At 41.1% G+C, this 144,179-nt stretch overlaps 1 protein-coding gene across 1 annotated transcript; it reads left to right on the top strand.

Annotated features, from left to right (window-relative positions):
• Positions 1-25,093: 25,093 nt before the first annotated feature.
• MAPK1 (mitogen-activated protein kinase 1) lies at positions 25,094-137,482 on the top strand. The gene is made up of 9 exons (XM_025933447.2): positions 25,094-25,427; positions 94,079-94,261; positions 95,944-96,133; positions 107,147-107,263; positions 113,749-113,863; positions 114,169-114,300; positions 127,463-127,572; positions 130,137-130,262; positions 135,807-137,482. Exons 1-8 carry the CDS (start codon positions 25,309-25,311, stop codon positions 130,251-130,253), a joined length of 1,083 nt encoding a protein of 360 aa, XP_025789232.1. The 5' UTR covers positions 25,094-25,308; the 3' UTR covers positions 130,254-130,262; positions 135,807-137,482.
• Positions 137,483-144,179: the final 6,697 nt, after the last annotated feature.

Here is a 144,179-nt window from a genome sequence, read left to right as displayed (position 1 = left end):
AAGGTGACACCTCTGAGAGTAAGCGAGGGCCCTATTAATGATTGAACTGGGACAACAGCAAACACTTGGATGTCTGGGTGCATAACTGTGTATAAAAGTAGGCGTGGACAATGAGTAATGTAATTACCAGGGCACTGCTGCTGTAGCCAATGATGGAACACAGCCTAGATCTCCACCAGCTGGAGTTGTTCATAGGGTGCAATCTTACTCAGCATTTGAAATGCTGCTCCTGGATTTTAGGAGGCTTAAACAGAAAGAAAAAAAAAGGAAATTTAAATAATTAGAAAAATATGAAAATTAGGAGAAACTCTTGAGAAAAATGTAAAACGACAAAAGCAAAATACAAAGCATATGAAAGTATGTGCTAACTATGTACATAACTGTATAAATATACAAAGAAATGTGTATATTCTACACACATATAGAAAAGGGTCCAGGGACAGCTCAGTCAGTACAGCATGCAACTCTTGATCTCTGGGTTGTGAGTTCAAGCCCTGCTTTGGGCATAGAGCTTACTTACTTACTTACTTAATTAATAGGACCCAAAGGAACTACCACAATTGGAATCATAATTACCTCTGGGTGATTGGATTTCTATTTTGATTTTGTAGTACTATTTTTGTATTTTCCAAATTTTTGGTAAGAATGTTTTACTTAAAAAAAATTTTTTTTAATCTTTATTTATTTTTGACAGAGAGAGAGACAGAGTGCAAGTGGGGGAGGGTCAGAGAGAGAGACCCAGAATTAGGAGTAGGCTCCAGGCTCTGAGGTGTCAGCACAGAGCCTGATCGATGTGGGGCTCAAACTCACAAACCACGAGATCATGACCTAAGCTGAAGTCTGATGCTTAACCAACTGAGTCACTCAGGTGCCCCATGAATGTTTTACTTTTAAGATCAGAAGGAAAAAAAGGTTTTTAAAAAAATTTTTTAATTTATTTTCAGAGAGAGATTGAGCAAGAGTGGGGGAAGTATAGGGAGAGGGGGAAAGAGAATCCCAAGCACTGACAGTGCAGAGCCTGACTCGGAGCTTGATCCCACACAGGGCTCGATTCCATGAACCGTGAGATGATGACCTGAGCCGAAATCAAGAGTTGGACACTCAACGGACTAAGCCACCCAGGTGCCCTGGAAAAAATATATATTTAATATTACTTCAAGACACCAAAACAGTTCATTTCTTCACAAGTGCTTCCTGAGCCCACTGGTCTAGACTTTCCAGGATCCGGGGACAGAGGCCCTTTCTCTGGGGTGCCACCTTGATAAAAAGAAAAAGGCTCAGGCCAGACTCTGGGTTCCCCAGGGGCAGTGTGGTTGGGGGAATGGAGAAAGCTGAGAAGGCAGGCCTCCCTGGAAGGGAAGAGTGGGCATCAGGGCTGTGGGTGGAGTTGTAAAGTGGCCACAGGTGTTGGTGATCAATACCATTCAGTAGACCAGTGGCCAAGGGTACAGTGGTGGTTAGACCATGGTCTGTGCTGAGAGATGACCACAGGGCCAGGAGAGCCAAAAGGAACCTGAGTGAGCAAGCCCTTGAGGAGCTGGGGAGGGAGTTAGCACTTCCTGAGGGTCCTGAGCTTGGGACGCTGTGCATGCCTCATTCAGTTATAATTGAGGCCCTGAAGGTCTTTGCCATCCCTGCCTAGAGGCTCAGTGCAGCCAACCCAAGGTCATTGCCAGTGTGCAGCAGAACTCAGGTTGCCTTCTCCTAGAATCAGCACCGGGCTCCCCACCTCTGGTCATCACCTGCTGTGGCTGTGCCGAGGGAAACTGCGGGATAGCGTGTGGTGTGGTGTGTTAGAAAGACAGCGCGCTGTGTAGCTACCCATGTGGCTGAGTCAGAATAGAATAAATCTGTTAGAATTCTGCGTATGCTGGTAATTACTCTCAAACATGCTTTACCGAAATTTCTCCTCTCAAGAGCTGACCGGTTGCTTCATTTAGAAGATAAATACAGAGTCAGCAGGGGTGGGAGAGTAGGAGGCCTGTGCTCCCACCCCCACCCCGGTGTGGCTGGAGGAGAAGAGGGTGTGGTGTGAGCAGATCCTTGGCGGACTAGGGGCCTCCAGTGCGGCACGGAGGTTTCTCTATTCTTCAGTAGTAACAAGCCCTCAATTGTCTCTGAGGGTGGGGGCGGGGCAGTAATTGCATTCACATTTCAGCCACCTCTCTGTGGTGGGTGGAACTGCCTGAGTTGATGTGTGTGACCGCTTTGCAAACGGTCCTTGAGACCATGCTGTGCTTGCCCCGCGTGCAAACGTACTGCACATGTAAATAGGGCAATCTGAGTTTGATAAAGGGATTATTTACCAAAGTGTGGGAAAGTTGTGGGGAAACCGGAAAGCACAGAGTGGCGGCGGGGCGCCAGCTAGAGCAGGGGCTGTCGCCCTTTCTGGGCCTGGAGGGACGAGAGGAGGAGCTGTGTGGAGAGCGCCCCCTGCAGGAGCTGTGGGGAGAAGGGCCAGCCTGGTGCAACCCTGTCAAGGAGCTAGGGAGTAAACACCCAGAACTCAATTCTTCTTCCTCTTCCAAATTCCAGCGTCCCCTGACCAAACTCAGGCAAAAACCTGCCTGCGGATGCCCAACAGGTTCCAAGGGAGACGGGCAGTGGTTATGAAGGGCATCCGGCACCAATTAAAACATACCTTAAAAACATAGTTACCCTCAAAAGTTACCCTTAAAAACATACTCTGTAGGTAAAAGGATAAATTATTGTACATTCTTTTAATGGATTCCAATGTGTCAGTTTAAAAGATTGTGGAAGATTTCTTATGCTCAGACGAAGAAAACAAGCAATGAAAATATATCAAACTATCCTACTTCAATATTTAAAACTGTATAAATATGCATGAGTGTGCTCTTTTAAACATTTTTTTAACGTTTATTCATTTTTGAGAGAGTGTGAAGGGGGAGGGGCAGAGAGAGAGACAGAATCTGAAGCAGGCTCCAGGCTCTGAGCTGCCAGCACAGAGCCCGATGTGGGGCTCAAACCCACAAATTGTGAGACCATGACATGAGCCTAAGTCGGGCACTTAACCAACTGAGCCACCCAGGTGCCCCAACATGAGTGTGCTCTTATAAGCACAGAAAAGAAGTCTGGTTACCTCTTGGAGGTGGAGTGCAGGCGGGTAGCTATAAACCTTCATGCCTTGCTTTACATGCTTTGCATTATTTGAATTAGTAAACATGAGTGTGAAATGTTTTTGTAATTTAAAAAAATCATAAAATAGAAAGAAAGGGAAGAAACTCTTGGAAGCCAGAAAGAGTGAATGGGCTGAAGAGGCTGAGGCAGGGAGAAACTGAGGGCCACTAGCCACAGAGAGGCCAGGCCAACAGTGGTCAGGACCAACTGAAGCAGTGGAAGTAGGGATGGAGAGGAAGGCTGGCTTGCAAAGTGCTTGAAACCCTCCTCCTCTTCCCTCTCCTCCCTCCCTCTCCCTACCTTTCCCTTGGAGATGGCAACATGGCTGGAAGCCAAGGAGGCAGCTGGTATGGTTGAAAAATCAGTTACACACAAGGGGATTGAACAAATATATTGAGGATAATGGGAGCCAGGTTTTTCTCACTGTTGGAGGAGAATTACAAATGTGGAAAGGGGGCAGGCCTGAAGAACTGGAGCTATCAGGGTGAACTGTATGCGTGTGTATGTATTATATATATGTATATATAAATATATATATATACATATATACAAAAATATGTATTATATATTGTATAATATACACATATATTTGTATATGCATATGTACGTATATGTATATATGTGTGTGTTTATGTATGTGTATGCATGTATAGATGGATAGATATACAAATACATATGTTTGTGTGTGCATACTTTTTCCCTAGCACTGCCCGCTGAGAAGGCCTAGATAGCAACAAGCACATCAGGCACCCAGATCTTGATTTCTAAACATTATCCTTCACCAAAACGAATTAGGACTCCCTTGGGGTGCCTGGGTGGCTCAGTCAGTTAAGCGTCTGACTTCAGCTTAGGTCATGATCTCACAGTTTGTGAGTTCAAGCCCCACATCAGGCTGTTAATGCAGAGCCTGCTTTGGATCCTCTGTCCCCTTCTCTCTCTGCCCCTCTCTGGCTCATGCTCTCTCTCTCTCAAAAATAAATAAACATTTAAAATTTTTTAAAAAGAAAAGGACTCCTTGAAGAAATAGTTGATTCCAGTGTCAGTGGGGCAACTGGAAAATAAAGTATTCAAAGAATAGTGACATGTCAAAAGGACAGTAAGGGGCTCCTACCCACCAAGTCTGGGACAATTAAAGCATCAAAATAAAAATGATGAGGGGGCACCTGGGTGGCTCAGTCAGTTGAGCATCCAACTCTTGATTTAGACTCAGGTCATGATCTCACAGTTGTGGGATCCAGCCCCGATTTGGGCTCCATGCTGAGCTTGGAGCCTGCTTGGGAGTCTCTCCCACTCTCTCTGCCCCTCCCCCACTCACACTCTCCTTGTCTCAAAACAAAAGAAATAAACCTTTATAAATAAACAAACAAACAAATAAATAAACATGATAATAACCAACTACAACCCACTGAATAACCTAGGAATCTATGAGTCATATTGATTAAGGAGAAGGAAAAGCTCTTCCTTACAGTACAAAGCCAACTGATAAAAGTAGAGGGAGTGATGGAAATAGAGAAACCATCATAATGATGGTAGGTCGAGGTTTGATGAGGAACAGAATATTGCAAAATATGGAGCGTATTTCCCAAAACTAAAATTGGTGTCAACAAAATCTCCCACCCTTCATGCTCTTCTGCCACACCCCCCATCAAGAAGTGAATAGTTTCCCTCTCCCTGAGTCTGGCTGGAGCATTTTCACTCACAACCAACAGAACATGGCAGGAATGACACTGTAAATTCTAAGGCCAGACCAGAAGAACCCTGCAACTTTTATCCTTGTCTCTTAGAGCACTCTTTCTTGGAACGCTGCCTCTCAGAACCGCACAGTCATACTATGAAAAGCCCAAGCCACAACAAGAAGCCACACATTGGTGGCTCCACTGACAATAATCTCCAGTGAGCCTGTCAGTCACCCCAGCCCATCTTGGAAGTGGATCCTCCAGCCAGCAGCCATTTAAGACACTTCCAGCAGTTCAAGTCATTTCAGCTGAGGCCCCAGATCATGGAGGAGCAGAAATAAGCCAGACCTACCATGCCTTGTCTGAATTCCTGACCCACAGAATCCATAAGCATGATAAAGTGGTCTTTGCAATGGCACTAAATTTGGGGGTAGTTTATTAGGCAAATATAGACAACTGGAGAATTAGCATAGTCTCAGATATCTCCTCACAAAATACTTATCCAGCACAAAGAAGAAAATGGTAGCTTTATGGAGGAGAAACCTGGCAGACAGCAATCTGACAATGGAACCATGGTTCCTATGACCGATCAAGGTTCCCATGATGATCCAGTCATCATCATGATATGCTGAGAACAACACAGTATCATTTCAGCAGTACTCTAACATGTCCTGGGGCTAGTCTCAAGGAAACTTTGAACAGACTCAGATTGAGACAGCATCAATTTATCCATGATATTTTTAGAGACTCACAAAAATATTTTAATCTTATTTTGAAATCAGAAGGAAAAATGTCAATAGTATGAATCCAGTCTGCATTATATTCATCTTTATACCAAAGCAATATAAAGTATATTTTAACTTTTTTATGCAGGAAGGAACCCACAAATGCAAAAGTGCCTAGGACCAACCAGAGTCATAATGCATGCCTGGGTTGAGGACATCCTACAGAATGAAATGTGCCAGATGAGAGGGAATCAACACACTCCACCCTATCTCTCCCACTGAATGCAGATATCAAACTTGGAAAGAGGGGTGCCTGGGTGGCTCGGTTGGTTAAGTGCCCGACTTCAGCTCAGGTCATGATCTCACAGCTCGTGAATTCGAGCCCGTCTCAAGGAAACTTTGAACAGACTCAGATTGAGACAGCATCAATTTATCCATGATATTTTTAGAGACTCACAAAAATATTTTAATCTTAATTTATTTTGAAATCAGAAGGAAAAATGTCAATAGTATGAATCCAGTCTGCATTATATTCATCTTTATACCAAAGCAATATAAAGTATATTTTAACTTTTTTATGCAGGAAGGAACCCACAAATGCAAAAGTGCCTAGGACCAACCAGAGTCATAATGCATGCCTGGGTTGAGGACATCTTACAGAATGAAATGTGCCAGATGAGAGGGAATCAACACACTCCACCCTATCTCTCCCACTGAATGCAGATATCAAACTTGGAAAGAGGGGTGCCTGGGTGGCTCGGTTGGTTAAGTGCCCGACTTCAGCTCAGGTCATGATCTCACAGCTCGTGAATTCGAGCCCTGTGTGGGGCTTTGTGCTGACAGCTCAGAGCCTGGAACCTACTTCAGATTCTGTGTCTCCCTCCCTCTGCTTCTCCCCCGCTCATTCTCTCTCTCTCAAAAATAATAAATATTAAAAAAAAAAACCTGGAGCAAAAAAGTAAACAATAATGGGCACACTGGGGAAGAATGCCAGAATTCAAAGTATTACTGAACGACTAGTGAATTTTCTCCTTTTCCCCCTCAAGTATCCCCCAGTTTAGAGTCAATGCAGTCTGAAACCTGGAAATGCGTATAGCATGAATGAGAGAGCTTCAGGAGGAGCTCATTTTCTCTGGCTAGAGGAGTGGGAAGGGGGACTCTAAACACAGAGAGAAATACAGGAAGATCCCATTTTTCTTTTTTTCTTTTTTCTGCACTTTCTTTTCTCACCCCCTAAACAATTTTGTGCTGGTGGTGGCAGCAGCAGAAACAGCAGTGGCAACGGGGGCCACTTGGGAAGCCTAAAATTCTGAGTGAGGAGAACATTTACCTCTGATCAGAGAGGCTGTGATTCCCAAAAGGGTGGGCCTCTCTCTCTCTCTCTCTCTCTCTCTCTCTCTCTCTCTCCTCCAATACTTGGCTCCAGATATGGGACCAGTCATGGGAGAATGTGGCAAAATGGGGGAAATAAAGCCATACCTTTCTGGCCAGAAGACCACAAAGGGGAACCCCAAGGAACTAGAAAGGACCAGGAAGATTGCAAAGTTGTTTATTAACTATATGGGTCTGACTCTAAACAGCACACCATAGCTTTTGAAAAGTAAATTAGGACAGACACCACCCAGGTTCCAAACCGGCCACTGGATGGTACATCTGGAAGACAGAGCTGAAAAGCACTTCAAAGGCTTTGCAAATGGAACTGACACCAAACCACAACCCATGGAACACTGGATAAAACTTGCAGCCTGAATTCAAGCAAGTTAATTGCCTATTTAAACAAAAATATCAACATTCTCATAGGATTTAGACAGAACACAAAGTCCCATGACATAATATTCAAAATGGATACAATCCAATGATTTTATAACAATGAACATGTATTACTCAGCCTACAGAGAGCCAGGAAAATCTCAATTCACCTGGCAAGAGACAATCAATAGATGTCAACACTGATATGACACAGATGTTGGAATTGTCTGACAAAGACTTTAAAGCAGCTGCTATGTGTGTCTGTATGTCAGTATATGTCTGTCTTTATGCCAGTATGTGTTTATGTTGTTTTGATTACTGTAGCTTTGTAATAAGTTTTTTTAAGTTTATTTATTTATTTATTTAGACAGAGAGAGAGAGAACGAGTGGGGGAGGGCAAAGAGAGAGGGGGACAGAGGATTCAAAGCAGGCTCCGTGCTGACAGCACAGAGCCTGATGTGAGGCTCTAACTCACGAACTGAGAGATCACGACCTGAGCCAAAGTTGGACAGTTAAACGACTGAGCCACCCAGGTGCCCCTTTAGTAAGCTTTAAAATCAGGATGTGTAAGGGGGTGCCTGGGTGGCTCAGTTGGTTGAGCGTCTGACTCTTGATTTCAGCTCAGGTCAAGATCTCACAGTTGTGAGATTGAGCCCCTAGTTGGGCTCTGTGTTGAGCATGGAGCCTGCTTGTGAATTTCTCTCTCTCTCCCTTTTTCTCTGCTCCTTCCCTGATCATACATGCACTGTCTCTCTCTCTCTCTCTCTCTAAAAAAAAAAAAAAAAAAAAAAAAATTAGGATGTGTGAGTCATACAATTTTTTTCATTTTCAAGATTGTTTTGACTATTTGAGGTACCTTGGAATTCCATATGAATTTTAGGATGGATTTATCTATTTCTGCAAAAGACATCATTGGAATTTTGGTGGGGATTGCGTTGAATCAGTATATCATTTTGGGTAGCAATGACATCTTAACAATATTGTCTTCCAATCCACGAACATAGGATGTCTTTCCACTTATTTGTCTTCTTTAATTTCTTGCAGCAATGTTTCATAGTTTCCAGCATACAAACCTTTGGTCTCCTTGGTTAAGTTTTTCCTAAGTATTTTATACTATCTGATGCTATTATAGATGGAATTGTTTTCTTAATTTTCTTTTTGAATCATTCATTGTTTTTGTATAAATGTGCAATTGATTTGTGTGTGTTGGTTTTGTATCCTGCAACTGTACTCAATTTGTTTATTGGTTCGAACACTCTTTTTTTTATTTAAAAAATTTTTTTATTTATTTTTGAGAGAGAGACAGAGCACAGCAGGGGAGGGACAGAGAGAGACACACACACACACACACACACACACACACACACACACACACACACACAGAATCTGAAGTACATGCCAGGCTAAGAACTGTCAATACAGAGCCCAACATGGGGCCCAACCCACAAACTGTGAGATTGTGACCTGAGCCAAAGTTGGATGCTCAACCAATTGAGCCACCCAGGCACCCCAGTTCTAACAGTATTTTGTAGAATCTTTAGGGTCTTGTACTTATAAGATCATGCCATGTGCAAACAGAAATAATTTTCTTCTTTCCTTTTCAATTTGGATTGCTTTTTATTTTTTTTCTTTTTTCAAACTTTTTAAATGTTTATTTTTCAAAGTGAGAGAAAGAAAGAGTGTGAGTGGGGGAGGGGCACAGAGAGAGGGAGACACAGAATCCAAAGCAGTCTCCAGGCTCTTAACTGTCAGCACAGAACCCGATGTGGGGTTCGAACCCACGAACCATGAGATCATGACCTGAGCTGGGGTGGGTTGCTTAACCAACTGAGCTACCCATGTGCCCCTTTTCTTTTTCTTGCGAGAACTCTGGCCAGAAACTTCCAATAGTATGTTGAATGAAGTGTTGGAAGCTCACATCCTGGTATTGTTTTTGATTTTAGGAAAAAACAAAGCTTTTAGTCTTTCAGCATTAAGTATGAAGTAGCCATGGGTTAATACATGGCTTTTATTATATTGAGGTTTCTTCTATTCCTAGTTTGTTGAAGTGCTTTAAAAAAAAAAAAGTTTATTCATTTAGGAGGGTCTGGGTGGCTCAGTCAGCTAAGCATCTGATTTCAGCTCAGGTCATGATTCCATGGCCCATGAGTTCAAGTCCCACATTGGGCTCTCTGCTGCCGGGGCAAAAGTACAATATTGGCTTTTATATTTGCTTATGAAATTACTTTTACTAGTGTTCTAAATTTTTTTTCATATGTCTTCAAGTAACTATCTAATGTCTTTTCATTTCAGCCTTAAGGACCCCATCTACCATTTCTTGTAGGGTAGGTCTACTGGTAATGAACTCCCTCAGTTGTTGTTTATCTGGAAATACCTCAATTTCTCCTTATTCTTTAAGGATAATTTTGCTGGATATAGAATTCTTAGCTGACAGTATTTTTCTTTTCTTTTTTTAAATGTTTATTTATTTTTGAGAGAGAGACAGAGCGCAAGCAGGGGCGGGGCAGATAGAGAGGGAGACACAGAATCTGAAGAGGCTCCAGGCTTCGAGCTGTCAGCACAGAGCCTGACGCGGGGCTCAAGTCTACAAACTGTGAGATCATGACCTGAGCTGTAGAGCTGTAGTTGGATGCTTAACTCCAGGTGCCCCTTAGCTGACAGTATTTTTCATTCAAGGTTTTAAATTTGTCCTTCCATGGCCTTCTGGCCTGCATGATTTCTGATGAGAAATGAGCCATTAATCTTTTAAGAAACTTTTGTACATGATGCATCACTTCTTCCTGCTTTCAAAAAAAAGGGGGTTTTTTAAAAAATTTTTTCTTGTTTTTTAATCTTTGAGTTTCCACAGTTTGACTATAATGTGTCTCAGTGTGAAACCCTTTGAATTTACCCTGCTCGGAATTCATGGAGCTTCTTGGATGTATATATTCATGTCTTTCATCAGATTTGGGAAGTTTTAAGTAATTATCTCTCAAATATTTTTTCTGACCCTTTCTATTTTCCTCCTTGAATTCCTATAATGCATATGTTAGTATGCTTGATGGTATCCCACAAGTCTCTAAGCCTGTTATGTTTCTTCATTCTTTTTTCTTACTGTTTCTCAGACTAGATAATTTCAAATGTCTTCTCATTTTCACTGATCCTTTCTTCCACCTGCCCAAGTCTGTTCCTGAATCATTGTAATTTACAGTTCCAGAATTTCTGTTTGGAAACTTTTTAATAATTTTTTTAAAGTTTATTTATTTTTTTAAGTAATCTGTACACCCAGCATGGGGCTCAGACTCACAACCCCGAGTTCAAGAGTTGCATGCTTTTCCAACTGAGCCAACTTTTATAATTTCTATCTCTTTATTGATATTGACATTTTGTTCAGATGTAATTTTCCCAATTTCCTTTTGTTCTTTTCCATGGTTCCCTTTAGCTCATTGAACATATTTAAGACAGCTGATTTAAAATCTTTGATTTATGGGGCGCCTGGGTGGCGCAGTTGGTTAAGCGTCCGACTTCAGCCAGGTCACGATCTCGCGGTCCGTGGGTTCGAGCCCCGCGTCAGGCTCTGGGCTGATGGCTCAGAGCCTGGAGCCTGTTTCCGATTCTGTGTCTCCCTCTCTCTCTGCCCCTCCCCCGTTCATGCTCTGTCTCTCTCTGTCCCAAAAATAAATAAACGTTGAAAAAAAAAATTAAAAAAATAAATAAATAAAATCTTTGACTTAGGGGTTCCTGGGTGGCTCAGTCGATTAAGCATCCAACTTAGTTCATGACCTCACAGTTCCTGAGTTTGAGCACTGCATTGGGCTCTCTGCTGTCAGCGTGGAGCCTGCTTCAGATCCTCTGTCCACCTTTCTCTCTGCCCCTCCCCCACTGGTGCATTTTCTCTCTCTCTCTCAGAAAGAAATAAACATGAAAAAAAATTGTTTAATAAAATCTTGGACTTAGGGGCATCTGGGTGGCTCAGTCAGTTGAGCATCTGACTCTTGGTTTTGGCTTAAGTCATGATCACAGGGTCATGGATGGCACCCTGCCGGGCTACACACTGAGCATGGAGCCTGCTTAAGATTCTCTCTCTCCCTCTGCCCTCTCCCCTGCTCATACTTTCTCTCTTTTTATATTTAATTTAATTTAATATTAAAATCTTTGACTTATAATTCCAATGTTTGGACTTCCTTTGGGATGATTTCTGTCAAATTACTTTTTTTCTGTGAATGAGCCATTTTCCTGTTTCTTTGTATGTTTTGTAACTTTTTATCTAGAACTGGTCATTCTGAGTACTGTTTGGTGGTAATTCTGGAGATCTAATTCTCTTACTCTTTAGAGTTTTTTGGTTTTTCTAGTTGATGGCTGGAGCCATCCTTTTATGACTTTTCCAAACTATTTTTGCAAAGTGTGTATTCCTTGTGGTATTCACCGAAGTTTCTCTTTCATTGTTTCTAAGGTCAGCTAATAATATGATGAAATTTCAATAAATGTCTTGCTCCTAAAAGAGGAAAAATAAATAGGTCCCATTTCTCTCTCTCTCTTTTTTTTAATGTTCATTTATTTATTTTTGTGAGAGCACGCACATGTGAGCGGGGGAGAAGCAGAGAGAGGGAGAGAGAGAAACCGCGCTGTCAGTACAGAGCCAGATGCAGGGCTCAATCTCACAAACCATGAGATCATGACCTGAGCCAAAATCAAAAGTCGAATGCATAACAAACTGAACCACCCAGGCACCCCAAGTAGGTCCTATCTCTTTAAATACTCTCACAGTTGGCAGCCTGTGGGGGTTGAAACAATGGCCAACCTCTGAGCTCCTCTCAGCAATCAAAAGCAGCAATTAGCAATCAAAACCCACAATCACAGTTTTTGGGGGATTATGTGGTTGTTGATCACCTTGGGTCCAAAAGACTGTGCCAGTTATACAGACTCAGTCCCTGCAGCTGCCTGCTACCAGGATGAGGGATTGGCATGGCATCTGCTATCACGTGAAAAACTGAAATTGAAATTTACCAGCCTCCTTGTCAACCTCTCTCCTTTTTACTCCAAGCGTTCTGTTAGACTCCAGTTCCAAAATAGTTGCTTCAGGCAGTTCTGCCACTTTAATTGTTTCTGTAAATAGATGGAATCCTGAAACTCCCTACTCTGCTATCTTCTTTAGTGTTACCTTTTGCCAATTGATTTTTGACAAAGCTGCAAAGGCAATTTAGTGGAAAAAGGACAGTCCTTTCCACAATGGTATTGGAAAAATTGAACCTCCATAGGCAAAACAAACAAACAAACCCAAAAAACAACACAAACAAAAAAACTTCAATATAAGCCTCACACATTATGCCAAACTTAACTCAAAATGGACCATAGATCTAAATGTGAAATGTAAAACTATAAAACTTACAGAATAAAACATAAGATATACTACTATATACCTATTAAAATAGGCAAAATAAAAAATATTGACTATATCATGTGCTGGCAAGAATATAGTTACTAGCACTTTCATATATTGCTGGTGGGAATGTAAAACATGGTCATTCTGGAAAACAATTTGGCAGTTTCTTATAAAGTTAAATATACGCTTACCATATGACACAGCAATTCCGCTGTTGTGCATTTACTCCAAGGAAATGAAGACTTATATTCACACAAAAACCTATATACAAGTATTTATAGTAGCTCTATTCATAATCACACAAAACTAGGGGGAAAAAATGTCCTTCAACTGGTGAGCAGATAAATAAACAGCGGTACATCTACACAGTGGGATGGAATACTACAAAATGAACAAACTATTGATACAGCAATTTAGATGAATTTCAAAGGCATTATGCCAAATGAAAGAAATCATTTGGAAAAGGTTACATATTTTATGATTCCATTTAAATGGCATTCTCAAAAAGATGAAACTACAGTGAAGGAAAATAGATCAGTAGGTTGTGAGGGTTAGGGAAGGGGGAGTTTCACTATAAAGGGATAGCACAAGTGAGTTTATTAGGGGGTTAATGGAAGGGTTCCATAGCTTTATGGTGGTGGTAGATACACAAATCTATATATGTATTAAAAATCCATAGAGCTGTATATTTTAAAAGTCAATTTTGCTGTATGTTAAAAGATAAAAAAATTAAAAAATATTCCCTAAACATACAAACAAAACAAAAACACATGGTCGTGAATGGTAGAGAAAGACCAAGGAACTGTTATATACTGAAAACAAAAAAGGCATAACAACTAAACGCAACTTATGATCCTGAATTGAATCTTAGACCAGAAAAATAAGAGATGTTGGTTGGTACAATCTGAATAGAGTCAGGACTGGATGCCCGTATTGGCGTTGAGTTCCTGATTCAGATGATTGTACTGTGGCTATGTAGGAGCTTTCTTGTTTGGGGAAATACACTCAGAGGTATTTAGGGATGATGAGGTCATCAACTCTTTAACTGTCTCTCAAATGGTCCATGAAAGAACTATGGCAATAATTATATATATTACATGTTATATATAATGTTTAAAGTATAATTATATCTCTATATTAATATATACATATATTATTATATGCATAAATTATATATATGTATGTATATATATATATATATATATATATGGAGAGAGGAGAAAAAAAGGGATATGGAAGTTCTTTTTTTTTTTTTTAACGTTTATTTGTTTTTGAGAGAGAGAGTCAGAGTGTGAGTGGGGGATGTGCATAGAGAGAGGGAGACACAGAATTGCGAAGCAGGCTCCAGGCTCTGAGGTGTCATCACAGAGCCTGATGCAGGGCTCAAACTCATGAACTGTGAGATCATGACCTGAGCCAAAGTTGGACACTTAACCAACTGAGCTACCCAGGCACCCTGGGGATATGGAAATTCTTATACTGTTCTTGTAACTTCTAAGCTTGAAATTATTTCAAATTATAAAAGTCAAAGAATGTTGAGATGACTCTCCCATGCAGAAAAATTCCATCTACAAGGAGATGAAGCATAACTCCCCACTCCTTAAGTATTAGCTGGGCATAGTGACTTCTTTCCAGTGCACAGTCTGGGAAAGGGAGAAAAAAATAATCACTTTATAGGGGAGAAATCTGACAAACACTAACTCAGCCAGGTGATCAAAGTAAACACCAACAGTGATGTCATGTTGGTAGCATATAGCCTTGATATTGTGATGAAAATGGCACTTTAGGGGCGCCTGGGTGGCTCAGTCGGTTAAGCGTCCGACTTCAGCTCAGGTCACGATCTCGTGGTCCATGAGTTCGAGCCCCGCGTCAGGCTCTGGGCTGATGGCTCAGAGCCTGGAGCCTGCTTCCGATTCTGTGTCTCCCTCTCTCTCTGCCCCTTCCCCATTCACGCTCTGTCTCTCTCTCTGTCTCAAAAATAAATAAACGTTAAAAAAAAGTTTAAAAAAAAAAAAAAGAAAAAAAAAAAAGAAAGTGGCACTTTAACTCTTGTGGTCTTCCTCCCCAAAATGCACATAGCCACAGGTATGATAAGAAAAACATCAGGCAAATCCCAGTTGCGGGATAGTCTACAAAATACTTGACCTCCTCAAAACTGTCAAGGTCATCAAAAACATGGAAAGTCTGAGAAACCATCACAACTACACAATGAATAAATGTAATGTGAGATCCTGGAACAGAAAAAAGACCTTAGGTAAAAATTAAGGATATCTTAATACACTATGGACTTTAGTTAATAACAGTGTATCAATACTAGTTCATTGTACCAAATGTACCATACTAATACAAGAAGTTACTAATAGGAGAAACTCAGTGTGGGGTATTGGGAACTCTGTACTATCTTTGCAATTTTTCTGTAAATCTAAAAAATAAAGTTTGTTTTAAAAAAACAAGCAATATTTAGGCAGTCCAATGAGGAGGATTTGGGTATCAGTTGGATGTTAGGGGTGGTAAAGAATGAGGTTGAGGAGCACCTGGGTGGCTCAGTTGGTTGAGAGTCCGACTTTGGCTCAGGTCATGATCTCATGGTTCGTGGGTTCAAGCCCCACATCGGGCTCTGTGCTGACAGCTTGCTCAGAGCCTGGAGCCTACTTTGGATTCTGTGTCTCCTTCTCTCTTTGACCCTCCCCCACTTGTGCTCTGTCTCTCTCTCTCATGAAAAAAAAAAAAAAAAAAAGAATGAGGTTGAGGAAGGTGTTTACTTTTGGTTTGGGGAACTGAGAAAGCTTTTGAGTGAGCTGGAAAGACATAGTGGGCAGGTGGGAAGTTCAAGGAGAGATTTGTAATGAGGGGCTGTATGCTTGAACGTAGAACTGGTGTGTGTGATTTGGGCTAGACGGGGAGACTTGGGTGAAGATAATGGCTATCTGGGAGGAATATGTCATGTGACAGCCCTTTTGGTGGCCTATCTATTCCTTCTTTTTTTAATCTTTTTTTAAATTTATTTTTTATTTATTTTGAGAAAGAGAGAAAGAGTGTGCTCACACTTAGGAGCAGGGGAGGGGCAGAGAGATGTGGGAGAAAGAGAATCCCAAAGAGGCTCAGTGTCGTGAACACAGAGCCTGTTGCAAGGCTCGATCCCACAAACTGTCATCATGACCCCAGTGAAGAAATCAAGAGCTGCCAGATGCTTAACCAACTCAGCTACCCAGGTGCCCTCCTCTTTCTTTCTGAGTGCTGCCGCCCTGATTTGATTGGGTGTCTACCATTCCCCATGTGACTAGGGAAGAGTCACCTTCTCCTAGGTTCCAAGGGGAAACTTTGATTGGCCTAAGGCACTCATGGCCTCTTTCTTCTTGATGATGATTAGGTGTGGCAGACACATGACCCCACCTGTCAATGAGGCATGAGCAGAAGCCCACTGAGTGGCTAGGTGGTTTCCTCACTCATAAGAAGGAGACTCCAAAGACACAATTCCTTCCTGCCCTTGAATAGTGTAGCACCTTATGCAGTCTGGAAATGCTACAGCCATCTCCCTGTCTGCCTGAGGATGATGCCAATGCACAGAATTGGGCAGAGGCTAGAAAAGGGCAGAGAAGAGAAGCAAGAATCTTACCTGTGGGATTCCTGTTAGGTGAGGAAGTACGAGTCCTTAATGTTTATACCAATTTGGGTTGGTAGGGCCAGGTCTGGGGTGAGGCAATTGAGACACCCAGGATGCAACACTTAAGGAGGTGCCCTCTCTCAGATGCTGCTGCTGACCTTGGGAATGATTACCTCCTTAAATATGGCACCCTAGGTAACTCACAAACCTAATCCTGGCTCTGTTTGATTCAAAGTTTTCTGAACCTACAGCTTAAAGCTTCTATCTGGCAAGCAGAGGACACTGAAATTTAAGGAAAAGGAGATGAAAAATAGCTGCTCTATTTGGGCCAGAGTGATGTTATATAATAGTGCTGCCAATGGCCAGCCCAGCCTTCAGCCTAATATTAAAGAGACTGCCCTCCAAGATTTCAGTAGTAGCCATCTTATTTTCATAATTTTCTTGACCCTGTGACTGTGATCATATTTCTTCCCTCACTGAAACATTATTTATTAGAAGGTTTGTTAATTTCCCACTGGTTGGGGATTTTGAAATTTAAGTTGTGCTGTGATCAGAGGATTTGTTTAGGGTTGACCTGAACAATATTTGCTTATCTGAATTTATAAAACCTCTTGTGGCCCAGTGTAGGATACTTTTTTGTATTTCATGCAGGTGTAGAATTCAACCTGTATTTTTTATGACTTATTAATTCTGTTGTTGAATTAATATTTATTTTTATTTTATATATCATAGTCTGATAATGGTGTGTAATATAGTTTACTATAACTGAGTTTCTATTACGTGTATTTCTAAAGACTTTTGTTTCCTGTTTTACATTGCAATGTTTTTTGGTACATTTGGTTTCACAATGCCTTTTTATACTATATGCATATTTTGGCACCTTGTTTTTTTAACAACAGTACATATTCAGAGTTTGTCTTTTGATCTGATCTGAGATTTTCCTATTTACATTTTTCCTATTTATTTACATTTGCCTTATTCGTTACTAGTCTAACTTCCATCATCTAATATTCTGGTGTTTTGATGTTTTTTTTTTCTTTTCATTCTGTGGTAAAATTCTGTCTTTAGTGATTTAAAAAATTAAAAACTTTTGGGGGCACCTAGGTGGTTCAGTCAGTTAATTGTCTGACTTCGGCTCAGGTCATGATCTCATGGTTCGTGAGTTCAGGTCCCACATCAGGTTCTGTGCTGACAGCTCAGAGCCTGGAGCCGGCTTCAGATTCTGTGTCTCCCTCTCTTTCTGCCCCTTCCTCACTTACACTCTGTCTCTCTCTCAAAAAATAAACATTAAAAATTTTTTTTTAATTAAAAGAATTTTTTTATTCAAGTAAAATTAACACTGTTATATTAGTTTCAGGTGTACAATATAATTATTCAATAATTCTATACAGTTCTCAGTGCTCAATAAGATAAATGTACTGTTAATCCCCTGTATCTACCTCACTCATCCCCCCAACCCCCTCCCCTCTGGTAACCACCAGTTTGTTCTCCGTATTTAAGAGTCTGTTTTTTGGCCTCTTTTTTTCTTTCTTCATTCATTTGTTTTGGTTCTTAAATTCCACATGTGAGTGACTGACTTACTTCACTTAGCATTATATCCTCTAGGTCTATCATGTTGCTACAAATGATAAATTTTCTTTCATTTTTATGGCTGAATATTCCATTGTATATATACCACATCTTTTTAAATCATTCATCTGTGGAAGGACACTCAGGTTCCATATCTTAGTTATTGCAAATAATGCTGCAATAAACAGAGGAGTGCATGTATCTTTTCAAATTAGTGTTTTCATTTTCTTTGGGTAAATACTCAGTAGTGGAATTACTGAACTATATGGTAATTCTCTTTAATTAAAAAACATTTTTAATGTTTACTTATTTTTGAGAGACAGCATGAGCAGGAGAGGGGCAGAGAAAGAGCGAGACACAGAATCTGAAGCAGCCCCAGGCTCTGAGCTGTCAGCACAGACACAGGGCTCGAACCCACAAACCATGAAATCACGACCCGAGCCAAAGTCGGACGCTTAACTGACTGAGCCACCCAGGTACCCTCTCTTTATTTTTAAAAATATTTATTGATTTTATTGATTTTTTTAATTTTTAATTTTTTAGAGAGAGTGTGTATGAGTGGGGGAGAGGGCAAGAGAGGGAGAGAGAGAGAGAGAGAGAGAGAGAGAGAGAGAGAGAGAGAAAGAGAGAGAGAAAGAATCTTAAGCAGGCTCCATACTCAGCACAGATCCCAATGCAGGGCTCGATCCCACAACCTTGGGATCGTGACCTGAGACAACATCAAGAGTTGGACACTCAACTGACTGAGTCACCCCGGTGCTACTAAAGATTTTATTTTTACTACTTTTAAATGTTTATTTATTTTTTAGAGAGAAAGAGGGAGAGCATTTATGCAAGCAGGGGAGGGACAGAGAGAGGGAGACAGAGAATCCTAACCAGGCTCCAATGCTGTCAGCACAAAGCCCAATGCAGGGCTTGAACCCACGAAACATGAGATCATAACCTAAGCCAAAATCAAGAGTCGGATGCTTAACTGACTGAGCCACACAGGTGGCCCAAGATTTTATTTTTAAGTGATCTCTATACCCAACATGGGGCTCAAACCCATAACCTCAAGGTCAGGAGTCACATGCTGTACCAACTGAGCCAGGTAGGCACACCTCTTTTTAATTTTTTGAAGAACCTCTATACTGTTTCCATCATTGCTGCACCAATTTGCATTCCCAACAAAGTTTCCTTTTTCTCTACATCCTTGGCAATGCTTGTTATTTCTTGTGTTCTATATTTTAGCCATTCTGATGGGTGTAAGGTAATTATCTTATTGTAGTTTTGATTTGCATTTCCCTGATGATTAGTGATGTTGAGTATCTTTTCATGTGTCTGTTGGCCATCTGTATGTCTTCTTTAGAAAAATGTTTGTTCACGTCCTCTGCCCATTTTTAAATCAGATTATTATTATTACTATTATTATATTGATGTTGAGTTATATAAGTTCTTATATTTTGGATATTAACTCCTTATTGGATATATCATTTGTAAATATCTTCTCCCACTAGGTAGGATGCCTTTTTGTTTTATTGATAGTTTCCTTCGCTGTGCAAAAGCTTTTTATTGGTGTAGTCCCAATAATTTAATTTTTCTTTTCTTTTCTTTGCCTTGATGTCATTTTTTATGATTCCTTGCTGTTTCTTTTCCATTTACAACGTGACAAAGTGTCTGGTACACTTCTTGGTACAAGGCTCTTGATTTTTGCTGCGTGAATTACATTTTCCCTTTTTTCTCTTGTAATAGTTTATACAATAGACATAAAGCTTCCTACAATGAAAAAACATATGAAATTATACTATTTTGAAAAATAACTTTTGTCTTTATTTTATGTAAAACAAAGACTTAATGCCTGGCTTTTTCTGCCCTCTTTCTTCCTTTCTGGTTTTTCACTGCATTCATCTAAGGTTAAAAATCCAATTTTAAAAAATCCTTTTTCTCACTTTTTTCTTTTGCTTTTTGTTTGTTACCATAGCAACAACAATCATTTCAACTTATCAGCATCAAACAGTCTCTACTGAGTGGTGTTTTTGTTCAGTTATCTCTCTATCTTTAGCTAGTTTCAAGGCTTATTGCCAGTTCTTTTCCCTCATTTAATCATTCATGAGTTTCTGATTCATGTCTTGGTGGCTTATTATACAATTCTGAGCAATTTTTGCAGAAAAGGGAGTTAGTTGGGTAGTGTATTAGTCAGAAACTCTTGTGGTTTCAAGAGACAGAAACCTACCTCAAACTGACTTTACTAAAAAAGAGAATATATTGGCTCATGAACCTGTAAAGTCCAGATTCAGCTGATTTCGGCCTCAAAATGTGTCATCAGGAAATTGTCTCTATATCTGGACTCTGCTTTCCCTATCCTGCCTTCATTCTCAGAGGGCATTTCTCACATCATGGCATGTTTTGCCCCAACTCATACTCACTCCCCTAGAACCCCAGCAGAAAGGGAGCACTCTTTTTCTGATTGTTCCTATAAAAGTCTGGGCCAAGTTTCATTGGCCTGTATCAGGTAACATGCCCATCCTTTGAACCAGTGTCTGTGACACTGACTGGGTCACATGCTTACTTATGACATGGGGGTGGGGCCAGTGCTCCAAACCACTTAAGAACATACAACAGTCAGTTTGCCAAAGAAAAATGGGGTTATTGCTTACAGAAGGAGAACTTAATGATGGGCAGGCAAAAACAGAAGATGTCCATTGTTTTCGAAGATTTTACAGATCTATGAACTGTCACCACTCTAGAAGGATAATAAGGAAGACATCCAGGTGGCCAGTTGCCCATCTAAGCAGGGTTTTATGCTTAGATAGTGGTTTCACATGGTCTCATAGTGTTCCAGAACCTAGTTCTCTGCTTTGTGTTTCCAAATATTTGTTGCTGTCAGTGTAGCTAGATGGTTGTTCCCTTTGGGCCTGACTCATGCTAACTTGACTCAGCAGAGACTGATGTATATGTAATTCCCATCTTAGGATAAATAGTAATTGCCAAAGGACCTAAACAGGGCTGTCCTCTGGTTAGTGAACTTTCCCTGCTGAAAACCACAAGTAAAGCCAAACTCTAATCATAAGGTTATTTAGCACCCATGGAACCAAGCAAGAGAAGTTCTCTGGAAAAAATTAGTGGCCATGATAGTGTGGTGGCTTTAAAATGTCCACCAATGCTGGAAGAGTGAAGAGAGAACATGTCACAGGGCGAGAGATAGGTATGTGGTATGAATAGAAGACAAGAGAGTGTCATAGGGAGCCCCTGAATTGCTTTAAGAAGGGAAAAGACATGGTCAAATTTGTTATGGGAAGATTGATCTGGGTACAAGGAGAAGCAACTGGAGATGGGCCACACTGAAAGCAGAAGGATTAAGGTTACTGCGGTCCTCTAGGTGAGAGAGTTGATCAGTAGCAGAATGGCAGTGGGGATGAAGTAGATATGTTTAAAACAGTGCTTTTCAAAACTGTGTAACTCTGTGTGATTGGCGGATGCTAGCTAGACTTATGGTGATCATTTCACAATATTTACACATATTGAATCATTATATTGTACATCTGAAAGTAATGTAATGTCATATGTTGATTATACCTCAATAAAAAATAAATAGTGCTTTTCAAAGTTTAATATGCACACAAACCACCTGGGGATCCTGTTAAAATACAGATCTGGATTCAGTATGTCTGGGTGAGGGCCTGAGATGCCACATTCCTAACAAACTCCCACACAATGCTGACACTGCTCGTTTGGATACCATACTTCAAGTAACAAGGATTTTAGGACTGTAATTAAAAACTTTTTTAAAGATTTTATTTTTAAGTAAACTTTATGCCCAAAATGGGGCTCAAACTTACAATCTTGAAATCAAGAGTTGCATGTTCCACCAACTGAGCCAGCCAGCTGCCCCAGGATTTCAGAAATGTTAAAGAAACAGAATTTACAGGAGTTTGTGACTGGTTCAATGCAGGGAGTGGGGGAGGTGAGAGTTGGCAACAAGGGAAAATGGTAAGGAGTTGGTAAGGATCATACTCAAAATTCCAGTTTGAGTATCCAGGTGGTGATGCTATCCACAGATACAAGAGGAGGAACAGGTTTGGGTGGAGCAGATAATAATAAAAGATAACATTTATTGAGTACTTGCTATGTGCCAGGCTCTTTACATATGTTGTCTTATTCTTTTTTTTTTATTTTTATTTATTTTTTTTTTTTAATTTTTTTTTTCAACGTTTATTTATTTTTGGGACAGAGAGAGACAGAGCATGAACGGGGGAGGGGCAGAGAGAGAGGGAGACACAGAATCGGAAACAGGCTCCAGGCTCCGAGCCATCAGCCCAGAGCCTGATGCGGGGCTCGAACTCACGGACCGTGAGATCGTGACCTGAGCTGAAGTCGGACGCTTAACTGACTGCGCCACCCAGGCGCCCCATATGTTGTCTTATTCTGTACAAAAAACAAACTTATGAGGTAGGTACTATTATGATCTTCACTTCAAGAGTGAGGAAACTGAGGCCAAGGTCATGCAGGTAGTAAGTGGAGCAGCAAAACTGAAACCCTCTAGCACTCTGAGTGCAGAACTCCTGCTCTAGCTATCAGCAATTTGGACATGTGGAGGTGAAGCATCTGTGGGGATGTCATATAGTGTTTTATGTAGGTTGCGTAGGTTGTGTAGGTAGGTATAGGTTGTGTAGATAGACAAGCTGACCTGGAGTTCAGGAAAGAGATTCTGAGTAATGGTTTAGGAGCTGGGAGGAACTCAGGATTGGAGGGAATAAAACCATCCAAGGAAGGTTACAATTTACCTCCTCAGAGTGCTGTCAATCTTTTCCATCTTCCTTTTGCATTTGATTATTACAAAGGAGGAATCTGAAAAAAAAAAAAGTGGTTTTTTTTTTAATGTTTATTTATTTATTTATTTTGACAAAGAGAGAGGGCAGGCGAACAGGAGAGAAACAGAGGGAGATGGAGACAGAATCCCAAGCAGGCTCCACACTGTCACCATGGAGCCTGACTTGGGGCTCAACCCCACGAACCATGAGATAATGACCTGAGCTGAAATCAAGAGTTGGACACTTAACTGACTAAGCCACCCAGGCACTCCAACAAGTGTTTTTTTTTTAATAAATAATTTTTTTTCCTTATTGGAGACTGTATTTGTTCTTTATCTCTGAGATTTACGAATTTTTCCAGATTACATCTTGAAATTGATTTATGCTTAATTTTTCTGGATCCCAGTGAATTCCCTCAGTTTTCCACCTGCACCTCAGATGTTTTCAGAACTAAGGAAAGTTTTATTATAATTTAAATTATTGCCTGTAATTGATTTTCTCTGTCTTCTCTTGAGCAATGCCTATAGCTTGATGTTCTCCTACTCATTTTTTCTTAAAGAATTCCATCACTTTGAATTTTTCTCACATTTATCTTCTGTATTGATGATTTGTTCTTTTGCATTGTCAAATCTGCTTTTTTACTGCACTATTGAATTTTACTTCAGTTACTACGGTTTTCATTTCACAGTGCACTCCATTTATCTTGGCCTCTTCTTTAAATAATATTTTTTAATGTTAATTATTTATTCTTATTTTTTTAAGTTTATTTTGAGAGTGAGCGAGAGAGAGACAGTGGGAGGCACGGAGAGAGAGAGAGAGAGAGAGAATCCCAAGCAGGCTCTTTGCCATCAGCACAGAGCCTAATGCAGGGCTTGATCTCACAACAAGGAGATCACGACATGAGCTGAAATCAAGAGTCAGCTGCTTAACCGACTGAGCTACCCAGGAGCCTGTACTGGCCTGTTCTTTAAAAGATACAATCTTTTCTTAATAAAGAATAAAAGTGAGGTGTATTCTAAAACTGTGTTCTGCTTAGTGGACTAAGTATGTTTCAAGGAGTAAGTTTTGGCTCCAGCACTTTCTTTCTTTTTTAATGTTTATTTTTGAGAGAAGAGAGAGAGAGAGAGAGAGAGAGAGAGAGAGAGACAGAGCGAGCAAACAGGGGAGGGGCAGAGAGAAAGGGGGACAGAGGATTCCAAGTGGGCTCTGTGCGGATAGCAGCGAGCCCAATGCGGAGCTAGAACTCAAAAACGGAGAGATCATTACCTGAGCTGGTCACTCAACCAATGGAGCCATCCAGGCGCCGCTCTGGCACTTCATTTCTTATCTCATGTGCCACATATTTACTTCCCTACAAGGTTTTTAAAGAGTTTGCCTATTCACTTTTGAGACTAATTGAAATTTGCTGATGTGTAGAAGTCATGAGTTGAAGGCTTTCAAGATCAGTGTTGGACAACTGGGATGCAGGATCTTACATCCTTACTCTCTCCCTCTCCACAGATGGCCTGGGAAATGGCTCTGAAGCAGTGGCTGCATCATTTCATTGTCTTAGCTATTCTTGGTTTTCACTTGCTTTAGGATTCTGATATTTATTTTTCAGCCTCTGGTGCTTGTGAGTACTTCCAAGGCTTCAGTTTGTTTGTCTCGTTTTCTCTACATCTTAATGTTTGGGTTTTAGCGTTTCCATCCTTGCATTTGTTTCAGTATGTCCTAAGCTTCTGTCGATCTGTACCTATCTGGGCCTCAGTCCCTGAATCTCAATGTCTTTCTCCACTACCTTCTAACCCTTTACCCTGCTTTATATTTCTTCATAGTACTTATTACAACTTGAGTATTTTTTTTTTTTACCTCTCTTTTCTTTCTTTCTTATCTATCATCTCCCTCTAGAATGTTGATGCCCAGAATAATATAGATGTTCAACAAACATTGGTTGAACGAACCTGTCTGATTAGCGTATCCGAAATCTCTCACTTCAGTCTCCACCTTTGTGTTTCACACTTTCTCAGTATTCAAATGTCTTTTGTGGTTTCGGTCAAGCCTTTCGGTTTCTGTCCATGTCTCAAGGCTTCTAAGTTTGTGTGCGGGCCACTGACTGGCGCAGGCCTGCTGCAGGCCTGTGGCCGGTGTGTGGTGCGTTGGCGTCCCTCATGCGCTGTCCTAGGTCGTTCCCTGACTCAGTCAGTACCCCGCTCCGGGGCTTTCCCTTCCCTGACAGTGTCTCCGGCTCAGCGATACACACCCGAACCTGACGCCTCGGTGTCCTTCTGCCTCTCCAGAGCCGCCTCCCGCGCCAACTCCCCCGCGAACGCACGTGACCACGCAGGGCGGTGACTCTGCCGCCGCCGCAGTGCTCCGCCCAGACCTCGCCGCTTCCGCTGGCCATTGCAGCCCCGCCCCGAGGCGGGGAGAGCCAATCCGCGTACACGTTTCTTTGCTCCGCCCCGGCGCCCTCCTCGGCGCTCGCCCCTCCCTCCGCCCGCCGGCCCGCCCGTCAGTCAGTCAGGCAGGCAGTCGGTCCGAGTGGCCGTAGGCTCTGTAGCTCTCCTAAACGGTTCCCTCCTTGCTCTTTCCCGGTTAGCGTCGGCAGCTGCACCCGCAGCGGCGCGGTCCCTCTGAGAGGCGCGGCGTGAGCCGAGCGGCGGCCGCGGAACGTCGAGCCTTTCGCGGCGGAGGCGGCGGCGGCCCGGCAGCCAACATGGCGGCGGCGGCGGCGGCGGGCGCGGGCCCGGAGATGGTCCGCGGGCAGGTGTTCGACGTGGGGCCGCGCTACACCAACCTCTCGTATATCGGCGAGGGCGCCTACGGCATGGTGTGGTGAGTGTCCACGCCCGCTCGCAGGCCGGGCCACGCCCGCCCACCCCACTGCCTGGGGACGCAGCGGACGCAGCCGCGGCCTCGTCCGCGCCCCGGCCTCCGGCGCCGCTGCGACCCCAATCCATGACTTCACTGTGGTCGCTGCGCCGGGGGCCTCAGGCGGGGCCCGGGAGACTGTCGAGGTTTGGGTGTTGCTCGCGGCGGTTCGCGGGCCGGCCTTCGATTGTCGCGGGGAGGGGCGTAGGGGGCGGAGGCCAGCACCCGGGGACCCCCAGACCCGGGCGCAGCGCGGAGTTTAGAGCCAGGATCTCCGGGAAGGGAACGGAAGCGGTCCCTCATCCCCTTCCATCTCCCAGTTTGCTAGCATCAGGGCCTTCTTTTTGACATCCGATTGTAAAACCAGGAATTCCTTCAGAGGCTTGTCGACGGTGGTGTTGGCCGCGGTCTTGAAAGGGGTTCGCCTCGGCATGTGTGCCGAACGCCGAAATAATGATCTTCCCTCTCCCGTTTTCCTCGACTTTCGTTAAATTTTTTTTTCGGTGATGCTAACGGTGCTCTCCTGCGCAGGCTTTCTATAAAAAGCATTCGTGGCAGCAGTGTTAGCTATGAAATATTTTAAATTTGAAGTTTTTAAATGGATTTTAATACCCATACTGTTTGCGTTTAATGAAGAATAAGCCAGTACCGCTCTCTTAATTTATTAGAGTCGTTTGGAGTTGGGCCTGATCTCTTGTTTTTTTTTCTTTACCCCGAGTGAGTTCTCTTGCCAGCAGAAATGTATTCAGACGTTTTAGCACAATTGCTGTGGACTTTTCCTATTAATGTTTTAGTGGTCAATATGTATGCACCCGTAATGGAATTCTTGTAGAATCACATGCAGCCTCCCTTATCTTGATCCATATCCCTCAGAAACGTTTGTAGTTCTTCGAACTAGCTGTATTGTTTTGTGATGAGGACTTAACGGAAGTGTAGATTCCCTTACACCTAAATCTTCTTGTGAGTGTGTTTTGTTTTGAATGAAAGAAGTAAACTAATATTTATTGAACACTTGGTGGCAAGTGCTTTTCTAGGTATATTATTTCATTTTATTTGAACAGCCACCTCGAAGGAGGAAAAGGTGGTGATATCCCTCTTTCAGGTGAGAAAGTATTTGTAAGTGAAGCAGATTCTTAGTCATACAAGTAGAGTCCAGACTTGAGATTGTAGACTGAGGTCCTATTTCAAATGCTGCAGCTCTATTATACCTTACTGTCCTTAAGTGGTGTTATTAATAACTTCAGAATTTTAGCATATATTACTGTTGTAAGTAAATATATTTTTGAACTGTATTCAAATTTGAGTGATTGTGATTTTAGAAATGCCATAAAGGGCATGTTTTAACAAGTATCTTTGAAAGACTTAAAAAAAAAAAAAAAGTCTAATTGAATCTTGACCATTTTCATTTTCTTGAGGATCAAAGTGCTTCACATATACAACTGTGAAAAGTAGTGAACTCAGAGGGTTAGGAGCCAAAAGAGAATTTAAATTAGGTCAGGTCAAAAGAAATAATGCCCTAGAAGGTAACAAAGTACTGCCCACAGCATCACTTCTCTATCATACATCTGATTGCTATTGCACCTGCTGGTAAGTATGCCGGTAAACACATCTCATGAGAAGCTCAGAATTGTCCATCAAGTCCTTGGGCTCTTTTAAAAAATCCTACATGTAAAATATGGACTGAAAAAATCTAGTTTTAGGACACTTCACTTGAAAGGTTTTTTTGTTTTTTTGTTTTTTTCTTGATAAGATTTTTACCAGTCTGAAGATAACTTACATATAGTATTTCTGTCATTGTCATAGACTTACTTGATTTTCTGTCAGAGGAGATGCCAAGTACTTTTTTTGAAAAATTTGTTTAATGTTTGTTTATTTTTGAGAGAGAGAGAGAGAGAGAGAGCATGCATGCGTGAATAACTAGGAGAAGGGCAGAGAGAGGAGACATAGTATCCTAAGCAGCCTCCGGACTCTGAACTGTCAGTACAGAGCTGGACGTGGGGCTCGAACCTACAAACTGTGAGATTGTGACCTGAGCCGAAGTTGTACTCTTAACTGACTGAACCACTCAGGTACCCCTAATGCCAAGTAATTTTTTTACTGTAATTTTCCTTTCCTGAGTAAAATCCAAATATAAGTATAATTGGAATTATAATTCTGGGTCCAGGTTATAGCTTTTTATCCTCATCTAAATAAGAATTTAATCTGCATTGCACATTCTTAGCATTTAATAAATGTTGATTGTTTATGGGGGGCTTCTTGAATGAAATGTTAATATTTAAATAGTGATATTTTTTTTTAACGTTTATTCATTTTTTTTGATAGAGACAGATCGTGAGTGGGGGAGGGGCAGAGAGAGAGGGAGACACAGAATCTGAAGCAGGCTCCAGGCCCTGAACTGACAGCACAGAGCCCGACGCAGGGCTCGAACTCCCCGACCGTGAGAGATCATGACCTGAGCCGAAGTCGGACGCCCAACCGACTGAGCCACCCAGGCGCCCCTAAATAGTGATATTTTAAAAAATGTGACACTTCCCGACAGAGTTAAAGATTTTCAGGCAGTTAGGAATTTTGCCTTTTTTGTGCAGAGCCCTTTCCTAATCATTATATGGAAGGTATAAAGATGAAGAGTGGAGTTTGAGTTGGGTCTTTAAGAGTGGGTATGATTTTGATGGATAATTGGCTCAAGTGACAGTTTGAGTTGTGGAATCTAATCTTGGGAAAGTATTTAGGTGGCAAGCTGTAGAGGACTCTAAAGGCAAAACTGAGTTTGTATATTTGTACAATGAAGAAGCATCAGTGATTTTGAAAACAGGCAGTCACATGGTCAATTCTTAGATTTTTTTGGGAAGATAGATCAACACTGATGGAAATGATAGAAAAAAAAATTTGGTGGGGGGAATCAATTAGGCTATTGTAACTGCCTGGGTGTGAAGTGATAAAGTGGCATTGGAGGGTAACAGAGGTGTTGAGAGACCTTATTAAGATTGAGTCCATGGGACGCCTAGCTGGCTCAGTTGGTAGAGCATGCAACTCTTGATCTCAGGATTGTAAGTTTGAGCCCCATGTTGGGTGTAGAGATTACTTAAAAATAAAATCTTTCCAAAAAAAAAAAAAAAAAATCCGTAGTGGGCTCTTCTCTGAAGTATGATAGAAAGACTGAATTATGGGGGTACCTGGGTGGCGCAGTCGGTTAAGCGACCGACTTCAGCCAGGTCACGATCTCGCTGTCCGTGGGTTCGAGCCCCGCGTCGGGCTCTGGGCTGATGGCTCAGAGCCTGGAGCCTGTTTCCGATTCTGTGTCTCCCTCTCTCTCTGCCCCTCCCCCGTTCATGCTCTGTCTCTCTCTGTCCCAAAAACAATAAATAAACGTTGAAAAAAAAGAAAGACTGAATTATGGCAAGTGTGGGAAGAAGTAAAGGATAATGCAGTCTTAAAGGGTAAGAGTCTTAGAGATGGGTTTTGGATTTAAGAGGGATTTCTGAGACCAGGATTTCTGAGATTGCATATGGGCATATTTGTTAATTCTAAGACTTCTAGGCTGGGAGCCTGGGAGGATAGTGGTGCTGTTATCAGAAGAGAAATACTGGAGGTAGAGCAGGCTTATTAGGGAGAAATAGTGAGTTCAGACTTGTTAAGTTGTGATGACTGTAGGCCATTTAGGCTATATCCAGAAGACATCTTGAAATTTAGAAGAGGGAAGTTGAAACTGGAGGTGAAAATTTATGTAAGTAGTAATCTTGCATGGATGAGTACAGATTCTTATTTGAGGTCATTGATTAAGTGAAATTGCAAGCAGATGTGTATATTCATCTTTTTAGTAAACAATCCATTACATTCAATAGATTTTCAAACGGGTCCGTTGTCCCAGAAAGGTTGAAGAACTACTGAGGACAAAGATAACCCAGACAAATATTGTTAAGAGATAGGCAAAGGAATAGGAATCTGAGGACTGGTGAGACGTAGAAGAATCAGAAAAAAAGAAAAAAAATGTATGACAGAGGAGAAATTGAAGCTGTGCATGCTTGTTCATTTATTAACTAAGGTAAGTATTTTGAGTAAGTTGAGTTTGAAATACTTCCTGAATATGATTGAGACATCATACTGGTCACCTCCATAGAGATACTAGTTGAAATAGAGATACTTTAAGAGTGGATAAGATGAGAAAAATATGTCAGAACTGAGTCAGAGAAGTGCCTCACTTTAGGTGTCAATAGAGGACAAGTTGCAGAAGAGGACAGAGGAAGTATGCTACAGAGACAGGACAACCAGGAATTCGCATCATCACAGGAACCAAGGGAGACTGTAGTCATAAGGGATTGGCATTGAATACTGTAGAGGACAAACAATGCAGCTTGAAGACAAGCTATTAGACTTGTTGATTTTTCTACTCTCCTAAAAAAAAAAAAAAAAAAAAAAAAAGATTCAAGCAAAATTTCAGTGTGATCATCTTCCTAATGGTTTAACATCCTGTCTTACTAAAACTTGTTGATTATGGCAGACTAGTAGAACCACCGTTTAAATCAGCACTTTCTGTTTGTTTTGTATACATTAATTAATCCTCATAACCACACTGCAAATGTGGTTGCTCTGTATGAAAGTGAGGAAACTTGGGGCGCCTGGGTGGCGCAGTCGGTTGAGCGTCCGACTTCAGCCAGGTCACGATCTCGCGGTCCGTGAGTTTGAGCCCCGCGTCAGGCTCTGGGCTGATGGCTCAGAGCCTGGAGCCTGTTTCCGATTCTGTGTCTCCCTCTCTCTCTGCCCCTCCCCCGTTCATGCTCTGTCTCTCTCTCTCCCAAAAATAAATAAACATTGAAAAAAAAAAAAAATTAAAAAAAAAAAAAAGAAAGTGAGGAAACTTGAGACAGAGAGATGTTAGTTAACTTGCCCAAGGACACACAGCTAGGAAATGATAGAGCATCCCAGCCTGTATGGTTTCTAAATGATGTGCTACCAAAGATCAAAGCTGAGAAAATATATGCTTTTAATAACAGGAAATACCTGTTGTCTCCTTGCTTGTATCACTTTTTAGCCTTTCTAAAAACTTTCACATAAGGTAATTCAGAAAATATTTATTGAGCACCTGTTATGTGCCAGGATTCACATGGTCTCTGCCCTGTAGTACTTTTTAGTCCAAATAGTGTATGGAATTGAACAGTAATACAGAGTATACCAGTCCATTCAGAAAGAATATGTGTAACGATTTGAGAAAAAGGAGGCCTGAGTGATGTGGAGCTGTTGGGCTGTTTCTATGGCTTCACAGACTTTTGAGCTGGGTGTTGATGTATGATTAGGATTTCGCCTTCAATGTGCATTCTAGGTAAAGGAAAATGTACATGCAAAAGCAGCACATTAGGTCAGGAAAACCACAAGTTGTTTGGGATGGCAGGAGTATAGGGTGCCTTAAGGAGAAAGCTGAAGTTGAGACAGTGGGATGGGCAGGGTCAAATCCTGAAGGACATTGTTTACTGAGGAGTTCAGTTTCATTTGTTAAGTGAGAGTCATTAAAGGATAGTCTTGTCTCTGCCAGTTCCTCCTCAAATTTTGTGAATTATGTTCCCCTCTTTGTCTTTTTTATGCTTTCTACCTGCTCTGCTTACTCTCTTTTCTTTCTGCTTATCTAGGGTTACTCAGTGGGTATGACTTTTATCCCCTTTCCCAGGGGTATTTTGAAATGTCTTTGGGTTTTGTTTTGCTTTGGGTTTTTTTTGGTTGTTACATTGATTGGGGAGTGTTATAGGCCTTCCATTTGTAGTGGTGGAGGCAGGTATGCTAAACGACCTACAGTGCGTGTGTCCCTGTGCAGGAGAATTGTCCTGTCAGGATGCTAGCAGTATACCTCTCCAACCTTCGCAAAACATCGGTCCCTGTTCAAGTCCTGACTTCCTCTAAGGCTCATCTCCTCCATAAACATACCCTTACTGCTGTCTGCTGTTAGCACTCCCTCCCTTCCTAAAACTCTGCTAGGTCATTTGTACTACCTGTTTGAAAGGCAAGACTAGCAGTAGTGTGTATCATTTATCGAAGCTCAAGACAAATGGATCTGGGATCAGATTCTTAGTTTTGCTTGTTAATTGTTAATTTTTTTAAGTGTTTATTTTTGAGAGGGAGAGAGACAGACAGACAGACAGAGCATGAGCAGGGGAGGGGCAGAGAGAAAGGGAGACACAGAATCCAAAGCAGGCTCCTGGCTTTGAGCTGTTAGCACAGAACCCGACCGACATGGGGCTCGAACCCAAAAACTGTGAGATCATGACCTGAGCTGAAGTTGGACACTTAACCGACTGGGCCACCCTGGTACCTCAATTGTTAATTTTTTTTTAATTTTATTTTTAAGTAATCTCTGCACCCAACATGGGGCTTGAACTTACGACCCCAAAATCAGGAGTCACGTGCTCTACCAACTGAGTCAGCCAGGAGCCTCTGTTAACCTTTTTTTTTTTTTTCTTTAAAGATTTATTTATTTATTTATTTGTTTTGAGAGAGAGTGAGCAAGCAGGGAAGGGCAGAGAGAGGGGGACAAAAGAACCAAAGCAGGCTCCATGCCATCAGCACAGAGCCTGATGCAGGGCTTGAACTCATGAGCCATGAGATCATGACCTGAGCTGAAGTTGGATGCTCAACTTACTGAGCCACTGGGATGCCAATCTGTTAACTTTTAATAAAGAAATCTCTTGTATACTTTTGGGAGCTCAAATATCTGAGTACACCAGTTTACATGAGCAACAGAAAATTCAGTGTTTTTGAAAGTTTTGAGTACTTTCAAGCTATTCAACAAAATTGATTTTGATATTAATAGCATCCCTAGGGGCGCCTGGGTGGCGCAGTCGGTTAAGCGTCCGACTTCAGCCAGGTCACGATCTCGCGGTCCGTGAGTTCGAGCCCCGCGTCGGGCTCTGGGCTGATGGCTCAGAGCCTGGAGCCTGTTTCCGATTCTGTGTCTCCCTCTCTCTCTGCCCCTCCCCCGTTCATGCTCTGTCTCTCTCTGTCCCAAAAATAAATAAAACGTTGGAAAAAAAAAATTAAAAAAAAAATAGCATCCCTATTGTGTAGAATTCTTCAGGTGCCTTGGTGGTTCAGTTGGTTGAGCTTCTGACTCGGTTTTGGCTCAGGTCATGATCTCATGATTTGGGAGTTTGAGCCCCGCATCAAGTGCTGCTGTTTGGAGCCTGCTTGGGATTCTCTCTCACCCTCTCTCTCTTTAAAAAAAAAAAAAAAGAAAAAAAGTGTAGAATTCCTGTGGTTAGCTATAACTGATAAGCCATTTCCATGAATTTAATTTGTTTTTCATTATCAAGTATTTATGAGAACATTTTTACAAAAAGCATCCCAGTTTTCCCAGGAACCATATAATATTCTCCATTTTGTTCACAATAAGGTACCTACTAATTAAAAAAGAACTGATTCCCCAACAAACATCCAGAGCTACTTCACCCTGTATCCAGTTCACTGTACCCACCTACCTAACCCTGAGATGCTATTTCTTCCCTTTTGTTTCTCTTTCACTACTTGGGCCTCCCTCGCATTGGAAAGCCAGCAGGGATTCTCCAAGGCACTTTTCAGATTCTTAGTTAGGACAGTGTATGTGTTTTGAACCCATGGCCAGTAGGAGCTGGGAAGTAGGGTGTGGGGGTAGGGACCTGCACAAGCCTGCCTTGTTTTACGTACTGTGGTTTCAAGTTCATTTTCTTTCTCATCTTTGAGGTAATAGATATTTTTTTTATTTTATAGATGAAGAAACCAGATTTCATGTAACTTGTCCAGGATTCACAGCCAATATATATATATAGTGGAATTGAGATTTATCTAGACCTCCAAATCTGTGACTTTTTTTGTTTTTTGTTTTTTTTTGATAGGTTTTACTCTGTTATACCAAGCTATCTGGAAACATACTTCCTACAGCCCTGGTTCCTGAATGCATTGGCACCAAAGTATAAAATGGTAATTGTCAGAGCTAACTTGGGGCTGTAGGGAGGTAGAAAAGGGAAAAACTGGATACTTGGAAAGGATGAGGGAGGTAGGGTCAAACTTTTTATCAGGAGGTTAGTGTTGATTTCTTCTCACCCTTTCTACCTACGTCTACCAGTTTCTTGATTTCCATTCACTTAATGATGTTATTAAGTGTGTACCTGGCCAGTGTGCTAGGCAATAGGATCAGAGTGTTGAACAGAAGAGGTGGTTTTACTCTGTGGTGTTTATAGTCCCACAGGAAAGGAATAACACTTACCGAGTATGATGAGGTGCACAGTGCCACCGGGGAGTATAAAAGGTGGAGCTAAAATGTTTTGAATAGTCTGAGAAGATTTCCTGGAAGAAGTGGTGTTTAAGTTGGGACCTGAAGAACAACTTGGAGCTAGCTAATTGAAAGGTAGTGTAGGGGCGCCTGGGTGGCTCAGTCGGTTAAGCGTCCGACTTCAGCCAGGTCACGATCTCGCGGTCCGTGAGTTCGAGCCCCGCGTCAGGCTCTGGGCTGTTGGCTCAGAGCCTGGAGCCTGTTTCTGATTCTGTGTCTCCCTCTCTCTCTGCCCCTCCCCCGTTCATGCTCTGTCTCTCTCTGTCCCAAAAATAAATAAACGTTGAAAAAAAAAATTAAAAAAAAAAAAAAAGAAAGGTAGTGTAAGGTGCTGGAGTGTTTCATGCACTGTCTCATAGAAAATGACTGTAGAGGGGCGCCTGGGTGGCGCAGTCGGTTAAGCGTCCGACTTCAGCCAGGTCACGATCTCGCAGTCCGTGAGTTCGAGCCCCGTGTCGGGCTCTGGGCTGACAGTTCAGAGCCTGGAGCCTGTTTCGGATTCTGTGTCTCCCTCTCTCTCTGCCCCTCCCCTGTTCATGCTCTGTCTCTCTCTGTCCCAAAAATAAATAAATGTTGAAAAAAAAAAAAAAAAGAAAATGACTGTAGAAATGGAATTTGTGATTAAGATTCAGGGCTCTTTCTTATGGTACTTCAGGGATAGGAAGTGCAGTTAAAGCCTTCAAGTATGGTTGTAACCAGGAACTAGAAAATAGTCCAGCGTACCTACCTCCTTCTCTCTTGACATTTACAAAATCACCTTGCACCCTTCGTCTCTGCACAGAGATTTTTTTTTCCTTTTTCAACACATCCCCATGCATTTGGCAGAAGAGAGCTTACCCTTGGTTCCCCAAGGTATGAGTCTTTAGTACATTGACAACTAGAGGCTGAGAGCACTCTAAATCTAATTTCTGGGGTAGAGAATCTGATCCAGTTTGGGATGGTGTCCACCTCTGGTCCAGTCAGCTGGTGGAATCATTTGAAAAGGCTGGACTTCTCTAAGGTATGAGGTATGAGGTGGGGGTAGTCAAAAGATTCCTCTTATTGAGTGCTGACTTGCCGGGTTAGTTCTTGGTGCTGTTTCCCCTGCTCTTCTCCAGGCTGGAATTTTTCCCTGCTTTTTGGAGCCTGTGGGGAAGGAAGGGAAGAGAGGAGAGGGAGAAGTAGTTGAAGCAGAAGAAGGGCTTTGGGTTGCTTTTAGAGTTCTTTTATTTTCTATCTCTGGCATTATGGGGGTGGCCCCTAAACTGGGTGGTATCTTTAAAATTTATTTAATATTTGATACATATATAACATGTAACACATGTATGAGTTATGCAACCTAACAATAAAGTAAACAGCTAAGAAGCAACATCTGCTGAGTGACTTCTTGACCAGATTGTCTGAGGCCAGCATTCTGGTCTTTGGCCACAGCCTTCCTCCCAAGGTTTAACTTTTTTCTGGAAGCCTGTATGATGGAGCATGTAAGAGCATGGGTTTTTACTACTTAGATATGTGACTGCTGTAGGTTATCCAACTTGAGTCTTGTTTTCCTTATCTGTAGAAAGGGGGTAGTATTGGGGCGCCTGGGTGGCGCAGTCGGTTAAGCGTCCGACTTCAGCCAGGTCACGATCTCGCGGTCCGTGAGTTCGAGCCCCGCGTCGGGCTCTGGGCTGATGGCTCAGAGCCTGGAGCCTGTTTCCGATTCTGTGTCTCCCTCTCTCGCTGCCCCTCCCCCGTTCATGCTCTGTCTCTCTCTGTCCCAAAAATAAATAAAAAACGTTGAAAAAAATTAAAAAAATAAATAAATAAACATTTAAAAAAAAAAAAAAAAGAAAGGGGGTAGTATTGTATTCCTCAGTGTCATGAGGATTATGAAATGCTGAGTGCTCATACCTGGTTAATGCTCTAATTGTTATTCCTTTGAAGTAAATGGACCTGGCAAGACCTGGATCCTCTCTCACCTCACTCAGTCTCTTGGAGTATAAAGCAACTCATGCAGAAATAAAACGGTTAGACTTTGGGTCTATCGGGTTCCAGTTGTGCGATCTTGGGCATATGCCTCTCCTGTTTGATTGAATGACCAGAGAGCATCTTATGTGGCAGGCCCTGAGCCATGTTCCTTGATCTCCCTCAAAAATGTTACACTAGTGTTTGGGGCAGGCAGGTAAGGAAATAAATTACTGAGTAATATAGTAAAAGCACTGTTATGAAATCATTCTGTGCTGAGCATCTAACTCCATCTAGGCTTCCTAGTTATAATTAACTCAACAAATAACATATGCACTAGACATGTTGTAGTTTTGTGGGTACATCGGTGAAATAAACATGTGGCCCAGGGAGCTTACAGTGTGTGGGATGCCTGGTGGAATGGGAGTGGCTTGAAGAGAGGGTTAGAACAGAGGCCTGGTCAGGGCCTTGGTGTTAACTTCTTTCCAGTGAGTTTTCCTTAATTTCTTTTTATAGCATTTATCCCCAACACAAGTCTAAAATACTTTTTTTTAAGTCACTAGATACATCATTTAATTTTAAATGGCCTTCCTGTTTTTCTGCATTTGGGAAGCTGAAAAGGTAGATTATGCACAAACCAATTTTTTTTTTTTTTTTAATTTTTTTTTTTTTTCAACGTTTATTCATTTTTGGGACAGAGAGAGACAGAGCATGAACGGGGGAGGGGCAGAGAGAGAGGGAGACACAGAATCGGAAACAGTCTCCAGGCTCTGAGCCATCAGCCCAGAGCCCGACGCGGGGCTCGAACTCACGGACCGCGAGATCGTGACCTGGCTGAAGTCGGACGCTTAACCGACTGCGCCACCCAGGCGCCCCACAAACCAATTTTTTAAGTGAGTTATTTTTTCTATTGTTATTAAATGAAAAGAAAGCACTTTCTATACTAAGTGCTTCTTTTCTATACTAAGCAGAACATAAGTGTTTTTTATTACATATGTCCCCTAAAATAATTTTTGAGAATTTGAAGCCATAGCATAATTGTTCTCTCTATTTAAGAATCGTGTTTTGTTGTAAGAAATAAAACTGACTGACAACTGAAAAGTTGGTGGGGTATCCTAACCAAGAATATTAATAGTTTCTTAACCAGTCAGGATCATCTACACAAATTCAAACTCTGTAGTTGTAATTTGCAAGGTTATTTCAATTACTAGCATTAATGAGGTGGTTTTTCCAAGCCTAAGTACTCTTAGAGCCTCCTGCTAGTGTGCTGGAGGGGTGGCCAGGTATGAGTCTAATACAGATACTGAGAATTCCCTTTAAGGACAACTTGAAGAGTCAAACAAATGGACAGAATATGAAAATTGCAGCTCCTACTAATTATCAGGGTCTCACATTTTGTAGTTTGGACCTTAATTTGGCTAAACAAGCTCTCTTATCTATTTTTTAAAGTTTATTTACTCTGAGAGCGTGTGTGAGAGAGCGAGCATGAGCACGGGAGTAGCAGAGAGAGAATCCCAAACAGGCTCCGTACTGTTAGTGCAGAGCTCAGCTTGGGGCTCGATCTCACAAACTGGAAAATCATGACCTGAATCAAGACCAAGAGTTGAACACTTAACCAGCTGAGCCATCCAGGCACCCCAACAAGCTCTTTTAAAATGCTTATATCCCTCCTTACAGCACATAGCCTTATCCATCACTTAATATGACATTGATTTTTTAAAAATTGTCCAAATAGCAAGCAAAAGGAAGCTTCTCTAGCTGTCTGCCTTTTATTTTAAAATAGCTATATCAACATATCCTAAAATTAAGTGTTCAGTTCAATAATTTTTAGTAAATTAACTAAGTTGTACAGCCATCACTGCAATCCAGCTTTAGAACATTTCCATCATTACAAAAAGTTCCCTCTTGTCATTTGCAGTCAGTTCCCACTCCTACTACCACCTCCAGACAATTCCTGATCTGCTTTGTTTTGCCTGTCCTTGAACTTTCATGAAAATGGAATCATGCAAGATACAGTTTTTTGTATCTGGTGTTTTCTTAAACGGGTTTTGAAATTCACCCATGTCCTTCCCAGAATCTGTAGTTGATTGTCTTTTGTCATTAAATAGTAATTAATTGGATGGATATATTAGATTATGGAAATGTGGAATGTTTTTGGGTTTTGTCTATTATGGATAATGCTGCTATACATTCATCTGTGTTTCTGTGTGGACATTTGGCTTTTATTTCTCTTGGTTACTTAGAAGTGGAGCTGATGGGTCATAGGGCAAGCAATGTGTATATGTAGGGGAGGGGATAATAGTGATTTTATTTTAAACCGTAATAAAATTACAAATTAAATCATTGAACAAATATGAATACCCTATGTACTCGTCACTATTCTAGGTACTGAAAATAGTGTGGTGAACAAAACTTAGTCCCTGATCTTCAGTTTGCTTTTTACTAGAGAAGGTGGACTGTCACAAGCTCATAATGTTTCACTTACTAGTGAGTAGTATGAAGAAAGCTTTTATAAAATGGGTTAAGAGTATAGAGTGGAGGGTGCCTGGGTGGCTCAGACGGTTGGGCATCAGACCTCGGCTCAGGTCATGATCTCCTGGCTCTTGGGCTTGGAGCCCTGCATTGGGCTCTGTCTGCTGACAGCTCGGAGCCTGGACCTTGCTTCAGATTCTGTGTGTGTCTTTCTCTCCCTGCCCCTCTCCCTTTCATGCTCCGTCTCTCTCTTTGAAAAATAAACAAACATTTCAAAAAAAAAGTCTTTAAAGAGTATAGAATGGAAAGAGGAAGGCATTTTTTTCCTGAATAATTTTAAGCATTTTTAATGCTACACATTTAACACAATTTTTTACATTTAACAACTTTTTAATTTAATTTAATTTTATTTTATTTTATTTTTTTTTAAATTTTTTTTCAACGTTTTTATTTATTTTTGGGATAGAGAGAGACAGAGCATGAACGGGGGAGGGGCAGAGAGAGAGGGAGACACAGAATCGGAAACAGGCTCCAGGCTCTGAGCCATCAGCCCAGAGCCTGACGCGGGGCTCGAACTCACGGACTGCGAGATCGTGACCTGGCTGAAGTCGGACACTTAACCGACTGCGCCACCCAGGCGCCCCTTTAATTTTATTTTTTTAATCAAATTTTTAAAAATGTTTTACTTATTCTTAAAAGAGATACAGAGCACAAGCAGGGGAGGGACAGAGTGAGAGAGGGACACAGAATCTGAAGCAGGCTCCAGGCTCTGAGCTGTCAGCACAGATCCTGATGCAGGGCTCAAACTCACAAGCCCTGAGATCATGACCTGAGCCGAAGTTGGACACCCAACGAACTGAGCCACCCAGGCGCCCCTAATTTTTTTAAATGTTTATTTATTTTTGAGAGAGACAAAGTGCAAGTGGGTTAGGGGCAGAGAGAGAGGGAGACGCAGGATCCAAAGCCAGCTCCAGGCTCTGAGCTGTCAGCACAGAGCTGATGCGGGGCTCGAACTCATGAGCTGCAAGATTATGACCTGAGCCGAAGTCAGATGCTTAACCAACTGAGCCACCCAGGTGCCCCTTAACAACTTTTTTAAACAATATGAAATGTATAGAAATATTACGAAGACAATACAAAAAAGCCTTTTCCCTGCCCTATTTGAGAGTAAATTGTTGATGCATACAGTGCCTCATGTCACCAGAACACTTCAATGTGTATTTTTACCAAATGAAATATCTCCTACATAACTGTAACATAGCCAGTCACCACCATCAGGAAATTAACAATGACACATTATTACTTCCTCCTCTTCAAATCCTATTCAGCAATCTGTGTTTCATTTAGTTGTCCTGTCTCTTTGGTCTTCTTAAGGCTGGAGCAGTTCCTCAGACTTCCTTCGGCTCCAATGCCTTGACACTTTTGAAAATAGTGTTTTTATTTTTTAAGAAACCACCAGACTATTTTCCAAAGCATCTATACCATTTTACATTTCCATCAGTGATATATGAGGCATTCCAGTTCTTCACAGCCTTACCAACACTTGGTTTAGTCCATCTTTTTAATTGTATCCCATCTAGTGAGTTTATAAGTGGTATTGCATAATAATTTCAATTTGCATTTTCCTCATGATTAATGATGATTTTTTCCTGTGCATATCAACCAACCAGTTATATCTATTCTTTGGTGAAGTGTCTTGTCTTAACTTTTGCCTATTAAAAAAAAATCCCATCTCTTACTTGGTTTTGAGATATAGAGCTCAGCACTCTCCATGTTTTCCTTCAGAATAGGAACAGCCAAGAATTTGAAGCATAATCCAAATCTAATCATGAGGCAACACCAGAAAAACCATAGGTTAGGGATATTCTACAAAATAACTGCCTGTAATTTTCATGTCAAGGTCATGAAAGTAAAAAAAAACTGAGGAATTGTTCCAGACTGATGGAGTCGAGGTGTGACAGCTAAATGTGATTCATGAGTCTCAGTTGGCACAATTGAATTGGGGCCTGAAGACTAGATTGTAATAATATGCCAGTGTTAACAATTTTGGTATTTGCATTATGATTATGTGGGAAAATGGTCTCGTTTTGTTTGTAGGAAATACACACTAAATACCCCCTAATAAGGGGGTAATGAGGCATCATATTATTAACAGATTTTCAGATGCTTCAGAGTAAAAGTTTGATGAACTATGTTTACAATTTTTCTGTAGTTTAAGATTTAGTTCCTTTTCACTAAAGAGTTGTTTTTGGGTCCCAGAAAGGTGCTTGTATGAGGGTGTGTTGAAATTTGGGAGAAGTCACAAAAGGCATCTTTGAGGCAAGTGAAAGAACATTGGCCTGGGTGTCAGGGGACCTGAGACTCCCTCCATCCCTGCCATTGTTGACATGTTTCATGGGCTTATGCTGGTCACTTTGCTTCTGCGGGTTTTGGTTTTTGTTATCTGAAAATTAAATGCTTAGGTAAAATCTCTAAAGTCCCTTCCAGCTCTAATGTTGTCATTGCCCGCAGAGACATTACATGAAATTAGCATGTGTGCACGTGTGTGTGCTCATGTGTATATATGCATACATATGTACATGTATATAAAGAGGTATCGTGTATGGATTTTTTTTTTAATTATTTTTTTTTTCAACGTTTTTATTTTATTTTTATTTTTGGGACAGAGAGAGACAGAGCATGAACGGGGGAGGGGCAGAGAGAGAGGGAGACACAGAATCGGAAACAGGCTCCAGGCTCTGAGCCACCAGCCCAGAGCCCGACGCGGGGCTCGAACTCATGGACCGCGAGATCGTGACCTGGCTGAAGTCGGACGCTTAACCGACTGCGCCACCCAGGCGCCCCAGGATTATTTATTTCCGTTACTGGAAAGCTATCCATTTTAGTGTGGCTTACCTGAGAAACCTCTGGGTAGTCATTACTGAGATCTAAAACAATGGGGAGGGGTGCCTGGGGGTTCATTTGGTTAAGCGTCTGACTCTGGTTTTGGCTCAGGTCATGATCCTGTGGTTTGTGCATTTGTGAGTTTGAGCCCTGCATCCATCCATGCTGGTGCTGGCAGGGCAGAGCCTGCTTGGGATTCTTTCTCTCTCTCTCTCTCTCTCTCTGCTCCTCCCCTAAGTGCGCGCTCATGCTTGTGTGTGCGCGTGCTCACATGCATTCTCTGTCTCAGAATAAATAAACTTAAAAATAAAAACCGGGGAGGGGGGGCCTGGGTGACTCAGTCTGTTGGGCATCCAACTTTGGCTCAGGTCATCAGGTCATGATCTCACATCTCGTGAGTTCATGTGTTGGGCTCTATACTGACACCTCAGAGTCTGGAGCCTGCTCCGGATTCTGTGTCTCCCTCTTTCTCTGCCCCTCTTCCACTTGCACTCTCTCTCAAAAATAAGCATTAAAAATTAAAAAAAAAAAACAAAACTGGGGGAACTTCCTATTAAAAACTAACAAAATAATTTAATATTAAAAGCTCACAAACGCTTGAGGAAATGATTATGTTCTGTGCTTTAAAAAAAAAAATGTTTATTATTGAGAGACAGAGTATGAGCATGAGGGGCAGAGAGGAGGAGACACAGATTCTGAAGCAGGCTCCAAGCTGTCAGCACAGAGCCCGACACAGGACTCGAACCCACAAACCATGAGATTATGACCCGAGCCGAAGTCAGACGCCCAACTGATGACTGAGCCACCCAGGCACCCCTGTTCTGTGCTCTTAAGTTGGAACTTCCTACACTGTACCAAAGTACTGGTTTACCTCAAGTGATTAGATTTTTCACATGTGTTTTTATTTTATTTTTATTTTTTTAAGTTTATTTATTTATTTTGAGAGAGAGAAAGTGTCCATGCATGTGAACAGGGGAGTGGCAGAGAGAGAGAGGGAGAGAGAGAATTCCAAGCAGGCTTCATGCTCAGCACAGAGTCCAGTGCAGGGCTTGACCCCATGATCCCACCACCGTGAGATTATGTCCTGGGCTGAAATCAGGAGTCTGATGCTTAAGCGACTGAGCCACCCAGGCTCCCCAAAGCAGATTTTTTTTAAAGATCAATGTAATCTTTTCCTGTAAGTTTTGCAATACCATAGAGGCATATAAAAATATTTGATGTTATGTTTCAGATCAGTGAAAAACCAGTTGACAGCAACACTAGATTCATCTATCTAGAACTGTTGCGAGAAGCATTCATCCTCTTGTTGGGCCATTCCACCTGTCATATATTTTGCTAATGTTTTTGAGCGTCCTTTCAGGACAACTCTGATTACTTACCATCCACATAATGATAAAAGTGATATTCTTTGGAAGTGTTGTAAATTCTTTCTTTAGTCCAGAAGGAGCTGGAAAGAAAGAACATTTGTGATTGTTTGTCACTCTGACATAACTGCTAGGAAGAGCCATTTATTTCCTGCCACCAAGAAAGTGTAAGACAGAAATATTCATAAAAAGGCTGAAGTTTTAGAGAAACTTCAAGAATTGTTTCTGGTTACCCCAGCAGGCAGAATGTAGCAGAATGTTACCAAGAACTGGTAAATTTGTGTAGCATCCTAGAATTTAATGCTAATCTATAAAAATGTAAATTGGATAATATTTTGGCCTTTGATGGTTTCTGACTTCAGCAGGAAAGCCTCATGTTTCCCTACTAAGTAAGATGCTAGCATTGGACTGAGGTGTATTTCATTTACGTTAAGAAAGTATCTGTCACTTCCTATTTTGGTTGATTTTTTTTTTTAATTTTTTTTTCAACGTTTATTTATTTTTTGGGACAGAGAGAGACAGAGCATGAACGGGGGAGGGGCAGAGAGAGAGGGAGACACAGAATTGGAAACAGGCTCCAGGCTCTGAGCCATCAGCCCAGAGCCCGATGCGGGGCTCGAACTCACAGACCGCGAGATGGTGACCTGGCTGAAGTCGGACGCTTAACCGACTGCGCCACCCAGGCGCCCCATTGGTTGATTTTTTTAACGTAAATGAGTGAATTTTGTCAAATGTATTTTCTGCCTCCCATGAAGATGATCATATGATTTTTTTCTCATTACCATTACTAATACGAGGATCATATCAATAGATTTCCTTATATTGAACCTTCCTTACATTCTTGGAATAAATTGTACTTGGTTATATTGTATTATTTTGTATAATATGCTGTTGGATTTTGTTTGCTAATGTTTGAAGATTTTGTGTTGATATTCATAAATGATATTAGTCTATATATTTGTGCAATCTTTTGACAGATGTAGGGTTTACTCTTATACTTTCTTCATAAAGTGAATTTGGAAGTTTTCTTTTTCTGTGTTCTGAGATAGCATTGGGATTACTTTACCTTTCTTTTCTTTTTAAAAAATTTTTAAAATGTTAATTTATTTTTGAGGGAGAGAGAGAGCACACATGTGCATGCGTGCCTGCAGGGGAGGGGCAGAGAGAGAAGGAGACACAGAATCTGAAGCAGGCCCCAGGCTCCAAGCTGTCAGCACAGAGCCCGACTTGGGACTCAAACTGATGAACCATGAGATCATGACCTGAGTTGAAGTCAGATGCTTAATCGGCTGAGCCACACAGGCGCCCCAAACATCATCGGTACCTTAGAAGTGACTTATCAAATCCCACTCTGAAGTTCACCACTATCCTCAGTTTTGTGATAATTATTCTTTTCAGGGGCGCCTGGGTGGCGCAGTCGGTTAAGCGTTCGACTTCAGCCAGGTCACGATCTCGCGGTCCGTGAGTTTGAGCCCCGCGTCGGGCTCTGGGCTGATGGCTCAGAGCCTGGAGCCTGTTTCTGATTCTGTGTCTCCCTCTCTCTCTGCCCCTCCCCCATTCATGCTCTGTCTCTCTCTGTCCCAAAAATAAATAAACGTTGAAAAAAAATTTAAAAAAAAAAAAAAAAAAAAAAAAAGATAATTATTCTTTTCAGCATTTCCCCCTTTATATTTTTTACTTCAATTGAAGTATAATATACATTTAGAAAAGTGTACATATCATAAGCTTATAGCTTGGTAAATTTTCACAAACTACACTCATGTAAATAATTAGTGCCCAGATCAACAGTCAGAACCCCAGCAACTCAGAAGCTCCCCCTTGAACTCCCTTCCCATCATTCTCCATAGTAACATCTATTCTGATGTGTAGCATAGATTCAGTTTATTTTGTACCTCACATGAATCATATAACATATTTGTTTTCTTTTGTATCTGGCTTCTTTTGTTCAGTGTCATGTTTTTGTAGTTGTGAATTGTTCATTCTCATTAGTATTAGTATTCCATGGTATGACTTACACCATAGTAACTTATCCTGTTAATACTCATTTGGATTGTTCCCAGTTTTTGACCATTATTAGTGGTGCTATCATAAGCATTCTAGTGCAGTATGTTTTGGTGAGCATGTGTGCACATTTCTGTTGGGTGTATACCTAAGAGCAGAATGGCTGTGCACAGGGTATGTATACATAGGTTCCACTTTAGTGGATGTTGCCATACAATTTTCCAAAGGGGTTAAATCATATTCACACCCACTAGCAGTGTATTACAGTTCAGACTGCTCCATATCTTCAAAAACATTTGATATTTTCTACCTTAGTTTAGCCATTCTGGTGGGTGTGAATTGTGGATTTTGTTTGCCATTTCCCTGGATGATTTTAGCTCTTCATATTACTTTATGACTATATTAGCAAAACTTTTGACAGTCTTCTTGTGAAGTGTTCAGGTGAGATTTCTGTCTTTAATAAATAATAGGAGTTCTTTATAGGTCATGGACATGAGTCTTTTTAGAATTATGTATTGCAGATACCTTCTTCATTCCTAGAGTTGCCTTTTCATGCTCTTGATGGAGTCTTTTTGATTCTCTTTCACAGGTTTAAATTCTGTAGTGAACATCATCTTATCTATTTTCTGCTAGCTAGTTTGGCAGTGTTAGAAGAAGGGATATTTGTGGGAAGAAGGCCCCAGGGAAGGAAGAAGGAGCAGGCCTTTAACTGGTATTGCACCTCCATTGTCTCTGGTGCAGTTGTGCATGTTGTGAGATCACAGATGGGAAGGATAGAGGAGGTCTTCTTAGCTTAAGAGAAGGATACTATGGGAACAGACATCACTGTAAAACCATGCCAAATTGAGTACATGTAGGGGATTTTTTTGCCAGGTGGCCTTAGCTTCTGAGTCAAGTAGGACGTAAGGTTGGTGCCCGTCAAGGGTGCGACACATGAGGGTCAGAGGCTTCGAAAGTGTGAAGAACATTTGAGACAGCTGTTTTGTGCTGGAAAGTCAGCTAGAGATGACTCAGTGGACTTGCTCTACTTGAGATTTAGTCCTTTGTTCCTTGATATATCCCCAGCACCTAATACATTGCACGTAGTAGGTGCTCAGCAAATATTTGTCGAATCAGCCAGATGTAACAGTACCAGTGATGGAACATTGAGGCTGACTAGCTCTGCTCTGTGCTGCCCTCATATTTTCCACCTTCTCCATTTCTCTTCATTTCCCTATATTATTTGAATACCTGAATTGATGGAAGAAATAAATTCCTCACTAAACTATAAGCCTCTTTAAGAGCAGCGGGAACATGTCTCATGTATCAGTTTAGGAACTTCATTTAAAATCTCAGCTCTGGTAGTAATAGTTAGATGACTTAGAGCACAGCATTTAACTTCTCAGAGTCTCATTTCACTTTTTAGTGAAACAGAGATCCTGTCTTATGAGTGCTGAAATGACTACATCAACTAAGTCACTGTGTAATCCTAAGAGCAGTTTTTCTTGCATCCCAATATGAGACTAGAGAATAAAGCATTGAGATGAAGACTAGGGGGTACAGATTGGGCATCTGTATAAGTAGATAATCTTATAAGGTTGGTTTGGAGGATTTAAAATAAATTTTTTTAACTGTGGTAAAACGCACATGATATAATTTACCGTCTTAACCATTTTGAATGTACAATTCAGTGCAAGTGTATTCCCATTGTTGTAGGAACAGATCTGTAGAACTTTCTCATCTTGCAAAACTGAAACTCTGCCCATTAAACAACTCCATTCTCCCCTTCTCCTAGCCCCTGGCAACCACCATTCTAAATTTCTGTCTCAATGAATTTTACTACTCTGGTTACCTCATAGAAGTGACCATAATGTCCTCAAGGTTCTTCCATGTTGTTGCAGATGGCAGGATTTCCTTCTTTGTTATCCATTTCATCCATTCATGCACACTTGGATTGCACACTTTTGGCTGTCGTGCATCAATAATGCTACTTTTAACATGGATGTACAGGTATCTCTGTAAGACCATGCTTTCAGTTTTTCAGTTTTCTTTCAGTTTTTCAGTTTTCTTTTCAGTTTTTCAGATGTGTAGCCAGAAGTGGGAATTGCCACATCATACCATACTTCTAGGTTTAATGTTTGGGGAACCACCGTACTGTTTTTCAGAGCAGCTTGCACCATTTTACATTCCCATCCAAGGGTTCTGATTTCTCCACATTTTCACCATCACTTATTTTCTGTTTTTGTTTTTTTTTTTTTGAGAGTAGCCATCCTAATTGGTGTGAGCTGGGGAGCTTGTTTTGATGGGTTTGTACCCTGTATGTGTGGTGTGTTTTCAGTGAGCAGTGGATATTTGACAGCTAAGTGGGAGTGGCTCTTCCGGTAAATAGTGGTAAGCATTTGCTGGGCTAAAAATATGGGTCAGGCACAACCCTTACCTCAGAGGGGCCTTTAGTAAATAAAGTAGGGAGCTTACAATTTGAAGTCTGTGTGTATGAGTGTGTGTTTTCCCTAGTACGCCCTTTGTTCATAGACAATTATAAAAGTACTTCTTAAACTAATGGTCATACAGTATCACCGTTGTTAATTAATTGATGATATTCTACATTGAAAGATAAAGACTGTTTTATTTATTAAATTTTTTTTTTAACGTTTATTTTTGAGACAGAGACAGAGCCTGAACAGGGGAGGGGAAGAGAGAGAGGGAGACTCGGAAGCAGGCTCCAGGCTCTGAGCCATCAGCCTAGAGCCTGACGCGGGGCTCAAACTCACGGACCATGAGATCATGACCTGAGCTGAAGTCAGATGCTTAACCGACTGAGCCACCCAGGCGCCCCTATTAAAATTTTTTTTAATGCGTATTTATTTTTGAGAGACAGACAAGGCATGAGCAGGGGAGGGGAGAGAGAGAGGGAGACACAGAATCTGAAGCAGGCTCCAGGCTCTGAGCTGTCAGCACAGAGCCAATCATGGGGCTCGAACTCAAGAACTGTGAGATTATGAGCTGAGCTGAAGTCACACACTTAACCAGCTGAGCCACCCAGGTGCCCCAGGAATATTTTATTTTTATTCCTTACGTTTTTAATGGAATTTTAAAAGACCTCATGATAAATTTTCCAATTATTCAGACCATACTTCATAAATACTCTGATACTCATAAATCCTAGAATTTTCCATTTTCCTCAGTCTTGTGATGGAGCCTTCAGGGCTTACAGTCTCCCTGAGCATGGAGAAGGTGGGCATCACCCTCAAGTTCTTTATTATTGCTTAATGGGGTAGAGGGAGAGGGTAGTAAGTACACAGAGGATAGTATGCATTGAGAGGGTAGGGGAAAGCCCAGCCTGCTTTATTCGTGGGGGTGGGGAGCAGGCATTGGGGTGGAGGTGGAGAGAGGTACTACTTTCTTCCCTAAATTGTCTCAGAATTTTCTGCCTAGAAAGCATTCTTCTTGTTCCTGGAGTATGAACTTGATTTTTTTTTTTTTTTTATGGTTTTAATGCATATGATGAAACTATCAAATTTCTTTGTAGTCAGGCTTTTTAGGAGAAGCCTGTAGCTGAAGAAGAGCATTAATTACGGGTTCAGTTATTATTCCTAGTAGCAATAATACATAATATCTGGTCAGAGTTTTGTTTTTTTTTTTTCCCAAAGATGGTTTATTAAAATACAGTTAGCCAAGTGCTGCACGTATCTTAATTGTTCAGCCCAATGAGTTTTTGCAAACTGAACACACCTAGGTAATTAGTACTCAGATCAGGAAACAACAAGCAGAGGCCTGCCTTGTTCTTCCTTTCAGTCACTACCCACTCCTCGCTCACCAGCATGGCCATTATCCTGACTTCTAACATGTAGATGAGTTTGCCTGGTTTTGTACTTTATGTAAATGAATCTTATAGCATGTTTTCTTTTGTGTTTAGTTTCTTTAATTCAGCATTGTAAGAATCATCCATATTGTGCATGTCTGTAGTTTAATATTTTACTTAAAACAATTCTTTCTAAATGTATATTTATTTTTGAGAGAGAGAGACAGAGACAGAGCATAAGAGGAGGAGGGGCAGAGAGAGAGAGGGAGACACAGAATCTGAAACAGGCTCCAGGCTCTGAGCTGTCAACACAGAGCCTGATGCGGGGCTCAAACCCACGAACCACAAGATCATGACCTGAGCCAAAGTCAGATGCTTAACTGACAGAGCCACCCAGGTGCCCCAATATTATTTTACTTTTTGAAGCATACTACTGACAACCTAGGAAAGAACTTTCCTCATTTTTCTGTAATTGATCCTGTGGCTTTGCAGTGCTGTTAATGCTCTATTTCTGGAGGGAAGAAGTTTTTAGGTAGTTTTCATATTCCATTCCTTTTCCAGACCACATGACACTTACAAAGTTTTCCATTATCTTGTTCTCATTCCATTGCTGTATTGCTAATCTAATGCTATGTGATAAATGCCCTATAATTTAGCGACTTAAAACAGCAAATATTTGTTACTACACATTTTCTGTGGATCAGGGATTGAGGAGTGGGCCTCGCTGGACAGTTCTGACTCAGGGATTCATGACTTTGCAGCCAAGATATTAGCTGGGGCTACAGATATCTGAAGGCTTGCCTTGGGGCTAGGGGATCTGCTTCTGACTCACAAGGCTGACAAGTTGTTACTTGTAGGGGGACAGGGAGTTAGGCCTTAGTTTCTCCCCGGGGAGGCCTCTTTATAGGTTGCTTGAGTGTCCTCACTGCGTTGTAGTTGGCCAGGCCCTCCCCAGAGAGAGTACCTTTTTATGATGTAGCCTGGGAAGGCATAGCAGCACTCTACCCACCTCCTCCTTCCCTTCCTTCCTTCCTTCCTTCCTTCCTTCCTTCCTTCCTTCCTTCCTTCCTTCCTTCCATCTCTCCTTCCTTCCTTCCATCTCTCCTTCCTTCCTTCCATCTCTCCTTCCTTCCTTCCTTCCTTCCTTCCTTCCTTCCTTCCTTCCTTCCTTCCTTCCATCTCTCCTTCCTTCCTTCCTTCCTTCCTTCCTTCCTTCCTTCCTTCCTTCCATCTCTCCTTCCTTCCTTCCTTTCTTCCTTTTTTCCTTTTTTAAAACATTTTTTTAACATTTACTTTTGAGAGAGAGAGAGACAGAGTGTGAGCGGAGGAGGGGCAGAGAGACACACACACAGAATCTGAAGCAGGCTCCAGGCTCTGAGCTGTCAGCACAGAGCCCCATGCGGGGCTCAAACTCAAGAACCGCGAGATAACCTGAGCTGAAGTCAGACGCTTAACTGACTGAGCCACCCAGACACCCTAATTTTTTTTTAATTCTTAAAAAATGTTAATTTATTCATTTTGAGAGAGCGCACATGCATGTGCGCACGCGCCTACTTGTGAGAGGGGGAGGGGCAGAGAGAGAATCCCAAGCAGGCTCCTTACCAGCAGTGCAGAGCCTGACGCAGGGCTCAAATTCACAAACCATGAGATCATGACCTGAGCTGAAATCAAGAGTTGGATACTTAACTGACAGAGCCACCCAGGCACCCTGTGGCTTTCTTTTGTAACTCCTTCAGTGTAAAACCTGAACTGAACTATCATGAGGCTATTTATAGCCTTTATTTTTCCCATTCAGTGTAATTGTTCATATAGTATGCTGCAGAAATATCAGTATTGGACTACTGGATGTGACACCAGACCTTGCCAGGGGTGTCGTATGCTGCATCTATATGCACTCTATTACCTTTGTAAAATCCGAAAAGTACTGAATTCTAAAACCCCTCTGATTCTAGGGATTTTAGCTAAGAACTAATGAATGTTCACGTCTTCAGAACTTAGTACAATTTGTTATTCCCAAATAATATGATTTGAGGATTGTGTCAGCTCTTTATTATAGAAAATCTCAAAATACAGAAAGGCACATACACCCAAAAAATTTCACCTGTAATGCTACCATCCAGAGATACCTGCTGTCAACATCTTCACACCTATTTTCCTATTAAAATTGGGATTATGTTACAGTTGACTTTTGAACAATATGGGGGTTAGGATTACCAATCTTTCACATAGTCAAATCTGCATATAACTTTTGACTTCCCCAAAACTTTTAATTAGTAATTTTACTGTTGACTGGTCCCCTTGCCAATAATATAAACAGTTAATACATATTTTGTATATTATACGTATTATATACTGTATACTTACAATAAAGTAAGCTGGAGAAAAGAATGTTAAAGTCATAAATAAGAGAAAATACATGTACGGTACTATACTGCATTAAAAAAATTCATGGGGGCACCTGAGTGGCTCAATAGATTAAGTATCTAACTTCAGCTCAGATCATGATCTCATGGTTCGTGAGTTCTCTTGTGTCAGCACAGAGCCTGCTTCAGATCCTCTGTCCCCCTCTTTTTGCCCCTCCCCCCTCTTCTCTCTCTCTCTCTCTCTCTCTCTCTCTCTTTCTCTCTTTCTTTTTCTCTCTCTCAAAAGTAAATAAACATTTAAAAATTTTACAAGTAAATGGAGCCATGCAGTTCAAACCCATGTTGTTCAAGGGTCAGTTGTATATAGTTTGGTGTCCTGACTCTTCCACACAATATGATATTCTTTTCTTTTCTGTTCTTTTTTCTTTTCTGTTCTTTTCTTTTATCTTTCCTTTTCTTTTCTCTTCTCTCTTCTCTTCTCTTCTCTTCTCTTCTCTTCAAGTTTATTTATTTTGAGAAAGAGAGAGAGAGAGAGAGAGTATGTGAGCAGGGGAGAGGGAGAGAGAAAATCCCAAGCAGACTCCACACTGTCAGCGCAGAGCCCAATTTGGGGGTCGAACTCATGTATCATGAGATTTTGACCTGAGCTGAAATCAAGAATCAGACACTTAACTGACAGAGCCATCCAGGGGCCCCAACATGATATATTTTCTAAGCCACTAAACATTCTTTGAAAACGGTCAAAATTTTAAAACCATATCATTCATGCATTACAAAGCAATATGTTTAAATATTAAATAAAAAGGACTTAACTTTTTAACGTTTATTTATTTTTGAGACAGAGAGAGACAGAACATGAACGGGGGAGGGGCAGAGAGAGAGGGAGGCACAGAATCCACAGTAGGCTCCAGGCTCCGAGCCATCAGCCCAGAGCCTGACGCAGGGCTTGAACTCAAGGACCGTGAGATCATGACCTGAGTTGAAGTCGGACATTCAACCGACTGAGCCACCCAGGCGCCCCAAGGACTTAACTTTTTAAAAAGATAGTTTTAGATTTACAGAAAAATTATGAAGAATTTTCCCATATGCTCCACAACACCCAGTTCCCTGTTTTATTAATATTTCACATTTGTATGGTACTTTTGTTAAAACTAAAGAATCAAGGGGTGCCTGGGTGGCTCAGTCGGTTAAGCGTCTGACTTCGGCTCAGGTCATGATCTCACAGTTCATGGGTTCAAGCCCCGCGTCGGGCTCTGTGTGGACAGCTCAGAGCCTGGAGCCGGCTTCAGATTCTGTGTCTCCCTCTCTCTCTCTGCCCCTTCCTGGCTAGCTCTCTGTTTCTGTCTCTGTCTCTCTGTCTCTCAAAAATAAACATTAAAAAAAAAAAAAAAAGAATCTATACTGATATGTTAACTAAAGCTCTTCTTTCATTCATTTTTCCTGAGTTTTTACCTAAGGTTCTTTTTCTGTTCCAGGATCCCATCAGGGCACCACAGTATATTTGTCATGTCTCCTTAGGTTTCTCTGGGTTGTGACAGTTTCTTAGACTTTTCTTTGTTTTTGATGACCATGACTGTTTAGGGGAGTACTGGTCAGATGTTTTTGTATTTTTTTTTTTTTTTAAGATTTTATTTTTGAGTACTCTCTACACCTAACATGGGGCTTGAATTTACAACCCTGAGATGAAGAGTTAGTCACATGCTGCACTGACTGAGCCAGCCAGCTTCCCTCTGGTCAGATATTTTGTAAACTCTCCTTCAGTTGGGATTTATCTGATGTTTTTGTCATTAGATTAGACTGGGGTAATGGATTTTGGGGAGGAAGACCACAAAAATAAAGTGCCATGTTCGACTGAGGTATTGTCAAGGGTCTCCATCATAAAATTATTTTTCCCTCCTTTCTATAATGTACTCCTTGGGAGCAAGTCATTAAGTGTATCTCACACTTAAGGAGTGGAAGTGTATTGCTCTACCTCATTGAAAGTGGGATATTTAGGGGCGCCTGGGTGGCTCAGTCGGTTAAGCGGCCGACTTCGGCTCAGGTCATGATCTCGCAGTCTGTGAGTTCAAGCCCCGCATCGGGCTCTGTGCTGACAGCTCGGAGCCTGGACCCTGTTTCAGATTCTGTGTCTCTCTCTCTTTGACCCTCCCCCGTTCATGCTCTGTCTCTCTCTGTCTCAAAAATAAATAAACGTTAAAAAAAAAAAAATTAAAAAAAAAAAAAGAAAGTGGGATATTTACATAAATTATTTGGAATTCTGCTTAAGAGGTTTGTCTATTCTCCCCATTTATATCAGTATGGGCTCATGGCTGTTTCACATTTTGGGTTATAATGTAATGCTACTTTGCTTATTTTGTTCTCATATTGTTGGCAGCTTTAGGCATAGGAATCTCTTTCATTTGGTTCCTATTTCCCTTTGACATATTTCTTTTTTTTTTTTTTTAAGCACCTTACTTTCTTGAACTATGAGATGCTCCAAGCTTATTTAGTACATTTTCTGCCTTAGGGACTTTAAGGCAGAAACTTGAACTTAAATTTTTTTTTTTTAACATCTATTTATTTTTGAGACAGAGAGAGACAGAGCATGAATGGGGGAGGGTCAGAGAGAGAGGGAGACAGAGAATCTGAAACAGGCTCCAGGCTCTGAGCTGTCAGCACAGAGCCCGACGCGGGTCTCAAACTCACGGACCGCGAGATCATGACCTGAGCTGAAATCGGATGTTCAACCGACTGAGCCACCCAGGCGCCCCAGAAACTTTAACTTTAAAACAAACAAACACTTTTTTGAAATATAATTCACATACTGTACAATAATTTGATTTTTTTAGTGTATTCACAGATATGTACTATCATGAGAATCAGTTTTAGAATGTCTCTATCCTCTCAAAAAGAAACTGTACCGTCTAGCTGTCACCTCTCTTCTATCTCCCCCTTGTCCTAGCTGTAGGCAGCTACTCATGTGCTTTTTATCTCTATAGATTTGCATATTCTAAACATTTTCTATAAACAGTATCATATAGTATGTGGTCTTTTGTGACTGGCTTCTTTCACTTTGCATGTTTTCAAGGTTCATCCATCCATATTGTAGCATTTATCAGTACTTCATTACATTTCAGGTCAAATAATTTTCCATTGTATGAATATGTACCATGCTCTGTTTACTTATCTGTTGGTGGGTTTTTTGGGTTGTTTTGGCTATTATAAATAATACTGCCGTGAACATTTCTGTACAGGTTTTTGTAGACATGGTTTTCATTGGCTAGATCACATGGTAACTTGATGTTTAACCATTTGAGGAACCACCAGACTGTTTTCCAAAGTGACTGCACTATTTTGCAGTCTTACCAGCAGTGTATAGGAGCGTGTAGGGTTCCAATTTCTTCATATCTTCACTAATATTTGTTATTTTCCTTTTATTTAAAAAGCTGTCCTAGTGGGTGTGAAGTGGTATCCCATTGTGGTTTTGTTTTGCATTTCTCTAATGACTAATGATGTTGAACATTTTTTCATGTGTTTATTGGCAGTTCTTATTTTGGGGGGAGTGAGAAATGTCTGTTTAGATCTTTTGCCCATTTTTAAGTTGGAGTGTTTGTCTTTTTATTTTTGAGTTATTTATATACTCTAGATACAAATTCCTTATCAGATATATGATTTGCAAATATTTTGCCCCATTCTGTAAATGCCTTTTTACATCTATTTATTTATTTGCTTACTTAAAAAAAAAAAAAACTTTTTAACATTTATTCTTTTTTTTGTTTTAATTTTTTTTAACATTTATTTATTTTTGAGACAGAGAGAGACAGAGAATGAACAGGGGAGGGGCAGAGAGAGAGGGAGACACAGAGTCTGAAACAGGCTCTAGGCTCTGAGCGGTCAGCACAGAGCCCGACGCAGGGCTTGAACTCACAGACCGTGAGATCATGACCTGAGCCGAAGTCAGACACTTAACCGACCAAGCCACCCAGGCGCCCCAACATTTATTCATTTTTGAGAGACACAGAGAGACAGAGTGTGAATGGGGGAGAGGCAGAGAGAGAGCGAGACACAGAATCTGAAGCAGGATCCAGGCTCTGAACTGTCAGCACAGAGCCAGACATGGGACTCGAACTCATCAACCGTGAGATCATGACCTGAGCCAATGTCGAACGCTTAACTGACTGAGTCACTCAGGCATCCCTTACTTACTTACTTTAAAGTAAATTTTGCCTCTAACATGGAGATCAAACTCATGACCCCAAGATCAAGAGTTGTATGCTCTACTGCTGAGCTAGCCAGGTAGGCACTGCCATCTTTTTATTCTCTTGATAGTGTCCTCTGAAGCACAAAGGCTTTTAATTTTGACCAAATCAAATGTAGCTGTTTTTTTCTTTTGTTGCTTGTACTTTTGGTACCATGTCTAAGAATTTTTTGCCAAGTCTAGGGTCATGAAGATTTACTCCTGCTATTGTCTGAATTTTTGTGTCCTCCTTCACCCCCAATAAAAATTTATTTGCTGTGGGGCACCTGGGTGGCTCAGTTGGTTAAGCATTTGGTTTCCGCTCAGGTCTTGAGCTCACAGTTCATGAGTTCAAGCCCTGCTCTGTGCTGACAGCTCAGAACCTGGAGCCTGCCTTGGATTCTGTGTCTCCCCCCCTCTCTCTCTCTGCCCCTTCCCCGCTCATGTTCTCTCTCTCTCTGTCTCTGAAAAATAAACAAACATTAAAAAATTTAAAAAAATTTTTTTGCTGAAATCCTAATGCCAATTGTAATGGTATTCAGAGGTAGGGCCTTTGGGAGGTGATTAGGTTGTGAGGGTGGAGCCCTGAACTCTAATGACTGGGATAGTTCTCTTATCAAAGAGACCCTCCGTAGAGCTCCCTAGTCCCTTCTACCATGCAAGGATAAAATGAGAACTCTGGAAACCAGGAAGAAGGCCCTGATCTCATATTTTCAGCTTCCAGAACTGTAAGAAACAACTTTCTGTTTATAAGGTACCTAATCTGTGGTATTTTGTTTTAGCAGCCCAAGTAGACTAAGAGAACCCCTGTTTTATTTTGAGAGTTTTCTAATTTTAGCTCTTAGATTTAGGTCTTTAATCTATTTTGGGTTAATTTTTGTGTATGATGTGAGGTTAGGGTCCAACTTCATTCTTTTGCATGTGGCCACCCCATTGTCCCAGCATCATTTGTGGAAAAGACCGTCCTTTCCCCACTGAGTGGTCTTGGCACTCTTGTTGAAAATCAGTTGACCGTAGACAAATGAGTTTATTTCCACACTCTCCATTCTCTTTCACTGATCTATATCTTTGTCCTTTTGCCAGTACCACACCATCTTGATTACTCTTTAATAAGTTTTGAAATTGGACATTGTCAGGTCTGTACCTTTGTTCTTCCTTTGCAGGATTGTTTTGGTTATTCTGGTTCCCTTGAATTTCCATATAATTTTAGGATCAGCTTGTTAACTACTACAAAGAAGCTAGCTGGGATTTAGATAGTGTTGAATCTGTAGATTAATTTCAGGAGTATTGCCATCTTAATAATAATCTGTCTCCTGATCCATGAATATGGGTTGTTTTTCTGTTTATTTAAATCTTTAGAGACGCCTGGGTGGCTCAGTCAGTTGAGCGTCCAACCCTTGATTCCGACTCAGGGTTGTGGGATTGAGCCCTACTTTGGGCTCCATGCTGAATGTGGAGCCTGCTTAAGATTCTCTCCCTTTCTCTCTCTCTCTCCCTCTCTCTCTCTTTCTCCCTCTCCCTCTCTGCCCATCTCCCCCACTTGCACATACTCTCTCTCTAAAATAAAATAAAAATCTTTAATTTCTTTCAGCAATATTTCATAGTTTTTAGAGTGTTCTATACTTCTTTTGTTAAATTTATTCCTAAGTATTTTATGTATTTTGATGATAAATGTGAATGGAATGGTTTTCTTGATTTTGTTTTTGGATTGCTCGTTGGAACTTTATACAATTGATTTTGTATATTGTATATTTTGTATATTGATCTTGTATTCTGCTATCTTGCCGAACTTGTTCATCAATTCTAAGGTTGTTTTTTTTTTTTTTAATTGGGTTCCTTGGGATTTTCTGTATACAAGATTGTGTCATCTACAAATAGAGATAATTTTACTTCTTCTTTTCTACTGTGGATGCCTTTTATTTCTTTTTTTCTTGCCTGATTGCCCTGGCTAGAGCCTCAAGTATAATGTTGAAGAGAGATGGTGAGGCCAGACATCTTTATCTGTTATTTAATTATTAATTTTTTTACTCATTCATTCATTCATTTCATTCATTCATTCATTCATTCATTTAAATTATGTCTGCACCTGGCATGGGGCTCAAACTCACAACCCTGAGATCAAGAGTTGCATGCTCTTGGGACTGAGCCAGCCAGGCGCCCCTGACATCCTTGTCTTGTTCCTGATCTTAGAGGCCTCCTCTAAACTGACTAGGGATTTGTACAATATTTCTTTTTTATTTAAGATAATTATTCTTTTTCTGAAGTTGTGTTAGGCAGTTTTATGGTGAAAAAAATTTTAAATCAACAGATCTTTTGCTGTAAAACACTTATTGAAAACATCAGTTTTTGTTATTCTATCCAGTATTTTTTTGTTTAATTTAGTCTTGAACTTTCCTTCACTCTGCCCCAGAATCTGAAAGAGGAACTAAAAGAACCTTTTGCTTTTGTTACACTCAGATTCTCTCAGGAATGGTCTTTTGCTTCCTCTACTTTCTGGTATTTCTGAGCCTATATCATGTGCTTACTATAGCCAGACTTCAGACCCAGCACTTCACTCAGAACTGATGCTGTGCACATTAAGAAATGTGCAGTCTTTCTCAATTTTGATCCTTCTGGATTTGGTGGCTTTTTCCTGAAGGTTCCCACATTCCCCCGCCAAGATTTTTATCTTTCTAGAGACTTGATGTTGTAAACCATTTCCTTTTTAAAAAGTTACCTTCACTCTTTGCTGAAATACACCTGTTTTTCAGTCTTTGACCCTTTGTTCTTCATTTTTGGGCTCTCACACATTCCATACAATCTGTCTGGGTAATTTCATCCAAATTCCTAAGTACTGATGACTCAGCTCCTTAACAAAAGAGACGGGGGTGGGGGTGGGGGGGGGGAACAAACTCTCACTACCCTTCCAAGGCACTGCCATCCTCTCTTTTCCAGGTCCTGCCTCCTGGTTCTGCCCTCTCCCTCCCATATTGGGAGTCAGCTCCACCTGCTCTGCTGGATGTGTTCTCAATAAGGTGTTTTTTGTTTTTTTTTTTTTAAGCCTGCCTTATACTATATGATTGTGTGCTGTTTTACTGAAAACTCTTTTATGTGTCTGAATCCAACATGTAATGACAACATAACATTAAATTTTAGTAAAAACAGGTAGTGTATGTAACTGTTACTTTATTCAGTGGGCTTTGGATTGCTTCGGTTTTTCACTATTTTTAAGTGATGGAGCTTATAAACATTTTTAATGCAAACCTCCTTTGAGTAATTTTCTTGGAACCTATTTCTCAAAAATGCCATGACCAGGTCAAAAATAGGACTGTTTTGGGGCGCCTGGGTGGCGCAGTCGGTTAAGCGTCCGACTTCAGCCAGGTCACGATCTCGCGGTCCGTGAGTTCGAGCCCCGCATCGGGCTCTGGGCTGATGGCTCAGAGCCTGGAGCCTGTTTCCGATTCTGTGTCTCCCTCTCTCTCTGCCCCTCGCCTGTTCATGCTCTGTCTCTCTCTGTCCCAAAAATAAATAAACGTTGAAAAAAAAAAAATTAAAAAAAAAAAAATAGGACTGTTTTGTAGTATGTGGCTTGATTGTTCTGTAGAAACAGCATTTAAATTAATGCTTTTACTGTTAATCTTCTAACCGTCCTTCTTTGTCCCCCTCCCCCCTTCCCTCTTGCAGTCAGAGCATGCTTGTTTTGTTTTTTACTTATAATTGGATAGAAGTAAGGTAGAACCTTATAGGTGCTTTGTGTTTGGTTGATTTCTAAGGTAAATAAACTTTCTTCTAAGTTTTAGTTCTAGTGTTTCAGCTATATCCAAATTATTTATGCAGTACAAGCTGGGTATTAATCTTTATTTTCTGAAAGGTTTAAAAAATTTATATAATCAAATTCATCAACTATTTTTTTTTAATTTTTAAAAATGTTTATTTATTTTTCAGAGAGCACAAGCAGGGGATGGACAGAGAGAAAGAGAGACACAGAATCTGAAGCAGGCTCCAGGCTCTGAGCTGTCAGCAGAAACCCAATGCGGGGCTTGAACTCACAAACTGTAAGGTCATGACCTTACTTTGAGCCAAAGTCAGACACTTAACCGACTGAGCTACCCGGGTACCCCATCAACTAATTCTTTGATATGTTCTTTTATTGCTTCAGAATTAGTGAATTACACTAAGGCTTTTAACTTTTAAACTTTTTACCGTGAAGAAATTACTGTAGAGAAAAGTGCTGCGTTTAGATGCTTCATTTTATTTATTCTATTAAATAATTTAAGTTTTGGGGCGCCTGGGTGGCGCAGTCGGTTAAGCGTCCGACTTCAGCCAGGTCACGATCTCGCGGTCCGGGAGTTCGAGCCCCGCGTCAGGCTCTGGGCTGATGGCTCAGAGCCTGGAGCCTGTTTCCGATTCTGTGTCTCCCTCTCTCTCTGCCCCTCTCCCGTTCATGCTCTGTCTCTCTCTGTCTCAAAAATAAATAAACGTTGAAAAAAAAAATAAAAAAAATAATAATTTAAGTTTTATCAGTATTTATTGATCGCTTTCAACATAGTCTACTTTCACGTGTTTTCATATTAAACTTATAGATACCGTTTGCGTCTGTCTTTCTGGAATCTGTTCTATTGGTCTAGTTTATTATTTTGAACTATACCTGACATTATATGGCTTTTTACTCTTATTTTCCCCAAATGTCTACCTTTTTTTTTTTTTTAAATGTTTATTTATTTATTTATTTATTTTTTAATTTAAAAAAATTTTTTTTTTTTTTAACGCTTATTTATTTTTGAAACAGAGACAGAGCATGAACGGGGGAGGGTCAGAGAGAGAGGGAGACACAGAATCTGAAACAGGCTCCAGGCTCTGAGCGGTCAGCACAGAGCCCAACGCGGGGCTTGAACTCACGGACGGCGAGATCATGACCTGAGCCGAAGTCGGCCGCTTAACCGACTGAGCCACCCAGGCGCCCCTTTAATGTTTATTTTTGAGAGAGAGTGTGAGTGGGGAAGGGGCAGAGAGGCGCGCGCACGCACACACACACACACACACACACACACACACACACACACACACAGAATCTGAAACAAGCTCCAGGCTCTGAGCTGTCAGCACACAGCCCAATGCAGGGCTCAAACGTGGGAACAGCCAGATCATGACCTAGGCTGAAGTCGGATGCTTAACCGACTGAGCCACCCAGGTGCCACCACCCCCTCACCCCCCAGATGTCTACTTTTAAATTTCCTAGCAGGGCTTCTACCTTGAGTCCTTGCCAACTTCCCTGCTCCAGTGAAGTGATCTGCCAAGATAAAAAGTAGCATGAAGATGGCCGTTGTTTTCCTTTTTCCTACCCTCCAAATTCAGAGCTGGGTTGTCTCCTTGCTCCAGAGTCTTGTGACCTCCCTGGGTTGCTGTTAGCTTTCCAGAGAGAAGAGATCTCTCACATTGAACATTGAAGTGTTGGTGCTTGATACAGTGATCTGAAAAAAGTTAAAAAAAAAAAAAAAAAGACTGTGCTTTTGTGGAGTGGGGGATCTATCTAATTACAGAACATTTTCATCAGCCCAAAAAGAAACCCTGTACCATTAGTGGTCACTCTCCCTTTCTCCCCTAGCAGTCACCTGTTTTCCTTCATAGTACAGAGCCTGCCCTGCTGCTGTGGAGCTCTTTGAGTGTCCTTTTGCATTCTTGCTTCTTTTTTCTTCCACATGCATTTTATTTTTTTGTTACCTTGTTAAGATTTACTTTTCAGAGTCATTAGTTATTCTTTGGCAATGACTCCATAAAATCAACTTGGAGAATAATTATCATACTACTTTTAATTTTCTTTAGTTGGGCCCAGGTGTGTTGTCTTCTCATTCTTTTTCTACATCCTCAGATCTTTCTTTTTTCTATTTAAACTTTGTTATTTTCCCCTTTTTTTGAACCTCTTCCTCTTAGGTTTAACCTTGATTGGTAGGCAAGTTCTATTTCATTCTTGCCAATTATGTCCTTTGTTTTCAAATTCAAAAAATATTTGATGATTTTCTTTGTGATTCTAAACAGTTAATCTTAATTCTTTGTATGGACCTCATTATTGTAGGTTAATTATTTTTAAATGATTTCCAGCTCTAATGGTTTCACCTGCTTTGTTTTCTATTTAGTTGCCTGTTTTCTGTCATTGTCTTATAAATTGTCATCTTATAATTTACATTCTACTTGGCTCATTCCTTTTTTTTAATTTTTTAATTTTAATCCCATTTCTGCTATTTGCTGCTTTCAGAGGTGTTTTAAATTCTTTTGTAATATGTTATAGTTCTGCAGTATGTATTCTGATCTGTTTTTATTTAATATCCCCCTTATATGTAACACTTTAAATGTTGTTAGTAAACCCCATTCTGTCTTTCTCTATCTCTGTTTTTGTAAACTTGACTCTGCCAAACCTCCTTTTCTCCTGGGCCTTTATGGTTTGTATGCAATTACCACTCCCAGCTCCTGGCTTGCCCTTTAAAATTTGCTTGCTGTGTTCCTTCAGTTGAGTCTCATCTTTGTTCTCTGTTTGTAACATGCTTATTTATTTTGTTGGGTTTTGAAGGAGGCATTCTGTACCATTTCTCACTTAGTGCTTCACAAAGTTCTGTTGTGAAAGACTGAACACATTCTTGTATAATGGAAAGAACACAGAATTCAGAGAAAAGACCAAGGGTTGATTCTAGCCCTCTCCTTGGGTGGCTTTGGTTAAGTCACTTAGACGTTACGATAGGATTTTAACTCTTCTAAAGTTTTAAAGTGTTGTTGTTATGTTCTTTAAAATTAGCATAATTTTTTAAAGTAGGCTCCACGCCCAACAGAGGAACCCAATGTAGGGCTTGAATTCATGACCCTGAGATCAAAACCTGAGCTGAAGGGCACCTGGGTGGCTCAGTTGGTTAAGCACCCGACTTTGGTTCAGGTCATGATCTTAAAGTTTGTGGGTTCAAGCCCCACACTGGCCTCTCTGCTGTCAGCACAGAGCCCACTTTGAGATCCTCTGTCCATTCCCCTCTCTCTGCCTCTCCCCTGCTCTCTCTCTCTCAAAAATAAGTAAACACTTAAAAAAAAAAAAAAAAAGCTGAGATCAAGAGTCAGACACTTAACTGACTAAGCCACCCAGACGCCCCAGCATAATTTTTATGTTTAATGAAAATATAAGGAATATTATTCAGAGTTTATAGTGATACAGAAAATTTATGTTATTAGGTGATTTCATGGTTAACTTAAAATAATATAAAAACTGAGATTGTTAGGGCTAGGACCCTAATAAAAATTGTTGTCTTCTAGGTGGCAGTGGTATTGTTTGCATATGTACATAATTTAGGAAGTGAGTTCACAGATACATTTTCTTCCAAATAACCCTATACAGTATGTGAGAGGTAAGTTTTCTTTCCATTTTTCAAGGGAAGATACTGAGGTTCAGCAAGGTTAAGAGACTTGGCCAGTGTTACAGGTGTGAAGTTGTGACAGTGCGAGAACTTGAATTCAGATTCCAGGACTTCCGAGGCCAGCATTTGTAACTTGACTCGAAATAAAACTTGAGTAATTTTAAGATTATTTCTTCAAATACATGCCACGCTGTCACGTCAGTAGGTTTTCTGGAGTGTGTAAAGGCGAGAATTCCAGCACTTGTCCTAGAGATCATCAGTTATTTTGTATGTGCTGTGGTCAGTGTTAAGAGTTATATGGGAGCAGCCATTCTCTCTGGCAGTTATTTCCCTACCTTGATCTTTGATTGTGTTTGGATACAGATATATTTGTGGCTCAAAGGTGAAAGTGATGAGATAATATGGAGAGAAAAGGAACTGATTTCAGAATAAGATTTCCACAGTAAGTTGAGCATTGAAGAATTTGAGTAATTTCACAAAAGTTCATAATTTTGCTGACCAGTATCCTACCGAATTCTTTTAGGTCTCTGAAGCCCTCAGGGGATCCTCTGTGTAGACTCCCAGATTATTGAAACACAGAAATTCAGGCCAGGATCTGACGGATGGAGGACTAGATTGAGGAATTGGGAAGTCATCAAGAATTAAAACAATGTGCTTGTCATTCTCTCTGGAGCAGCAGGCCTTTTCTCTGTGGCTCCGTTTCATAGTCCTCTCTGCAGAAAGAAGCGTGGGTATGCATGGCCCAGCTCAGCCTTTGGGTGCGTTCTCTCTGTGCTGGGTACTATTACTTTGTCATCCATGACAGTGGGGCAAATCTCCGTGGGTGAGGGGAATGTGGGCTGGGCGGATACCCTAAAAGAGTCTCACAGAAAGTTATCTGGGAGAACTTTGCAAAGAGTTCCAGGCTCCACTTCCCAGAGGTTTTGTTCAGTCAATAGGTATGGAATAGAAACTGGTTGCCCACATTTTTAAAAGCTCCCTGGATGACTCTAATATATACTTAGGTTTAGAAATCACTTGGATACATGTAAATAAATCAATATGTATTTGTGTAAGGAAATAATGGAAAGATAAACAGAAAACTCAAAATGTTTACGGGGTGGGGGTGAATAAAGACAGGGATAGGAATATTTAGAAAACAAAACCTAAAAAACCCTCATTAAAAAAAATAAAATTGAAGATACTGAGGACCAGAAGGTGTTTCTATGGCCAGTTTTCTCATCTGCGAAGTAATGCCAATTTTTGGTACTAATTATTTAAATTCATTTTTCCTCATGAGCATAATCATAGAAATTAATACTGGTAGGTTTGGAGAAGAAAGGAATAGTGGGAGAACCTGTGTTCTCTTGCCTTATTTCTATTCTGTAGGGAGATCTCTCCCACAGCAATCTAAAACTGTGAGATAACCTGTCTAGGACAAAATGGGCTTAGAAGAAAAAGGTTGGAGCAATGATTCTAACTAAGCCTTAGTTATACATTAGAATCATTTGGAGTCCTTTTTATTTTTTTATTTTTTAATATTTATTTAAGTGTCTTTATTTTGAGAGACAGAGACAGAGACAGAGAGAGAGAGAGAATTCCAAGCAGGCTCCACAGACCCAGCGCAGAGCCTGATGTGGGACTTGATCCCATGAACTAGGAGATCATGACCTGAGCTGAAGTCAAGAGCCAGATGCTTAACCGACTGAGCCACCCAGGTGCCACTATTTATATATATATATATATATATATATATATATATATATATATATTTTTTTTTTTTTTTTTTTTTTTTTTTTTAATGTATATTTTTGAGAGAGAGTGAGCATGCCGGTGCACACCTGCATGGGGGTGGAGAGGCAGAGAGCAAGGAGAGAGAGAATCCCAAGCAGGCTCCATGCTGCCAGCACAGAGCCTTATGTAGAGCTTGATCCCATGAACCACAAGATCATGACCTGAGCTGAAATCAGGAGTCAGACACTTAACTGACTGAGCCACCAAGGTGCCCCACTTGGGGTCCTTTTAAAAAAGTCCCAGTGCCCAGAACTGTACCCTAGACCAAGTCAGTCGATTTCTGGGTGTGAAACCAAGCATTAAGAAAAAAAATTCCACAGGTGATTCCAGTGTATAGCCAAGGTTGGGAACCACTGGGCCATTGCAACAATAAAGTTGCTATCATGGCTTTGCCCATTTCCCTTTTTATTTCTCTTCTCTTTTTAATGTGTGAATCAAAAGCACTACTGAACATTTATTTTGTGCAAACTATTCAGTCCTTTACTTATACTTCCATATTTTGTCTCACTGTTATCTCTTTTTCTCACAAGTTAACTTTGTTCCCTTCGAGTCTTAGTTTCTCTTTATTTTCACATTCTTCCTTCTCTTTCTTATTCTTTTATTTTTAAAAAAAATTTTTTTTCAACGTTTATTTATTTTTGGGACAGAGAGAGACAGAGCATGAACGGGGGAGGGGCAGAGAGAGAGGGAGACACAGAATCGGAAACAGGCTCCAGGCTCTGAGCCATCAGCCCAGAGCCCGACGAGGGGCTCGAACTCCCGGACCGCGAGATCGTGACCTGGCTGAAGTCGGACGCTTAACCGACTGCGCCACCCAGGCGCCCCTCTTATTCTTTTATTAAAATTTTTTTTTTTTTCAACGTTTTATATATTTTTGGGACAGAGAGAGACAGAGCATGAACGGGGGAGGGGCAGAGAGAGAGGGAGACACAGAATCGGAAACAGGCTCCAGGCTCCGAGCCACCAGCCCAGAGCCCGACGCGGGGCTCGAACTCACGGACCGCGAGATCGTGACCTGGCTGAAGTCGGACGCTTAACCGACTGCGCCACCCAGGCGCCCCTTTTATTAAAATCTTTTTACACACACGCACACACAAATGATTTTTAATATAAGCATGTAATTTTTTAAACTATTTGTTTTGGGGTAATTATTATAAGCTACATAATAGATTGTATTAGTTGTCTATTTCAAAAGGTTAGAAAAAGTGCCAAAAATAGGCCCAGAGTTTCCATGCACCCACTTTTTCCTAATGTAACGTCTTCTGTATCTATGCTGAAATTATCAAAACCAGGAATTTAAAACTGGTACAGAGCTATTTACTAGTCGCAGATCTCATTCATATTTCCCCATTTTCCCACTAATGTCATTTTTTCCTTCCAGGATCCCATTTGCATTTAATTGTCATCTCTTCTTCGTCTCCTCTGTGCCATTTCTTCAGTCTGTCCCTATCTTTCATGTCCGCAACACTTTTGAAGAGTACTAGATTGTTTGTTACCTTGTAGACTATCCCTTGATTTATTTTTGATGTTTTTTCATGAGAGGAATGAGATTAAGCAGTTTTGACAAGAATGAGTTACTGTTTCTCCCTTCGTAATTAATGAATATCTTGGGTGATACACTTCTGAGACTATGCAGATACCCTGTTTTTCCTCATATTTTTGTTCATCAATTTAGGCATCCATCCATGGATCTTCTCTGAAAAAAATTATTTTGGAATTTGCCTAATGATTTCTCTGCTTCCCTCATTCCTTTTAATGTATTAATTGGAGTGCTTCTGTAGGAAAGAGCTGTCCCTTCTCCCTGTTTGTTCAGTTACTATTTCAGTATAAACTCAATATTAGTTTTATTCTGTGGGTTATAATCCTATACTGTCATTTTGTTGTTGAAATTGTTGCAACTTTGACCTTTGTTGGCTCCTTCAGATTGACTGGTAGGTTCTTTCTAGAAGTCCCACCACCCTTTTTGGGTTCTTCTTAGATGCAAAGTTTGATCATTGCTACTGGGTCTTGTTGTTTTTAGGTCTTCTCAGCAAACAGCTAGGAAAACTCATGTGTGTATACCAGCCCACATTTACACACATATCTGTATTTATTTCTGTATCTGTCTCTCTGTGTAGATATTAAAAACTGTGAGTTCAGGGGCGCCTGGGTGGCGCAGTCGGTTAAGCGTCCGACTTCAGCCAGGTCACGATCTCGCGGTCCGTGAGTTCGAGCCCCGCGTCAGGCTCTGGGCTGATGGCTCGGAGCCTGGAGCCTGCTTCCGATTCTGTGTCTCCCTCTCTCTCTGCCCCTCCCCTGTTCATGCTCTGTCTCTCTCTGTCCCAAAAATAAAATAAAATAAAAAAAAAACAAAAAACTGTGAGTTCATACTGATACCTCTTGATTCTAATCTAAAACTGTGTAGTTTACTTAGCCTTCTCTTGTTTGTCATTTTGCTAACCTGGCTCATTATCTTCCATTTGTTTACTTATTTGTTTGGTTCCATTCTCTGTATACATAAAGTAATTTCAGAATTGCTAGCCCATATCCTTCTGAGAAATAAATTACAAGCTAGATTACAGATTTGTATACAGTTGTTTCTCACACTACAGTATCCAGTCAAAATACTGTTTTCCATTAAGTGTCTGACTCTTGATCTCAGCTCGGGTCTTGACCTCAGGGTTGTGAGTTGCAGTCCTGTGTTGGGCTTCATGCAAAAATAAACAAACAGAAAACACCCTAAAATGCAAAATTCTGTTTTCCAAAGTTAGTCTAATTGGTTTCTTCCTCATGCCCTTTAATGTGATTATATTATTCATCTGTAACATAGCTTCATTTGTTACTGTTGTGTTCCTTTTTGGATTCTTCTTGCATCCTAATTTTAATTTTTTGCTCGATTTTTTTTGGGGGGGTATGTTATACATTGCTATTGTTATAAGAGTCAGAGCTATACATAAAGGTATGCTCAAGAGAGAGAAGGATCATTCTTTCCTCATCTATACCATCCTGTTTCCATTCTCTGCTTTGTCTCTTTCCCACCCACCCTCCCTATAGATAGCCTGTCTCTGTAGTTTCTGGTTTATCCTTCTTATATTTCTTGTACTAATCAGATATATGTATATTTTCTTATAATCCATCTCTTATGAGGAGTAGCATAGTATAGTTTAGATTGTTTTGTACTTGCTTATTATTATTATTATTTTTATGTTTTATTTTATATTTAAGAGAGAGAGAGAGACAGAGCATGAGCAGGGGAAGAGCAGAAAGATGGAGACAGAATCTGAAGCGGGCTCCAGGCTCCGAGCTGTCAGCACAGAGCCTATTGTGCAGCTTGAACTCACAAGCAGTGAGATCATGACCTGAGCTGAAGTCAGACACCTAACCAACTGAGCCACCAGGTGCCCCTACTTGCTTTTTTTCCCCCCCTAATTGTTTTAAACATGTCTTGGAAACCGTTCTGTATCCGTTCTTAGGGCTCTTACTCATTTTAAAAGCTGTGTAGTACTCTCTTGTGTGGATGTACCATAGTTAATTCAGCTTCCCTCCAGTATATATGGGTATTTAGGTTGTTTCCAGTATTTTGAAACTGCAAATAATGCTGCCACAAATAACCTTGCACATATATATTTTCATATCATTAGACGTGTGTGTATCTTCAGGGTAGATTATTAGGAGTGGGATTGCTGAATCAAAAGATAGGTGTAGATATATAATTTTGTCAGTATTGCCAAATTCCACTCCAGAAAGGTATACAGTTTGCATTCCCATCAGTAATATATGAGTTAATTGCATACATTTTATAACTAGTCATATATATGAGAGGTTACCAAATTTTGCTCAGGGTATTCCTTTCCTTGTCTGCTGCTTCTATCATGATGGATTGCAAAACAAACTTTTAACTACTTTTGTAATGGAAAGAAGTAAATTTGTTTTCCATAGCTGACTGGAGATTTTCTTACTGGCATTTTAGTTATAATTATATGTTACATTTTTCTACTTTACCTAGTTTTAGCATCTGTTATGTAATATCTCACCACCGGCTTAGTTGTGCAGGCAGCACTTTTCAGTTTAGTAATAATACTGCATACTTCAAGCTTAAACATATTCTCCATCTTAGTCATTTCCCACATGTCTGAGGCAGGTGTTTGATATTTCTGACAGTGACAGTTCATAAGAGACTTGTATTTCTTGACTCTGAAAATTAATAAAGGGAAACCTCAGCCAAAATGGAGTTGGGAGGCTAGAGCAGGGAACCATACCACTGGATGTCAGTTATAGACCCCAACAGAAGAATGTCAACAGGAAAGAATCACTTACAGGTTCCAGCAGGGAAAGATCTACATCGCATCTCTTGTAAGAAATCGACTACTTCTGTAATTTAGCCATCCTCATCCTTGAACTCTTGCTTTCTCCAGTGGACTTTTGTTTAAGATAAACCCTTCTAACTTCCTGCTCCACAAAATAAAGTTTCTCTCTTTTGTTCAGTTTGCCTGTGGTCGTCTATAGCTTTCATGTCCCGAATTATAATTTTCTGATATTCCTGAATAAGCCCATTTTTGCTGGTAAAATAATTCACAGTTTTGTTTTTAAAGGTAACAATTTCTTTATGTTTTAGTGATGGGGAAAGTCTCTTCTCTCTCTTTGACTTGACTCATCAGGGTACAACTTGCAAAGGTGTGCAGGGGTCGCCCTTGTGAGGTAGGTCATCCTCTTATAGACGCCTTAGCTCCATATCATGCCTTCTTTCCCCTGTGCTCTTTGGCTTGAGGTCTTTATAGTTTTCTGAGTATATTAGTCTGGTCTAGCCTTGGTCTTGATTCTGTCTGCTGACCACTCTCTAACCAGATTCTCACTTCTTATCTCTCCATTCCTATTTTACAAGAACCTACTTGTTTATTTGCCTGATCTTGTTCGTGGGCTGGTGATAGATGCTGGAGACAATCACTTAATTGTCATGATTGGCACCACTAAAATCACTGGATTCTAATTGCTGCAGGTTTGCAATGTGATCTTTTTACTTGTCCCCATTCAGGCTCCTTTCTCACCTCCCTTGTGTCTGGTTTACCTTTCTGTCTTCTGCCTTTAAATCTACTCTCCCACTCCCATACCTCATTTTCAGCACATATTTGTCTATTGTTTTGGAGATAGATTTTGGCTCATCCTGAAGAAAAAGATCTCAATAGCCAGAACCTTCAAAACAGGTAGCCTATTTGGGGAAGCAGAACATTTTGTGTATCATCATCACATTCATCATTATTTTTGTCTTCATTGTCTGCCTTTTTTTCAGTTGACCTTTCGAAATCTGGCTCAATTATGAGCGAAAGTTTGGCTCGTTGCCACCAAGAGGGCATGGCTAGTGGAAGACAGTTGGTTCTCATTTGGTATAGTTGCTGAGAACATGAGAGGTCAGCACAGCTGGGTTTGAGTCCAGTTCTGTTAGCTGTTGGTTAAGTAATCATAGGCAAGTTACTTGACTCTTCCCCTCTGCCTCAGTTTCATCATCCATAAAATAAAAAAGGGGTTACTTCATACGGTTGTAATGAACACTCTGTAAGAATTTGTGTGTGTGTGTGTGTCTGTGTTTGTTTTGAGAGAGAGAAAGTACAAGTAGGGGAGAAGGGGAGAGGGAGAAAGAATCTCCTGCAGCCTCCATGCTTAGCACAGAGCCTGATGTGGGGGCTCCATCCCACAACCCTGGGGTCATGACCTGAGCCAAAATCAAGAGTCAGATCCTCAACTGACTGAGCCCCCCAGGCACCCCTGTAAGGATTTTTTTTTTTTTTTAAAGCTCTTAGCATTGTGCTAAGTGCTCAGTAAACTGTGGTCATTATAAGTAATGAGGTCCTTTCCCATTTTCTTAGTTTACTTCAGGTCCAGAGGCACATGGAGCTGCCTGTGCTGGTACCATTGAATGCTTGACATTGAAAGAGACTTGTTCCTCTTCTTAGTCTTTGTTGATGACTTCTAGCTATTATAGCTCACAGCTAGCCGGCCTGACCTGAACCATTACAAAATTCTTGGGAGGGAGAGTAACTGAGGAGGAAGGAAATGTAAGACAGTAGTCAAAAAGTGAGTGGCGCACAGTGGAATTACAAAGATCACTTCTAAATAACACTACTTTGGATTAGAGTATCGATTGTAAGGAAGAGTAACTGATTTTGTGTTACCCTAGCATGCTTTAACTTAAAGAAGATTTCTTGGTTGTGGGTTTTTAGGATGGTGATAGTCACAGTGCTAAATCCTGATAAGGTATCTTAGATCTAGTAATAAAAATTCATTTTTCCTATTCATGAGGAGAGAAATGTTAGTTTTTCATTCTCTTTCTTTTGATAATTTGTATACTTCAGTCCACCAAAAATTTGCAGAACCTTTACTGAGTAGAAGTCACTACGAGAGATTATTTAGACAAATCTCCATCTTTCTATGTTTATATCTATGCATAAATGTGTGTATGTACATTCATGTTATTAGGTGTGAGTTCTACCCCCCCCCCCCCCATTCTCCTGCATGCATATTAGTTTTTTCCCACAGAAGCCTGAACACGGAATAATAGAATCCTCTCTTTTTTGTAACTTGGACAACACATATGTAGGACATAGCCAAGTTAGGACTAAAACTCAGACCTCTTGATTTGAAGTCTGGTGTTCTTTTTTTTCTTTTTCTTTTCTTTCTTTCTTTAAGTTTATTTTGGGAGAGAATCCCAAGCAGGCTGTGTACTGTCAATGCAGAACCCAGTGTGGGGCTCGAACCAACAAACGCTGAGATTATGACCTGAGCTGAAATCAAGGGACACTTAACTGAGTGAGTCACCCAGTCACTTCGTGGTCTTTTTTTTTTTTTTTTTTAATGTTTATTTTTGAGAGAGAGAACAAGAGAGAGCACGCACAAGTGGGAGAGGGGAAGAGAGAGAGAGAGAAACACACACACACACACACACACACACACACACACACAAAAAAAAAAACCCGGAGCAGGCTTCAGACTCTGAGCTGTCAGCACAGAGCCCGATACAAACTAAGATCATGACCTGAGCCTAAGTCAGACACCCATCCAACTGAGCCACCCAGGTGCCCCGTGTAATGTTCTTTCTTTTCTAATGTTACTTCCTTTTTAGGATTCATGGGATAAATATAATAAATAATAAAGTAGCAGGAATGACTAGGCCTTTTTGGGGGGGGGGGAAGGTCTGATATCTTTGAGGCTTTCCATCTGCTATTTCTGCAATCTTTATAACCCTTGGGTTTTCCTCATTTTTGATCCAAACAAACGGTTGCTCAGAGATGGGTGTTAGGTAATTCAGTGATGTCTCAGCTAGTAAGGAAGGGATAAGGCTGGAATTGGAACTCTTTGACTCTTGGCTCCTGTTTTATTACTGAAGAGATTGAAATATGTATATGTAGACAGCCAAACTTGTTTAAGCTCTGGGCTGTCCAGAGCACCTTCTCTTGTGAGGTTGCATATGTATTAATGACATCAGATCTTATGCTGTGATATTTATAGTATACTGGAGCACTGATTCTTTTTTTTTTTTTTTTAAAGGTTTTATAGCTGAAATGCCTTTAGCTTTACTTGCTCACTTAATGGTTTGCACACAGTTAAAAACCTTTGCACTGGCTTTCTTGGTTAGTAAATTATGAGAGAATCAAGCTGAGGTAAGGAATACATTTTCTTTTAAAGCAGTCATTGTATTATGTATCTACTTATTTTTGGAACATTAATTTGGATCAGTCTAACTTCCTTAGCATCTGAAGACAAGTTAATTTTTATCTGTGAAACAAAGTACTGTAGTTTTGTTCAGATAATTAAAGTTCACCAAAATGGGTAGCTTGGAGAACAACTTAATAGTTTTCTCTAAAAATAACCCATTCACAGTTGATAGGTAGCATTTTAGTTGCTTAACAATGTGTACAGTATGTGGTGCTTGTGCATAAGATACTTTATTTAGACAAACATTGTCCACAAATATTATTGAGCTTCTTGCTAAGAAATAAGTATAATGACACGGCCTGGAGAATGAGAAACCTGAATATACCAGAAATTTTATATTATATTAAAGCCTCAGAAATGACTGTGGAAGGCTGGGCGTTTATTCTAATGATCCTGCCATTGCTCAAAATCTGTTTAGAACATTTCCCTTGGAATTGCCTTCAATATGAGCACATGAACTGTGAAAGAAAACCAACCCTATAATTTTATAGCACAGCTCAATTTTTAAAATCACCTTTGAGGTATAATTTGTGTAGAGTAAAATGCACCTTTTCCGTGTGTATAGGTCAAAGAATCTTGGCAAGTGGATATACTTGCATAACTACCACCACAGCAAAGATACAGAATATTACACAACCCTAGAAAGCACCCTTGTGCCCCTTTGCAGTCAGTCTTCAACTCAGGCAACCACAGATCAGCTTTCTATCACTGTCGCTCAGCTTCAGCTTTTCTAGAAGTCCATGTAAATGGAATTTTAAAAGTCTGTACTCTTTTTGTGTCTGGCTACTTTCACTTCCCATGGTGTTTTTCAGATTCATCTTGTTGCATGTGTCAGTGCTGTAGTTGCTTCTTTTTTGTTGCAGTAATTTTCCATTGTATACAGATGGTGCACTGTGGTGCGATTTGTTTACCCTTTCCTTGGTGATGGACATGTGTGTTATTTCAAGTTTGTGGCTGCTGTACATAAAGCTCCTACAAACATTTTTATACAAGTCTTTGTGGACATATATTTTCATTTCTCTGAGTAAATACTTAACAGTGGAATTGCTGGGTTATATGATCAGTATACATTTAACTTTCCAGAAACTGCCAAACTGTTTTCCATAGTGGTTATACAGTTGCAGTTCCACCTGCAGTGTGAGAATTCTAGCTTTTCTGCATCTTCATCAACACTTGGTGTGATCAGTCTTTTTTATTTTAGCCATTCTAATGGGTGTAGTGGTTTTAATTTGCTTTTTTCCTTATGATTCATCAGTCATCTTTTCCTGTGTTTATTGCCACACCAAAAATGTCTTATATTTTATAATTTTTAAATTTTATTTAAAAAAATATTTTTGGGGGCGCCTGGGTGGCGCAAGTCGGTTAAGCGTCCGACTTCAACCAGGTCACGATCTCACGGTCCGTGAGTTCGAGCCCCGCATCGGGCTCTGGGCTGATGGCTCAGAGCCTGGAGCCTGTTTCCGATTCTGTGTCTCCCTCTCTCTCTGCCCCTCCCCCGTTCATGCTCTGTCTCTCTCTGTTCCAAAAATAAATAAACGTTGAAAAAAAAAATTAAAAAAAAAAATAAAAAATATTTTTGGTAATTTTTTTTTAATGTTTATTTTTGAGAGAGTGCAGAGTGCATGTGTGAGCAAGAGAGGGGCAGAGAGAGAGTGAAACAATCCCAACATGCTCCACGCTGTCAGCGCAGAGCTCATTGCCAGGCTCAAACTCATGAACCATGCATGAAGTCATGACCTGAGCCAAAACCAAGAGTTGGGCACTTAACTGACTGAGCCACCCAGGCGCCCCTATTTTATTATTATTATTGTTGTTGTTGTTGTTGTTGTTGTTGAGCCACCCAGGCGCCCCTATTTTATTGTTGTTGTTGTTGTTGTTGTTGTTGTTGTTATTATTATTATTATTAAAAAGAGCACCAGCAGGGGAGAGGGGCAGAGGGAAAGAGCCTGACACGGGGCTCAGTCCCAGGACCCTGGGATCATGACCTGAGCCAAATTTAAGAGTTGGATGCTCAGTCAACTGAGCTACCCAGCACCCCTATCTTTTATTTTTAATACTGATTGTCTTTTTGTTTTGAAGTTGCAAGAGTTCTTTATATATTCTAAGTACAAGTCCTAAATGTTGCATCGTTTCTTCTCCCGTTGGCCCAGCTCCTTTTGTACCCCAGTGGTATTATTATCTGGCTTGCTCACCCATCTCATTGACCAGATTATACTTGGCAGCCTTTCCTTTTTAGTCTTGCTAACCTCGTCCTGTCTCTGCTGCCATCACTCTTGTACACTCCAGGGCTTTACCACTGTCCTCAGAGGTGTGGTAGTTTCTCTTTTTTCTTTTTCAAATTATTTTCCTGATTTGGGAATGTCCTGCAGTGGGTAGCACGGTTTAACACAGTAAGTGGCCTGCTTAAAGTGGCACTTATATGCTTGTTGCTTAGTCCAAGCTGCTGTTCTCTTTCACTGGTACCACTGCAGTGCTTCAAATGGTTTCTTTTTTAATTTTTCCTTTTTACAATTCATTCTTCATATTACAGCTGGAGAGATTATTTAAAAATATAAATCGGGCACTTTTACTTCCCATCTTAAAGTAGAAGGGCACTGGGGAGCTGGTTAAGCTTCTGACTCTGGCTCAGGTCATGATCACAGTTTGTAAGTTTGAGCCCTGCATCGGGCTCTGCGCTGACAGCTCAGAGCCTAGAGCCTGCTTTGGATTCTGTGTCTCCCTGTCTGCTCCTCCCCCACTCGTGCTCTGTCTCTGTCTCTCAAAAATAAATAAACATTAAAAAAATTAAAAGTGGACAAGCACTTAAGTTAAATCTTGAATCTTTAGCAGAACTGCCAGGTTACTGTCTATTTTTTCAGACTCATTCTAAACCATACTGCCTTTGCTTGGAAAGCTGTAGCCACAGTGGCTTTCTTTTGGGTCCACAAATACCCAAGCCTAACTCCTTGCTTGTAGAATACTTGCCTTCTCTGCCTTTCCTCAGCTTTCCTAATTCCTGTTCATCCTTCAGGTCTGGTTTATTATTTTTTTAATTATTATTATTTTTGAGAGAGAGCATGCACACGCATGCTAGAGCAAGGGAGGGGTAGAAGGGGAGGATGAGAGAGAATCTTAAGCAGACTCCAAGCCCAGTGGAGCCGGACCTGGGGCTCCACCTCATGACCATGAGATCATGACCTGAGCCGAAATCAAGAGTCGGATGCTTGGAGCGCCTGGGTGGCTCAGTCAGTTAAGTGTTCGAGCCCCACATGGGGCTCTGCACTAATAAAGTGTGCAGGCGGGCACTCCTTCTCTCTTTCAAAATAAATAAACTTAAAAGAAAAAAAGAGTCCTACACTTAACCTGTTGAGCCACCCAGGTACTGCTTTAGGTCTGTTTTAAATGCCACTTCCTTAGAAGGAAGAACCTTCTAGAATTGAACCATTTAAACCAAGTTCTCTAGTTGTCCATGATGATATTAATTATAATTATTTGCATTTTTTCTTGGCATCCACCATAATTTGTATCCTTTTAGTCATGTAATACATATCCTCTTATAGGTAAATATATATTAATACATGTCTCTTTTTATTTCCCCCACATTGTATAAAGTGAATGAGAGCAAAGAGCTTTCTATTTTCACTGCTGTTTCCATAGCACTTAATGCAGTGTAGATGGTTAATAGATATCTGATGAATAAATAAAATTAATTTTAACATTTGAATGTTAAACAATAGAATGTTTTAAAGGTGCCTCCTTCAAGATCCTAAACTATCATATCTTTCTCTTGAAAGTTTACTTCTATATTAGTTTTCTATCTCTGTCACATCCAGTGAATCTGTAAATTGCTATAGTAACGAGAGTTCTTAATCATTTTGTGCTGTGGATCTTTTAGACAGTGAAACTATGTAAGATTTTATTTTAATTCCAGTATAGTTAACATACAGTGTTATATTAGTTTCAGGCATACAGTATAGTGATTCAACAATTCTATCCATTACTCAGTGCTCATTGTGATAAATGTGCTTTTTTTTTAACATTTATTTATTTATTTTTTTAATTTTTTTTTTTAACGTTTATTTATTTTTGAGACATTGAGAGACAGAGCATGAACGGGGGAGGGTCAGAGAGAGAGGGAGACACAGAATCTGAAACAGGCTCCAGGCTCTGAGCTGTCAGCACAGAGCCCGACGCGGGGCTCGAACTCACGGATCGCGAGATCATGACCTGAGCCGAAGTCGGACGCTTAACCGACTGAGCCACCCAGGCGCCCCTAACACATATTAAAAAAAAATTTTTTTAATGCTTATTTTTGAAAGAGAGAGAGAGTGCAAGTTGGGAAGAGGCAGAGAGAGGAAGACACAGAATCTGAAGCAGGCTCCAGGCTATCAGCACAGAGCCTGACGTGGGGCTCAAACCCACAAACTGTGAGATCATGACCTGAGCTGAAATAGGATGCTTAACTGACTGAGCCACCAGGTGTCCTAACATTTATTTTATTTTTGAGAGAATGAGCGAGCGTGGGGGAGGGGGAGAGAGAGGGAGACAGAGGATCTGAAGGAGAGTGAAGAGCCCTGAACTGTGAGATCATGACCTGAGCCGAAATCAAGAGTTGGACGCTTAACCACCGACTGAACCACCTAGGCACCCCAATAAGGGTACTTTTAATCTTGTTATATATGCTTCTTTATTAATGCCATAAATAATATCAAGCAGCAAGTATAACAACTAGTATAACTTCAAAGTAGTGAAGAGTATAAATATTTCCAGAATTACAGTTGTAGTCTTCTCACTAGTCTTCCTGTTTCTAGTTTTAGCCTCCTTCATCAGTTTTATACCTGTACTTTTGATAGTGTCACTCTTAAAGCCCAAGGATTTTTTTCTATTATCAGAATAAAGCAAAGATTTCTCAGCTTTCTCAGTCTTACATCACCTTTCGCTCTTTCCCTAGATGGGGTCTAAACTCCAGCCGTATGGAAGGACTCAGCACTTACACTCAGCTTTCCATGCTTTAGCTCCTGCAGCTCTTTCTTCCTACAAGCCTTTTTATAAATTGCCTATTTTTAAATCCTGCCTGTTTTTTTAAAATGCCACCTTCTGAAAAAGATCCACAGATAGTAACACAGAGCAGTGCCTGACACATAATAAATACTCAATAAATTGTAGCTATTATTAAATAAGAATAGTTCATAAAACTTTTCATTATCACCACCACTTAGTTCCTAGTAAGTAAACTATAAACATTTTGAGTGATGTACATATAGGAAACAAGGCAAAGCAATGTTTCAGTAAGTGTAAGCAAGCATAATATAAAGTGAGTGCATAAGTGATTAATACTTAGAATGTTGTTTTGATCTTAGTTTGAATGTTTATCTGTATTACATGAGAGCACAATGAGAAAATGATTTAATAGATTTGGATATTTCTTATCCTTTATACTTGGTCACCCCTAAACCCATCAGAAATCCTTGGAGGTATGGTAGATTTAGAGTACTCTCAATCATTTTTTATAAAACAAAACCCTCAAATTCCTAAGAATTGTATTTTTTCCCACATTTTTAATGTGCTTTAATTGCTGCCCAGTACTTACCTGCCTCATACGTAACATACACCAAAAACAAGTCTTGACATGAGGCAGACAAGACTTGAAAGTACTTTACCAACTGTGTTAATTAACTTTGTGCCTTTTTACACTTTAGTAAATATGAACTAGAAAGGAGGAGATGTGATCAGAAGCCAAACGATATGAAAATTTCCCAGTTATAAGCCAGCGATGTGGAGCAGTTCAGAACTTAGCTTATACAAGAATACAGGATTGGAACTACAGCTGCAGCGATCAAGTTGGCTCTCTGCTTGCTGAGCTTCTGTGGGCACTAGCAGCATTGGAGAAAGCTAATAGTGTGAAGTGGTCTACTTTCAGGCTCATGGATAGACCCAAATGTATCTAGAAAAAAGCAAGTACATGCAAGATAGCAAGGGGAGACACTGTTATGACAAACAATCAAAGGAATACTATCAGTGAAAGGAACTATACCACAAAGGTAAAGCTGTTCAAATGAATAAAATCTTAAGAATAAAATTTATTTCCTAACCTCTAAGAACCAAATAAGTATTAGAACTCTGAAATTTTGCAGTAATGGCTTTTTAAAGTATAAAAAGTTCATACAGCAATTTGGAGGTCCTTTTTTTCCCCTCCACACATATCTCCCCGCAAACAAGACTGCTGCTGTCAGTCCTATTTGGCAAACAGATTTGAAATGTTTTTTCTGTTTCCCAGAGTCCAGAATATATGAAACTATTCCTATGTGTCCAAGTGGGAATCTGGAAATAATTGCTTGCTTTTATAGTCTAAGAGATAAATATTTTAAGTATCCAACTGTAATCACTGTGGGCTTTTACTCAGACATCAGTGTAAGTTTTCACTCTGTTGTAGTGACAGTCTCTTTCCTCTCTTAACTAGTGCCTGTTGCTTAGTTTTAAAACCAGTGTTGAAAGAGCACTTGTATGTTTCTTTTTTTTCTTTATATTAATACTTTATAGATGCAGGTATTTACTTTCTCTCAGATTTTGTACATGTAAAGGTGTTAGATTCCAATTAAATATATGTGAAGCCACTTATCTTGTTCCACAGCTCGCTGATGCTCTGTTTTTCCCTTCATGCCCAATCTTTTTTCTCTTTGTATTACATTTTGACTAGTTTCTTTTTTTTTTTTATAATTTTTTGGTTTTTTTAATGGTGTTTTTTTTTTAATTTTTTTTAATGTTTATTTTTGAGACAGAGAGAGACAGAGCATGAATGGGGGAGGGTCAGAGAGAGGGAGACACAGAATCCGAAACAGGCTCCAGGCTCCGAGCTGTCAGCACAGAGCCCGACGCGGGGCTCGAACTCACGGACCGCGAGATCGTGACCTGAGCCGAAGTCGGCCACTCAACCGACTGAGCCACCCAGGCGCCCCGATTTTGACTAGCTTCTATTGCAGTGTCTGCTAGTTCACCAACTTTTTCTTCAGTGTGATTACTAATTCCAACCATTGTATTTTTTCATCTCTAGAAATTCAAATCTCTCTCTTTTTTATTTTTTTAATTTTTTTAAACGTTTATTTATTTTTGAGACAGACAGAGCATGAACGGGGGAGGGTCAGAGAGAGGGAGGGAGACACAGAATCCAAAACAGGCTCCAGGCTCTGAGCTGTCAGCACAGAGCCCAACGCGGGGCTCGACCCCATGGACCACGAGATCATGACCTGAGCTGAAGTCGGATGCTCAACCGACTGAGCCACCCAGGCGCCCCCCTCTCTCTCTTTTTTTTAATTTGAGAGCATGCACATACGCATGCGTGTATAAGCTGGGGGTGGAGGAGGACCAGAAAGAGAGAGAAAATAGACAAGGGGCTCCATCCCACGACCCAGGGATCATGGACCTGAGCAGAATTCAAGAGTTGGACACTGAGCTTCCCAGGTGCCCCAATTCGAGTCTTTCTTATACTTCCCATTTCTCTCTTTGTCGTGCTCTACTTTCTTTTTCTTTTTATATTTATAATTGTTTTAACACTCTTGTCTACTAATTCTATCATCTCTGTAATTTCTGGGTCTTATTAGCTTTCTCTTCATTATGGATTATATTTTCTTGCTTTCTTGAATATTGGTAAAGTTTTGATTAGATGTAAGACATCATGGATTTTACATTACTGGAGTGCTAGATTTTTTTGGTATTCCTTTAAATATTTTGGGGCCTTTTCTCTGGGATGCAATTAAGGAACAGTTCAGTTCTTTCAAAGCTTACTTTTAAGCATTAAATTTTTTTTTTTTTTTTTTTTTTTTTTTTTTTACCGTTTATTTATTATTGAGAGACAGAGACAGACCATGAGCAGGGGAGGGGCAGAGAGAGGGAAACACAGAATCCAAAGCAGGCTCCAGGCTTTGAGCTGTCAGCATAGAGCCCAATGCGGGGCTCGAACTCACAAACTGTGAGACCATGACCTGAGCCGAAGTCGAACGCTTAACCGACTGAGCCACCCAGGTGCCCCTACTTTTAAGCATTTTTGGGCAGGTTCAGAATAGCCTTTAATCAAAGACAGCACTGAGTATCTTTCTGAAGACTCAACTATTTGCGTATGTGGTAGGAGGTCCTTCCTCCTCCTGGTGATAGGACAGGAACTAGTCCCAGCCCTGTTCCACGTGAATTTAATTAGTCCATCAGCTCCTTTCTAATGGCTCCATCCCCAGCCTTGGAGTTTCATTATGCATGTGCTTCTGATCATTATTCAGCTGAAGACTCAAAACCTTCTGCTGATCTCCTCAAACTTCTCTGAAATTCTCTCCTGTCCTGTAGATTGCCCAGCAGATTCTTAAAATTTGCATTGTCCTACACTCGTGGAGATAGCCAGGCTCTATTTGGGTTTCCTTTCTCTTCATTGCAGCCAGAAAACTCCAGACAGTTAGCCAGGGTAGTCATAGGACTAATCTTGCCTATTGTTGGAGTTCTAAAAATTTGTTTCACATACATATTGTCTGGATTTTTTTGTTGAAGGTAGGAGAATACATGAGCTCGTGTTCTTTCATCATGGCTAGAAGGAAAAGCCTGCGAAGATATTTAGAACTTCAGGAACTCTCAGTTTATTGCCTTATTTTAAAGCTGTCTTGTTTTTGTTTGTTTTTTGTTTTATTTTGAGACAGCACACGCAAGTGGGAGAGGGAATAGCAGAGAGAGAGGAGAGAGAAAATCCCAAGCAGTCTCCACGTTTTGGAGCCCCACGTTAGTGTGGCGCCTCATGTGGGGCTTGACCCCACAGACCATGAGATAATGACCTGAGCCAAAATCAAGAGTCAGACGCTTAACTGACTGAGCCATCCAGGCGCCTCTAGGCTGTCTTGTTTTATATAACTTACACTTGATTGGTTATTTTTTTCTCCCACTGGAGTAGACATATATGAGACAAAAGATGGTTTAAATTACGTCTTAAATCAGTCATGATTCCATCGTCGTAGCTTGTTTCATAAATTGCTTCCTCTAGATAAATATTTTTATTTATTTATTTATTTATTTTTTTAAATTTTTTTTTTTTCAACGTTTTATTTATTTTTGGGACAGAGAGAGACAGAGCATGAACGGGGGAGGGGCAGAGAGAGAGGGAGACACAGAATCGGAAACAAGCTCCAGGCTCTGAGCCATCAGCCCAGAGCCCGACGCGGGTCTCGAACTCACGGATCGCGAGATCGCGACCTGGCTGAAGTCGGACGCTTAACCGACTGCGCCACCCAGGCGCCCCTAGATAAATATTTTTAATCTTCAGTCTTTGATTTTATTTTGAATCTTACCTTTAGTTAACGTGATCTTCATACTTCATTTAATGGTTGCCCAGTGACCTGTTACATTAATATTCCATAATGTATTCTTATTTTTGGCATTTGGTATTTCTTATTTATTCTTAAATTTGTATTAATTTTGTTCTTTTACATTGTGCTGCAGTAATTCTCTTCATTTATCATCCATATTTTTTTTTGTCTTTTTAAAAAATACTTATTTTTGAGAGAGAGTGAGCGGGAGAGGGGCAAAGGGGGACGGAGTTAAAGTTCAGTTAGGTAAAGTTTTCAGTTTACTTTTTTAGGAATATTTTTATTCCATCAAACATTCACCTTTATTTTAATGGGAGATTGAAATAGCTATTAATGAAATGCTTATGTTTCCTTCTCTGCTTATTAAATTTAGCCCATGTTATTTGCATGCTAATTATTTCATCAATTTTGGAGGTACCATTTAGTGGAATTCCCTTGTCAGATAAACTTTTAGGTTGGAATAACTTTAGATTTACAGAAGTTGCAAAGATCATACAGAGGGTTCCCATGTGCCCCCACCCAGTTTGTTTCTCCTGATGTTGACATCTTACATTTCTGTAGTAAGCTTATCAAAATTAAGAAACCAACATTAGTATAGCTAAACTCTAGACTTTATTCACATTTCACTTTTTCATTGATTGCCTTTTTCTGTCCCCAAGATACCACTTGCATTTTGTTGTCATGTCTCCTCTGGTCTGTGACTATTCCTCATCCTTTGTTTTCATGACCTTGACAGTTTTAAGGAGTACTGCTCAAGTATTTTATAGAACGTCCCTCAGTTTGGATTTGTCTGAGGTTCTCATTACTAGACTGGGGTTACAGGTTTGGGGAAAGAATATCATAGAGGTGAAATGACCTTCTTATATCATCCTGTCAAGGAATTCACAATACTCATGTGATATCACTGATGGTATGAACTGTGATCACTGGGTTGAGGTGGTATCTGCTGGATTTCTTCAATGTAAAGTTACTGTTTCTCCCTTAGCAAATTCTATTCTAGTCTTACTCCTCCAGCCTTAACCCCAACATGTCCATCCCTGTGCCCCACACTCCATTGCCCCATGTTCCCTCAGGCCTCTGCACCTTTGCACTTGCTTTGCTTATAATTCACGCTCCCTTTTCCCCCCTGGCTAGCTCTGGGGAGCCTTTTCTTTCACACCACCCACTGCTTTCATAATACCCTGTGCCTCTCAGTTCACCTGGATTTGCCGGTCATTCTCCTCCTCCTTGCCTTTAAAAAATAGTCAGCTGTACTCTTTCCACTGTTGTCCTCATTCCCCTCCGTTTACTTACTTACACCCACATTACCACTTTTCATCTCATTGCAGATTCAGTGAATGTTTTGCAGCTTTTATCTTTGTTAGTGTCTTCTATTTGGAACTCTTTCCTTCTTTGGTTTCTGAAACCCCACCCTCTCCGGGTTCTGGTATGTGGTTTAGCATGTAGCCTTGGAGTTGGACAACAAGAGTTCTCTTCTCATTCCATTATTACTTATTACTTTCTCTCTTAAGCCAGTTACTCTTCCTCTGACTGCTCCTGAGTTCTATTCTCAGACCTCTTTTCTTAACATGATCTCTCCTCAGCAGTGCTACCCAGTTGGCTTCTGTTAACAATTCTGATATCTTATTCCCAACCTTGATCTCTCCTTAATGCTCTTAGAAGCAGAGAACCTTCACTTCCTCCATTTGAATCACCCACCGACATCCTTAGATCTTTAAAATCAGGAGTTGAAGACAGTCCTTGTTCTTCCCAATGCCCCATCTTTATTTTGTACTTCTCAAACCCAGCCCTAATGTGTGCAAGTCCTGTGTCAAGAATACAGATGGGGGCAAGGGAGAATTAATATGGAGCCCCACGTACCATATAAATCAAATTAAGAAACCTTAAATATAATATATTCTATCCTTTTACCACACAGATAACCCTTATTAAAGACTGTAAGGTCAGCTTTAAATCACACGTTTGTGGACTTCTTGGAGTTCGGTGCCAGCAGTTCCAGGAAAGCAGGCCTCCAGCATAGGCCTCTTCTCTTCCCAGCCCTAGGGCTGTGCCCTGCCGTGAGCTTGAGCTTGTGTGTATGGACACCCAGCTTGACATGACAGACCAGGTGCAATGCACACCCCGTAAACAGCTGCCCTTTGGCCACTCTGTGGTATTACACACTAGAGGAGCATTCTCTCAGCAGAGCTGCCTTGGAAGAGGCCTGCACAGTCTCAGAAGCAGATTCAGGCGATGGGGAATACTGGGGCTCCTGATGGGCATGTTCTCCAAACCCCATAAACACTTCTATGGAGAGGGGCCTGCCTGGGTGAGGGCCGCAGTTCCCATAGATGTCCTGCTCGTTTTCCTTTCCACATGTTACAACCTCTTGCTTTTCTTGGTGCCCTTGCTCCTCTTTCAGAAGTCTGCTCATCCTTCAGGATATGGTTTCTATAGGTCTCTTCTTTTAATCTTCTCCTAATATCCTTATTTGGACTTAATCCAAATCCAGCTATTCTTTGGGTTTCAGAAGTGCTTTACTGTGGTAAAGGCATTATATGTTGTCTTTTCCTGTCTCCTTCCCTCACTAAATTACAAACTTCTTAGTTTCTTAAGGGCAGGATTGTTACGTGTTTTCATCACCAGTCCTGACATAAAGTCTTAGAGATGGGAAGTGCTTGACAAGTGCGGCTTGAGTCCACCACAGCTCTAGTGTCATTCTCATGTTGTTGTGGTAACCCTATCAAAACAGGAAATGAAGTTAGTTTAGCATGACTTGTTCATAATTGACTCATGCTGGTTCCCTTTTCTTCCCTAAGTGATCACAAAACCTCTGTTAAATAATCTCCAGAATTTTGTGGGCTTCTCCTTCCATGTTTACTGATCAAATATGTTTCTGGAATCTGTCTTTTCCCACCCACCCTGCCTCAGGAATTGACCACATATTCATTCAGAGAGCTTTGGTTCGTTCCTTTTTTTAGGAACTGCTCTCTTAAGAGCAATTGATCAGCAATATACTGCACATATTTAAAGTGTACAATACATTGTACATCAATGAATCTGTCAACACAACCAAGATAACATATACATCACCTCCAAAGTATCTAGTTTCCATTTGTGTAGTCCTTCTGGCCCACCAGCTCCCTCTCCTCCCCAGCCCTAAGCAACCCTATGATCTGGTTTCTATCCCATTTTAGTTTGCATTTTATATGAATGGAAGTATGTTTCTGATGGTCTGGCTTTATTCAGCATAATTGAGATTCCTCTGTGTTGTTTATATCAAGTTCATTCCCTCTTATTGCTGAATACTAGGATTCTGTTTTGAGTATTGAGTGAGCTCCAGCCTTGAGCTCACCTCCAGCCTTGATTTACTCCCATCCCCCACGATTTATGGATGTCAGGATTCATCTGGAACTTGAGGCTAGATTTATGTAAGATGACTGGCTGTCATGGGGCGCCTGGGTGGCGCAGTCGGTTAAGCGTCCGACTTCAGCCAGGTCACGATCTCGCGGTCCAGGAGTTCGAGCCCCGCGTCGGGCTCTGGGCTGGTGGCTCGGAGCCTGGAGCCTGTTTCCGATTCTGTGTCTCCCTCTCTCTCTGCCCCTCCCCCGTTCATGCTCTGTCTCTCTCTGTCCCAAAAATAAATAAAACGTTGAAAAAAAGAAAAAAAAAATTTTAAAAAAAGATGACTGGCTGTCAATAGCCTGAGTTCCTCAAGAGGAGGGTACTATTTATACTCTTTGTATCCTGTTAGAATAGTCCTTGGTACATAGCAAATACTAACCCAAGTCTGCATATAAAACCCCCCTTTATTTGGGGGGGGTGAGTGAGAGAGAGAAATAATATACCAATTCCAATTTTTTTAAAGATTTTTTTAATGTTTGTTTATTTTTAAGAGAGTGAGTGAGAGTGCAAGTGGGGGAGGGGCAGAGAGAGAGAGAGGATAGATAATCTGAAGCAGGCTCTGTGCTGACAGCAGTGAGCCCAATGCCCAATGTGGGGCACAAACTCATGAATGATGAGAACCTGAGCTGAAGTTGGCCCGTTTGCTGCTTATGGACTGAGCCACCCAGGCGCCCCTACCCAATTCCGGTTTTAAAGATTATTCTGTTCTCTCAGGTGGGAACAAGGTTAAATAAAGATATTTTGCATTTCTTTCCATTAATTATTTTTCAAGTATTTTTATTAAATTTAATTTCAAGAATTTCAAAATAATTGTGCTTCCTCCTTTAAAGGGTAGGTATTCTAGTCAGTATTCCACTAGTATTTCTCCTGTACGTTTTTCCCCCTAATCAAGAAGAACTTTTTTTTATATTTTGAAGAGGTTCACATGGCTCTTCAATCAAGATAATACATAAAGAGGTATACAGTGAAGGGTTTTGCTCTCCTATCTTGTCCCACTCTGGCTTGGCATTCTGACCCTGCACCATCCCTCCTTTACTTCCTGTGTATCCTTTCAGATTTCTTTATGCATACAGAAACAAATGTTAATATATATCTTTTATTATTTACTAGAAAAAGATAGCATATTTTCCAGTGTTAGACCATGCTTTTTTCCCCCACTGAATAGATCTTGAAGCTCTTTCCACATCATTCCTTTTATCAGCTGCAAAGTATTTCACTGTATGGATAATTACTCCCCTATTGATGGGCGCTTTTTTTTTTTTTTTTTAATTATTTTTGAGAGAGAGAGAGAGACAGAGTGTGAGCGGGGAGGGGCAGAGAGAGAGGGAGATACAGAATCCGAAGCAGGCTGCAGGCTCTGAACTATCAGCACAGAGCCCGATGTAGGGCTCGAACTCACGAACTGTGAGATCATGACCTGAGTTGAAGTCGGATGCTCAACCATCTGAGCCACCCAGGCGCCCCATTGATGGACACTTTTTTAATTAAACTCTTTATCTTGAGATAATTGTAGAATCATTTGTATTTGTCAGAAATAATACAGAAATCTCAATTTCTCTCAGGGATACATCTTGTATTGCAGTCATACATTACAGTATAAATTATAGCATACAGCTGGAAGATTGGCATTGATACAGTCTGTAGAGCTCATTTATATGTCACTGATTTTATATGCACTTATTGTGTGTGTGTGTGTGTGTGTGTGTGTGTGTGTGTGTATGTTCTGTGCAATTTTATCACATATGTTGGTTCATGTAGCCACTGCCATTCTTTTTTGACATCTATTGAAATGTATAATATTTTCCTTGTTAACATGCCTTTTTTTTCCCCTTGAAATTTTTTTTATTGGGGCACCTGGGTGACTCAGTCAGTTAAGCATCCGACTTCAGCTCGGGTCATGATCTCACGGTTTGTGAGTTTGAGTCCCATGTCAGGCTCTGTGTTGACAGCTCAGAGCCTGGAGCCTGCTTCAGATTCTGTGTCTCCCTCTCTCTCTGCCCCTCCCCCACTCATGCTCTGTCTCTCTCAAAAATAAATAAACATTAAAAATTAAAAAAAATTATTTTATTGAACTATAACATACAATATTCTGTTTCACGTGTACAGTATAGTGAGTCAACATTTGTATACATTGCTGATTACCATAAGTCTAGTTACCATGTGTTACCATACAGAGTTAATACAATATCATTGACTGTATTCCCCATTATACATTATATCCCCATGACTTATTTATTTTAAAACTGGAACTCTGTATCTCTTGATCCCCATTACCCGTTTCACGCCACCCCCAACCCCTTCCCCTTGGGGAGTCACCACTCTGTACTCAGTATCTATGAATCTAGGTTTTGTTTTGTTGTATTTTAGATTCCACTTACAAGTGAAATGAGTATATACACATACATACATATAAATACATATATATCACCCATCTTCTTTATCCATTCATCAGTGGACGCTTAGGTTGTTTATGTATCTTCACTATTGGTAAATAATGCCGCAGTGAACAATGGAGTGCGTGTCTCTTTTCATATTAGTGTTTTTATTTTTTTTGGATAGATACCTTGAGTGGAATTGCTGGATTGTGTGGTAGTTCTATGTTTGATTTTTTGAGGAACCTTTATATTGTTTTCCATAGTGGTTGTACCCTTTTAAAATTAAAAAAAATTAACTGTAATAAAAAACACAATGTAAAATTTAACATTTTAAGCATTTTTTTTTAATTTTTTTTTTCAACGTTTATTTATTTTTGGGACAGAGAGAGACAGAGCATGAACGGGGGAGGGGCAGAGAGAGAGGGAGACACAGAATCGGAAACAGGCTCCAGGCTCTGAGCCATCAGGCCAGAGCCTGACGCGGGGCTCGAACTCACGGACTGCGAGATCGTGACCTGGCTGAAGTCGGACGCTTAACCGACTGCGCCACCCAGGTGCCCCTAACATTTTAAGCATTTTTAAGCATAGAGTTCAGGAATGTTAAGTATATATTCCCATTATTGTGCAACAGATCTGTAGAGCGTTTTCATCTTTCAAAAAAAAACTGTGTACCCTTGAACACCTATCTTCTCATCTCCTCCTTTCCCTTGGTAACCACTATTCTACATTTTGATTTTATGAATTTGACAACTTTAGATACTATATATGAGTGGAATCATATATAATACCTTGTGACTGGCTTATTTCAGTTAATATCCTCAAGATTCATCCATGTTGTAGCATGTGATAGAATTTCCTTTTTAAGGTTGAATAATATTCCAGTATATGTATACATCACATTTTCTCGATCCATTCACACATCAGTGGACATTTGTGTTGCTTCCAATTGTCTATTATGAATAATGCTGTAGTGAACATGGATAAGCCAATATCTCTTTGAGATCCTATTTTGATTCTTTTGGATATATACCCAGAAGTGGGATTGCTGGGTTATATGGTAATCTAGGTTTTTTTAGGAATTTTTTTTAGGAACTTCCATGCTGTTTTCCATAGTGACTATGCCATTTTACATTCCCAAGAGTGCACAGAAGTTCCAGTTTATGCATGTTCTCTCCAACACTTATTTTTTATTTTTATTTTTTGATATTAGCAATCATAATGGGTGTTAGATGATATCTTGTTGCAGTTTTTATTTCAATTTCCTTAATGATTAGTGATGTTTAACAACTTGTTGTATGCTTGTTGGCCATTTATGTATCTTGTTTGGAGAAATGTCTGGCTGACATGATGTCTTATTTTAGTGTTTTTTTTATTATTATTATTATTTTTTTTTTTAAAGTTTATTCACTTTTGAAAGACAGACAGAGCACAAGCAGAGAGGTGTGGGGCAGAGAGGGGGCGGGTACACAGAATCTGAAGCAGGCTTCAGGCTCTGAGCTGTCAGCACAGAGCCCGATGCGGGGCTCGAACCCACGAACTGTGAGATCATGACCTGAGCCGAAGTCAGACGCTTAACCGACTGAGCCACCCAGGTGCCCCTGTTTTTTTTTTAATTGAACCATTCTTAAATTCCTAAGGTTAAATTATGGCTTGGACATAATGGACTTTTAGTGTATTGTCAAATTACTCTCTTTTGTTGTTGATTTTCAAGCTTGTGCTTAGAAAAGAGATTATTTTTTATTTTTTTTACATTTTATTTATTTTTGAGAAATAGAGTGAGACAGAGCATGAGCGGGGGACGGGCAGAGAGAGAAGGAGACAGAATCTGAAGCAGGCTCCAGGCTCTGAGCAAGCAGTCAGCCCAGAGCCTGATGAGGGGCTTGAACCCACAAACTGTGAGATCATGACCTGAGCTGAAGTCGGACGCTCAACTGACTGAGCCACCCAGGCGCCCCAAAAGAGATTAGTTTTTAGTCTGAGTTTTAGTTCTTTCTCATTATCATCAGTTTTTACTCTTAAAGATTGTTTACCTTATAGAGATGAGTTAGGAAGCTTTTCCTTTTCTTAACGTTGAACAATTTATTTAACTTTGAATTTTTGTTTTTGAGAACAGCAAGTTTATGAGTTCAAAGAAAAAAATACAATTAAGATCCTAAACTGCAACCATACATTGTTTACAGAGACACATTTAAGGCAAAAGCATTGTATTAGTTGTGGGGGAAATGGAGATGAGTAAAGATTAAGTTCTTGGGTGGGGGAGGAAAAGAATTGGTAATGCCAAAGTGATTTTAAAGCAAAAACTAGTAAGAGATACCAAAAAGTCCATGGTAGAAGGTAAAGCAAAATAAAATATATAAAACAAAACTGAGAAATCTAAGGAGAAATGAGCAAATATAGAATTGTTATGGAAAAGGGGAGAATTATTTGTGATCAGTTCTGTGGCACCAAAAAGGAGCTAGAAAAGGACCCAACGCCATGGACAGGTCATACCTTATTTTCAAGTGAGAACCAGTGGGGAGGATCTCATGCCTTCTCACGTAAAAGGGGTTATTTCATCATCTGGTGTCTAGTGTTGATACAGTTGGAGGGGCACATTGACCATAAGCACTCTCCCTGGCAATCTTGTGCTTGAAAGCAAATTTATGACTGTGTTTACCCTGTTTAAGTAAAACTAGAAATTTATAATGTTGAATTTAAACCAGTGTTTTATAACTGTTTTTCACCTGTGTTCTCTTCTGTTGGACTCATGTTCTTGGTTTTAATTACCCAAAAAGAGTTTTAAGTTCTGAAAATACTCTCAATATTGAATAAGCTTGTTTGAATGATGTATCCTTCTGCCTGCTGAACTGAAAATTAGTGGTTTAGGCCTTCATGCAGCAAACCAAAGCAAAATAAGATTTGAGTAGTGATTCTTTTATTTAAGGAAATATATTTCCAGGCATCTGGCTGGCTCAGTCAGTAGAGCATGCAACTCTTGAACTTAGGGTTGTGGGTTCAAGCCTCCATGTTGGGTGCAGAGATTACTTTAAAATAAAATCTTTGAGAGGCCCCTGGGTTGCTCAGTCATTTGAGCACCCAACTCCTGATTTCAGCTCAGGTCATGATCCCAGAGTCCTGGGATTGAGCCCCATGCTGGGAACCTCACTGAGCATGGAATCTGCTAAGATTTATTCATTCATTCCCTCTCTCTGTCTCCCCCCACCCCTTCCCCTACTCCCACTCGCCTTCATGGCCATGCACGCATGTGCGCTCTCTCAAAATACGAAATAAAATAAGGGGCACCTGGGTGACTCAGTCAGTTAAGTGTCCAATTCTTGATTTTGGCTCAGGTCATGATCTCACAGTTTGTAGGTTTGAGCCCTATGTCAAGCTTTGTGCTGACAGTGTGGAGCCTGCTTGGGATTCTCTCTCTCTGACTCTCTCTACCCCTCACCTGCTTGTGCTTGCTCTTTCTGTCAAAAATAAATAAATAAACATTTGAAAAAATAAACTCTTTGGGGAAAAAAGGAAATACGTTTCATTTCAAAGTATTGGGGGCACCAGAGAATAATATACATATATTGTCAAAAAATTATTTTTTCAAGGTTTCTTTGTTTGCTTATTTATTTATTTGAGAGAGAAAGCAGGGGAGGGGGAGAGAGAGAATCCCAAGCAGGCTCCATGCTGTCAGCACAGAGCCCAATGTGGGGCCTGAACCCATGAACCATGAGATCGTGACCTGAGCCAAAATCAAGAGTCAGATGCTTAACTTTCTGAGCCACTCAGGAACCCCTTAAATTTAAAAAAACAATTTTTTTAATGTTTGTTTATTTTTGAGAGAGAGAGAGAGTGTAAGTGGGGGAAGGGCAGAGAGAGAGGGAGACACACAATCTAAAGGAGGCTCCAGGCTCTGAGCTGTCAGCATAGAGCCCAACGCAGGGCTCAAACTCACGAACTGTGAGATCACAACCTGAGCTGAAGTCTGAGGCTTAACTGACTGAGCCACCCAGGTGCCCCCTCCTTAATTTTTTTTTAAGTTTATTTATTCTGTGAGAGAGAGGATGAGCCGGGGAGGGATAGAGAGAGAAAGAGAGAGAGAATCCCAAGCAGGCTCCACACTAACAGTGCATAGCCTGATGTGGGGCTCCAACCCGCAAAACCATGAGACCATGACCCAAACTGAGATCAAGAGTTGGACACTTAACCAACTGAGCCACCCAGGTGCCTGCCTATATATATATATATATATATATACATATATATATGTATACATATATATATAATTTATGTATTTTGAGAGAAAGAAAAAGTGTGAGTGGGGGAAGGGCAGAGATAGAGTGGGGGGAGAGAAACTCCCAAGCAGGCTCCACACCATCAGCACAGAGCCCAGTGCATGACTTGAACCCATGAACCACAGGATCATGACCTGAGCCGAAGTCAGACACTTAACCAACTGAGCCACCCAGGCACCCCAGAGTCCATTATTAATAGTAATGTGGGAGAATTGAAGTTGAGTAAAATAAGGGGCCTCCTACAGCATAGTTTTGTGCTGGAGTCATACAAATGCATTAGTAGTTCTCAGAATAAGTAGACTGACAAATACCATTATAGGAGCACAAACTTGAGAATAAACCCATTTAACTATTTTAGATTTGTAGCATTTACTTGAAGAAACAAAAAGCAATGTCTTATTGCCTGCTAGTGTTACTTCATTGCTTCAGTCAGCAGACCAGATTGATTGATTGATTGATTGATTGATTGATTTATTATGTTTTTAATTTATTTTGTGAGAGAGAGCATGTGTGAGCAGGGGAGGGACAAAGAGAGAGTGAGACAGAAACCCAAGCAAGCTCTGAGCTGTCAGCTCAAAGCTCAACATAAGACACCAGCTCACAGATCGTGAGATCATGACCTGAGCCAAAACTGAGAGTCAGACACTTAACTGACTGAGCCATCTAGGTGCCACCAGATAGTGATATTTATTAAAATGAAAAGCTCCTATAGAAAAGATTAAATAGATTATTGATCACAAGATAGTAACACTCAAGATTAAAAATCATCATAAAATTGAAAGCATAATTATTACTGCTTCTACTTGGAATTCTATTTAAAGTCAGACCTTGAGATCAGCTTGGAAAGAACTGAAAGCCCTGTGTAGCAGCTGTGGAACTCTTTTTTTTTTTTTTTTTTTTTTTAAGTTTATTTATTTTTTAGTAATCTCTACACCTAACGTGGGGCTTGAACTAATGACCCCGAGATCAAGAGTCACACGCTCTTCCAAATGAGCTAGCCAGACTCCCCTGGAAGGAACTCTTTTGAAAAATACTTTATAGGTTTTGTTGTAAGATACCCAAATATTTTGGTTAAATTTCTTTAAAAAAAAAAGAAAAGAAAAGAAAAAAAGCAAGCCACTGTGGAAAACAGTATGGAGGTTCCTCAAAAAATGAAAAATAGAATTACCATGTGATCCAGTAATTCCACTACTGGGTATTTAACCAAAGAATATGAAAACACTAATTTGAAAAAATACATGCACCCCTATGTTTATTGCAGCATTATTTACAATAGCCAACATATGGAAGCAACCCAAGTGTCCATCAATAGTAGATGAATGGATGAAGATGTGGAATGGAATTCCACAATGGAATATTACTCAAGTAGCCGTAAAAAAGAATGAAATCTTGCCATTTGCGACAACATGGATGGATCTAGAGGGTATGCCGCTAAGTGAAATAAGCCAGAGAAGACAAATACCATGATTTCATTCATAGGTGGAATTTAAGAAACAAAACAAATGAACAAAGAAAGAAGAGACCAGCAAAAAAATAGAGCTCTTCCCTCCCACCCCCAGACTCTATTTAAATGTAGAGAAAAAACTGGTGGTACCAGAGGGGAGGTGGATGGGGCGATGGGTGAAGGGTCACTTACTATGATGGGCACAGAGTAGTAATATATAGTATTGTTGAACTAGTCTATTGTACACCTGAAACTAATATAACTATGCTAATTTTACTGGAATTTTTTTTTTTAAAGGAAAGCCTAGGATGAGGCCCAGGAACTAGCATTTTTAACAAGAATGTAAGGTGTTCCTGATGCAGGGATCTGGGAACCACAATTTGAGCAGCGCTTTAGTTGCGCTCTCAGGCTCAACTATTGATGGCAACCTATCAGTGCAGCATTGTACCCAGGTAGAGAAATACAAAGAGAACTGACCTGAGAAAGGATGTGTAAGCCTTCTAGATACTTTGGAAAAAGTGGGCCTCGGGAGATTAATCTTTTGCATAAATGAGTTATCCTCTGTGTATAAATTATGGGGATCTAACCTGGACAATATATATAAAAACACTGTTGTCCTCCACTTTTAAAGGTATTGTGGGGGGTGCCTGGGTGGCTCAGTCGGTTGAGTGTCTGACTTTGGCTCGGGTCTGATCTCACCGTTTGTGAGTGTGAGCCCTGAGTCAGGCTCTGTGCTGACAGCTCAGAGCCTGGAGCCTGCTTCAGACTCTGTGTCTCCCCCTCTCTCTGACCCTTCCCCACTCTCACTCTGTGTGTGTGTGTGTGTGTGTCTCAAAAATAAATAAACGTTAAAAAAATTTTTTTTTAAAAGGTATTGTGAAGACAAAATGTAGTTAAGTAAATGAAGAGCTTTGAAGGGCAAAGGTTTTTTTGTAATTAAGATGTTATAATAAATTTTAAAATTATGTAGTATTGTTAATACTATATTTAAAATGTGATTTCCCCCCTCAATGGCTTTTGTGTTTTATGGTTAAATACCATTTTAATACACATAGAATCATCATTTTTCTTCAATAAGAATAATTTGCTTATCATTTATATGAAGGTCAGTCCTGAAACTGTATAAGCCTACACAAATTACTTGAAACAGTTCCCTTAAAAAAAAGAAAGAAGGGTTCTGTCATTTTGCAAGTAAGACAAGTAGATGCAAGCAATCAAGGCATCCTCTTGGGTCCATTTCTGTTTGGGATAAAGATGTGTTTGATGGTCATTTGGATGTTTCTGCTGAGTCAGAGGAATGTGATGCAACAATAGGAAGTTGTTTTGGAAGACAAATGATTACTCTCACCAGAATGCAATTGCTATTAAAATCAGAGGGAAAATGTTTTGTGTGTGCATGTGTGGCATAAACCCATGTGCCTGGGCTTATGACTGTGGGCATCTACACATTTGCCAGGGCTGGGCCCTCTAATAAGTTTGAGATCGAATATGTGCTATATTGTGCCAGCTGCATCCTTCCTAACTTGAGCCTTTTTTTTGTGGATAATATACATAACAACTTCATATGTATGAAATAAGTATTTACCCTGTGTGCTAGTATTTAATATTTACCAATTTTCATTCTTTCTGCCAAGATGTTTTGAGAACTATTTTAAATGCCATCTCTCCCCCCCATTTTTTTTTTTTTTTTTTTTTTTTTTAGCTCTGCTTATGATAATGTCAACAAAGTTCGAGTAGCTATCAAGAAAATCAGTCCTTTTGAGCACCAGACCTACTGCCAGAGAACCCTGAGGGAGATAAAAATCTTACTGCGCTTCAGACATGAGAACATCATTGGAATCAATGATATTATTAGAGCGCCAACCATCGAGCAAATGAAAGATGTGTATCCTTTTCAGGCAACTGACTCCACTGATTAGTCACCTTGTTGAGTAAAGTTAACTTGAAATGCCTGGACTTGTCAGAGTAAAGGAAAAGTATATATAAAGCACATTAAAGGGGAAATTATAATCTGCTTGCTATTTAATATAAGATTTGTGTAATTTTTATCTTTGATTCATTTTATCAGTTGTAACTATTTTTAGAGTCTTTTGGCAAATCAGATATTTTTTGTTTCAGCAAAAATTTTGTTTAAGTGCAGTTATGGAGAATCTTAACACCATTTTGTCATTTTTTTTTTTTCCATTCAAGGTATGGTTTGTTATGGTAACAAGAAATGAACAGTAGACTAAGAAAGTGGGTGCCCTGGATATCACCTGCTCAAATCTAGACTGTTCTGATCTTAGATAATGTCATTCACCTCCAAGTCTGTTTTCTCATCTTTAGAATTAAGGTACCTAGCCTTCATGATCTTTAAAGCTGACTCAGCTCTGAATTTATGTTATTAATTATGACCAACATTTAGAAATCTGGACTAAACAGGTCCAGAGGATACTGCCTGGGTAAAGACTATATTTGAAAAATATGTTAAGTATACCGAAGAGGGTCTGCCAAAAAAGAGTTACTGTTCAGGCTAGTATAGCATTCCTACCAGTTTTTCCAATTTGCATTCTGCACCCCCCCCCCCCCCCCCACCGCACCTCACCTCTACCTTTTCATTTTTAAACTGCTCTATTACCAAGTTGTGGTGCTATTTTAAGTGAAATGCCTCCTGCTGCTACCACCTGTTGTCCTGCTTTAAGGGCTTTGCTTGGAAAATCAGGTCTCTTTCAAGATGACAAGTTTTCAAATCCTGTTTTCTTTGAATCCCATGAATCTGTAGGGGACATACAATAATATGTACAGTACTTACACAAATGAATATGAGAAATGCAAAAACACTGCTAATGAAATAATAATATGGTGAAGTTAAAAGCCAAAGGGTTCTATAATTTCTGTAAGAAAGATGTCAGCCATAGATAACATTCTAGATGGCTTGGATATGTGGATAGTCAAGAAAGCAAAAGGAGCAAAACCAGCATGAGCCCCTGAGCATGACTTCCCAATACTGTCTTGTGTTTAGGATCTTAATGTTAATTGAAGAGTCAGGCACATAGAGGACTGAATTTAGTAGCAGTGTGTTCTAGGTCTGTATTTCCAAAGATTTTATGGTTGATTCTTAAGGAGAAGGAGGGGGGACAAGAAGGTAAAAGAACATTATAAAGAGTATTATAGATCATTGCTGGGCCAAAGAGAGGAGGGAGTGTATGATGCCTGCTGGCCACCTTCCTCTCCTAGCCCTTTCCGGTAATCATTGGAGAGGGTTTGTTGATGGTAGACACCTTGCAGTACTAGAAGACTGATACATCTCTATTGGCCAGTATTTCCATAACAGACTGTCTCAGCTCAGTCTAGGCCCATTGTTGGGCACATCAGGCAGATATTAATGCCTGTTGTGTCACAGGACCTAAGAAAGAGTTAACTACTTTAGATTCCATCCATAGAGGTATACCAAGTTTTCATCAGTTTCTCCTATCCCTTGTAAGGCCTCATGATATAATGACCATTTGGGGAGAGGGTTCATTTTGTTTTCAGTGTTTTGCTACATGTAACCAGATATTGGTGTGTTACCTTAACCTGTCTAAACAGATATATAGTACAGGACCTCATGGAAACAGATCTCTACAAGCTCTTGAAGACACAACACCTCAGCAACGACCATATCTGCTATTTTCTTTACCAGATCCTCAGAGGGTTAAAATATATCCATTCAGCTAATGTACTGCACCGTGACCTCAAACCTTCCAACCTGCTGCTCAACACCACCTGTGATCTCAAGGTCAGCTAGGTTATTTACTCTTTGGGTGATATATGTTGGAAAAACTCTTTCACCGGGGCATATTTATGTTGTCATCCGTACTTAAAATCATACCAGAAATTAAATGAAAACATTTTTATAGCTTAAAAGCAAAAAAAAATAATGCAAATAAAGAGTGCTGGTCCTCTTCTTCATTCCATTGTTCCTCCTCTCCAGAGGTAACCACTATAACACATTGGTGTGTTTTCTTCCAAAGTTTTTGCTATGCTCTTACATGTATGTGTATGTTTATGCTTACATATATAAAAGGATCATGTGCATTATGTGTAAGTTTAAAAATCATCCATTTCGGGGCGCCTGGGTGGCGCAGTCGGTTAAGCGTCCGACTTCAGCCAGGTCACAATCTCGCGGTCCGTGAGTTCGAGCCCCGCATCAGGCTCTGGGCTGATGGCTCAGAGCCTGGAGCCTGTTTCACATTCTGTGTCTCCCTCTCTCTCTGCCCCTCCCCCGTTCATGCTCTGTCTCTCTCTGTCCCAAAAATAAATAAACGTTGAAAAAAAAAAATTAAAAAAAAAATCATCCATTTCATTGGTAATCTTTTTATTCAGTAAGTTATATACAAAGAATGCTCAGAAAGGGATGTCTGGGTGGCTCAGTTGTTAAGCATCTGACTTCAACTCAGGTCATGCTCTCATGTTTCACGAGTTTGAGTCCCTCATTGGGTGAGCTCAAGCCTCGCTTCTGGTGAACATAAGCCCTGCTTTGGGTAAAACATGAGCCCCACTTTGGGTGAGCCCCACCTCCCTCCCTTCCTCCCTCTCTCTCTCTTTCTCTCTATCCCTCACTCACTTGCACCTTCTCTCAAAACAAAACAAAAACAACAGAAAAAACCCCACACTCAAAAAACAGCACCAAACTTAACCTTAATGACTTTAATACCTAAATAACGTATTCCCAACAAATAGGGAAGCCCTAGATCCTTATAGTCCTCAGAATTCTCTTAAAAATGGGCAGCATTTGTGTACATATATTTCTATTTTAATAGTAGAACTAATAAATAAGGAGGGAAATCTACAGATGCATTAGATACGATAAAAAGGCATGTGAATTCAAGAAGACCTAGATAAATGGAAGGATATGCCATGTTTATGGATTGATTGCAAGACTTAATCTTGTTTAGATGGCATTGCTTCCCAAATTGGTTTACATAGTCAGGGTGACTGTGTCAAAGCTCCAGGTGGCTTTTTTGCAGAAATGGGCAGGCTGGTCCTGAAATGTGTATGGAAGTTTGAGAGACCCAAAATAGCCAAAATAATCTTAATGAAAGAGCAAAGTTGGAGAGCTCACATTTCTTGCTTTCAAAACTTACTACAAAGCTTTTGTATTCAAGACCCTGTGATATTTGGCATAAGAATGGGCATTATAGATCAATGGAATAAGATTGAGAGTTAATAAATAAACCCATATGTTTATGATGGTTTTTGGTGAGAGTGCCAAGATCATTTTTTTCAAAAAAATGGCACTGGGACAATTGGATATATACTCCTACCATGTACAAAAACTAACACAAAACAGATCAAAGACCTAAATTTAAGAGCTAAACTGGAATAGGCTTGGAAAACATAGGAGTGAGTTTTTGCAGTCTTGCATTAGGCAAATCCTATTAGACTTGACACCAAAAGCAAAGGCAACAAAAGGGGGAAAATTAGATTTCATCTAGATTAGGAACCTGTTTTATAAAGTAAACCATCAGGAGGGGCACCTGGGTGCCTCAGTCGGTTAAACATCTGACTTTGACTCAGGGCAAGATCTCACAGTTCTTGAGTTTGAGCCCTGTGTTGGGCTCTATGCTGACAGCTCAAATCCCGGAGCCTGCTTTGGATTCTATGTCTCCCTCTCTGCCCCTTCCCACCTCTCAAAAATAAATAAACATTAAATAAATAAATAATAAAATTTTATTAAAAAAAATTTTTTTTTACATTTATTTATTTTTGAGAAACAGAGTGAAACAAAGCATTAGTGGGGGAGGGGCAGAGAGAGAAGGAGACACAGAATCCGAAGCAGGCTCCAGGCTCTGAGCAAGCGGTCAGCACAGAACCTGATGCGGGGCTCGAACCCGCAAACTGTGAGATCATGACCTGAGCTGAAGTCGGACGCTCAACCACCTGAGCCACCTAGGCACCCCAGTAAATAATATAATTTTTAAAAAGTAAACCGCTAAGAAAGGGAAAAGACAACCCACAAAATGAGAGAAAATATTTGTAAATCATGTGTCTATAGACACTTTTATCTATAATATATGAAAAGCTCTTACAACTCAACAATAAAAGATAAATAGCCCAGTTTAACATAGGGCAAAGAATTTGAATAGACATTTCTCTAAAGAAGTTGTACATATGGCCAATAAGTACATGAAAAGATGCTTGGAATCCTGAGTCAGTAGGGAAATGCAAGTCAAAACCACAATGAGATAACCATTTGTGCACACTAGGATGGCTGTAATCAAAAAGTCAGATGGTAAGTGTTGTTGAGGATTCCACTTGTAGGTGTATACCTAAGTAAAATGAAAATGTGTCCACCCAAAAAGTAGCATACAAATATTTAAAGTGGCATAATAGTCCAAAAGTGGAAATAATTTGAATGTCCATATGATGATGAATAAATAAAATGTGATAGATTCAGGGGGACCTGGGTGACTTGGTTGGTCAAACCTCTGGCCCTTGATTTTGGCTCAGGTCATGTCCCTGTTTGTGAGATTGAGCCCCAAGTCAGGCTTCACACTGACAGCCTGGGGCCTACTTAGGATTCTCTCTCCCCCTCCCCTGCTCTCTCTTTCTCTCTCAAAAAAAGTTTGTAAAAAATGTGGTAGATCCATACAGTGGAATAAAAAGGAATAGAGTGCTGATACATGCTACAGTGTGGATGAATCTTGGGAAATTGTTATGTAAATGAAAGAAGCCAGTCATAAAAGGCCACATACTGTGTGGTTCTATTTATGTGAAGTGTCTAGAATAGACAAATATATAGCAACAGGAAGTGGATTAGTGGTTGCCTAGGGCTGGTGGGATTGGGGAGGAATAGGCAGACTAATGTGTACAAGATTTCTTCTTGTGGTTACAGAAATGTTCTAAAATTGGTGGTAACAGTTGTGTAACCCTGTGATTTTAACACCAAAAACTATTGAATTGTATGCCTTAAGTTATGGGTGAATCATATGGTATGTGAATTATATCTCAATAAAGCTGTTTAAAAAGTGCATTTAGATGTAGAGCAATGATCATTTCTTGTACTTCAGTTTAATAGACATTCCTGTGAGAAGCCCTTAAGTTGTACCTAGCAAGGGAGAGGGGGGAATGTCTGTTTCTGCAATCTCAGACCGGATAGGTGAGAAGTCTGATAAACAATAGATGATTGTAATAATATCTGCTGTAACTGAGATACTGAAAAGAATAGTATACAGATACAAAGGAGAGAGTTGGGTTCTGTCTGGGGCTTTGAGAGGTATCTGGAAGAAGGTGGCATCCATGCTGGCCTTCCAAAGATGAGCAGGCTTTCAGTAAGGGAGTGGCTGTCTTCGGTATAGGGTATCGTAGAAAGTCATTGGATGCTAGCTGGTGATATTGGTTGGAAGTAGATCATGGAGAACCTTCTGGAACTGTCTGAAAAAGGGCAGTGAGTTCTGTTACTAGGTAGTCAGATAGCTTATTTGCTATCATTGAGTGTTTAAAACAGGGTGCCCAACATTCTGTGAGATGTGGTAGAGGGTAGCTTCCTACATTAGGTACAGTTGGGTTAGACTCTGTCATCTCTTGGGATCCTACAGTTAGATTAATATACTTCTTACATGGGGTGTAACCAGATCCTTTCCATGTATCTATGTATGTAACTAAAAGCCAGGTGGGCACAAAAGGAATGAAGCTGCTTGTAGGAATGGCCACACTTCGTTGGCTCTTAGTGATTTTCTTTCTTGAAAAATAGTATTTTTATGTCTCTTCCTACTTTTCTTTTTTTCTTTCTATTTCTTACCATCACAACTCTGTTATGACAGATTATTTTTGTTTTGGGAGAAACATTCTCTAGTATTTTCAGTATATAATATTTCTGGGGAAAAAAGTTAAGACAAAAACAAACAGAATCAGACTACGTTGTTGTCTCTTCATTGTTTGTGGGCTTGTCTTTACCTAGGGCCATTTTATTCTCTGCTCACCAAAATTTACACCCACATTAATATATCTGTGTTGTTGGCCATCTGCACAACCCAAGTATTGTTTTCAAAACCCAGTGTAACACAGAGACTCAGAAATACAATAAGATAATTAAGATATTTTCAGCAGTACAGTTCACCCACATTTTGAAATGTTCATATGGGGTTTGATTCATTCACATAGGTATAAATATTCAGGAGAGAATCTCATTTGTAAAGATGAGTACGATATGTCCTCCGTTTTGTCCTGTTGAACATGTCCAAAGGGCAGGGTAGGGCATAGTGGCAGTTCAGGTGCATACATGAAGGTTGAAAGAGCACAAGTGGGGAAGAGGGTCTTTTCTGCTTGAGCTCTGAAATCACTGTATATCCATCACATCCTCAGTACCTTCCAGTAATCATGTTGCCTATACCACAAGCTCCTGTGCTTAGAAAGTTTGTAACCTGTGATCTTTTTTTTTTTTTAATTTTTTAAATGTTTTATTTATTTTTGAGACAGAGAGAGACAGAACGTGAGCAGGGGAGGGGCAGAGAGAGAGGGAGACACAGAATCCGAAGCAGGCTCCAGGCTCCGAGCTGCCAGCACAGAGCCGGACGCAGGGTTCAAACCCACGGACTGTGAGATCATGACCTAAGCCAAAGCCGGACGCTTAACCGACTGAGCCACCCAGGTGCCCCTGTAACCTGTGATCTTACTCATCTCTTGTTATTTAGGGTTTTCTGAAATATCAAGTGGATAGTTATATATGTCATTTCTTCCTTTTTCCATTGGCTTCTCTGTTACTAAAGTATTTTCTACTCTTGAGCCCTCAGGATATCAGCTATTATCAATGTCTTAGACCTTTAACTTTTGACTCCTACCAGTCAAGGGCAACAGCAGTTAAGACTTCTTTTTCTGCTTCCATAAACATACTTCGCACTTGTTATCTAAAACCTTGAGACAAGAAGATGTTGACCTCTTAGAACCCTTCTGGAAGCCTCTCTTATAGACTCCCTCTTTATTTCTTAGGGCCACAGAAACACAAGGGTCATAGATCCTGTTTGGAGATTCTGCTAACATATTTCTAATGGAATTTCCAGGGGAATGAGGTCTCTAGCAGTCTCTGTCCTTGATGTTTGCTAGACTGAGCCCACAGAAATCCTAGTTAAGAGTCCCAGGATCACAGTGTTTGTGGTTCTGGGTATGCTTCGGAAAGAGGACTCTGGAACATAAGAAATGAAATCTATCCTTGGGGCTTCCTTTGCTTAATGAAAATCTCTGTTTAAACAGCCCAAAAAGTAGCCAGGTAATAGGAGTGCTATAGGTCATTTTGTTTCTTGTACCATATCCTACTGGTCTATATCTTCCTTTGTATGGAATTACAAAAAATTTTTTTAATAGCCTTGGTAATTTTTTGGTTAATGCCGTGTAAATTTGGCTAGTCTTCAGTGTTGTGGCATTAACTTTTTTTTTTTTTAATCATATGAGCATTTCATAGATGACCGTGAATGTAGTTGTGGCATCTTTTAGAGCTCTAAACCCCACATCTCTCTCTTTATTTTTTAAATTGTAACCAGTAATTTTTTGAGAGCCTGCTGGTTCTATGCCCTGTACTAGGTGTGGGGGATGCAAATAATACAACAAAATTACCCTTAACACCAACTCACTAATCTGAAAATTTGTAACTAAAGTAAAGGGATTAAACATTTTTCCTGTCTTTCCACTGGGATTTGTGCATCAGGGTATACAGTTCCAGTTGAGAATGCCAGATAATAAATGCAGAAGAAATAATAAAATCAGAAAAGTCCCCATTTTGCAACTTCCAATGAAATAATTGGTTTGTGCAATATAACCCATGGCTTATATGCTCACCTTGCTCAGACTCTGAACACCCTGGGCAGACTGCTGCTGCCTCCCCGCATGAATGCCCTCTTCACCTCACACATAGACCATGTCCTGATGTGGGGCTCCCTTTTAACTCTACTTGGGTGCTACCTACCCCACTGGGCTGCTAAGGTTCTCCCAACACCACAGAGACCCTTAATGTCACATGACCCCCCACCAAAAAAAAAAAAAAAAGTTTAGGACTGGATTTCCTCGAGGAAGATGAGGAAGAACAACTGCACCTTTAGTTTTAATTCTAAGAAAATAAATGTATTGCATATTGCAGCATTCAGCATGATAGGCTTATTTTGTCTTTCCTAGTAAAGGAATGCTTGTAATTCCAGTTTTTAATTATCCCTCTTTTAGGGGTGGGGAGAGAATATGAATGGGGAGGGGAAAAGGGAGAGGGAGAATCTTAAGCAGGCTTGATGCCCAGCATGGAGCCCAACACAGGGCTGTATCTCAGAGCCATGCATGACCTGAGCCAAAATCAAGAATCAGTCACTTAATTGAGCCACCCAGGCAACCCTTCCCTTCCTTAATATTGCCACTTTGAATGGTGTAATTTTACTAACATTAATTATTTAACATAAGATTTAACCCTGTTAACTGAACCTTGATTTTTTTATTAAAAATTTTTAACGTTTGTTTATTTTTGAGAGAGAGGGCAGGGGAGGGGCAGAGAGATGGAGACAGAGAATCAGAAGCAGGCTTTGTGCTGACAGCGGAGAACCCGATGCAGGGCTCAAACCCATGAACAGTAAGAGCATTGTGACCTGAGCTGAAGTTGGATGCTTAGCCAACAGAGTCACCTGGGCACCCCTTGATTTTTATTTTTTAAGAGATTATCAGTAATTCAGATATTGTAAAAAAAAAAAAGTCACTCTTAGAGTATCTGTCAGTCCATCCCAGTTGTGCTTCCTATAAACATTTAAGGCATTTATTGACCAAATGTCAAGAGTCCTCCATTAACAATTAAGTCAACAAGTAAGTAAGTTAAGTGTTGCCTTTCTCTAGGGACTTAATTCTGTTTTAGCTGGGGAGATGGGCATATGCAAAGCTAACTATCATAGACTTTATGATGTATTTTATTTAAAAAAAAATTTTTTTTAACGTTTATTTATTTTTGAGACAGAGAGAGACAGAGCATGAACGGGGGAGGGTCAGAGAGAGGGAGACCCAGAATCTGAAACAGGCTCCAGGCTCCGAGCTGTCAGCACAGAGCCTGACGCGGGGCTTGAACTCACAGACCGCGAGATCATGACCTGAGCCGAAGTCGGCCGCTTAACCGACTGGCCACCCAGGCGCCCCTATGATGTATTTTAATATACCTCTAACAGTATTAGAGGAGTTCAGAAGAGTGAGCAGTCAGCTCTTGGGCAGGTTTGGTGTTGATTTTTGGGAAACTTCTCAGAAGAGCTAACTTTCAAGCTGAGGGTTTAGGGTAAAGGAATGGCATGGATAGGGCACTCAGGAGAGGTCGTTGTATAGTCAGGTCATAGAAGCAGGTGTAGTCTGGAGTCTATAGGAGCAGATGTGGGCAGGAGAATATTGTGGGAGAGATGAGATCAGGAAGGTAGTTTAGTGGCAGCATATGAATGGTCTTAAAAGTCACACTTAAAGAATTTGGGTTTCGTTCAATAGACAGAAGGGATTGGTTCAAGATTTTTGAGCCAGAAAGGTGACTTATATTTTAGAAACAACATTTAGGCAGGAATTTAGAGGATGAATTAGCTTACAGGTGGGTAAAGTCTAGTTTCCCTAATTCCCAGACAAATTAAACTGAATCTCAACTAAGGCCATGGCAGTCAAGATGTAGAAGCAGCCAATTCGAGAGCCACTTTATGAGGTTTCAGGTTCAGTTGCCATTTCACATTTGCCCAGCTAGATTCTTCACAGTGTTGCTCTGGCTTTCCCCAGGTCTTTCCATGGTTAGCATCTCTTTGGTGTCCCAGTATCGCTTCAACAGGGCCTCCTCAAAGACTGCCTATCCCATCACAAGCACTGTGTCCACTACCACTCTGTTAGCTGTTTTTGCTTTGTAACAAATAACCTAGAGAAAGTGGTCTAAAACAATAATCATGTGTTAGCTTCTAGTTTCTGTGGGTCAGGAATTTAGCCAAGGGGTAGCAGTGATGGCTGCTCTCTGCTTTCATGTATGGACCTCAGCTAGAAGACACAAAGGTAAGGGCTGGAATCCTCTTGCATACCTGGCAATTGATACTGGCTGTCACCTGGATCACTCACATGTAGCCCACATGTCCTAGGTTTCTTCCTGAGGTGGCCAGAGGGTTCCAAATTCCCCAGTAGAAAGAGCGCCAGATGGAAACCATGTTGCATTTTATGATGTAGCCTCAGAAGTCACATAATATCACTTTCACTATATTCTCTTGGTTCAGGCTGTTACAAAGGTTTGCCCAGATTCAAGAGGAGGGAAGATGGACCCTACCCTCTTGATACAAGTTCAAAGACCTTATAAGAAGAGCATGGAGGATGGGTTTTAGTGGTATGGTCCTCTTTAGAAAATAAATCTGCCTTATCTATGAATTTTTTATATTCTGGCTTTCTGAATCTATTTGGGACTTATTTTTTGATTCAACTAGCCAGTGAAAAGCCACGTATCAAGTCTGAACCCATCTAATGTGTGTGACACCAGACATAGGAGGTGGTGAAGGATCTGTGGCCATGGTCTGGAGCCTATGCTGGTTTTGTTCTGCTGACAAGATGCATATACTCTGCACAATTCAAAATGTGGCTTTTAGGTGTCCCATCTATACAGCAGAAAGCAGACTGGTGAGCTTTGGTTGAATTTAAATCAGATGAAGTGTTAGCCTTGAAAAAAAGAGAAACTATGGGTCATAGATAGGTTCAAAAATTCAAGCCACAGAATTGAAATGGATTGGTGGTGGGATAACATGGCAAATGGTGGCTCTAAATGGCTTAGAGGACTCGCCTCTGGATGTAAGAATAAATCAGTCATTAGTTGCTTCTCTGAGTTGGAAATCATGCCACAAATAGGACCATGTTGCTAGTGAGAACCTCCTGTGCATGGTTACTGGGAAGCCCTCCTGCAGTTCATGTCACTGGAATTGATAGAAAATGCTGGAAAGAAACAAACCGGTTGCCAGGTACATTGAAAGCCTAAGACCAGCCAGGCCAAAGTTACAATTTCCTGTGATCCCACATACAAGCTTATGGCCATACCTCATCCAGATTCTCTGACAGGCCCATAACTATTAGGAGTGTAATGGCATTGATTGACAAGCAAGCCATCTTTGAAAGGTAAGGTTGGTACTTACAGTGAAAGTCACCTAAACTGAAGTTAATGAGTGTACAATGGCCAGAGTTGGCTGTCAGCTATGGACTAGGACCCAGGATTTCCTCACTATGCAACTCTGAGAGTACACCTAGAAAATGGCCTATGGAAGAGCAAATAGAGAAGCAATTACGATAGTTGTTCCTTTTGAAGATACATGTTGATGGAGATTATGCAGCACAGATACTTAACTCTTATCAGAGATACCATGTGGTGATACCAGTGTCCAAAGCTAGAGGAAGGCCTCTGTGAAGTAGATGGAAGCTTTCTGAACCTTTCCTAATTATTGAAACACTAAACTATGGGATATTTGAGCAGAGATTGTTGTCCATCCATTTAAGTCCTATGAGTATCTCAAGCATGTCCTTTCCTCCTCATTTCCATTTTTATGGCCTGAGCTCAGGCCCTTATAATTTCTTAGCCAAATTAAAGCAGTAGGCCTCCAAAGCAATCTGTTTGCCAGGCTGCTTTGTACTGTACTCTGGCCTGTCTTTATTAATATGTCTCTTTCTTAGGTTAGTTCCCCAGATGTCAAGGAATTAAAATATCCTGCAATTAATTATATGGGTCTAAGTATAGTTGGCCCTTGAACAACACAGGGATTAGGGGCACCGATTTGCACCCCCCCCCCCCACACACACAGTCAAAAATCTGCATATAACTATTGACTCCTCCAAAATTTAATAGCCTTCTGTTGACCAGAAGGAAGCTTTAACTGATAACATCAACAGTCAATTAAACATATACTTTGTGTTATATGTATTATATACTGTATTCCTGTAATAATACCTAACGTAATTTTTTTGATATTTCTAGGCTGTGTGGTTTCATCTGTGAGTTTTTTCAAATTGCTGCAAATCTGCAAAAAAATTTCCAATATATTTATTGAAAAAAATTCCATGTATGTGAACAGACTTGCACAGTTCAAACCCATGCTGTTCAAGGGTCAACTGTATTCTATAGTTATATAGTAGAATACTATACTATTTGTATAGTACTTTACAGATATTTTATATGTTGGAGTTTGGAGTAGCACTAAAGTATTGGATGACCAGATGATGAAGGTACTTTTGTGAGTCAGGAGAAATTAGAAGCTGGATATTTACCTAAAAAAAGATTCATCTTTTGTATATGAGACATCTTTTAAGGCTTTGGGAGTGGATTTGAATACATGGAAGGGAAAGAAGTGGAAAAAATCTTTGGAAGGACCTGCATTTGTGGAACAGGTGGAAGAATAGCAGGAAGTGAAATCTAAGAAACAAGACAAATGTGAGTCAAGGTGATCTGACAGTGTGATGATCCTGGAAATGCCAGCAGGAGATGGCCAGAGAAAGGACCCTGGACAGTTTCTGGTAACTTCAGAACAGTTTTTGTCAAGTGACATAAGCAAGATTACTGTGGGATAAGCAGATAATGAAAGGTGAGGACAGATTCCTGTAACCTGTTCCTCATCTCCAACTTTGGATAGTCATCACTGCCTCTCAGGTTGTTGTAAAGATTAAATAAGAATGAATATATAGAATTCCCAACAAAGTATCTGCCACATAGGAGTGGCAGCAACTACTTACCATCATCATTATTGCTATTGTCTGATCTTTTGATATTAATTTCATTAGAATCTCTAAGGTGTCCCATTTTTTTCTCTCTTAGATCTGTGACTTTGGCTTGGCCCGCGTTGCAGATCCAGACCATGATCACACAGGGTTCCTGACGGAGTACGTAGCCACACGTTGGTACCGGGCTCCAGAAATTATGTTGAATTCCAAGGTAAGGATCAGGTTTGCATAGAAAGAAAACCAGGAAGCAAAAGAATTTTGGAAGCCTGTGTCTACTTAGGTTGAGGCTTGGCCTGTCTGGCCCAGAATGAAGGTGCTGTCTTAATCTCTAGGTCAGCATTGAACTTCTGGGCCCTGGATTTTGACCTCTCTACCTCAGCTGAAGTAGTGCTGATGTGTTATAGAGTTGGAAGGTGTGTGTGCCTGTCTGGTCACTGTCAACAATAAATGATCTTTGTCCTAGCCTTTGGTCAGCTCTCCTGAAGTCCTCCCTATGGCAGCTTTTATAGTTGCTCCTGCCACTGCTGAGTGCAGGCTAGGCTGGCTATGTTAGAGGTTCTCCTATAGTATGTAGTTTTCCGAAAGTGGACCAGTGCTGTCCTGTACAGGTCAGATTTGTCTAATGAAGAATGTCTCTTCAGCAAAATTATACCATAGTTTGAAGAAAGGTGTGGAAAGAATAGGAACTACTATGGATTCTTAAAAAAGTAAGAAAAAGTGAAGTATATCTTTGTTAGGTTTATAAACCAGGTGGCAAACATTGAAGGCTGCTATGGAGATTGAGATTCAGTATTTTTAATATATCATTTGCAAATAATATATGAATGAAGTGTCAGATTTGAGAAAGTAAGTGGGCCCGACATACTTCTACATCCAATACTTCAAATTAGGAGATTTTGAACTTAATTCCTCCGTTGGTTTGCAAACTGCCCCAGTACAAGGTGGGCAAGGAGAAACTGAAGAGGCAGAGCACTCCAAATTGGTCGTGGCAGTTTTAAGAAGTAAAGGAACTTTTTACAAGTCTTGTCGTGGGCAGCTAGCTGCAAGGTGAATAGATCTCCGCACTCACCTACCAAAACTTAAAAGTTTATGTCCAGGCCTTAACTGGCTGTGTCACATATGCTGCCCAGATGGTCCGAACAATAGTTCTCTCCCAGCTACATCCTTGAAAATGGCGCCACTGTGGTAACAGTGGGCAGAGCATGTATCCCAAGGATAGGGGAGGGAGCAAGGAGCCTCCTGTTGTCCAGGTTCAGCTCAAGGGTCAGCTGTTAGTCACATTGTCTTGATGACCTCCTTCAGCACCGTCTACTGTTAATGTAATGTTAAGATACATGAAAAAAAGCAATAAAAGTAGACATTGAGCCTTGTGTCTCAGCTCTAGGAACCAGAAATCCACGCAGGAAGCTTAAAGGGAATTAATTAGCCCATGGGGTTTACTCTCTTCCTCCATCGTTTATAAATAGAAGGGCTTGGGGCGCCTGGGTGGCGCAGTCGGTTAAGCGTCCGACTTCAACCAGGTCACGATCTCGCAGTCCGTGAGTTCGAGCCCCACGTCAGGCCCTGGGCTGATGGCTCGGAGCCTGGAGCCTGTTTCCGATTCTGTGTCTCCCTCTCTCTCTGCCCCTCCCCCGTTCATGCTCTGTCTCTCTCTGTCCCAAAAATAAATAAAAAACGTTGAAAAAAAAAAAATTAAAAAAATAAATAAATAGAAGGGCTTGAGATGAACACTAAGTTGCTTTGTGAGGAAATGGAATTTGTTTAAAGCAGTTAGTTATTATTGATATACATTTGTTCAGTTAAGTTATAAAAGTAAAATTGCATTAAAATAAATTCCATTATAAAGATAGATTTGGTGTAACAGATGTTTCAGAGAAGAAAATGTCGTGTTGATTCTTATAATTCTGTATTACACATAATCCCAAATAGTAGGTTCTTTCTTTGGACTGGCCATGTGACAGCCATTCCAAACCAGAAGCATTTGCATGCACGTGTGCAGTGCCTGCTGGTTGTAAGGGAGAGCTGTCGGTGTGCTTTTTATCCTGGTGCCTTCATGGTCTTGCAGCCTCCATTCCAACTTGAGATGACTCTACTGTCTTCACCCTCCAGAGGGAAATAACCAAACAATGTGGCCTCTGTTCCACAAGGTGCCCAGCACTTCCTGCTTGTAGAGTTAACTATAATCAAAACTGAGTGTGAATTATTTTTTATTTATAACACCTCTAGACTGAGAATGTTACTTCTAGTGCTCTATTCATTTTTTTATTATTATTAATTTAGAACAATTTTCAAACCCTTACAAGAATTGAGAGTACAGTGAACACCCATATACCCCTTCCCTAGGTTCACCAGCTATTAACATCTTACTACTTCCTTGCTAGCTTTTGTCTCTGCCTGCCTCCCTCCCTCCCTCCCTTCTTCTCTGTTTCTTTTGTCAAACTTTTGGGCACTTCACAACATAAACTACTTTACTACTAGACCCTTTGGGGCATACTGATACTCATTAAAGGGGGAGAGTGTTCTTTCCCCACAGTCATAGTACCCTTAGCACACTGAGACAACCAGCATTAATTCAGTGATATCCCAGTTATCCCACCCAAAAGTTCTTTACAGCTGTTTTTGTCTTATTTTCACTCTGTGATCTAATCAAGTTTTGTGCATTGTGCTCACTCTAGAACATTCCTCCCACCCTTTCTGTCTTCTTCATGACCTTCAATGCTTTGCAGAGTACAGACTGGTTCCTTAGGATTCAGTTTAGGTCACACTTTTCTGGCGGGAACCCCGCAGGTTCTTGGAACTCGTGTACGGAGCTCATGTTTCCCTTACCAGGCTTCCCTTGGTGACTCCTGGTCTCTATCACTTACATTGGGGGTGGCAAAATGGTAATTTTCCAGATGTATTGTTCCTTCTACAATAATTTGTTGCCATTTTTCTTTGAAGAGCTTTCTCTTTTTTTCTTTCTCTTCCTATGTCTCCCACCTTTGTTTTTAAAACATTATATAGGGGCACCTGGGTGGGTGGCTCAGTCAAGCGTCTGACTCTTGATTTCAGCTCAGGTCATGATCTCGCAGTTTCGTGAGTTTGGAGCCTGCTTGAGATTCTCCCTCTTTCTCTCACAGTCACTCAGTCTCTCTCAAAATAAACTTTTTAAAAAGCTATTATTATGGATTCATGAAATATGTGCTGTCCATTATCACCTTTTTATTTTCATGCTTCTATCGTCTCCATTTTGACAGGCTAGAGTGCTCTATGTGTGTGTGTGTAACATTTTATTTTCATAGTTTCCCACTTGCAAGAAAAGTATAAGGCAGTAGTTCTCAAACATTCAAGCCCCAAGACCCCTTCACTTTCTTAAAAAGTATCAAAGATCCTAAGCAAGATTTGTCTATGTGGGGTCTGTCCATCAGTATTTGCTATATAGAAATTAACACTAAGACTTTTAAAAAGTATTAATTTCTAAATAATAATAAACCTACTGCTTGTTAACATAAGTTTTATTTATAAAAAGTGTGTTTACTTTCCACCACAAAAACATTTTAGTTAGAAGAGGGGCGTTCTTTTCATTTTTGCAAATTTCATGTGGCCTAACAGACCATTGCTGGAATCTCACCTGGTTCTGCACTCTATCTGTCCAGTAGGTTGATTTGGTTTAAGTCCAAGAAAAAGAGGCTTCACACAGATATGTAGTTGGGAAAGGGGGTATGTATGTTAGTCTTTTCAGCTTCTGTGGCTGTTCCTTTTTGATACTACACTGAAAGTCAACAAAATGAAAAGTTAATTGTGGAATCTGAAACCATGCCACTGAACTTTTTGTACTGTCTTACTAAAATCCATTGGTCTACCTTACACTCACTGATGCATCCTTTGGAATCAAGCATTTGGAAAATACTAGTTCACTGGGTTATCCAGATCTTCCAGATGTCCTATTTCGTGAATGGTATCCTCTCATGTCATGTAGCATCTGGAAAAATTTTTTGTACACTTGTGAGAGAATGAATGAAAGGAAAACACCTTAGAAGTACAAAATAATGTCACTCTTCAGATCCTTAGAGGGAAGCCGCATGGGACCCAGGACCACTTGCGAGAACTGGATAAACTTCTGTAATACTTCAGATCCACCTCAGATTCAGACTCACCAGTTCTTTACCCTTTGTCCCATTTGTTTTCTCATTCTCTCTCTATACATGTGTGTGTTTTTTTCCCTCTGAGTCATTTGAGAGTAAGTTGTAGATGTTCACCTTTACCCCTAAGCATTTCAGTGTGTATTTCCTTAGAACAGCAATTCTCATGTTCCTGAGGACATTTGGCAGTGTTTGGAGACATTTTCGGTTGTCACAACTGGGAGAGGAATGCTACCTACTGTCCATCAACTAGTTAGAGGTGAGAGATGCTGTTAAACATCCTGCAGTGTGCAGGACAGCCCTCACAGCAAAGGCTTATCCAGCCTAATGTGTCAGTAGTGCCAAGGTTGAGAAACCCTGCCATAGAAGGATGTTCCCTAATATGACCATAGTATAATGATCAAAAGTGAGAAATTTTTTTTAATGGGAAATTTAACACTGGTCCAATATCTACTGCACTGTATATATTCAAATTTTGGATATTGTCTCAATAATCACCTTTATAGCTTTTCTCCCCCTCCTCTAGGCTCACACATTGCATTGTTTCTCTAGTCTCTTTTATTTTTTAATTTTTGTTGTTGTTGTGTGTGTGTGGTGTTTGTTTGTTTTTTTAGAGAAAAACATTGCATTGTTTCTCTAGTCTCTTTTATTTTTTAATTTTTGTTGTTGTTGTGTGTGTGTGGTGTTTGTTTGTTTTTTTAGAGAAAGAGAGAGAGCACATGCACAAGCAGAGGAGGGGGAGAGGGAGGGGGAGAGAGAATCTCACACAGGCTCCACACTTAGTGCAGAGCCTGACACAGGGCTCGATCCCATGACCCTGGATGCTCAACCAACTGAGCCACTCAAGTGTCCCTCTCTAGTTTCTTTTATTCTATAATAGTTCCTCAGCCTTTTTTGACCTTGGCCCTTTTGAAGGGTACAGGTTGGTTGACTGTTTTGTAGATGCACCCCAATTTTGTGTCATGTTTTCCGGGCACGAATACCTCAGAAAACAGTGTTTTGTTCTCAGTGTATTGTATCAGGAGGCATATCTGGTTTATGTCTGTATTGGTGAAGTTCATGTTGATCTTTTGGTTAAATGGTATCCTCTCATTCTCCACCATATAATGGTGATAATTGTGGCTAATTATGACAATTATTATTAGGTCAATAGGAATTTGTGGGGAATACTGTAAGTTGTGTAAGTTCTCTTCATCATACTTGTAACCACTAGTTTTTACCATCCATTGATGATTTTGTAGCTCTATCATTCTTCCTTTGTTTTAGTTCTTTCCATTTATTAATTCATGTTTATTTTATTCAGTGGCTATTCCATAGCTGCCATTCTGTATTTGATGTTTAAATTGTCCCAGATTTTCTAATGGGAGTCACTTTGACATGGTCCCACTAATGTTGAGCATTTCCTTGCTTTGTTTTTTGGCACTAGATGCTCCCGGCTTACCTCCTAGTACTTTCTCTGTCCCAGACTTGGAGTAGCCATTTCTCCAGGGAGCCCTGGTTCCTTTTAGTTGCTTATTTTTTATAAGTTTTTAAGTGTTCCTCTTCATTTAGTTTTGGCCCAAAGCAAAAGTTATTTTGGATTACAAGAATTTTGGGAATAATGACCTTGAAATTCAACCCCATTTTATCATAGCTGTAGATCTGACCATTGTTTGATTTTCAGAAAGTTTTTTTCTCTATTCATTTATCACTATACCAAGCTATCTTTTTTGCACTGTTGTATGATTTAGACATAATTATTCCAAATCTTTTTACAAAGTTCCTTTAAAAGAAAATTTATACCTGGGGCACCTGGGTGGCTCAGTTGGTTAAGGGTCCAACTCTTGGTTTTGGCTCAGGTCATGATTTCATGGTTTGTGACATCGAGCCCTACATCGAGCTCTGTGCTGGCAGTGCGGAGCCTGCTTGGGATTCTCTCTCTCTGCCCCTCCTCTGCTCGCTCTCTCTCTCTCTCTCTCTCTCTCTCTCAAAATGAATAAACTTAAAAAAAATTATACCTGAAAATTGAATAGAAATATAAAACAAGAAATACGGATTGGTAAAATATGATGGAGCCAGCACATACTCCACCCACCTATCCCCCAACAGAGATCAAGGGTTTTCAGCCTGACTTTTTTGAAAATGATTTTGTAGCAATCATTTGAAAATGTATAAAAATATTCTGGAGGTGTAGCAGTGACTCTTCTTTTGAGTTGGTTTCCAGGTTTTCAAAATGAATAAATGGGCCATAGATGTCCTAAAGCAAGGGATGTTACTGCTTTTTCCAGCTTTAACTTACAAGGATTGTTTCTCTCAAATCATTTGAAAAAAGGAATGAAATATACTTTGGAAATTCTTACCTAATAATAAGTTAATCAGCTTTGAAGAGAGTAATAAAATCAAGTAATCTTGGTTGATAACAGCTTATAAGAAAGATTACTGTTTGTATCTGCATGCTCTCTTCTCTTATTTCTGAATTATAGAACCAAAGGAGAAGGTAAAATTCCCATGAGCCATGTACCTGTGCTGTTGGAGGATCTCACTTGTCATGTAACATTACATATCCTTCTTAGTCTTTTCTCTCTTCCCACTGCAGGGCTATACCAAGTCCATTGATATTTGGTCTGTAGGCTGCATTCTGGCAGAGATGCTGTCCAACAGGCCCATCTTCCCGGGGAAGCATTATCTCGACCAGCTGAACCACATTCTGGGTAAGATTACTGAACATTTTAGGGGCTAGATTTACTCTGTTCACCTGCCCTAGTTTACATCAGAGGCACATCAGGAAACGAAGAATAGTTTTGACAACTCTTTAATCCAAGATAGATAATGAGTTTTAAATCTTGCTTGACTTCAAATGCTAAGGATCCTTATAAAAACTTGTAAAATAGAATGGTAAGCATGGGGGGACGTGGTGAGGAAACAATTAGTAGGATCTATTCTGCCCCATAGCTAATAGTGTGTGATCAGCCTCTGTGGGTCTTGATAATTAACAGCTAATTATTTTATCTGTTAGGTATTCTTGGATCCCCATCACAGGAAGACCTGAATTGTATAATAAATTTAAAAGCTAGAAACTACTTGCTTTCTCTTCCACACAAAAATAAGGTGCCATGGAACAGGCTGTTCCCAAATGCTGATTCCAAAGGTAAATATTATTTCATTGATTATTTTTCTTAGACTTCACTTTTTGTTTATTTCTTTGTTTTATTGGTTAAATTGTTAGGTCACTAGCCTGAAAAGTTAGCCTGTGGCAATTGGATAATGCCTTATTTAGTGCTCACTCTGTTGCTTTTTTCCTTTTATTTTCAAGCAGTGACGGTAGGGTAAGGGAGTGTGGGAATGACCGTCTAGTTTTCCACCTTTTCATTTCTTTGCTTTTTTATTTTTTATTTATTTTTTTAATGCTTATTTATTTTTGAGAAAGAGAAAAAGCACAAGTGGGGGAGGGGCAGAGAGCGAAGGGACAGAGGATCCAAAGTAGATTCAGTGCTGACAGCAGAGAGCCCGATGTGAAGCTCCAAGTAACAAACTGCAAGATCATGACCTAAAGTGGAAGTCGGCTGCTTAACAGACTGAGCCACCCAGGTGCCCTTACTTTATTTATTATTTTTTAAATTTCTTAAAAAAATTTTTTGGGGCACCTGGGTGGCTCAGTCAGTCAGTTAAGTGTCCAACTTCAGCTCAGGTCACGATCTTGCGGTCCATAAGTTCGAGCCCCGTGTTGGGCTCTGGGCTGATGGCTCAGAGCCTGGAGCCTGCTTCTGATTCTGTGTCTCCCTCTCTCTCTGCCCCTCCCCCGTTCATGCTCTGCCTCTCTCTGTCTCAAAAATAAATAAACGTTAAAAAATTAAAAAAAAATTTTTTTTAATGTTTTTTTATTTCTTAAGAGAGAGACAGAGTGTGAGTGGGGGAGGGGCAGAGAGAGAGGGAGACACAGAATCCAAAGCAGGCTCCAAGCTGTCAGCACAGAGCCCAACGTGGGGCTTGAACTCAGTAACTGAGATTATGACCTGAGCTGAAGTGGGACACTTAACCGACTGAGCCACCCAGGCACCGCCCCCCTTACTTTATTTTTTTAAGTAGGCTCTATGCCCAATGTGGGACTCAAACTTACCACCCTGAGATCAAGAGTTGCATGCTCTTATGTTTACTTACTTATTTTGAGAGAGAGGGTACATGTGTGCGAGTGGGGGAGGGACAGAGAGCAAGAGAAAAAGAGCAAGAATCCCAAGCAAGCTCTGCACTGTCAACACAAAGCCTGACACGGGACTTGATCTCATGAACTGCAAGATCATGACCTGAGCTGAAATCAAGAATTCAATACTTAACCGACTGAGCCACCCAGGCCCCCCTGATTTTTAATTGTAGTTGACATGTAATAATAAATTAGTTTCAGGTATACAACATAGTGATTCCATAATTATATACATTATAAAATGCTCACCACAATAAATGCATTACAGTATTATTGACTATATTCCCTATACTGTGCTTTTCATTCCCGTGACTTACTTATTTAGAACTGGAAGTTTGTACCTCTTAATCCTCTTCACCCATTTTGCATATCCCCCAACCCCCCTCTTTGTCTTTTTTTTTTTTTTTGAGAAAGATTATGTGACCAGAGGGGCACAGAGAGAGAAGGGGACAAAGGATTCGAAGTGGGCTCTGTGCTGACAGCAGGTAGCCCCAGGCTCCAACTCATGAATCATGAGTTTATGACCTGAGCTGAAGTCAGATGCTTAACCTGACTGAGCCATCCAGGCACCCACTCTTTGCTACTTTTTAACTTAGATAAAGTTCACATTTTTAGAATTCAGAAAGTTGAGGAGCTTGCAAAACAGATTACATATTTTTCATCTTGTCATTTAATAATTTTTCAAATCAAGTTTTTTTGAAGAATAATTTACAGAGTAAAATTCACCCTTTTTAGTTGTGTGGGTCTTTGAATTTTAACAAATGTATGTAGTCACATTAAGTGCCACCACAGTCAAGATATGATGGAGTATTTTCATTGTCCCCAGAAGTTCCCTCATGCCCCTTTGTACTCATTTCTCTTCCCTAGTCCCTGGCAATCCCGATCTCATTTCTCTCCCTATAGTTTTGCCTTTTCTAGTGTGTCATAGAAATGTAGTCATCCGGTTATATAGCTTCTTATGTCTGGATTCTTCCACTCAGCTTAATGCATTCAAGAGTTATCAGCATTATTGCTTGTATCAATCTCTTCATCCAATGGTGTTGGAATAATTAGACATTTGTATGCCCCCCCCCCCAATAGAAACCTAAAAATGGAGCATAGGCCTAAACATAAGGCCTAAAACTATAAAACTTTGAGAAGAAAACAGAACAGAACCTTCATGACCCTAGGTTAGGCAAAGATTTCTTAGATAAAACACCAAGAGCGCTCATCCATAAAAGAAAAAGGTGATAGATTTCATTTTGCCCTTTTGTATTTTAAGTTAACTTTGTTTAACAATTATGTTATCCTTTATTCCCATGTACTATGTATCTGTTAAATATATTAGGTGGCTAATTTCTTTGCTTGTTTTTTAATAGGTAGATGTTTTTAAAATTTTCATACTATTATAGAATTGTGGTAGGCAAGATAATGACCCCATTGCCAAAGATGTCCACATCCTAATCCCCAGGATCTATGAACTTGTTAGGTGACATGACAAAGAGGAATTAAGGTTGCAGATGGAATTAAGGTTGCTCATCACCTGATTTTAAGACTGGGGAGATAATTGTGGATTATCTTAGTGAGCCCACTATAATCACAAGGATCCTTGAAAGTGGAAGAAGGAATCAGAATAGGGAACCAGAGAGAGAGAACACGTTGCCAGCACCTTGGTGCTTGTTCTTCCATAGCTTTATCTCCATACATATACATATTTTTACCTAAAATTTACTTTTTATAAATTATTATTAATATAAGCTAACATTTTTGGTAAAAATTCAAAAGTCTTGGGAATATTCATCTAAAAATTCTTTTGTAATTATTCCCTAAAGGTCACGTTAATGTAATTGTGTCTGAGTATCTTTCCATGTCAGTGCATAGAACTGACTTGTCTTTAATGATTTTAAAACATCTCATCCAGTCTTCTCTTGCAAATTCAGCTTTTTCTGACTTTTGTTCTTTTGTGTGTGTATATCTTTGTGTGTTTAGTTTAATAACTGTCAACTTAGATGTTGAATTTGTTATTATATACTGACCTGAGTTAAGGTTCAGAAACATTTGGTGGTTTAAAATTGAATTCTTTTTGGATGTAGGAGGAACTGTCTTTTAAATTTTCTGATATAAAGGTAGTATGTATCCTGGGAGACAGTTTAGTAATATAGGAAAAAAAGAAAGAATAGGTAAGAGAAGAAGAAATACTCTTACAGAATCCCAAAATAACTTTTATTTTGCTGCGCCAGTGTGTGCATAGCTTTTACTTATTTATTTGTAATTATATAATTATATATGTAATTACGTATTATAATGTTATTGTAAGTATAAGATGTTTTTAAAATTATACCTTCATAAACATTGCATATGTTACTGATGAGATTTGGTTTGTATACTAGAATGGGTTTGTGTACTGGAATACCCCAAGCATCTTACCTAAATCTTATATTCTAAGTTGCCAAAACTGCATAATTAAGACTTTATAATATCTAGACCTCCAGGCTTCCCTCCTATTTATTTCTTCACTCTTTTTTATTGTTAGTTGTGATTTATATCAAATTATGTGAGGTTTTTATTTAGCTTATTGTCCCTAGGTTAAAGCTGTGAACTTTGAGATTGGTTCATTTAGATAACAGTTAACATTACTAAAATCCAGAAAGTTAATTTTGAAAGGTAAGCTTTGGATGAAAATAAGGAAGCAGGGAAGGACTACAAATAGAATAAATAAAATGGAAAAATGGGAGTTGGTAGAGCTGGAGCAAGCAAAATAGTATCATGTGTTAGGAACATGCACTTTCCAGCCAGACCTCCTGGTTTCAGCCATTTACTGAATCTCAGACAAACTACTTAACCTCTCTGAGCCTCATCTCATTTTTCCCATTTATAAAATAGAGTTAGTAATAGTACATGCATCACAGGGTTGTATGCAAGTCCAGACCACTGGCATTTGTAGGTCTGGATTCTGAGATCTCAAGACTGAATTTTTTTCATTTATACATCTTGGAGATCTTTCCATATCTATAGTTATGAAGGGTGGCTACATAGTATTTATTATTCCTTTGTAGGGATGACCCAGAGTGTCTTTAACCAGTCATGTATTGGACATTGAAGTTCACTTCACTTATCTGTTGCTGCATAACAACCACTCCACAGTTTGGGGCCTTGTAACAACCACCATGTATTTGTTCATAAGTCCATTGGACTGGATGCAGCTCCGTGGGTCTGCTTTTGTGGGTCCCACAAGTAGCATGGTCTAAGGTGACCTCACCACATCTTACAGTTGGTTCTCCTTTGTGCCATTGCCTATCATCCTACAGTAGACCAGACTGGGCTTCTTAGGATGACAGAAATATTCCAAAAGAGAAACAACAGAAAAGCTGCACAGTCACAAAATAGGAGACACTTCTGCCACAATCTATTGGTCGAAGCAAATTGCAAGGTCAGCCCAGATTCAGGTGGTCGAGAAATAAATCCACCCATTGATGTGAGGAACTGCAAATAATTTGTGGCTGTAGTTAATCTGCCACCTGCCTGTTTCTAGTATTCTACTGTAATGTACATAAATTCATTTATTTAACAAATAGATCTGCGTGTACTGTGCCATCAAGAGTTCTACAGCCCTGGACTTAGAACAGCCATCAGACTGATTACCTGCCTGCAGGGAGCTAATAGTTTGAAAGATCAGTAATTATTTTCTTTTTCCCCACTCATAACAGTAGAAAGCATTAAAAGTTTGATGATCCACCATGTGGTCAAGGCTGTGGGGCAAATGGATGTTTGTTCAGAGACAGCTAACGGTGTGTAAATTGGTTGAGTCTCTCTGGAGGGCAGTTTGGCAGTTCTGTCACACATCTTTTGTTCCAGCAATTTTGGGTATTGAACTTTTGGATCTGCCAAGCAAATGGGGGAGAAGTGGCATTTTAATTTGTTTTTCTTTAATTAGACTGATGGGGGCACCTGGCTGGTTTAGTCAATAGAGCCATGTGACTCTTGATCTCAAGGTGGTTAGTTCAAGCCCCACAGTGGACATAGAGCTTACTTTAAGGAGAAAAAAAAAAAAAAAGTTTGAGATAGAATATTTTTCACATGTTTGTTGGAGATTTCTGAAATCTGAATCCTTTGAACCAGTAGTATTGTAGATTTTTCTTCAAAGGAGTCTAGCTTAGGATTCTCTCCAAAATTACTCCAGTTAGGGGGAAGAAATGATTATTATTCAGCAGATGGTGCTGGGCTAGTTGAATAACTATTTGGAAGAAAATCCGTTTAAATCATTACTCACACTTCAAAGTGAATTCAAAAAATTGATAATTAAATACATTTAAAAAAATCATACTAGGGGGCACCTAGGTGGCTCCATTGGTTGAGCATCCGACTCTTGATTTTGGCTCAGGTCGTGATCCCCAGGTTGTGGGACTGAGCCCGGCATTGGCCTCGTCACTGAGCATAGAGCCTGCTTAAGATTCTCGCTCCCTCTCTCCATGCTCAGACGTGTCCTCGCTCACACACACACTCTCTCTCTCTCTCTCTCTAAAAAAAAAAAAAAAAAAAAAATCACACCATTAAAACCCAGCAATATTTTGGGGCACCTGGGTGGCTCAGTCAGTTGAGCATTCAACTTTGGCTTAGGTCATGATCTCATAGTCAATGAGTTCGAGCCCCGCATTGGGCTCTGTGCTGACACCTAGAGCCTGGAGCCTGCTTCGAATTCTGTGTCTCACTCTCTCTTTGCCCCTCTCCCACTCATGCTCTCTCTCACTCTCAAAAATAAACACAAAAAAATTTTTTTTTAAAAAAACGATGGAGTGTTCAGTATTTTTCTGATCTGCGTGGAGAAAAACCATCTTCCTAAGCTGTAAAAACAAACCAAGAAAACAAACAAAAGAAAGATAGATTTTATCACATAAAAATTTAAAACTTAAAATAAACTAGAAGTGTAAGCAATAGGTATAAAATGTTCCAAATTGAATAACATTTGAAGGATCCCTTTCTTAACTATTATGTTAAGGCAACATAGCACCATGGTTTAGGCTGTGTGCTCCAGAATCAGCCTCCTGAATTCAGATGGGCCCCACCTCCTCAGATCTTTGACTTTGGACAAATTATTTAACCTGATTCACAATTTCCTCATCTCAAAATTGGAACAAATTGTATTTCCCACTTCATAAGGTTATTTGGAGACTTACATGAATTATTAGTTTATTAGTGTTAGACTCGTGATTAATATATTATTAGTGTGTAAAGAACAGAGAGAAATCTAAGATCTCAGTGGATAAATAAATGAGCAAAGGATAAGAACACACAATTTACATGGAGAAATAGATGAGGAAAAGAAGGAAGAATATTTTGGAGAGTGACAATTGAGACTTTAGTTTGGGCATAATAAATTTAAGGACACCCATTCAGAAACAACCTAAATGCTAAATGTTAATTGAATGGTTAAGGAAACTCTAATGCTTCTACTTAATTTTTTTTTTTTTTCAACGTTTATTTATTTTTGGGACAGAGAGAGACAGAGCATGAATGGGGGAGGGGCAGAGAGAGAGGGAGACACAGAATCGGAAACAGGCTCCAGGCTCTGGGCCATCAGCTCAGAGCCTGACGCGGGGCTCGAACTCACAGACTGCAAGATCGTGACCTGGCTGAAGTCGGAGGCTTAACCGACTGCGCCACCCAGGCGCCCCTAATGCTTCTACTTAAAAAGAGTGTCATAAAGTCACTAAAAGTGATTTTTACAAAGTTTTTATAGCATGGGAGAATACTAATGAGCAATATTTACTGGGGAAGTCATACAGCATTTTTCATATATATAATATAATCTCAATCACATAAAAGAAAATGCAGGGAAAAATTCTACAAGATATGTCAAAAAATTAGTAGTGGTTACATTGAATGATGGGGTTGTGTTGCTGGGGGTGAGAGGTGGGATCTTAGGTGAGTCATTCACACAGACTAGAGGGTCAGCTGTTTGAGGCTTTCTTGGTTCCACCTCATGAGATCCTACTGCCAACAGGTTAGGCCTGAAGAAGGACTGTACTGGCTCTCATAGCTAACAAGTCCAGTAGTGTTTGGATTCCAAGGCACAGAATCTGGACCTCTCTGTTGTTTAGTGTTGCCTTCCTCTGCGCTTTTCATATTAATTAGCTCTTGTGGTGACAAGATGGCCACCAGCAGCTCCAGGTCACACTGACCTGTTTCTTGATAGCTTCAACCCTACTGTGGGGCTCATTGCTCCTTTGTACCCATCCATGACCAGTCTCTGTGGCTAAGGGAATCAAGGTGAAGGTGGCTAGGCCAGTGTCACCATTCCCATGGCACAACCGAGGGTGTGGGTGGTCTGAGAACTCCCCCATGGCAAGCACAGCTTCACGGGATTAGAGGGGCAGTGGACACTGGCAGGAAAACCAACAGTTCTTTTCTTCCTGCTTTTATTTTTTTTAATTAAGAAAAGTGCAATTCCTGTAAGAAGTCTGTCTCCATTTCCCAGATAACCTGTTGTTTGAAAAGCTTCCAGACTCTGTAGTTACTCCTATAAATACATATATTAACTGTAAATGGAGTCATAAGCTATATACTTTTTTATTGCCTACAGAGAGTTGTATTTATCATTCTAAAGTTTGGGTCAGCGCTCAAGGCTAAAGAAAGATTTAGCAATTTTTTCACAAATGGCATTGAATACTCTGGTTTCTCTTCAGATCGCATAAATCTTTCGCCTTTTACAAATGGCATTGAAATCATGCAGGAGGTTGAGATGGTAAGAAGAATGACCTGTGTCAGAGCTAAAGAACATGAACCTTCAATGGCCAGTGGAACAGGAGTAGAAACTCTTGAAAACTGTAAAGAATGGACAAAGAAAATAACTAGTGCCTATTTCACAGAAGCAGGAGGTGGCATCATAAGAAAATAGACATGTTCTGTTCAGCAGTCTCCATGGAACAGACAGGCTTCCAATTAAGCAGTCATTAGTGACCACATAAGTGTAGTTGAAGCACTGAGTGTGAATAGGAAGTTTGAAATGGAACATGCAGACAGAAACAACTGGTCCAGATGAGGGGGAGCTGGGTGTGGCCACACACTGTGGAGGTTTGGCTTTGAACAGGGAGAGGGTCTCTTTGCTCAGGAAGGTCGATCCTGGGGGCCTCAGTTTTCTCGGTAGCACCCTTAGACCTGCACAGAGTAGTAAGGCTCAGTTGGCAGGAAGGGCATGATTAAAGCTGTGTGAGTTGAGAAGAATCTTAGACTAGAGCAGCAACTGAGCATAGATTTCCCAGAACTTTTAGGGGCTTTGATGAGATTAAAAATCTTGAGTTTTGGGGTACCTGGGTGGCTTGGTTGAGCGTCCAAGTCTTGATCTTGTCACAGGTCATGATCTCATGGTTTGGGAGATCAATCCCCATGTCAGGTTTTGTGATGACAGCACAGAGCCTGCTTGGGATTCTCTCTCTCCCTCTCTCTACCCCTCCCCTCTTCCTTCCCCTCCTCCCTTCCTTCCCCTCCCCCCCCTCCCCCCAATAAATACACTTTAAAAAAAAAAAATCTTGAGTTTTTGTGGTACAACAGTTCTCAATAGTGTGCTCCTTAGACTTCTGAGGTCCCAAAAGTCCTTTCAGGGTGTCCATGGGGTTAAAACTATTTTCATAGTAACGCTAAAGTCTTCTCACACTTTCTCTGTGCTGCCCTGTGCACTCTTGGTATACAACTGCTGGTGAGCAAGATGGCTAGCACCTTGGCCCAGGATAAGGCAGTGGCAGAGCCATGCCCTCACAGCTAAAAACCAATGCCGAGTGCACATAAGAATGTCTCTGGTGGAGTAGTTAAAAGTACTTGCTTTGTTATATCCCACCCTGCATACATGTCTTTTCCATATTCTCCATGACAGAATGAAAATACAGATACATAGAGCCTGTCTGCCACATACTGAAGGAAGTGTTTTTTTCTCAAAGAAAAGTGCTTGTATAGTTTGAACTGTGGCTGAATTAACTGCTTTTTAAGATCAGTCATCAGTTGGTTTTAAGATTAAGGTTTTGAGGGGCACCTGGGTGGCTCGGTCAGTTAAGCATCTGACTCTTGATTTCAGCTCAGGTCATGATGATTTCACGGTTCGTGAGTTCGAGCCCTGTATCAGGCTCCACACTGGCAGTGCAAACTCTGCTTGAGATTTTCTCTGTCTCCCCTTCTCTCTGCCCCACCCCCCATTCACTCTTTCAAAATAAATAAACTTAAAAAAAAAAAAAAGTGTGAGAAGCATTGTTGCAGTTGCACAGTTTGAGCAGCTAGATCTTTTTCTCTGGCCTTGCTCAGAAATTCTAGTTAAGGATGGATGTGACAGGTTGCAGCCTCGATCTCGAATGACAGTTTTGTTGGGTAGGTGAGATGGACCCTCAGTGGTGCATGTCTCACTCAGTCGCATGACTCACCCCAGAGTCTGGGCCAAGGAGGAAAGGAAAAAAGGCTGAGGGACCAGAAGGGCAGGGTCATGTTGCTATGTACCCACTGAAATTAAAGAGAAGGTATGGGGTTCTAAGAGGATACCAGGGAAAGTCAGGGATCATCGTGGTCAGATGTAATCAATCCCAGCCTGGAAAGGACTTCAGTCTTTTAGGGGAAATAAAACCTGCATCCAAGGAAGCATATGCACAGGCATAGTGATTCATGCCATCTGAGGGGTGCCACTGGATTTCTGTGTGGCGTGGGAGAAGGGAGTCCAGGCACTCTGACTGTGGAATGAGACCTGCCAGCTGCTTCCCGTTTCTCTCCTTTTCCCCTTCTGCAGCTGTGAATAATGCAGAAATAGCACTAGCAATAAAAGAAAGCTGGAGATCCAGTTATTTTTCAAGTAGCAAAAAAAGCTACTTTGTGATTTTTGCCTGTAGGTTTAAGGGCCTAGAATATAACTTGAAGGAACTATAAAAGGTTTATTTTAGAGCTGCTTAAGCTGCCAAATACCAGCTGCCTTGAAGCACTCCCAACTTAGTACCAGCAGGATTTGGAGGGGAAAAGTATCCCCCAACAGCTTAGAAATAATGCTGTTAGAATCTGTGGCCAGACCCTCCTGGACTTTTCCTGACAGACAATGTCTAATTGGGCAAAAGGCCAAATGACTTCTAATCGCTCAAGAAACTTCTTGCAGAGGGGCACCTGGGTGGCTCAGTCGGTTAAGCACCCAACTTTGGCTCAGGTCATGATCTCACGGTCTGTGAGTTCGAGCCCCGCGTTGGGCTCTGTGCTCAGAGCCTAGAGCCTGCTTTGGATTCTGTGTCTCCCTCTCTCTCTGACCCTCCCCCGTTCATGCTCTGTCTGTCTCTGTCCCAAAAATAAATTAAAAACGTTGAAAAAAAAAATTAAAAAAAAAATAAATAAACATTAAAAAAATTTTTTTAAAAAGAAACTTCTTGCAGAAATGTCTATGAGTTCTTTTGCAGTGGTGAGGGGGAGCAGGTGGTGGTTGGGAACGGTAAATGGATAGATTTGTTACTTGTATTACAGATAGTTAGACTCTAATGCCCAGTAAGTGGTGTGTCATATGTTCCCACATCTACCTGGTGTTCTGTGGGACTTGCATTGGGGCCAGAGATGCCTGAGTTCTTGACCATTATACTGTACTGTCCTGACCCATGAGAGAGTTGCCTCTGAAACCTAGCCCATTCATGGGCCCCTGAAACCCATGTCCATGGCTTCAGGAGTGAATACCTGTCCTGCCCAGACAGTGCTTTAGTCACAGGCCAACGCTCTGAATTCCTAAGAGCCTCCTCTGCTCCAAAAAGTTTTCTAACCTATAAAGCAAAATGTTAGTTTCCTAATTTCCTAAGGTACCCTTGTGTGTATTGAAAAGATTATAGAGACAGAAATAAATTTGAAAATGTACTGTTTGTAGAAATGCAACCTTGTGGACATGAGAAAAGTTCTGTATTATGTGAAATTTCTCATGACATCTGGTATGTGGTTTACCACATTTATTATCTCCCAGTTGCCTTGAAGATAAAGGGCGGGTAACATGCAACAAGAGAAGTCACAAGTAGGAGCCAGACCTGAGCATGCACACACAGGCATGCACCTGCATGCGTGCATGTACATACACATACTCTCATACTTACCCTTTCAGTCACCTCCAGCTCTAAGTGCTTCCCCAGCCTCCATGTCCTCTCTCAAGGCTGACTTCCTGGCACATAACCAGTTGGTCATTTCAGATTCAGACTGTGTACTGGCCTGAACACATTTTTTTTTTAATTTTTTTTTTTTCAACGTTTATTTATTTTTGGGACAGAGAGAGACAGAGCATGAACGGGGGAGGGTCAGAGAGAGAGGGAGACACAGAATCGGAAACAGGCTCCAGGCTCTGAGCCATCAGCCCAGAGCCTGATGCGGGGCTCGAACTCACGGACCGCGAGATCGTGACCTGGCTGAAGTCGGGCACTTAACCGACTGCGCCACCCAGGCGCCCCGGTTGAACACATTTTTTTAGTGAGTAAATGACTAAAATGGTTTTCTTTTACCATTCTCTCATGACTTACTGATGTATGCTAATTTGCAGATAGATGAGGTTGAACTAATCAGTTATCACTAAGAAACAAGGCTTCATTGAGTAGATGGCAGTGTTTTTATTTTTGGTTTTGTTTATTGATCACTACGTTCTCCAAAACAGCATTCTTTATATTGCCTAGTAGTATTTCAGACTTGGAGTAAATTATCAGACTTGTTCCATGAAGTCCTTGAATTTTTCAGGGTTTCCACAGGGCTGTGAGCTAAGACTTAAGAGAGCTGGGTAGCTCCTTACCTACTCCCTCTCAGGAGCTTTAATTTAAGAAAAGGACCTGCTACATAAATTGGAAACGCTGTTCTAAGCATCATTAAATAAAAGACCTTATTTTAAAGCTCCCTTTGCTGCTACTTTACCAGAGCAATAATGTCTTTTCTAGCATGTGTTCTTTCTCATTGAAACCTGCTCCTGATAGTAAGTACAGGAACTGTTTGGTCACATTTCCCTTAACCTGTGTTCCAGTTGCTGTCAGCCATGACCTTTGGCTTTCCTCATGGCTTGAAGTGGTGCCTGGATACTAGCCATGGAGGCCACTAGGGACAGCTATTCATTAGCTGTCCCTCCATCTTGGTCCTGTTGATCCCACACTTGTTTTCTATTCCTGCACTCTCCACATGAAAGAAATGTTCAGCTGCTGACTACTGGCCAGATCAAGAGAATACTTATGGGGTGCCTGGCTGGCTCAGTTGGGAGAGCTTGTGACTTTTGATATAGGGGTTGTGGGTTTGTGCCCCACATTGGGTATAGAGATTACTTAAATAAATAAGTGTGTGTGTGTGTGTGTGTGTGTGTGTTTATGTTTATGGGTTGGGGTTTTTTTGGGTTTTTTTTTTTTTTTTTTGGTATTTTTAATGACTGAAACAAAACAGATTTAAAACCGCAGCTTCTGGAAGAACCATTTGTTCTTACCAGTCTTGTACCTCTCCTCAAACTTGACCTTGGCCTCTTGTCGGGCCTTGAGTTTAAGAGCAGGGTCTCTGAAGACATCCTTATTGACAACAGTTTTGTCCAAGGGAATAGCCACAGAGTACCTTGTGGGCATGATAAACTTTTTTTTAAAAAAGAGAGAATACTTTGTTTTAGGCCTTGGAGAAAGATGCCAAGCTGCACATTGAGCCAGGGGGCCTGTGCTTCACACGTGGATCTCACCCAGGACCTGGAAACCACACAGGACAAATGACTGTTGTCTTCTTCTGTGACCTTGGAGGCCTTCTCTATGTGTTGAAAAATAAATTGATCATTGCAGAGCTGACTTTGGAGTCGACTTAAGAGAAGTACATATATAATACCTTTGTTTCAGATGCCTGCAAAGCAGAGTAGTAATTTAGGAAAAGTCCAGGTTTTTTAGGCAGACTTGGGTTTGAACCCTGGTGTTCTGCTTTCAGCCTTTAACTATCCCATTACCTTTCTGTGTCTGGGTCTGCGATTGTCAGATGGTCCGTCTCAAGAAGGTCAGAGAGATAATAGGCACCCAGTGTATCGTATCTTCTCCCCATGGTGATGCTTAGCTCTATTGTTTTGTGGGTCAGTTTACTTAAACAGAAAATGGAAAGTAATGCAGTGACTGTTCTTTGGCGTCTCACCACTGCAAAACCCTTCTCTTTGCAGCTCTGGATTTACTGGACAAAATGTTGACGTTCAACCCTCACAAGAGGATTGAAGTAGAACAGGCTCTGGCCCATCCATATCTGGAGCAGTATTACGACCCAAGTGATGAGGTAAGACCCGTGCTCCTGGTTGCTCCTGCAGGAATATCAGCCAGCAGCAGGCCCAACCAGGAAGGGCCCAGATGTCATACTTAGATTGTCCTGAGAGGTGCATGGTACCACACTTCGTTTTCTCAACAGCCCATATTGTGTGTTTTGAGGTCTAGTGCTGTTGTCGGCACAGCTTGAAACCCTTCCCCACCCTACCCCCCAAGCCTCTTCTATCTTAGAAAACTTCCTCCAGGCCACCTACAGCAGGGGTGGGGCAGGGGAAATGAATGGATAATGGGGAGCATGGATAAAGAAGGGGTCCAAAGACTAGAGACCATTGTTGTGGTCTGTGGCAGGAAGAGCCACCTGAATCAAAGTGCCTGCCCTGAGGGTGGAAAGGAAGTCAGCTGTCTGCTTGGGGAGGGGCTTTGCAAAGTGTGGAGGTCAGCTTGGACAGTTCCCACTGTGGCTTGATGACTTCATGTCTGGTATGCCTCCTTGGGATGGGCACACAAGAGCCTGCTGTGGTAAGACTGGAGGTGGATGTGGCAAGCCTTAGAGCATGTTGGACATCCAGGTAATGTATCATGTTCTCTCCAGGAAAGTCCCAGTTCCTTGGCTTCTTTGATTCTTCTGGGGCTTCAGTTTTAACTTTATTTTCTTTAACTTTATTTTCTGGGCGGTAATGAAGAAAAATGCAATATGAACTAACGTTTGGATCTTTCTAGTTGAGAATCATACATAAACAAGACTCTGCACACTTGTTTTAAATGGGGGGGAAGGGGGAGAACCAAGCAGAATGTGTTAATATTAAAAGGGAAAATGGAAGAAGAAAGGGAAAAAGTATAAAAGTTAAAAGCTGATAAATGAGAGAGAAAGGAGAAACCAAAAAGAGAGTATTTCTCAATCAGCCCCCTTCCATCTCTGTCCCCTCCCCTCAGAAATAATGGAGGCAGCTTGCAAAGATACCTACAGCATAGTAAATAGCAGGGAAATAGGTAAGAGTATAAGGCTTGGGTTCTGACTAGCCCTTTGAGCCCCCCATGTCCTAATTGTGACCTTGGGCAGTACCCCAAACTCAGCAGGACATATATAGGACACCAGTGTGACCCCACACATAGAGCTGTCCTTCAGAGAGGGCTAGCTACTTGTTTTTTTTTTTTTTTTTAAGGTTTACTTATTTTGGGGAGGGAGAGAATACCAGTGGGGGAGGGGTTAGAGAGAAAGGGAGACACAGAATCTGAAGCAGGCTCCAGGCTCTGAGCTGTCAGCACACAGCCTGACACGGGGCTCGAACTCACAAACTGTGAGATCATAACCTGAGCCAAAGTCAGATGCTTAACCAACTGAGCCACCCAGGCCCCCCTCTACTTGTTTTTTTCTAATGGACATGAATCCTTTTCCCCCCTTTCAAGAGAACAAAGCTTAGTGCAGAATTTGGGGTCCATGTTTCCCTACCCTAAAGGCCTGGTGTGAGGATCACGTGGATAAAAATCTAGGAGTGCCTGGTGACAGCTGGTATCCTCATCAGATTAGTTCTGTTAACGTGGCATTAGTTTGGGGGTACTTAAAAATCAAAATTTAAATAATATCAATTGACTAATTTCCCTTTTCATCATTATGTATGGGGATTCTTTGATCTAGACATTTTAAATATGTACTTAAGTAGCCTTCTGATTATTTATAGGGTGTGCTGAAAAATGAAAACTTAAAGGAAACTACAACACAGATCACTTTGTAGTCTTGTGACAGTTACTAAGATTTTGGAGTATTTTCTTCCCAGTCTTACATTTCTGTATCTAAATTTTTTTTTAAAAATAGGGTTCATTTTGTTTAACAAACATGTGTATTTCCCCATGATATTAATCTTCCTTGCAGCTTCATTTTTAATGGCTCCATAATATTTCTTCATATGAAGATACTATGATGTATTTAATCAAGTACATTTATTTGAGTATCATCAGTTTTTTTTTTTTTTGTTTTTTTTTTTTAATTTTTTTTTTTTTTTTTTTAACGTTTATTTTATTTTTGGGACAGAGAGAGACAGAGCATGAACGGGGGAGGGGCAGAGAGAGAGGGAGACACAGAACCGGAAACAGGCTCCAGGCTCTGAGCCATCAGCCCAGAGCCTGACGCGGGGCTCGAACTCACAGACCGCGAGATCGTGACCTGGCTGAAGTCGGACGCTTAACCGACTGCGCCACCCAGGCGCCCCGAGTATCATCAGTTTTGATTGTATAAATGTACCACCACCACCCCCACAACAGTAAACTTCTATTATTTTTCAACACTTAATGCCTTAAAAGTTTGAAAATGATTCTGGGATTAGTGGTAATTTCAGAAGAGTGCTCAAAGTGGGTTTAGTTGCTCCCCTTCGATTTACTGCATGCTCCTATGAAGTGCGCCTCATGGAGCACATAGGCAGGACACTGTACATAGGTGCCTGTCGAAGCTCCTGGGTTTTCATAGATGTCAGCGCCACTGTATGCGTTTCAGAGTCTAAGCCACAGCCGTTTATGAGTCAGTGCATGACTACCTCAACCGTAGCCACTCCTGCCTACCTCGTGTCCTGTGCTCTCCTGCAGCCCGTCGCTGAGGCACCGTTCAAGTTCGACATGGAGCTAGACGACCTGCCCAAGGAAAAGCTCAAAGAGCTCATCTTCGAAGAGACGGCCAGGTTCCAGCCCGGATACAGGTCTTAAACTTGTCAGGTACCTAGAGCTTTAGCCGTATAAACCCTGGCTATGGAGAGAGAATATAAATTAAATATTACTAAAAAGAAAAAGGAATTTCCTTGAGCTCCACGTGGCACTTCATGTGCTTAACAGAAAGGGTGGTGGACAATGTAGTGGTATCAGTAGGTTTTTAAAAACTGGGTGTTCCAAGAAAAAAGGAAACACAGATCTTGCTTTTAGAGAACATACAGAAAGAAGAGAAGGAATTGTGTGAGAACTCCGGAGTGAGCAGAGGAGTGAGAATTGTGTTGAACCCTGTAGAAATGAGCAATAAAGTAAAGAATTATGACCCAGGGCCTGAAGCATTTGCTGGGGAAATGCTTTGGACAGACCAGCATGGGAGGGGCTGGAGGTGTTTTTCCACAGGCACCTGTGTCATGTGCAGCATTCCGACTAGTGGCCGTGGGGCTGCTGTGCTTGCACCAGAACTGGAGGCTTTCTGGGGGCACGTAGGGAAGGGTGGGTTCTGTGACAGTCTAGTATAACTGTTTTCTCTGCTCCATTCTTCCCTGCTCTGTCCATTCTGTTTTCATGTATTGGGATCTGGAGATGATGGTTCAGGCTGAGAGTTGGCAGTACAAGGCTCAAAAGCAGAAGCTACTTGGGGTGTTTCACAAGAGGACATATAACTGATCAGAGGGCATTAGAAGGTCTAGAGAGCAAAGCAGGTGGAGTTACCTGCAGATTAAACAGCAGGAAGTTGTTCCTAGTCTCCACCTAAAGGAGCAAAAGAAAAACCGTGTTAGCCAGGGTCCTTGATCGTCACACAACGAGGGTGCTGGGCACCTGCTTTAACTGCAGCTGTTAGAGCATCACCCTCACTGAAGAGGGGTCAGGAGCCTCTACTGCCACTGATGTGGGGGATCTCTGGAGCCTGAAGCCACCATCACTATCCATTGCCTCTGAAGCCAGGAGCCCTCCTCCTCCTAAAAAGTCCTGTGTCACTAAGAAGCAGAAAAAAGGAAACCTGGCTTGTGTGCCAGCTATTGGCAGAATCTCGTCAGAAGCCAGTCTCCAATGAAGTTCAGCAGTGCAGTTCACAAGCTCCAGCCCTGTCATTAAGAACAGAGGACAGAGGAAAGGTAGAATGGATCTGAGAACAGACGTGGCCAGATCAGTCTCAGAGAGCTGTGGAAGCCAGGCAGAGTAAGAGTTGGGAACCAGTAGGGGGTACACTCTTCTGAAGTGTGGGGGACAGAAAATGTGGTTTTCAGAAGAAGTCTGACAGGGAGTGTTGGAGAAGACTGAGTGGGAGATGAGTTCAAAACAGATCTGTAAGCTTCCAGACCGAGGGCTAGAGGCTTGGACGAAGGCTGTGGAGGCAAGAAGCAGTGCATTCAGGAAAATGGAGGGAACACAAAATCTGAAAGACTTCACATTTCCTAACCCTAGCATCCAGGGGTCAGGGGGAGCTTAGCCTAGCACTGGACGTGTCCTAAAAAACAAACTCAAAGTAAGTGAAGTGTGGAAGGAGCATGTGTTCACAGGACATTAGGAGCATGCTGGTAAACAAGCCCTTGGGGAAGTGTCTGAAGGAGAGAGAGAAGGTGGGAAGGTCTTAGCAGGGAGCTAAGGAGAACAGAGTCTTGCAAGGATTGGATTCATTTATCCTTCCATACTTCATGGCATGACCGTCTGTTAAAGTATTTGTTATGTACAACAATCTGCAAGGGTACTCACTGACAGAAATCCATCCCCAGGACCCAGCCATTTTTACCCCTTGAGTCTCCTTCCTGGTCTCTTTGCTCACTGTGGAAACGATCTTCCCTCTCCCAGAGCCTGCTCTCCTTTCCCTGTGTCTGCACAAGTCAGATCATCTGCCTCCAGGTTTGGTAGATAAAGTTTTATCAGGCCCTTTACATGAAGAGGTTCGCTGACCCCTGACCTAGAATATTGAGCTGAGCTGCTTCATTCAGTTGCTTTTCTTCCTTCACAATCCCTTTAACAGCTCGTGTTCCTGAAATAGCCTCTTGATGGCCTCTGTTTTTACCCATCTTGTTCTTGTTTGAGTTCACACATACCGCATGCTTCCTCTGAGCCAGGCTCATGGGTGAGCAGAACAAACAAACCTGAAACCGGCTTCAAAGGCCACACAGTCTAGTAAGGAACAAAGACACACAGAACTGCCATGCATGTTTTTAGTGTAAAAGAGTACCCAGGACTGACATAGTTAGCAGTTTTTCATCATTCATTTGCTCACCATTGAGCATTCCTAGTTCCAGGTAGGAAGACAGCAAAGATGAGTAAGACCCAGGCTTTGCTTTCTAGCAGCTTGATGGCAGGACACAGGTAGACAACAAGGAGTCAGACACAGTGTTGTGGGTGCTGTACCAGGATAGGTGTGGGCCCCAGAGATTGAGGAGGGCCAGCATCAGGGTGCTGGGAAGGGAACACTCTGCTGTGTGGGGAGGCACTCAGCAGTGTGGGGCCAGGGAGTCAAGCCCGCATGGGAGACTGAAGCCCAGGCTTGCGAAGGAGCCCTCCTCTCCCAGGCTGCTTCCTGTCGTAAAGCATCAGGGCAGGTGACTCTAGGGCAATAAGGATGTTGGGCGACCTCAGAAAACAAGCACTCTTGGGATCACTGGCCCAGCTACTGGAGGAAAAGGGCAGTGCAACAGCCACGGGGGGGGGGGGGGGGGGGGGGGATGGCGGCAAGACAAAGGCAAGGATGCTCCTGGAGCTTCAGGGCATGGGTGCTGGCCTGTTGCCTCCTGAAGTCCAAATTAACAGGCTGAGGTTCAGGCAGCTGCCAAGGTCCACCCCAGTTCTACAAGCCCAGGACTGGGGCTTGTTACCAGGGAAAGGGGTGGCAAAGACGGTCACTCTGTGTTTAGTTTGCTTTATAGCCTAATTTTTCCCCCAACTTTTTGTTACTGAATTATAATTGACATAACAATCTTTAATTTCAGGTGTAAGCATAATGTGATTTTTATACATTACTTCCACTGTTTTTTAAATTACAATTTTTATTCTGAAAAGTTGAGTTTTACAATAAAAACCCACATTCCCACCACCTAGATTCTGTGATTAACACTTTGCTGTGCATGCTTTCTCACATTCTGTTCCATCTGTTCCTCCATCTAAGGAGGTTGGCAGCATCAGGACTAGCTTATAATTTAGTCACCTGGAATATAAAAGTGAATCCAGAGGAAGGTGGAGCTAGGGGCATTCATCAAATTCTGGGCAGTTTCTTACACAAACATTATTTTGATGATTACAGTAGCAAGTCAGCACACAGCCCATGTTTATGATCGAGGAAACCGAAGATGTACTAAGCATTTTGCTGAAGATTGTATCCTGGTGGCAAAATTAGGCAGGCCCAGGTCTTTTGGACCAAGAATCCCATTTTCTTACAAGCTTTCCACACTGCCTTGGGGTAGTTCTGTGCCCTGGAAAAGGTCAAGGAACTCGTTCATAATACTGTGCAGCAGTGTCACTGAGTTCCCAGCCTATAACACTGAGATGAGAAGCTACAAACTGGAGAGTCAGGGAGATGCAGGTGTTGGGAGCATACAGGAACGTTAGAGAAGGGTGATGTTGACTGCCCAGCTACGTAGGAAAGAGCTGAAAAACATGCCCACACAGGACCTCAGAGCACAGCCATAGGGACCCCTATGGGGGCGGGAATGACAAAGACTACTCCAGAGGAAGCCCCTGCTTGCTGGATAAAGCTCACAGGCTTTACTGATGCCCTGAGTGGGCTTAAAGAATCAAAGTGTGTTCATTATATTTTGTTTAAGTGGGTCAGTTTTAGAAATGTGTCCACTAAAGTTAAGAATGTGTATGTGGTTAACTTTGTGACAGGCCTCCTGTTCTCAGAGGCTGGTACCTGCCTTTCTCCCTCATCTGCCTGTTGGTGAATTTTCTCAGGTAGATTGATTAATTTTCTCCCAGCCGATAGGTTTGGCTGCAGTTCAGAACAGCATACCTCTAGAGAGGGGTCATTTCCCATCTCTGAGCCCGTCTCCCCATCACAGATTTGGGTTATAAGACCCATCCTTCCTGCCCTGACTCTTGAGTCAGGTAAAAGCCATCTTGTCCAAAAGTGCTTTGTGAAATACCAAAGTGACATTCTGCTGGATCATACTAGCAAACATTTCACAACAACAAGGGTCTCTCCAAAGAAAAGGTATATTTGGTTTGCATTTTGACACACTTAGTTACCTTCCCAGCCATCTCAAGCAGGCTTCTTCATCAGAACCAAGAACACAGAACATGACTGGGGTGGTAATGTTTTCACTTCTCCCTGGGGTGATACAAAACTAACGGAGACCTGGGGATGAACTTAATTCATTACATATGGATGTCTTAGGCAGTGGTTCTCCAAAGTGTGGTCCATCTGTGCCCTACCCCCTAGCAATCTGTATTTTAACAAGCTCTGCAGAGGATCCTGATGCTCACCCTTGAGAACTGCTAGTCTATAAAGGGTTAAGGTAGGTTTGATTTGTAATGTGACCTCTTCAAGGAAAATAGAGATACCACAATAATGAGGGCAGATGCGTGCTACTTGCACTTTGATGGTGTGACGATCCTAGTGGACCTCTTGCAGGAGACCCATATGCAGACATCTGGAGAGCCAGGTGGGCTCTGTCAAGTGTAGTGAGCTAAGTGAGCTCACTTAGTGTAAGTGTAGTGTAAGTGAGCTAAGGCTATCTTCAGATGCCACCTGCTGCCTTTCAGGGTGCTGTCCTGGAGACCTGGTGGGGAAATAGCTGTCAGATCATCTCTGACCTGGGCAATGAGAACCATCTCTTGCCCGTGGGAACCAAGCCACAGTTCCTGCCTCACCGGCATTTAGGCCCGCCAACTTTCATACTTCAACCAGCACTTCATTTTAGTCTTGTTTTGTCAACAGTCAGCGGAAACTTGACCATTAAAACAACACACTTGACGCTGTGTGGTTGATTCTGTCCTACCTGGTCATCTAGAGAGGAAAAGAAACTTGGTAAGAATAGGAGGCAGCAGGGGTGCCTGGCTGGCTCAGTCAGTGAAGCACTTAACTCTTGATCTCACAGTTGTGAGTTTGAGCCCCACTTTGGGCATAGAGATTACTTTAAAAAAAAAAAAATAGAATAGGAGGCAGCAGACAAGCATTTTGCATAAATGTGTGTTCTTTACAAAGACCTTCAGATTCTGGTTTTGACCATAGGAGTGGTGGGTATCACAGTTAATAAAAGGCATCTTGGGAACATGGGGTGGATGCGTGTGTGTTTCCTGTGAGTGTCACAGAAATGTCCTCTGAAGTGTCCGAGAAGAGACGCCCACAGACTGAAGGCAGAGCCTGCCCCTTAGGAGCTGCCCTGTGGTGCATAGGCTGAGTGGTTCCAGGTGAAACGACCTTATTGCAGGAGTGCTTTTTCCTTTGCTTTTTTTTTTTCTTTTTCTTTTTCTTCACTTTTCCAGTTTTTGTAATGATGTTGTTCATTCTTTTCACTTCTCCATTTTCCTAATGCTGCTGCTAATGTTGTTTTAATGTGGGTCATTCTTAACTCATAGACTTGCTTGTTTGTTTTTCAACAGGACAAGGGCTCAGAGGACTGGATGTGCTCAGACATCGGTGTTGTTCTTCCCAGTTCTTGACCCCGGTCCTGTCTCCAGCCCGTCTTGGCTTATCCACCTTGACTCCTTTGAGCTGTTCGGAGGGTCGGTTTCTGGTAGTTGTGGCTTTTATGCTTTCAAAGAATTCCTTCAGTCCAGAGAACTGTTCCTGGCATCCCTGTGTGTGTCACCCACCGGTGACCTGTGGCAGTATGTACTTTCAGTGCACCTACTGCTTACCGTTGCTTTAGTCACTAATCGCTTTCTGGTTTGAAAGATGCAGTGGTTCCTCCCTCTTCTGAATCCTTCCTAGGTGACGCCCTGCTGACCCATGCAGTCACACCAGAGATAGTTCTTTCCAAATTGGCTCTCGTCACTGGCATCTCACTTTATGATAGGGAAGGCTACTACCTAGGGCACTTTAAGTCAGTGACAGCCCCTTATTTGCACTTTTCACCGTAAGCATGTCCCCAGAGCAGGAGTGTGTGGAAACACCTGGGATGACGTTGCAGCCTGCGGTGAGTGCTCCCGTCTCGGGAATCTTTGGGGGCGCTTGCCCTTGTCTTTTTTCATATCATGTTAGTCACTAACATATTTAAGGTCTGTGCTATTTGCCCAGCTTTTAGGAAACTCAATCATTTTTCTAAAAGAAAGAAGTACTGCATCCAGCAGCCTCATTCTGTAGATTTATTGTGATTACTTGTACCATTTACAGAGGTATAACACTTGCCAAAATGTGTTATCTGCAGTACTGTTTCCAAGGCTTATGCAGAACGATTTAAAGTGGCAGCTGCACTCGGCATTTAGTGAGAGATGTACACAGGTCACAGCAGGGTGCTAAGGAAAGTGTCTGGAGAAGCAGCCATCAGGCCACACCAGCCTCTGTCACGGGGCAGAGCTCCACACACAGGTGTACGTATACCCCAAGCTACGTCAAGTGGTGTGCCACATCCAGTGTAACCACATTCAATGCCTCAGGATTTAGAGAGGAGCCCTGCGTCTTTAAATGAGAAAGTGTACAATTCTTTTTCCTCCTACAGCATGTCAGCATCTCAAGTTCATTTTTCAACCTACAGTATAACAATTTGTAATAAAGCCTTCATGAGCTCATGACGTGAAGCACTGTTCTGTCATCAAGTATTCTCAAATGTTTCTGATACTGCTGAGCTAAGACCATGAGAAAAAGCTAGCACTAAATCATGTTTGGAGCTCTATCCCATATTATATTGATCTCTTTAAGTATTTGTTCCCTGCCACTGCACACTGTGGCGTTGACTTGGTGTTCTGTCCCAGTGCGGTGCCTCCTCTTGACTCCCCCACTGCTCTCTGTGGTGAGAAATTTGCCTTGTTCAATAATTACTGTACCCTCGCATGACTGTTACAGCTTTCTGTGCAGAGATGACTGTCCAAGTGCCACATGCCTATGATTGAAACGAAAAATTTATTGTTACCTCTGAGTTTGTGTTCCACGGAAAATGCTATCCAGCAGATCACTTAGGAAAACTAATTCTATTTTTAGCTTCTTATTTCTCAGCTGTCCTTTTTTTCTTGTTTGATTTTTGACAGCAATGGAGAATGGGTTATATAAAGACTGCCTGCTAATATGAACAGAAATGCACTTGTAATTCATGGAAATAAATGTACATCTTCGATCTTCATATTCATGTTAAGATTCAGTGTTGATTTCCTCTGGATCAGCGTGTCCAATGGACAGTCAGCTTCAGTTTGTGCTTGGAGCAGAAATGCTTGTGGGCCTCCCCTTCCCATGCGGGCACTGCCCTGACACTGGTTTACATAAAATGATTTAGAAGGCATTTTTGTAGGGTCCTAGTTTCCCTTTGCACAGCAGAGAATCAACTCTGACGTGTTTCTTTACTCAAATCATAGGTCTAAAATACTGTCAAACTCTGATGAAGAAGCCCAGACATCTCAGTTTGGAATCTCTGGTTCTTTCTAAAGAGGGCCTGCCTGTGTGCCCCAAGCCTCCTGCTGGGCACAGCCGGGTGCTGGGAAGCTTTGTCCGGTGTCACTTGGCCCACACCACCTGGCCCAGGGTGCTGGTGCTCACACGTCACGGGCTAACGAAGGATGGCAGACTCCGCCTCAGAGATCAGAACCGCATCTAGAATCTTGCCCAAAAGTACGTGGTTTTTCACTTCATGCTCAGCTGCCATGGAAAGGTCTGCAGGGCACTGAGAGGATAGAGGTTTGACTGTTACCTGAGACATTGATGAGTCAGTTTCCATTTTAAAAGGAGCATTGACAGTTTTCCTACTCTTTTTCTTTGTACTTTTTAAATGGAATGTTAGTATTTTTAGGAGGTAAATCTGCAGTCCTCTAACCAGAAAGCCATAGCCTTGGTTACTAATACTTGAGGACTGTGGGCTTTCCCATCCCCTCCACGGAATTGTGGAGTCACATTGGCATGAAACCACTAACTGCGTTCCAGCAACACTGTAGCTGTAAGTTGTGTGCTTTTTTAATCATGCCAAGCTTGGCTTAACAGGTCAGAGAATTGTCCTAATCAAGGTACCTGTGAAAAGTACTAGCTATTATGTGTGATAGGCTCATCATTTGGATCCTCTTAACATCTCTAAAAATGTCCTGATTAGGTATCCAAATTCATACTGGTGACAATGCCTCCATTCTTAGTAAGCTCAAATAAACTTTCAGACTTAGGGCTTTTTTTTGGTGTCTAAAAAGCAAGCAAAAAATTCCTGTTGAAACATTCCAATCTTTTCATTTAGTAGGAAACAAAATAACTAAGCCAGTGGAATGAATTCGAGCGAACTCATGACTCTGCTGACACAAGTCTTCAGAGCTAATGGAGACATGCAGACCATTTTGATGCATGGGTAGAAGAATATCGTGGTGTTTGTGTGCAGTACACAGTGTATGGTATGTCCACAGTTCTGCTGCTGCAGGCATAGGCGATGGGCGTGTAGGGTCCTGTCAGCTTTTGGCGCCATACATGGCTCGTCAGTGGTTCGATCTACGTAAGGAGTCACCCAGGTATACTGCCCACGCCACATGCCACATAATGTTCAGACCATTCAGAGGAGACTGTTTTACCTTTATTTGCTTATATGTTAATATGGTTTTTAAATTGGTAACTTTTATATAGTATGGTAAACGGTATGTTAATACATACATATGCACACATGCTTTGGGTCCTTCCATAATACTTTTATATTTGTAAATCAATGTTTTGGAGCAATCCCAAGTTTAAGGGAAATATTTTTGTAAATGTAGTGGTTTTGAAAATCTGAGTAATCCTTTCGCTTATACATTTTTAAAGCATTTATGCTTTAAAATTGTCCTGCTGGTGTTTGAAATATGATAACTCCTATAGTGCAGATGAGAAGCATGTAACAGTAGATATGTGGTTTCTCTCACTGTAATCCAGCTCAGCATCATGGATTGGAAACGACTGAGAATCCAGAAGGAATTCTCTGGGGTTGCACCAGGTTTACCTGAAGCTCGTTGCCTTTTTTGTGCTGTTTATGCGTGTAGAGCACTCGAGAAAGTTCTAAAACTGCTTTGTATCTGCTTTGTACTGTTGGTGCCTTCTTGGTATTGTACCCCAAAACTCTGCATAGATTATTTAGTATAATGGTAAGTTAAAAAAAATGTTAAAGGAAGATTTTATTAAGAATCTGAATGTTTATTCATTATATTGTTACAGTTTAACATTTATTTGTGGTATTTGTGATTTGGTTAATCTGTATAAAAATTGTAAGTAGAAAGGTTTATATTTCATCTTAATTCTTTTGATGTTGTAAACGTACTTTTTAAAAGATGGATTATTTGAATGTTTATGGCACCTGACTTGTAAAAAAAAAAAACTACAAAAAAAATTAGAATCATTAAATTGTGTCCCTGTGTTACCAAAATAACATAGTGCTGTGCATGTATAGTTTACTTGGAATTTCATATGTGAAAATATGAAGTCATCTAGGCCTTTATTACAATACCTCCCCAAGTAAGTGTGTTCATATTTTGACTTTGCTTACAGTAATCAGTGATAGAACCATAAGCTGGTGCTCTGGAGGTCAGTGGGATTTTAGCACTCTATTGGGTTTTCCAGATTCTTCTTCAGACATTTGGCTATAGAGGGGGTAAGATGGCAGTGCTGGGAGTCCTGACACAGCACCCATGTGCATCTCTTCTCGTCTTCCTGCACTTCAGCCACTGCCGCCACGGCAGGTGTCCTTGGCAGCCTCTTTTTTCAGATCAAGATGTCATGAGTGTATTAGGGACTCTCGGACATTTGGTTCTTCTCAATTTGGGGCATCATACAGTGACTTATTTACAGGACAGAAACACTGGAAATTTTTCTGAATTGGTGGTATAGAAGGAACACAGGCTTTGGGCCCGTAAATCTGGGTTCAAAACCTGCCCTCTGCTTATAACTGCAGCTGACTTTGGGCCAGTCATTGTGCTGCTCTGTGCTTCAGCCTGTATGCTCAGACCTTTGACTGTAAAGTGGAACCTTGCATGTCGTAAAGATTATACAAATATATTTTAAGTTTCTAGCCCAGTACCTCAAAACAAACAGTAAATGGAAGATCTTCCTAAATGCTTTGTTTGTTTGTTTGTTTGTTTGTTTGTTTGTTTGTTTGTTTGTTTGTTGTAAGGTAGCACTAAGATGTCTGCTAACCGAACTAACTGCTTTCTATTCACCTGAGAGGGGAGCACCTGTCTGAAATTTTCTTCAGGGAAGTGAGCTGATCTCACCTAAATTGATAGGTATTTGAAACACTTATAGAATTATCACATTCATTTTGCCTTTGAGAGATTAACACCCTTTGTTGTTGTCCACATCCTACAGAAATCAATTATAATCATCTTTCTTATTCAGCACAAGTTACTAATAATCATGTTTTTTTCCGCATTAATTATGATGAGCTCCTTACCTTAGCAGTAGCGCAGCCATTCCAGTTGGCAGCACAGACTTACATCTTGGTTGGTTCTCTGTATTTAATCAGAACCAGAGCATTTAGAGCTGACCAGTGGCCACAGAGCAGCTCTCTGAGAAGAGCAGAAGCCAAGCTCAGGTCACAGAGTTACAGAGCAGGTGGAGGCAGGTGCAGACCCACCTGAAACCTCAAGTGTTCAGGAGGGAGAGGGATTGGGTGTGTCCACAAGGGAGTGTGAGGAGAAGGGTTTTCATAGGTGACGGGCTTGACCATATTTGAGTCTGAGGAGGGGTAGGCAGACAATGTTGCTGGACTTCACAGGGCTGAGAGCCAGGTAAGGGGTGGGTCAAGTAGGACACAGCACAAGGGGCTCTTTCTCTGAGCCTGGCACAACGAAAGCTGAAGACAAAAGTCCTTTGAAGAAAAGGTAGAGAGGAGGAAATGTAATGAGGTTGTGCCCCACAGGTCTTTTTCAGGTGAAGTGGGAAACGGTCTCTGCCAAGAATAAAGGAGAGCCAGCATGAGAAGTGGAAATGAGCAGAATGCCTATCTCTGCGAGGCCCTGATTGAGATGATGCCCATAAGTCTGTCGTGAAGTACCGATCCATGGGGTTTGGATGTTCTTCCCTGTGCAGTGGTGTCGTTAGCTGGCTTTGCAGGGTTGGGCAAAACAGAGGCCCAACGAGGCTGGGGTGATAGGAACACAAGATACATCACGTGTTGGGTGTAAAGATGCTTTTCTTTTTTCATTTCTTGGCCAGAGGAGCAGGGAAGCCATCGCCCCTTTTTTAGTAAGACCAAAAGGTGACAAAGCCTCTTATCAGCTGTGGAAATGGTGGGAGGACTGGGAGGGCACATCTCAGGTGGGAAGGAGGGGACAAGGAGATGTGCAGGGGCCCCGGGGCACATGGAACACCAAGGCCAAAGGTTTGGGGCCCAAGCACTGGTGGGAGTTCTGCTGCAGACTTGCAGCATGGGCACATAAGCTGACTGTCTGCTTGCAGAGGGTCACCAGGATGACAAACTGCCTTGGAGAGTGAGAGACCAGTGGCCCCATTACCACTCCCAGAAATCTCTGCTCCCCTTTTTTCCCTTCTAAACCCTGGACAGTGCCTTTACTTCCTTCTTTGCCACTACTTCACACTAAAGTATTCCCATTCCTTGGGGAGCCAGCTGGCTCTATAGCCTAGAAAATGTGGATTTTCTGAGATTGAGCCAACTACCCAGGGTGGGGAGAAGGGCACTAGTGCAAGCAAAGCAGGGATGGGAATGGGGATTGATTTTTTAATTGCTTTTGAATTTTTGCTGTGTGCACACATCCCACACAGCAGTGAGTTTCAAATATCTTAATCACCAGAGCCCTTTTATGAAATCAGTACAATTCGCCTATAGTAAGCAAGGGTGGGGCTACCCAGCACCTTACCTGTCACCCTGCCATGAGTAGCATCATGCTTCTGCCCTAGAGGATTCAAAAATGGAGCAAGTACTGCAAAAGGCCGGAACCAAAGAAATAGAACAAGGCCCTGGGTGACAGCACGTCACAGTGGTCAGGGGTGGACCCACAGCTTAAGAGTTTCCGGCAGAAGTGTCCAGCAGGTGGGTTCGGTAAGACTATCCTGGTTTGGAAGTATAGGAAAATTAAGATCACGATGGAAGTACAAATAAGGTTGGGGTGGGGCAGTAGATAAGAAAGATGAGCTTGTAAGGCAGCAGGGAACAAAGCCAGGGCTGGCGCTGGGCTCAGCTCGGGCGAGTGTCAGGCACTCAACTGCGCGCAGTGAGTATTGCAGAGAACAAAAGCAGAGCTGCTCTCATGGTGCCCATCCCATGGCAGTGAAGACAGGCATTAAATTATTTCTAAAGTAAAAACTACAAACGTGCCAAGTGCTTAAAGGAGAGCAAACAAGAATGAGAGGCGCCAAGTCGCGCAGCATTAGAAGAGGCACCATTATTGCTAGATGGAAAAGTCCCTAAAGCTGTAATGAGCTGCGTTGGCTCTGAATATGTCTTGGTTAGAAGGGAGATGCTGGACCAAAGCAGGTTTCAAAAAGGAGGGAGTCGCACATCAGTGATTACTTGCCTTAGAATAGTACCACGGGGACAGTGTTTGCCCTTTGGGCCCCTGGAAGGCCAGGACGGTGCCTGGCGGGGAGCACAGGACCAGGAGGAGTCACAGGAGGACCCAGGCTGCCAGAGTTTAGTCCCCAAAAAGACAAGTAGCTACTGCCAGTAATATGCAGATGAGTGAGGCCAAGTATTTTAGTGAAATCAGAAGGACAAAGACAGAAGATGTCATAACAGAAGAGGAAACAGGATGCCTCAGCCCCTGTTCTGTACTGTTTTCTCTCAAAGGTGAACACGGGCACATGTGCATTCATTTCTGGGGCCACTCCCAGGACTGTGAACCAGAACTCTGCGAGGGAGGGGCAGGGGCCACCCCTGGTTGAATTCTATCCAATTTAAGATTTTTTTTTTTAATGTTTGTTTATTTTGGGAGAGAATGTGTGTGTGCATATGCACAAGTGGGGGGAGGGGCAGAGAATCCCAAGCAGGCTCTTCACTGCCAGCACAGAGCCCCACCCAGGGCTCAAACTCATGAACCATGAGATCATGACCTGAGCCAAAACCAGGAGTCAGTTCCTTAACCAACTGAGCCACCCAGGCGCCCCCAATTTAAGATTTAATTTTGTCTGTAAGAACAAGTCAGACTCCAAGCATGTCTTGCCTTTCTCAGATGTGGCCATGAGACTCAGCAGACAGTGGAGACGCCATTTGATAGCTGACTCCCTCCCCAAGTGTGGTGTGCGGCTGCACTGGCCTGGGGCTGCAGGGAGCCCACCAAGCCAGCCCAGACACCCCTTCACACCCCCCTGTGTTTCCCAGGTGATATAGATGAGGCTGCATGTGTGTGCAAGCTCCCCTGTCTGAATGTAAGTGCATGCTGTCATCAAGGTGGCATGCCCCACCTGAGATGGGAGAATACAGGTCTCCCCCAGCAAGAGGAGCTCCCCAAAGGAAGGCAGATGTGCCTACCACCACCCAAGTGGCTGCTATCAGAAATGCCCTGAACTCATCCCCACTGCTGGGTAGCCAAGGGGCTTCAGGCAAAGCCATGTGGGCTCTCAGTCTCTGCTGGTAGAACTGGGGTGGCAGCACCTGCCTCCCAGTGACTCCCAGGACTCAGGTGTCCTGTGCCTGCAGCAGGTTCTGCACCAGTGCTCTCCTTCCCCTTTTCCTTTTTTGTTGGTTGAGCTTTGGGTTTGTTTTTCCTTGGAGGTAACAGGTATCCATTTCTGATTCTGGGGGGCCTCACCAGGCCCCTAAGGGAGCCCCCTCCACTCTGGTCCTTGACACCATGTCCCTGCCTCCATCACACCTTAACAGAAGCCACAGGCCTCAGGAATCAGGTCACAGTGATCTCCCTTGTGCAGAAGGC

This window comes from Puma concolor, chromosome D3 (assembly GCF_028749965.1).
Source record: "Puma concolor isolate L17-30 chromosome D3, mPumCon1.1.hap2, whole genome shotgun sequence".
Lineage (NCBI taxonomy): Eukaryota > Metazoa > Chordata > Mammalia > Carnivora > Felidae > Puma > Puma concolor.
This window is presented reverse-complemented; position numbering and strand designations above follow the sequence as displayed.

Bases quoted from the DNA above. Each gene is read 5' to 3' on its own strand.
- MAPK1 (XM_025933447.2), top strand. From the start codon at position 25,309: ATGGCGGCGGCGGCGGCGGCGGGCGCGGGCCCGGAGATGGTCCGCGGG. The intron at 96,134-107,146 runs GTCAGCTAGGTT...TTTCTCTCTTAG, and splicing joins ACACCACCTGTGATCTCAAG to ATCTGTGACTTTGGCTTGGC. The intron at 127,573-130,136 runs GTAAGACCCGTG...GCTCTCCTGCAG, and splicing joins ATTACGACCCAAGTGATGAG to CCCGTCGCTGAGGCACCGTT.